The sequence below is a fragment of the Rattus norvegicus genome, chromosome 14 (genome assembly GCF_036323735.1).
Source record: "Rattus norvegicus strain BN/NHsdMcwi chromosome 14, GRCr8, whole genome shotgun sequence".
NCBI classification, from domain to species: domain Eukaryota; kingdom Metazoa; phylum Chordata; class Mammalia; order Rodentia; family Muridae; genus Rattus; species Rattus norvegicus.
The window spans coordinates 19,679,967-19,796,620 of record NC_086032.1 but is presented as its reverse complement, the minus strand read 5'-3'; the positions used below and the strand labels follow the sequence as shown (position 1 = coordinate 19,796,620).

The 116,654-nt window shown below is 44.3% G+C and overlaps 2 protein-coding genes and 1 non-coding gene across 9 annotated transcripts; 2 read left to right on the top strand and 1 right to left on the bottom strand.

Moving 5' to 3' along the window:
* Positions 1-6,090: 6,090 nt before the first annotated feature.
* Rufy3 (RUN and FYVE domain containing 3) lies at positions 6,091-81,028 on the top strand. Of its 4 annotated transcripts, NM_001401613.1 has the most exons (18): positions 6,091-6,539; positions 47,060-47,233; positions 48,826-48,943; positions 49,717-49,818; positions 53,202-53,325; positions 56,041-56,102; positions 57,097-57,162; positions 59,656-59,725; positions 61,765-61,857; positions 63,888-63,971; positions 66,029-66,196; positions 67,387-67,484; positions 71,271-71,390; positions 72,701-72,797; positions 74,143-74,207; positions 76,746-76,773; positions 77,790-77,858; positions 79,672-81,028. In NM_001401613.1, exons 1-18 carry the CDS (start codon positions 6,212-6,214, stop codon positions 79,813-79,815), a joined length of 2,010 nt encoding a protein of 669 aa, NP_001388542.1. In that variant the 5' UTR covers positions 6,091-6,211; the 3' UTR covers positions 79,816-81,028. The 4 variants fall into 4 exon arrangements, with proteins under 4 accessions (NP_001388542.1, NP_001388543.1, NP_001388544.1 ...); NM_001401615.1 differs by lacking the exons at positions 6,091-6,539; positions 71,271-71,390; positions 72,701-72,797; ... (2 more) ...; positions 77,790-77,858; positions 79,672-81,028 and adding exons at positions 22,064-22,526; positions 22,713-22,900; positions 36,388-36,441; positions 68,921-71,065; NM_001025127.2 differs by lacking the exons at positions 6,091-6,539; positions 71,271-71,390; positions 72,701-72,797; ... (2 more) ...; positions 77,790-77,858; positions 79,672-81,028 and adding exons at positions 22,064-22,526; positions 22,713-22,900; positions 68,921-71,065.
* Positions 53,105-53,245, top strand: Mir6321 (microRNA 6321). Its single transcript, NR_106692.1, has one exon. It is a non-coding gene; the product is annotated as a microRNA 6321 (primary transcript).
* A 2,165-nt stretch (positions 81,029-83,193) lies between the features above and the next one.
* Grsf1 (G-rich RNA sequence binding factor 1) lies at positions 83,194-99,696 on the bottom strand. 4 transcript variants are annotated; one of them, NM_001100890.1, is given in 10 exon segments: positions 83,194-84,405; positions 86,832-86,907; positions 87,433-87,568; positions 88,307-88,428; positions 89,771-89,955; positions 94,268-94,403; positions 95,367-95,510; positions 96,077-96,232; positions 97,244-97,400; positions 99,238-99,609. In NM_001100890.1, coding segments are annotated over 9 exon segments (1,440 nt in total). In that variant the 5' UTR covers positions 99,592-99,609; the 3' UTR covers positions 83,194-84,405; positions 86,832-86,857.
* Between the last annotated feature and the right edge of the window lie 16,958 nt (positions 99,697-116,654).

Genomic DNA, 116,654 nt, shown 5'->3' with positions numbered 1-116,654 from the left:
AAATCACGTGTACACGCCTTCACTCTGCTTAATGAGCTCAGGTGGTATTCCTGACGGGAGAAGGCATCTAAAGTCTCTGGAAACTCTAGCCCTGTGAAGCAGGAACTGGAAGGGATTAAATCCAGAGGCAGGGAAACCAGCTGTATGAGTCTCACGATAATGCCGACAGGTCAAGATTTAAACTGAAGCACAGAGCAAATGCACCTGAGATTCGGGGGGGGGGGGGGGGGGGGTGCAGAATGAGACTTAAGATGAAGTTATCAGTCAATCAGCCACCTCAGCAACATTAAGATGGTGGGTTGCCACAGACTGTCCTGGGTACATATGACCAAATCAGCCATGGCTATATAAGGTAAGGTGCTACCAGCACCACACCCCCAAAAAGACACTGAACACTGCACAAAATATGGAAGGGTCGTATAGAGCAGAGCTCTGAATTCTTTTTTCTTTTTCGGAGCTGGGGACCGAACCCAGGGCCTTGCGGTCGCTAGGCAAGCGCTCTACCACTGAGCTAAATCCCCAACCCCGAGAGCTCTGAATTCTACACAATCCTACACAGTCTCCACAAAATACCCAAGGAAGGCATGCTAACCTTCATAAAAGGAAGATATGGTCAAGGCCAGCCTGGTCTACATAGCAACTTCCAAGACACCTGGGGGGGAAAACGTGTAGAATGAGACTTAAAACAAGATGAGGTTATCAGGGGCTGGAGAGATGGCTCAGCGGTTAAGAGCTCCGACTGCTCTGCCAGAGGTCCTGAGTTCAATTCCCAGCAACCACATGGTGCCTCACAACCATCTGTAATGAGATCTGGTGTGTCTGAAGACAGCTACAGTGTACTCCTATACATTAAATAAATAAATAAATGTTTAAAAAAAAAAAGGTGTTATCAATCAACCATACTGCCTCAGCCACATTAAAATGGGAGAATGAATTCTAACTTGGCCTGGGTACATAGTTCTACATAATAGAAAGACCCTGTCAATAATAATAATAATAATAATAACAAAAATATATTAATCTGTAACTGTAGCACAGGGAGAGGTAAAATAATGATTTATACAGTTAACCCTATTATACAGTTAATAGGGTTAATTTGAGAGCTTGAATTTGCTTTTTAAGCTGTCTCCTCTTGATGTGGAGCACAGGGAGCCCCTCCTCCACTGCTGGTGAGAGTACAAACTTGTACAATCTTGAAAATCAATTAGGTGGTTTCTCAGAAAACTGGGAATAGTTCTACTTCAAGACCCAGCTATACCACCCCTAGACACATACGCAAAAGAAGCTATACCATCCCACAAAACACTTGCCCAACCATGTTCATGGCAGCTTTATTCAGTTGTCACTCAATTGAAGAATGGATGAGTAAAATGTGGTTCATTTACACGACGGAACACTATTCAGCTATTAGAGACTAAGTCATCGTGAGTTTCGAAGGCAAATGGATGGAGCTTGAGAATATCATCCTGAGTGAGGTACCCCAGTCCCAAAAGGACATGCATGGCACGTGCTCACTGATAAGTGGGTGTTAGTCATAAAATATATGGTATCCATGCTAAACTCCCCAGAAACAAAGAAAATAAACAAGAAGTAAGGCACACGAGAGGAAGCTTGAATCCCACTCAGAATGGGGAATAAAATAGTCGTAAAGAGGCAGATTGAGGGAGGAAACTGGGTGAGAGAGGAGGAAGGGATGGTGAGGAGTTCAGATCAGGTGAGAGGAGGAACAGGAGAGAAAACCAGATGGCCATGGGAATGAATGGAAATCTACAGCTGACAGGAGTGGGGAGGTAGGGAATCTCTGGGAAAAGACAGAGACCTGGGATAGGGGAGGTGCCCAAGAATCAATGGGGGCCACCTTAGCTGTGTCTCACAGCCGTGGGGATGTGCAACCTGAAGAGGCCACCTCCTGTAGAATCCCCAGTGGAGGGAGAGGGACACCAACCCACCCACAAAACTTTTGACCAAAGTCTACAAGAAATGCAGGCACGAGGGATAGAGCAGAGACTGAGGGAAAAGCCAACCAATAACCAGTCCAGCTTGACGCCCATCCTGTGGGCAATCACCAATCCCTGACACTAGTAATAATACTCTGTTGTGTTTGCAGAGAAGAGCCTAGCATGGCTGTCCTCAGAGAGGCTCCACCCAGCAGCTGACTAAGTCAGATGCAGACACCCATAGTCAAAGAGTGGATGGAGCTTGGGGACTCTTATGAAAGAGTAGGAGGAAGGATTGCAGGCCACTGAAAGTGGTAGAGGAACCCCACATGAAGATCAACAAAGTCAATTAACCTGGACCCTTGGGGCTCTCAGAGTCTGAACCACCAACCAAAGAGCCCACACAGGCTGGACCTAGGCCTCCCCACACATCTGGAGCAGCTGTGAGCTTGGTCTTCACGTGGGTCCCAAATAAATGGAGCAGGACTATCCCAAAAGCTGATGCCTATATGTGGGGTATGTTCTTCACCGGCCTGCTTTGTCTGGAAGAGGATGAGTCTAGTCTCACAGAGACCTGAGGAGCCCAGGCGGGGTGATACCCAGGGGCCCCTCATCATCTCAAAGGAGAAGGGGAGGGGAGATGGGGGAAAGGATTAGGGGGAGATGGTGACCAGGAGAGGGGCAGTGAGTGGGATGTAAAGTGAATTAAAAAAAAAAAAAAAACCTTTTTAAAACTCCTCTTTGGGGGTTGGGGATTTAGCTCAGTGGTAGAGCGCTTGCCTAGGAAGCGCAAGGCCCTGGGTTCGGTCCCCAGCTCTGGAAAAAAAAGAACAAAAAAAAAAAAAAACAAAAAAACAAAAAAAACCCTCCTCTTTGATTTTTAACATAAAATAGAATAATTTATGTATTATACTGAAAGATTATCAACTCTCCTCAAGTGCTGGCTCTTCTGACTCACAGACTAAGAAGCTTAAACTAAAAATACACCATCTTCCACGGCATTAATCTCTAAAAGTGCTTATATGCTGCACTATACATATCTATCCTTAAGATCACCAGAGTGTTCTAACCTCAAAAGTGGGTGACTAGAACCAAAAGGCACCTTCTGCTTTATTTCACAAGAAAACCAAGCTAGATTCTTAATTACAGTGACTGGACCGTGTCACTTTCTGTAAGTGCAGGGAGATGTTCTGAACTCTTTCCAGAAGAAACGTGCTCTGGTCTGTTTCTTTTTATTATCTTGGCCGGTGCAATTGTGTGTAGCAGCTGAATCAGCTCATTACATAGGTCACTAATGCTACTGCATAGCTGGGATCATATTATTGAACACAACCCTAAAAGCACACGAAGACTGGGGACTTGGAGTACCACCAACCTTTAGGCAAAAAGTCCATAAATAGCCTTGCCTATACATTCTAAAAGACTCATGCTTCAGCTGAGCCTTCGGATTCATTACGCCGCCATTTAATTAGCGGTAGCAAAACAGAGTCGCTATTAAAAACAGAGAAAATCAATTCAATGCAGGACTCCACAGCACGTCACTGTTTCTATAGCTATGGCATCTAGGCTTAGCAAAGAGAAGCCTGGCATCTAAGCCGGGCAGCATACAGGGGGTTAGAAACAACACGTTTCTCGTAGGGCTGTCACCTGCCATTCCCTCACTCAGGAAGTGAAGCGAGATGCTCTTTCAGACTTGAGTTTGGTGACTTCCCTTGTTGACTACCTGTCGTCTTAACTAGGGTTGGTGGAGATTCTGTTCTTCTACCTGGACACTTGAATATTTGTTTGTCTGGTTGCTGCCTTAGGACAGAAGCTCCTTTGTGTAGTTAAAGTTGGTCTCAGTCCATCATAACCGAGTCCCCCCCAACCCGTTTCGGTTTTCCCCAAGTGCTGAAATCTCAGGTGTACACTGTTACCTCGGACCCAGACACGCTGGTGAAATACTACACAGCATCTCCAGGATGTGATCTGACAAGAACAAATTCTTAAAGGGTTTCTAGATGAAAAACAAACAAACAAACAAACTAAGAAGCCTGGCTAAAGCATAAGCCGGTTTGGTTTTTACTATTTTATAGAATTTGCAATTCCTAGGAGGCAAAATTCTTTATCAAGATTCAAATGAGCTGGATTATAGTGGTGCATGCCTGTAACCCCAGCATTCCAAAGGTCCCGATCAAGAGGATTATGAGTCTGTGACCAACACCCTGCTCATCTCCCACCCCAGCCTTCTTAATTAAAAAACAAAACAACAATGACGACAACGACGATGACAACGACATCGACAGTGAGGGGCTGGAGAGATGGCTCATCACTTTAAACTGTTGCTTGCTGCTCTTGCAGAGGACCCAAGTTCCCAGCTCAGCTTACAACTCTAGCTCCAGGAGGTCTGACACTATCTTCTGGCCTCCCCAGCACATTCGATAGACACAGACACAGACACACAGGCATGCATGTAAATTAAGTAGATAAATAATACATCTTAAAAAAATACTCAACAAACTCCCACGGTGACCAAAGATAGGATGGAAACTCTCATTCCAAATCAATTTGCTTTTATTTGATTTTGTTTGTCTGTTTTTTCGTTGTTGTTGTTGTTGTTGTTGTTGTTGAAGTTACATGTTATTGGAAAGGCTTGACCCACCTCTGTGCTCGCAGCAGTCCGGAGGTAGGCAGATTTCTGAGTTTAAGTACAGCCTGGTCTCAGCAATGGAATGCCAGGTCAGTAGCCTGGCCTACATGGTGAGTGAGACCCGTCTCAAAACAAACAGCATCGCTTTGTCAAACCGATGACACTCAGGTAGTAACTAGTCAATCTTGTTAGAGCATGCTGTAAAGGATTTACTTAGGTTTCTTATTTAAACTTTACAAAATCTCTATGAATAATTTTACACAAGAGAACAAATAACTTTGGCAGGAGGACTAAGATCAACTGGTCAAGAAAATACCAGAAACTGAAAGCTGTTAATTTTCTAAGGGTGATTAGAATTAGCTTCTCATAAACACTTTCTCTTCAATAGTCCTTGTTTTAAAAAAAAAAAAACTTGAAGACTGGCATTAAAGAGGTCCCGTGATAATTTCTAGTAGCAATTCAGCGGTTTACAGAGAAAAAGAAAAAGATTTTCTCTCTCTGAAAAGTTTCACTTTCTCTACCGGAGGAAAGACTTTTAGGAGATGGAAGCAAGTGTCCAAAACGTCGAGACAGTTGCCCATATGAGTCTGCAACTTAAAGCTAATCAGTGAGCAATCACCTGAAAGAGGAATTGCAGTGTGTCTAGCCTGTAAATCCCACCCTCTGGAAGCCGAGGCAGGAATTTCAAAGCCAGCTTACCCTGGCTTCAAGGGAGTCCATCCACCCCTCGATTAAAACAAAACACTGGGAATTTTCTTTGGGGGGCGGGATGTTTACTTTGGGTACATACCAATTCGAACATTGAAATAAAATAACGGTAGCTAATTTACTAACAAAAGACAAACACTAGGAAAGGGAAAAGTATAAACCTGTTAACAGTCAAGTGTCTTATAAAGTTGGAATTAGCTGGTTTAACCCACCCACACGCACCTGCAGTTCTGGAAAACCGGGAAAGAAAGTAAGAGCAAACACAGTTTCTACATCGCCTTCATGAGCATGGAACAAAAACCAGTGGGAAGACTATTGTCTCCTCTACTTTATCCTATATAAAGTTCCTGAATCAAGACCGTGAGCCCACCCGTTGAAGGTCTAGTGTAGGAACAGCAAACCCTAGTTTAATTCTTAAGAGGGCGGGGGGGGGTCGTCCTTTTAAAAAAACACGAGCATTGGCCTTTTCAGCCCAGATCTTTGCGCCTCTCTCTCCTGTGACCCGCGAAGTTGGCGGTTACATACAAACAACGCCGCTCGGTTCAAGCACCTGACCGGCAGGGTCCAGCCGGGCGGCGGAGGACCAGGCCCGGCTCACTGTGGGCCCCGGGATCGAGAGGAATCTGCGCGCCAGAGGCCAGCGGAAGGTGCGGGGCGGACTAGGACGACGCTGCCCCCTAGGGGTGCCGACCCGCGGCTGGGGGCGGCGAGCGGGGCGGGGCGGGGGCCGGAGGCGGTGCTGGGCAGGCCGCGCCGTCGGGGCGGGGCGGTCCTCAGCTGGCCGGGCCCCGGCGGGGCGGGCGGAACGCGGAGCCCAGGCGGCAGCGAACGGCGGACGGCGGCGGCGGCTGCGCGGGCACGGCGGGGCATCCGATCCTCGCCGTGAGCCTCGGGCTCGGGCCTGGAGAGGCGGCTGCACCGCGAAGCCACCAGCGAGATGGCAGAGTCCCCGCCGCCCGGCGCGGCTGCTGAAAGTTGCGGCCAGGACACGGAGAGGGGCGGGGAGCGGCGCCCCGAGGAGCCGCTGGAACCGCGCGGTGCGGCCGCTCGCGGCGCGGACCCGGAGGACGAGGCGGGGCCCTCGGAGCCGGACTCGCCGGTGGCCGCCCCCTTCTTCCTGCTGTACCCGGGAGATGGAGGAGCCGGCTTCGCTGCGCGCCCGCCACCGCAGCGCTCCTGGAGGACCCCGCCGTCGCCCGGCTCCCCGTTGCCCTTCCTGCTACTGAGCTACCCGAGCGGCGGCAGCGGTGGCGGAGGCAAGCACCGTGAGTGTTGGGCACAGGGACGGGGACACGGTGGCTGGCGAGCTCCGCCTCTCGCTGGGTTTCCGAGCCGCACGGGCTGGGGGTGGGAACCGCGCGCGGGGGCGGGGGCGAGCCCCTTGGCGGCGTCCACTCCTAGGTCGCCCCAGGCCGCGGCCCCGCCAGCTCTCTCCCCCTCGGCCTCCACGTGCTGGGGCCGCGGCGTCCCCTGGCGCCGGCCGGCGGCGCTGCGCACTGGCGCCCTTCCCGGAGGAACCGCGGAGCTGGCGTCCGGGACCGGCTGACGCGCCCCCACCGGTTCCCAGCCGCGGTGGCCAAGTAGGTGTGGCTGCCGCGCCGCCGCCCTGCGGCCTCGGCCGGGCGAAGGAGATTTCTAAGAGCGTAACCCCAAAACCATGGGTGAAAGTGGTGACTCCCACCCCCACCCGACCCAAGTGAGAAAAGAAAGGGTCCCGAGGTACCGGAGAAAAAGGGAAGGGAAAGTGTGACTTGGGAAGGGCACCTCCCAGTGTTGTGTCTTTTGTCAAAAAGACACTTCCATGCCTTAAAGCCATGGCCACACTTTAGCCCCCCAAAAGCAGCAAACCCCCATTGGTGCTGTTTTAGGCAACAAATGTTTATTGCTTTTGGCCTTGAGCAGGTCTATGAGTGTATGTAATGAGAAGGCTGAAGTATCAGGAATGGTTTAAAAAGACAAGACCTTAAGGTAGGAAAATACCTCTGACAACTCAAAGGATGCTGTAAATGCCAAACGCCTTTGCTATAGGTAAGAATTCTGAAAAGGGAGGGAAAGTTGCCCGGGGGTAAGTGAGGTCCCCCTCCCTCATTTTTAAAGCTCGCCTGATGCGGATCTTGATTTGACAGCTCTCTGCTGCCAAGAAACTGACTTGGCTTTTTTTGCCTTCCCATCCAACCCTGTGGAAAAGATAATCATTTGTTGAATGTCTCCTGTGTACACGCACCAAGATTATCTGGGCTATCAAGTCTCGCTATGGGTAATAGACTCTCCCCTTTTGAGCCAAGGAAGCTGAAGATTAGACTAATTACACTGTTTGTTTTCAGTAACAGTTTTATGAAGTGCGTGTGACCCAGATTCCTTGTCTTCCATGACTGAGCGCTTTAATCAAACATCAGAGGTCCAAAACTGAGATAGTGTGTGTAGGGTGAGCAGGAAGGAACTACTGGATTCAGCTTTGCAAAGCCCAGTGTTATTTCTCTTCTTACCTTAAAAAGTGGTCCTAGATTGACCTGATTGAGTCTTACAAAAATAACATTTTCTTTGAGTTGTGCGCTCAAGAATCTCCAGATAGGAGAGTTCTGATAGGAGTTCTTTTGTGCAGCAGAGGAGCAGATTCTCCATGCGGAATACTTTTCATTTCAAAGCTTTCTTTGTCCGGTCTCTTTTTTTGTTCCTTTTCTATTTCTATGTATTATTCTTGTTATAACCATATCACTACAGAATGAAGGAGGTACTCTTTTAACGATAGTTCTCCATACAACTGTACATGATTTGACATAGATTTTTTTTTAATCTGTTGGCTAGTATCAATTGTAGGGACTATTTGAATCCCAGTTAATTTGTTCTTGGGTTTTTTTCCCTGCTCAGTAAAGGTTAGCTTTATTTATTTTTAGGTATTATTAGAAATTTGGAGCTAAGCATGATCACGGAAGGAAGGGAAGATTTAAGTCCCTGGGGTTGAACCTTACACATGTCAGGCAGTCACCACGATCATGAGCGTGCTGTTATACTGTGGCCATACGGTACTAACATATCCTTTGAATGAGTTGTTAACACATAACCATCTTAGAATTAACTTATTTTATAGTAGTTCAAGATATAAAACTTATAACTTCTTCCAATTGTGTTTTTACAGACTAGTTATTGACAATGCGTTCTAGCAAAAACATACTGGTGACATCCTTTGGAGGATAAAAGGGGCAGGAGACAGTGTCTCACTATGTAGATCTGTAGCTGTCCTGGAACTCTCTAACCTGGAGCTCACAGAGGTCCACCTGCCTCTGCCTCCCATGTGCTGAGATTAAAGGTGTGCCCCATACTTTTAAAAAGATTTATTTTTATTTTATTTTTAATTGCATGTATTTTTAATTGTGTGTGTAGGTGAAAGCCAGCACCTTTGGAAGCCAGAGGCATCAGGTCCCTCTGGAGTTAAAAACAGCTTCGAGCTATCTGATGTGGGTGCTGGGAACCAAACTTGGGTCTTCTGGAACATCAGTACACTCTTAGCCACTAGCCACCTCTCCAGCCCATTGCTGAATACATTATTCAAACCTCAAATTAAGTTAAAGTATTTCTTTTGAGTTTTATTTTTCCATTATTTTACTGTTACTTTAGAATCCATGCAAATTAAAAAAAAAATGAATAAAAGTACTTCCTTGTTGCCCTGAAGAGTCAGTATTAACTCTGGTCTGTAATGTTCTGGAACACTCCTGACTGCTAGGTTTTTTTTTGTTTTTTTTTAGAACTCTTTTTTTTTTTAAAGATTTATTTATTTATTATATATAAGTACACTGTATCTGTCTTCAGATATACCAGAAGAAGGCATCGGATCTCTTTACAGATGGTTGTAAGCCACCATGTGGTTGCTGGGAATTGAACTCATAACCTCTGGAAGAACAGTCGGGTGCTCTTAACCACTGAGCCATCTCTCCAGCCCTGACTGCTAGGTTTTAAAAGGCTTCTTGATCTTCTTTTAAATAAATAGTTTATTTATTTATTTCTGTTTTGTGTGCATTGGTGTTCTGTCTACATCTATATCTGTGTGAGGGTGTCAAATCCTCTGAAACTCCGATCACAGACAGTGTGAGCTGCCATGTTGGTGCCGGGAATTGAACCCAGGTCCTTTGGAAGAACAACCATTATTCTTAACTGCTGGGCTATCTCTCCAGCCCTGACTTTTCATTTCTATTACCAGGATAGAACATGGAGTAAGACTCAACTCTTGAGTGACTGTGTAGTAGCTAAGCTCAGCTTAGAAGCCTTTCTTTATTTTAGACACAGTTTTGCCAGTCAGTCCAGATTAAGACAACTTGAAGTTGTCTTCTGGCCTTAGCCTCTAGGATGCTGGGATTTATAAGTGTGTGCACCCTCAGAACCCAATTTTACCTTCCTGATGCATGTGCCAAAGCATGTGTAACGTGTTCTAACCTTAACACTGCTGGGATAGTGTAACATGTACTAACCTTAACACTGCTGGGACAGTGTATGTAACATGTTCTAACCTTAACACTGTGCTGGGATAGCGTGTGTAACGTGTACTAACCTTAACACTGCTGGGACAGTGTATGTAACATGTTCTAACCTTAACACTGTGCTGGGATAGCGTGTGTAACATGTACTAACCTTAACACTGCTGGGATAGTGTATGTAATGTGTACTAACCTTAACACTGCTGGGATAGCATGTGTAATGTGTACTAACCTTAACACTGTGCTGGGATAGCATGTGTAATGTGTACTAACCTTAACACTGTGCTGGGATAGTGTGTGTAACGTGTACTAACCTTAACACTGCTGGGATAGTATATGTAATGTGTACTAACCTTAGCACTGCTGGGATAGTGTGTGTAACTTGTACTAACCTTAACACTGCTGGGATAGCATGTGTAATGTGTACTAACCTTAGCACTGCTGGGAGAGTATCACTTTGTTTTTACAATTGGGACCATTCTTCCATGCCTGTTTTCTAGAGGCAGGCTCTCATTAGCTAGGGATGGTCTCAGCTTTGCCTATGACCAAGAATGATGTGATTCTGACCCTCTTGTTTCTCCGTCCTCAGTGGGATCACAGGCATTGTCCCACTACCTTTTTGTCTTGTGCTGATTTTTTTTTAACATAACGTGAATTGAGAAGCTTTGCTGTCAAATGACAGTGGTGTAAGTACAAAAAAAAAAAAACAAATAAAAATAAAAATAAAAATCCAAACAGAAAAGGTAACCTAGCCTAAAGGTTTGAGGGTTTGAGTGACATGTGGCATAAAGTAGCATAGGCTACATGCCTATAAAGAGTTGAAGGAAGGCTTCTGATAGGCCAGGATGGATTCTCCTTCTTTTCCGAATATTTCCTGCTGGTCTGATTGGTTTTTGTGCCCTAATTCTTTGTTTCCCCTTAAGATAGTATCTCACCATGCAGCTCTGGTGGGCCTAGAACTCACAGAGATCTGCCTGCCTCTGCCTCCTGAAAGTTGGGATTGAAGGAATGTGCCACCCCACCATGCCTGCTTGTACCTTGCTCTTAAATTTTATTTTCTCTACTGTACTTCTGCAAATTGATTGTATAAAAATTGCAAATAGCACATAGATCTGCTGCCCTCGCTCACATGTTTTATGATGCAAGCATTCAAAATGCAAAGCACCTTTCTGTTCTGTGGGCCCCACTACCGACACCCCACTATATTCAATGTCACATGATACCACACTTTGGAATTGGGTGAACTTTCAGGACTTTTTCATACAGTCATATGCATCTATGTTCATATTTCATGGTATCTTTTCTCTCTTAGGTAGATGAGCATCTGTGATTTCTGATCAGCAGTTTTGCAGTTGACTGTTAATGCCTTACTAGTTGTTTTGTTGTTTGTTAGTTGGTTGATTGTTGTTCTATAAACCTGATTACACAGTTCTTCAGCAAGACCTTTATAAATGACAGGGCTGTGTAGCAAAGTCAGAAGGCTGAACATTGTTCCCACAGCCTGTATTTGTAATAATTCCCTTTTCTGTAGGCCAGGCTGGCCTTGAACTCCGGGTTCTGCCTTCCTTTGCCTCCAGAATGCTGGGACTAAAGGTGAGTACCACACCACCTGGCCAGTAATTCTTTATCCAGCTCCCCAAAGCACAGCAAATATTTATGTTTAGTTGCACTCCCAGCAGCACTAGGGTGGCAGAGGCAGGGGGATCTCTAATTTGAGGCCAACCTATTTTAATTAGTGAATACCAGGACAGCCAGTGCTACACAGAAAAACTCTGTCTCAAAAAAGAAACAATAGCAACAACCAAAGTTATGTTTAAGGTGATGTCAAATGAAGAACCCATATCTCTTTTGACATTTTTCTTCCAATTGCAGCAGTATACAAAATGTGTGTCTCTCACAGAGAATGCACTTTCATCCTGTGATTGTGAGGGCCTGTTTGAGACTGAAAAGGAGCCAGAGGAGGGATAAAAAGGGTGGGGGGACAAGCCTCAAAAGAGACACCATGAGTACCCTTTTCAAAGAGTATCCAACAGCGAGAACCATGATTGGCTCTTGGATCCCTGGGTGGTGCTGATCAGAGACGAACTGGAGATGAACTTGATTCTGCAAATCCAGAGTGTGTGCAAGGAACATTTAGATTTATAAATATATCCCAGAATGGGCGTGTGAGCACAGCAAACCAATTTATGTTTACGGTTTCATGTGTGTATACAGATTATATATATATATATATATATATATATATATATATATATATATATATATATATATATATATGTCTTCCATGAATATATGTTATTATCTGTCCCTCTCTTTAAACAAAGATTTACATTTTTCTATTATATGTATGAGTATCCTACATGTATGTCTAAACCATGTGCATGCATGGTGCCTGAAGAGTCCAGAAAAGGACATCGGGTCCTCTGCACCTGGAGTTACAGACAGTGGTGATCTGCCGTGTGGGTGCTGAGAATCAAGCCTGGGTCCTCTGCAGGAGCAACCAGTGCCATCTCTCTAGCTCCATTCCTTGTTTTTTAATTGCTCATAGTCGTTGAAAATATACCTAATTAGGAGTTGAGTATATAGTAATTGTCTATAATTCAAATCTGCTATCTGCTTTTCTACATCCTGAAAAGGTAAAAGTACTTTGTTTTGTAGATACAGAACTGTCTGCCTAAACTAGGGGTTTTAGAGGACCAGTCAGATCATCAGAATGTGTGGGCGCCTTCAGGCTCATGTTTTGGAAACAGGTTGATATGTGACTTGTTTTGATTTTACTAAGGGTCTCCTGTAGCCCAGGCTGGCTTGAATTTGGCCCGTTCCTGTCTGTTCACTTGAACACTGAGGTTGGCTACAGGCATGTGCTATGATACCTGGCTGAGACTTCTTAAAGAATGGCTTCTTCATAGTCCATTGTGGACTAATGTAGCAGTACTGGGATTCATTTGTTTTGAACTGTTTTAACAAATCAAAACCATTTTCTGGTCTGTTAAATGCCACCTTTTCACATGATGTATGATGTATAAATGCACCCATACCTAAGAAGGAAATGTGTCCACCAGAGACCTGGGGTCTACCCGAGGAGAGTGAGCATGCAGGTAGCCCCTTTCCACCCACAGCTGAAGTGACCCAGCAGATCCTGAGCTTTGGAGGTGTGGGCAGCTACATCAGTCTCTTCCTTTCCACTATTTCCTGTATTTCACTTCCCACTTCCTGCTTGCCCTCTGGATACTGCAAGTCTCCACAGTTGTCTAAGATGTAGCAAGCTATCCTCCCAGACAGTCCTTCCCCTCTCTTCTCCTCCCCACTCCCCCTTCTCCTACTCTTTCCTTAGCAACTACCAGTATGGGGCAGTTAAATCAGACTTGTGATTGACAACAACAGTTTCAGGGTTTTGTTGGTGGTTGTTATGTTTTGTTTGTTTTTTTCAAGACAGGGTTTCTCTGTGGTCCTGGCTGTCCTGTCTCTCTGTCTCTGTCTCTGTCTCTCTCTCTCTCTCTCTCTCTCTCTCTCTCTCTCTCTCTCTCTCTCTCTCTCTCTAGACCAGATTGGTCTGGAACTCAGAAATCTGACTGCCTCTGCCTCCCAGATGCTGGGATTAAAAGTGTGTACATCTACAACCCAGCTAAACATAAGGAAAAGTAAGAAAAAAAAAAAAAACTCCCAAGAGTAGGAGAGATTACAAGACAGGAGTAGTCAGGTGCATTTTTTATTCATTGCATATGTTTGTTTGTGTGGTGTGTGTGTGTGTGTGTGTGTGTGTGTGTGTGTGTGTGTGTGTGTAGGTGAGCGTGTCTCACAATGTAGCTCTGTGCTCTGGAACTCACAGAGATCCCCTTGTCTCTGTTGGGATTAAAGGCATAAGCCACCACATCCAGGTTTAAAAATCTCATTTTAATCAATGTTACATTCATTGTTAACAATACAATGTTACAGCCACTATACTGCTACCCAAACATTATTAGTATTAGAACTTCTCCCAATAATATACAGGCCTTCACATTTGTTCTGGGAAGTCAGTACACGAACTGTAAGCATTCAAGAGTTGGTTTGAGTTGTAATGGGCTTGGGTTAGAGCTCAGGGCAGAGCTCAGGGGCAGAGGTCATACTGAGCGAGCGCCCAGGCCCTGGATTCAATCACTGCACAGAAAGAAGCAAAAGCACCTGTAGGAGAGGAAGTGCTTTCAGAATTACACAGCAGTGGTCCAGAGGGTATCAATATGGCGCATGTCTGTAGGCAGAAGCTCGTTGTGCTTCACAGCTCGCTTGCCTCGTCCTCAGCCGGGATACAGGTGTGCGTCACTGCGATGAATACTTGTGAAAAGGTCCATCCATGTCTTTCTAAACTTCCCAGGGCTGCTTCCCAGGGTGGATTTCTCTCGGGAAAGCCTAGTTAGCAACCCCCTGCCTCCAATCTTGTTTGGTACCAAGTGGACTGGACACTCAGCGTGTGTTGGAAGGATTGGGGATGGGGCAGAGGTGGGATGGTTTGAAGGAAAAGTGTGGGATCCTTTCACATGCACAAGAAAAGAGACTGATGGGACCAGAGGCGCAGGAAAGCAGAAGTCGTTTAGAATGTGATTCTTGTAACTGTAGAATCCGTTTAGGGACTCTCCACAGGACACCTCTGCTTCTGCTGCCATTTACAGTGTACTATGTGGTGTCACTCTTCCTTCCTCACAGCTGAAAGCATCACGCACACCCTTTCCTCTACGCATCTCCTTTTAGCTTTCTTCCCGAGTCACTCTTGTAAACCTGTCCTCACAAATCTAACATCATGAGAAGAGTCGTGTTTGTGTTCTGAGCATTCTCAGAATCAGAACCACTTTCTGTAACAGTGATGGCTGATGCTGCTCTCTGCTTGCTCCGTGCCAAGGACTATGCTAGCACATTATTTATGACACTTTATTTAACTCTGAAGTAGCTAACCGTGTTTCCCATTTGTTAGTGGAGAAATGGACAAAGACAGAGGCAGGTGGATCTCTGAGTTCAAAGCCATCCTGGTCTATATGGTTCCAAGCCAGCCAAGGCTAAATAGTGAGACTATCTCAAAAGAGCAGGAAGGGGAGAAATGAACAACAGACAAGTTAATTGGGCAAGGCTACTAAGTTTCTGTGTGGTAGCCACAGGACTCCCTGGGAACAGTATGCTTCCAGAGGTGGCATGCTCTATCAAGAACCTCTCCTTCTCTTCTACATCTGGAATCTTGTCTTTTCAGGCAACAGCCCTATAGAATTTGTTCTTCACTCATTAAAATCATATCTGCTAAGAATGAATGAATGAGTGAATGAATGAATGAGCAAAATCTGTAAGTCATAAATTTGGTAAAGTAGTATATATAACCTATCAAATACATATACATACACACCACACACACACACACACACAACTGGCTCACATGTGACAGTCTTTGGAACTTCTTGAATATCTGTGGTTGTTTCTTTTCTTTTTTCTTTTTTTTTTTTTTTTTTTTTCCGGAGCTGGGGACCGAACCCAGGGCCTTGCGCTTGCTAGGCAAGCGCTCTACCACTGAGCTAAATCCCCAACCCCCTGTGGTTGTTTCTTGTTTCATTCTTGTTATTTCTTAAGCATTTCCAGTAGTTAACACACTGTACTTACCCAGGATGTGTTAATGTCGGACTCATATATCCTGGAAAAGGTACTTTGGGAAGCTGCGATGGGGAGGATCATAGAGGAGGCCAGCTTAGGCCACATAGCAAGACCCCTTCAAAAAGGAAGGCTGGGAGGGAAAAAGCCTGCTAGAATCGAGGCAGGTTTTCTCTCTGTGTCTTCGCTGCCCTGGAACCCTCCTGCCTCTGCCCCGAGTGCTGGGATTAAAGGCATGTGCTACCACTGCCTGGCTAGAATCTTGTTTCTTAAGACATACATTGAGTTTGATTTTGTAGAACTGAAAAGAATTTGAAGGTTGGAGTTTTAAAACAGTGGGAAGTAGCATTTGGTGTATGGAGAGTGCTTAGCATTACATTCTATACCAATAAGCATCTATGGAGACTGGTATTTGATAGGTACTGTTTTGAGCAACATCTATAAATAATATGCAAAGCAGGTGAATTTCTTCTCATGGGGCTGTGTTCTCTGCAAAGCTGGTAGTTTAGTTTCATTTTACAGCTGAGCAGATTGAGGTGAAGGGAGGATACATTTCCCACAGACATTTAGTAGCAAAGAGCTGGAAGGTCTGTACCATAAGCCCTCGCTTGCTGCCACTGAGCCGTGAAATCAGTTCTACATCCCACAGTAGAAGTCATTTCCGGTCTTAAGCTGGTTAATTTTAATAAGTAAAGATGAGACATTGCAGTCCACTGGTGGTATTTGCTTCTGACAAAATAATGATAATCCAGCTTTCTGGGCATAATCATTTTATAACTGTTTATTGTCATCGTTGGCTAATATCTACAAACTGACAACGAGCCTACCAACTGTATTATTATAACCTCAGATTGAAGAAACTGACAACTGCAGAGAAAACTAGTAGATTTTGGTCATGGGGAGAAAGATACTGGGAGGTAAGGAACTATGAAAAAATTGTAGTTTTGGTCCTTCTACAGCAGTGGCATGACGGTAACGAGTTCGAGGTGCCCCTTTAAGCCAGTAGGTAGTGAAATAGGAAAATACTTGTCTTTAAGTTGTGAAACTGTAAGCCCAGAAAGAAGCGCTGAGAAACAGAATTTTATGAGCATCTGCAAATTGATTTAGTTGCACAAGTTGATGATTCTTTAGACGCCATTATGTGCAGATTAGGAAGGAAGACAAAAGCAGGAGACAGCTATGTTAAGTAAAGGAGGAATGAGAGGTGGGGCTGAGTTGGGAGTACGACTCACAGGCACCAAGCCCTGGGCTCATCCCCAGCGGGACATAAACCAGCCATGGTGTGGCAGACCTGGTCTCTCAGAGCTTGTCAGGTGGCCACCAGAGGATAAGTTCTGGGTATTCTCAGTTGCATGTTGAGTTCAAGGCCACCTTGAAATACAGGAAATCCTGTCTCCAAACAGCAAGAGGGGGAGCCTGGGAAGTAGTTCATCCCATGGTGAAGTGCTTGCCACTCAAGCATGAAGACCCAGTGTCGATCCTCAGGATCCATGTAAAAAAGCAGGGTGCTGTACCGCATGCTGTAAGCACTGGAGGGAGAGATGGGCGGATCCCTGGGGCTTCTGTCTAGCCAGCCTAGCCTGTTTTAGCTTCAGGCCAAAGGAGAGACCCTGTTTCAAACAAAGTGAGTGGCACCTTGGGAACAACACCTGAGGTTGAACTTGGACCATGGTACAGACATCATGTTGTTAGTCAGTGGAGATGAGTCAGTAAAGAACTGGACTTACAAATACAAGGAACTGTATTCAATCCTCAGGGCCTGTCAAACAGCTGGACATGACGGGACTGAGACAGGAGTGTTCCTGGGGCCGGTTGGCCAGCCAGCATATTTAATTGTAACTTCACATGAGGGAGTCACACCACACACACACTGCAATATTGAGTAAAAGTTTGGGAGCTCTCTATATATGAAACCCTATTTATAAAGTTCATCAAAACCAAAACTAAATATACTGTTTAGTTATATATTTGTGATCTGAATTTTAAAGTAATACAATACTTTCTCTTCCCTTTCTTTCTTTTTTTAAAAAGGTCTATGGAACTCAGGGTGACCTCATTCGCTATGTAAATTTTGGTCTTTCTGCTTGAGATTATATGTGCCACCACGTCTTGCTCTAACATAATAATACACAAAAATTAGAAGAGGCGTCTTGAATGGAAGGCAAGCAAGGCCTGGAGAGATGGCTCAGCTGCTAGAGACTTCCTGCTCAGGCAGGGGACCTGGCTTTGGTTCCCAGCACCTACATGGCAGCTACAACCATCTGTAACTGCAGATCCTGGCATCCGGTGCTCTTTTCTGGCCTCCCCAGACACCAGGAACTGAACTAGTGCACATATCATAGATAGATGCAAGCAAAATCCTTACACACATAAGACAAAAATAAACATTTGGAAGAAAAGGCTGAGAACTGTTACTATGGCAGTTAAATTGGAAAGCAAAGGCAGTCAGGAGAAAGAGGGAGTGTGTAGCCCCTCGTGGGTCCCTTTCTCCAGCTGAGCGAGGGTTTTACAGATGCTGCTTAGTCCTTTGCAGAATTCAGATTGTGAGGTGAAGTAGTTCTTTCTGTTCGTTTTGGTTTTTGGGGTGTTTTTTGTTTTGGGTTGTGGTGTTGTCATTGTTTAAGGCCCAGCTTCTCTGTGCAGCCCTAGCTGTCCCCGAATGTACTCTGTAGACCAGGCTAGCCTCAAAGCACAGAGCCACCTACCTCTGCCTCCCAAGTGCTGGGATTAAAGGCATGCGCTCGCCGCCGCCACCACCTGGCTCATGAAATGCTTATTTGAAATAATGTTGTGTGTCACTTTACAAGATGATTCTCCATTTACCCGTTCCCTTCTTCTGCATGTATCATATGCTCTTAACTGATACATCTCCCTGAGTAAAGGGAATGAGTGAAGTGGGTTCCAGCTCTCTCCCCAAGGTGATAGCAGAGAGACCAAGTGAGGCCTCCATCATGGTGGCTGGGGGATTTGCATTAGCTCTTGCCACCATACAACAGGAAAAATGTGCCCCCGGGTTCTCTCTTTCTCAGAAAAATTCCATTCATGAAAAACCTGGGCTAAGTGAGTAAGTTGAGAGACTGAAGTAGCCAGGAAAGAGAAATTGTTTGGGAGATTTTAGGGTGTGAACTGAAAAGGCTGACTTTTAAAAAGTTTCTTCAGATAAGGGAATTGAAGCTTAAGTTGAGGACCTTTCCCAGGGCCTTACTGAGTGTGGAAATTGAAAAGTGTCAAAGACAACACAGCTTCAGGGCGAGGCCACCTAGACAGAGCATTGTGGAGGAGCAGATTGGCCCCCTGGCCTTTGCATGTTCCTAGTCCAGTTCCTTGTGTGTGTGAGGAGTTCCTATGGTCTGCTTTGCAGTGTGCTTAGGACAGCACCCTGTGGCATTTGTTAAGTCCCTAACAGAAAACAGAAATGCGGTGAGTGATGTCATTCTGTTGAGTAATTTTTCCATACTGCACAACAGGGGCATTAGCCCTAACAAGTCAGTATCTGTCTTGGAATAGCCACATCTGAGTGTGAACCACAGTCTGCTTGGAGAGAAATGTAGCTTCCAACTGAGATGTACGTCATGTTTGCTTGCAGTCACTCAGTGTAGAAAATCAAGCTGTATAAGCAAGAAGAACACAGTCTGTAGTGTTGGGGGTTCACCCCCTCCGCCCCCCTCATTGCCACCTTGCAAATATATGCATTCGCTAACAAATAGGTTCAGATGAGAAAAAAATGGCTAAATATAGTTTATAATTAGTGATGTGTGAGAATAAGGCAATTTTTCTTTTTTCTTTATTTTTTCCCAATGATGGGGACTGAACTTAGTACCTTGTACCACTAGAGGCAATCACTGTGTTTTAAATCCATTCAAAAGTCAGGATTTGTATGTTTCATGGATGGCTTAATGTTTTCCTTTCATGTAAAGCTAATATATTTGCACATATAAGGTAGTATTTTGAAATATTTCGAGGTGATTTATTAACGCAGTTGCATTGCTTCTGAACAATGAGCTATTGTGATAACTTGGTGCTGTTTATCTGATCATCTGATCGGTGTGTTTATCTGATGGATGGGCGTGGCTCGTGCCGAAGGTAAGAGTGCTCTTACCCAACTGTCCCACCACAGACTAATAGATAAGGCAGGTACAGGGGTTTTCTGACCCGGGCAAAGTTGTAGCTGCATTGAGCTCCCTTTCTGTGTCCTCTAGCTGAACAGAGCGGGCTTTGGAGGGACCGGAAGGGATCTCAGCCAAGCATCTTGCCCAGTAGTCTTAAGTGTTCCTATCGTACAGGCCTGCTGCCACCAGCCGGGATCTCCTCCTGGGCTTAGTAAAAGCTGCTTGGTGAAAAGATAGTATGCCATGGTTTGTGACCAGTCTGAGCTGAGGTTCAGTATTTGTCCCTTAGCCATGATTCCTCATTTGGGGTTCACTTATCTGAGGTCAAATGTAGTCTGAAAACATTAAGTTGAAAATTCCAGAAGTAAGGAATTCATTACTTTTAAACCGCACACCATCCGAAACAGTGTTGTAAAACATTCTGCTCCTGAGCTCAGGGCCTGGATCTCTGCCTAGCGGATCCACACTGTAAGTGCTACCCTCCCATTACCAGTCATTGTGAAGCTCTCATTGTGCTGTCATCTAACACCATGTCACAATGCCTCCATGATCCCCCTCCGCAGGCACTGTCATCATCTTCTGTCCTGGCGAGAAGAGATGTGAGCTCAGGGACATGAGGTGTGTAAGTGTGTGCATGCACACGTGAGCATGTGGAAGCCACAGGAGATGCTGTTCCACAGAGTACCAACCTTGGTTTTGAGATAGTTTCTCTCTCGTAGGCCTGGAGTTCACCAGTTAAGCTAAACTGACTGCCCAGCAAGCCCCAGGAATTGGCTTGTGTCTTTCTCCCTACTGCTGCTGTGCCCAGATCCAGTTGTTTTACTTGGGCCCTGGGGACTAAATCCAGGTCCTTGTGCTCCCAAGACAAGTACTTTACTGGTGTGTCTACAGCAAGAGATGTTTGTGGGGCTGGGAGTGTAGTTCAGTTTGTAGAGTGCTTTCCTAGCATTGCACAAAGTCTGGTCTTGATCACCAGCGAAGTGCATACTAGGCGGAGTGGCAAGACCTACATTTTATCATTTGGGAGGTGTGGGCAAGAGGATCCAAAGTCTAAGGTCATCCTCAGTTATGTAGGAAATTCAGGGCCAGCCTGTGCTACCTAACACATAAGGTCCTGCCTCAAAGAAAAGTGGGGGAGGTTATTTCGCAACAGACCATATTCATTTGGCCCTTATGATATAATGATTCTATTTTATAATTAGTTATTGATCTCTTTGTTGTTTGTTTTCCGAGACTGGCTTTCTCTGTGTAGCCCTGGCTGTCATGAAACTTGCTCTGTAAATCAGGCTATCTGCCTGGAATTAAAGACACACCTAGCAGTTACTGATTTCTTACTGTGTTTCATTCATACATTAAACTGCACAGTATAAAGAAACTATCCTTATTTCAGAGAGCTACTAGAAAACATGGGATGTAGTCCCTATAAATAATGGGAGACTGTATTGGACCCTGGATCTGAAACAGATTTATTTAAGTATGCTCTCTGTGACTTTCTACTCTATCATTGACCTAGAGCCTTTTCTCCTCCCTCCTGCCTCAACCGATCACTCCTTTTAAGGTAGGGTCTCATGTAGCCTAAGATAGGCTGGTGGTCTAAACTCGCTGTGCAGCTGAGCCCCTGAATTATGGAATAGGCAAGTGTGTCTCACCATACCTGGCTGGAATAGATTGCCTTTTGGGCAGGGTCTCTCTCTCTCTCTCTCTCTCTCTCTCTCTCTCTCTCTCTCTCTCTCTCTTTCTCTCTCTCTCTCTCTCTCTCTCTCTCTCTCTAGCCCTGACAGCTGTCTGGGTTAGATTTCATGAAGAGGTATATTGTATATTTCTCTTTTAAACCTAAACCCTTAAATAGGAACAGAACAAAACAAACACCAATTTCTTTTGGTCACTAAAACATTGTAAAACTGGTGTTCTTGCCATGGAAGAGAGCTCTTTCCTGGCATTGTGTGGTGATGGCATAAATGGCACACGATGGATTGCACACTTGTGCACACATCGGGTAAGAAAATTTAATGATGTGTCTTCAGGATATTCCAGGATAGAAAGAATATTTTTAAAATACAACATGGTCTTAACTTCTCTTTAGAAATACATTTTGTGTTGAGGCAGAAACCTGGTATCAATATCAGAAGGAAAGCATCGCTATTGATGAGGAAGGAGTCCACTTCTTTACTTTAGGGTGGCGTTCGTGTTTGCTTTTTCCTGTCCTGTCTTAAAAGCTTAGTCCTTTGTATTTTGAAAACCCAAATTATAAATGCTTAAAAGACTGCTTCAGCTTTTTTTTTTTCTCGGCTTTTCATAAAATGTTATGTTCTGCGTAGTGAATTTCAATAGCTGACTGTACAACCATAGAAGTGAATTGTGTGCTTAGTAAACGACTCTAACTGCTTATTGTCGCACAGTATTGTCTGATGTTCCCGGTCCGTTATTCCGCCCTTCTATCCCCGAGTGTAGAAAATTGATGAGGATCTGTGCATTGTGTTAGGTCTGCTCATAGTTTGACTAGCACAGTCTGAAAGTGGGTTGTGCAGGATGACAGAGAGCAGCCTAATTGCTCCCCCTGCATCAGCAGCATCTATAAAGCATCCTGGGAATTGCTTGCCCCGTGCTCAGAGCAGCTGGTCACATGAGCCTGGATTTTCAGTTCAGTTCATTAGTCAGCCATTTTGGTCAACACCCTGCTTACTGCGCACAACCAATCCTGTTAGAACTCAGCATCCCGGCTCATCTGAGCAGATCCTCTAGTGATTTCTGCTGGTCAAAATTTTTTAAGATAAATTGAAACTATAGCTTAATTTTTTTTATTTATATTTTTTCTTTTTGTATTTTTTTCTGCACAAAGAAGGCGGATTTTTTTTTTCACTTATTCATGCCAAGACCAATTTTTGAAAGCCAGCATTGGGTGTGTAGGATTTAAGCCTATAGATAGCCTTGTTGGAATAAAGGAAAAGGAAGATCAAAGGAGAGCACGCTGGTGGAGGACGGCGCCGGCTAACCTTGCTAACCATTAGGAATTGCTATTAAGAAAAGAGAGATACAATTGTTTGTTTTGAGCAGTTTGTTCTATAAGGTATTTTTTTGTTTTTCTTTGTTTTTTTTTTCTCTCTTTTTAATTTTTCCCATCCCATTTTCTAAAAGCTTTATTTAAAAGCTTGAGATTTGGGATCTTTTTTGGTGCAGAGGTCTTATTTATTTGTGTGTGTGTGTGTGTGTGTGTGTGTGTGTGTGTGTGTGTGTGTGTGTGTTGTGGTCACAGCTGACTCATCATGTCTGCCCTGACGCCTCCGACTGATATGCCAACCCCCACCACTGACAAGATAACCCAGGCTGCCATGGAGACCATCTACCTCTGCAAATTCCGGGTGTCTATGGATGGAGAATGGCTCTGCCTTCGAGAGCTGGATGACATCTCCCTTACACCTGACCCAGAGCCTACCCATGAAGGTATGGTCAGATCCCAGGCTAGTGCCAGTCTCAGAAGCGTCCTCGTTGTCACAGGGACGGGAGGGTCGGAGGGGGGAGACCCTCCTGGTGTTTACTGTCGTCTGTTGCTCAGCACCCCAGCACCCCACCCCTTGTCTCTGCTCACTGGGGAAAAGATTTCTCCCTATCCCCGAGGTCTCCTTTCTCAGACGCGTATGTTCTGTTACAGTTCTTTGTCTCAAAGCCCTTCAAAGCGAACATCTGAGGTCATTTAAACATCAGTTCCTAACAGACAGGGAAAGAACTATCAGTTGTGTCCCGACTTAAAATGCTGTAGAAATCACAGGGATTGCTAAGAATAAGTTAGGAAAACACAACTGTGGTTATGGGATATAACAAACGCAAGGGAAAGAAAGATAGAGGAGGGTCCTGTCAATGGGACATTGTTAAACAGGCTGTGACACCCAGAAAATATTTGAAAAAGTTACTCTTTTAAATAGTACTAAGTGGAAAAGCAATTTTCAATTCAGTGCTTCAGGAATATGGACTCTGAAGAACTCATGTCTTATAGAGGTTAAACATAAGTACCGTTGTTCCTGTGCATAAAATCTATGAGGCATTGGTTTTGTAAATGCATACTATATATGTGTGTGTATATACTTAGATACTTGTGTTTACAGTTGCAAGGAATCTCTGTGATCTCTTGACTTTTTCTAAGAACAGCTCCCAAGTTGTGAGGTGTTTTTCGCTTATACTCCTTACAGTCCTTATTGTCAAGCTGCCAATATGATGGCTTCTCAGCATACATTTATTCTCCTTCAAAGAACAGAGATAAAAACACGAGCATGCAAGGGGAAATCCTTTATGCACATCTGCAGGACACGCGGGTTGTACACCAGGTTGGAGTTAGGAGCTGTGACACCATGCTGTGACCTTGTGTGCAATCCTGTCATGACTCAGATTTACTCAACCTTCTTCTTCCCAGTCATGGCAGGACCCAGAAGGTTTTAGAGCGTTTACAATCACCAAACAAGCTCGAAGCACGCTGCTTGCTTTAAGGCGGTTTGGCATCCCTCACTGATTCTGTCAGACAACAGCTTCCTTTAGCAGTGCCACAGTATGTACGCAAGGGTTGGAGGCCATCCGCTGAAAGTCTGACCATGCCAGGTCTGTTTACCCAGCCTCCGAAGCTGTAGCAGTCTTTGGGGAAGAAGTCACAGTTTGAGATCACTAGCCACCAAGAAGCCTTTTAGCCAGGGCCCTTGGCATGATGTGTTTGAAAGAGAATCCCCATCCATTTAGAAAGGTGCACCGTGAAATGGCCTTAGTTTCTTGGTTTCCTAAGGATAATCCTTAACTCGGTGGCACTTCGCTTGCCTCCCGCATAACAGTTCTGAGGTGAGCACAGGTCTGCTGCTGGTGCGTGTAAACATTTGTAGTGACACCGTTTGAATTCTTTGTTGAGAAGGGTGCGCACATGAACATGGCAGGAAGGAAGGAAGAACAGTGTGAGAGGAGCAGACTGTTAACGGCACGCCCCTCGATCGGCAAGTCAGATCCAGGAAGTCCTAACAGTGTGGTGGGCAGTTAGTGTTAAATTAGGTGAGAGAAATAGTTATTTCACATGAAATGTTTTTAAGTACAAGGCCAGGGAAACGGGGTATGATGTTGTAGAAAACCAGGAGGTACTCCACTCCACGGGAGGTTGGCTCCTTGTCCACGGGCTGTCTAAACAGCCATTTGGACCCAAGAAATGTCTGCTTTAATTCTAAAACCCTTGGCAGCTATTAGATTTAACTGTGCAGTCAGTGGTTTCGAGTAACCAAGAGACTAGCACTCCTGTTGCCTAGACTGTGTCCTAGTTGAGTTAAATACAAAGGTCTAAGCCTTCGTTCAGGTCCTAGAGATCCTTGACTTTCACAAAGGAAGTGGGCAAAAGTGTTCTTTTGAGGTGATGTGGTCTCCAAGACTTTCTGAAACAGTTCTATACTTCGCCACAAGGCTGCCCTGTAGAAAGGCCTTTCCACCCACCGCAGTCCTTAGTGACCAAACACTTTGATCCCTATCTCTGTGCTTGCTGGCATTCAACATTCTTATCTGTGTGCTCCTTAAAATCTAGCCGCCAATCTAGTGGTCAGAGCAGAGGATCGAGTCTACAGACAGGGAACGGTCAGGGAATGCTTCTGCACAGCACAAGGCCTGGGCTAGACCTTGAGACATAGCTAGATGGACACCACAGGGTGCGGAGCCTCTCCTCGCACATGATATGTTTTCACTGTCCCTTGCCAGGAAGAGCAGGTGGTAAGGAGCCTGCAGGACTGTGTGTGGCTCAGCAGGGTGGGGAGCTGGAAAGACACCTGGGCTTCACTGGGGAAGCTGCTGGGCCTTTAAACCTAGCGGTAACATGAACTTAATACAGAGTAGCAACATTGTGGGTGGATCAGGTGATTAAAGCTCCCCAGGGACCCTAGCCATGACTATGACAACTCCAGTCTAAAGTAGAAGGATAAGCCCAGGGAAGGAAGAGCCCCCTGAGAAGTGGATCTTCCCTGAGGACCGAGCTGCCTCCGGGGCTGAGGGATGGAAAGGACCACCAAGTGTTTATCTTAAAGAATGCAAAAGTAAGACAAAATAAAACAAGGTTTGCCCTCTGGTGCTCAGGCACTGAGGCTAACAAAGGAAGCATTATCATGTCATCTGTTTAACCTTCCAGCCAGCCCCACAGAACCAGGGCTCAAGGTGACTGCCAGTTATTAGCCTGTCATGTTAAAATCATCCTGCCTCTCAGGGGTCTTGATTGTAGATGTGTGCTCATAGAAACATATCCCACTGCCATTGAACTGAACTGTCAGGAATGGTCTTTGATTTATTTATGTATTTATTTACTTACTTACTTACTTATTTACTTGTTTTTTTTTACATTTCTAGAAGCATAGTAGAAGTTAAAAATTAGGACTGGAGAGATGGCTCAGCAGTTAAGAGTGCTGGGTGCTCTTCCAGAGGACCCCAGTTCAATTCCCAGCACCCACATGGCAGCTCACGCCTGTCTGTAACTCCAGTTCGAGTGCTTCAGACACCCTCACACAGACATACATGCAGGCCAAACAAACACCAGCAAACAAAGATTACACAGTCATACATGCAGGCCAAACACCAGCAAACAAAGATTACACAGTCATACATGCAGGCCAAACACCAGCAAACAAAGATTACACAATCATACATGCAGGCCAAACACCAGCAAACAAAGATTACACAGTCATACATGCAGGCCAAACACCAGCAAACAAAGATTACACAGTCATACATGCAGGCCAAACACCAGCAAACAAAGATTACACAATCATACATGCAGGCCAAACACCAGCAAACAAAGATTACACAGTCATACATGCAGGCCAAACACCAGCAAACATAAAGATTATATTTTAAAACATTCAAAGTAAAGGACTTTTAAAACTATCACACCCAACATGCTTTGGGTCTGCAAACTTGACTAGAGCAGCGAGGGAAAGAAAGAAGGACAGACGCAGACACATGTACACACAAGGTGGGCACTCTGACCCAGTGGCAGCAACGACTACAGCAGCCCGGAACCTCAGTTGTGTATTGTGTACAGCAAGGAGGAGAGTTAGTCTCCCGGGAGGTGTCTGCAGACGAGCAGTCCCGCTGTAACCAGTCAGACAGAGGAAGCTGCCGTTGCTAGTCAATCATTTATAACACTGTACTTACAAAGGCCTTCCGGGTCCTGAACTGTGCCCTTGTCAGCAGCACGTGCTGACTCAGGGCTTCCTCAGCCCCCTCCATGAAGCACGATGAGTAGTCAGAGACTGCCCTTGGTCTTCTCAGGATAGAAGCAAGAAATTTTCATGCATGCTTACAATAATTTAGAAATTATGCCCTTCCTGAGATGAAGTGATATGTTCTGTAGTTAATTTTACTCCTTTGCATCCGGGTGTCTTGGAGCAGCGTTCTTGAAACAAGTTTGTGTACTTGCTCCAGAGTCAGGAAAACAAGGAACAAAGCTGTCTTCAGAAGCTCAGTGAAGGCACACCTGCAGGACAGGGTAGGTGATTGCTGTCATATTTCCAAGTGTTGACAACAACTTGGCTGTGGTTGTGACCCCATTGTTATCAGGTTACCCCTGATTATTACTGCTTACCTAGCTGGCAGTGTGTGCTCACAAATCTTTCGGTGTCTGAAAGAAAATCTGGAGTTTAGTCCTGAGCCTTTGAGTTTTATCTGCTATGGGATTAAATCAGTTGTAAGCTAAAAGTCTGAAGTAGTGTTCTATTTTAAGAGAGAAAACACTATGTTTAGGTTTGTTACCTTTTACTCTGTAAAATGTTGATTTTTGGATAGATATAGGATGTAAGTGAGATCTCCAAACTGTCCTTAAACTGAGTATCCAGCGTTTTAAGCTCATGGTCCTTTTCTTCCATATTTGTACTTCCTTTATCATTCTGGGGTATTTGTATGCTTGGAGGAATTGTTTTAAATGCCTCCGTTTAGAGCTGTAGAGATTGACCGATGGGTTAATGCTTGCTACACAAGTATGAAAACCTGGACTCAGACGCCAGCACCACATAAGAAGGGTGTGGAGGCACAGACAAAATCCCAGCAGTGAGAGATGTCATCAGAGAGGGCTCCCGAGTACTGGGATTGCAGGGTTATTGATGAAAACGCCCTTCTCAAGTACAGATAGAAGAAACATACCATGACGGGTTATTTATTCACTTATTTATTTACTCACGTGTTTTGAGGCAGGGTCTCACTGTGCAGCCCTGGATGGCTCGGGCAGAATTACATCTTCAGGACTCCTTGAGAAATGAGCCTCTGTCCTTTGACCTAGGGTTGAGGTTCAGAGCTGTGGGTGATGGCAGCACATGCAGAGGCTGATCCTGTAGAGTCAGGGGTCCCTCCAGCAGCCACTCTCCAGCAGCTACCTTGGCCTTGCTAGTCAGATGTGTAACATCTGTACTGGCGAGTGGAAAGAGCCTGTAGGAAATAACCAATCGCCGTGTGACCTCAGACCAGGAGTGTAAGTGTTTGTTAGTTTGTCATTAGTACTGGACATCCCTTGAGGCTAAGCTTAGTCCTTGGGGCTAAACGTCACCTTGCTCTCCCAGACCTCATGTTCACAGTGAAGGTGGAAATGCATTGACGACAGCAGAGGTCATTGGGAAGCAGGTGTGAGCTGCTGGGTTATCTAAAGGACAGTCCGTTTTCTTAGAAACTGTTACATGGGATTCAAAACCAAACAGTACTGATGACATTTCCACGAGATAGGATAGAGGCAGGCTTAAAATAGGTGTTTATGTCAGTGGGAATATACTATTGGGCTGATCTCAAGGTGACAGAAGGGTTTGTCATCCAGGGACTATTAGACAGGTGCCAAGATCTCCCTTTTGACATTAACTACTACTACTACTACTACTACTACTACTACTACTACTACTACTACTACTACTACTACTTCTTCTTCTACTTCTTCTTCTTCTTCTTCTCCTCCTCCTCTTCTTCCTTCTCCTCCTCCTCCTCCTCCCCCTCCTCTTCCTCCTCTTCTTCAGTTTGTTTGTTTTGTTTTTTTCAAGACAGGGTTTCTCTGTATAGCCTTGGCTATCCTGAAAGTCACTCTGTAGACTAGGCTGGCCTCAAACTCAGAGAGATCTGCCAGCTTGTCCCATCCTTCCTCCGCCCAACCCCCCAGTGCCGGGGTTAAAGGTGTGCAATACTATGTGGTGACATTAGGTACTTATGCTCTCAATCCTCCCTGTATGTGAGCACAGCTCCATCTTACCAGAGAATCAGGTATGTTTCTAATGAAAACAGTACATATGCCAGTGTGTGTTTTACAGGAGGAGCACAAGGAGGTCAGAAGGAGACATCAGCTCCTCTGGACCTGTAGGTATAAGTCATTGTGAGCCACCATATGGGTTCTGGGAACTGAACCTGGGTCCTCTGCAAGAACAGCTTGTGCTCCAACCACGTCCCTTCAGCCCCAGTACTCTTATGAGAGAAGATTACTAGAATACCTTTCCTCTAATTGTTTTTGGTTTAAAAACTATTTAGCTCATGTCCACTTGACCTACGCTATTGGAATACGGTTTAGTATAAAGTTGTTATTATTTGTGGATAATAGCATTCAATCCTGATGGCAGACATGGGCTCTGCCAGAAGCATATGTTGAAACAATTTTTTAAATATTGTGTGTGTGTGTGTCTGTGTGTGTGTCTGTGTGTGTGTACACATGTGTTCATCCTGTAGGGAGATGGTATGCATGCTACAGCACACATGTGTTGTCGAGGTCAGAGAAGTCAGTTTTCTGTGGAGTTACTAATCTCGTCCCACCTTTCTGTGGGTTCTGAAATTCAACTCAAGTCTCAGTTCTCCAGGCTAAGCAAATACCTTGTTTGCTGAGCTGTCTCTCCAGCCCAGGAGCAGCCCGTTTGAAAATTACTTCATCAGCGTAAATCAAAGGCCAGCAACCATACCAGACATGTACCTTAAGAAAATAATCAATATAGGCAAAGAATATCTTAATCATTTATTCATGTACTCATGTGTTTGTATGTGAACCTGAGTAACTTTGTGTGCACTGCGTATGCGCAGGAGCCCATGGAGGGCAAGAGTGTCAGATCTCTGGGAGCTAGAGCTTCAGGTAGCTGTGAGAAGCCGTGCGGCTGCTGGGAACGAGACCTGGGTCCTCTGCAAGAGCAGTAAGAGCTCTGAACTACGTAGCCATCTTTTCAGCCCCCAGGCAAAAGTTTTACATCATATGTATATTACGATATTCTGCCTTGTGCTAGCAGAACTGCAAAAGACACTTAATATAGTGTAGAGAAAAAGTGTAAATGTGCAGAACATCTATATAATGAGCAATAAACACTGTTACAAAAGAATATTTAGTAGCATAATGCTCAGAATATAATTTGTAGCTTCACACTTTTTTTTATAATATATCATAATTATCCTATTGTAGTATAGTATATATTCTAGTACATTATTATAATTCTCCTCTTTCTATGCTCAGTTTCTAGATTAACCTTATTATGGTTGTGCATATATAGGAAAGTGCAGAGTATTTAGAGAGGAAATCATGTTCTGAGTGTGCTGGTTACACATTCGAGCATCTCCTGGGTATCAGAACAGCTGTCCAGTGGAAAACTGCATGTGGTGGCCTCTCCCTGCCAAAGAACAGAGTGCACTCTCTGGCGGCATTAAGAAACGCTCTGGACAGTGGACCGCATTCTGGGCCTTGAAAGAAGGTACACCCATTTTCTGTGAGTATTCTAGCAAACAGAGCTGGTACCCTAAAGCAACAGAAGTTTATTCTGTAACCTGTCACTTGAGACTGCTCTTTCCAGGACGCTTGGGAGAGTCCAGTCCTTGCTGCCGCAGCTCCTGTGGTTGGAGAATCCCTCGGTGACGGGCTCATCCCCTCAGTGTCTGCCTTCCTGTTCCCAGTGCTTCCTTTCTCTCTTTGTACCTTCTGTTACAAGGACATAAATAACTGCAGTTTTCAAGGAACCCAGAGTCCTTCATTTAATTCCAGCTATAGAAACTACTTCCGGTAAAATGGCAGCCTGTGTTAGTCCCAGAGAGGAAGACATGCATATCTTTTGGGAGGGAGCCTTTTGTTTAACTTATCACAAAGTATCAGTGAGCAGTAAAATCTTAAAATAATACGAATATGTTCTGTTTTTTGATAAAATGATTAAATTTATAATCAGATAAATATAAATTACACATTTGGAAACTAAAAGTACAGACTCCTAAGGATTCGTTAATCAAAGAAGTCACAAGCAAAAATATCTCAAGCCGAATGACCATGAAGGCACATTTCGAAATTAGAAATTTATAGGTTTACATTCTTATATTTGCAAAGAAGAAAGTTCTAAAAAGTGTTTTTACTTAACCATTCTCAAAAAATAGCAAGAAAAGTGGGTGTAGCTGCCCACCTGGGACTTCCACGCTGACTCTGAAAGAGTTTGCACATGTGCTCTTCATGGGACATAGCCACTTGTGCCGTAGACACCATTGTGCCCTCACCAGCTAGATGTCACCACCGCGGATTTTAATACAAAGATACACATGAACATGCAGAAGAAAACTGTAAAACTGATCGTCTCTGTGCAGTGGGACCACAAGTGGTTTCCATCCTTCCTACTTTACACCTGCCCCTAGTCAGCAAAGGGTGTCTGTCGGCCTCTAAGCCAGAAGTCACTTTTCCCCTTTTACAACGGTACTTTTTATTAATTAAATTATGTATTTCACATCCTAATCACAGTCCCCCCCTCCTCTCCTCCCATGCCTTCCCTCTCACCTCTCACTTCCCCCCACCCCCCACCTCAGGAAAGGGGAGCCTCCCGGGCATATCAACCACCCTTGGCATAAAAAATTGCAGTAAGATGCATCTTCACCTTCGGAAAAGGGATCCAAAGGCAGGCAGTGTAGGCAGCGACAGCCCCTGTCTTTAGGGGTCCCACATGAAAACCCAGCTGCCCAACTGAGGGCCTAGGCCTACCCCGTACACTGCTCTCGGTTGGCAGTTCAGCCTCTGTGAGCCCCTCAGGGCCCAGGTTTGTCGGTTCTGTGAGTTTTCTTATGGCATCTGTGACCCCTTTGGCTCACAAATCACTTTTTTAAAAGGTCTTTTTTATTATTTTAAAATATATTTTAAATAAATATATTCGTGGGTATGTGTGCATGGGAGTGCAGTTGCTCATAGAGTTCAGAAGAGGGAGTCAAGTCCATAGCTGGGGACGTGGGCGGCTTCGAGCCACCTTACATGGAGCCTGGGAACAGAACTCAGTTCCTCTCCAAGAGCAAGGTCTGCTCTTCACCTCCAAGCCGTCTCTCTAACCTCTGGGAAATGACTCTTCCCCCACAAGTATTGTGAAAACTTGGACATCGTTCATCCATTCATGTCACCTGTACCCCAGTACTTCCTGTGGGAGGAGAGTCCTGTGAACACAAGCTTCGCTCCTGACCCATTTTCAGATATCTTTTTAATTCTTATGCATGTGAGTGTTTTGCCTGCATGTGTGTCTGTGCACCTACCTCCTGGGTACAGTGTACAAAGAGGCCAGAAGAGGACATCAGCTCCTCTAGAGCTAGGATTATAGACAGTTGAATGCCACCATATGGGTGCTGGGGTAAACCTAGAACCACAAAATCTGTCCATCCTCAAATTTCCAGTATTTTTTTTTTCCACGTTTCTGTTAAAAGTCACAGAGACATATGGCTGCTGTGCCTGTGAGCATGTCATTGCCATTCTGCTTGGGAAGCACACAGTGACCAGGACGTGCACACCAAGATGCATTCAGCACAGCGTTAACTTTGGGAGGAGGGACTAGGTGGTGGCATCTCTCAGGTTCCTCCAGGCTGCTCCTCCTCTCTCTTCATGCCAAGAGCTGGGATTATAGGAACAGCCTCTATCCTGTGTCTCCTGCCTTCCTGAGTGGTCAGAAAATAAAACCTGGGGGCCGGAAGATGGCTCAGTGGATGAGGTGCTTGCGTTGCGAGCCCAGGACCAGTTTGTGTCTCTAGAATGGATCATCTTGGATGGATGGATGGATGGATGGATGGATGGATGGATGGATGGATGGGTGAGTGGATGGATGGATGGATGGATGGATGGATGGATGGATGGATGGGTGGATGTGTGGATGGATGGATGGATGGAGTCTCAGCAGTCATTCTAATGGAAACAGGGAGCTCTGGGTTCAGGGAGAGAGTCAGTGTCTAAGAAAAGAACAAAATAGAGGACATTGCCCTCTGTCCTACACACACACACACACACACACACACACACACACACACACACACACACCGTTTGCAATCAGCCCCAGAGGCAGCGGTTGGTCTTAGATTTATATTGTCAGGTTCTCAGAGTAGTGATTATGTGTGCACAAGGCAGTCTTTGTGAACTCCATGCAAGAAGGCCAGGGCAGAGTGCTCTGGACAAAGGTCATCTTTTCTTGTTGTTCTGCCGGGAGAGCAGTGTGGCAGGTCACCCTCCTAGGTAAGTTTTACCGTCCTAGCCTCTGGGGTTCTGTGAAATCCCAAATCTGGATGAGAGATGTCAGTAGCTTTTACTTGTGTGCCAGTCCCAAAGAGTCCAGGCTTGCCCTGCTGCTGTGGGTGGATTGGTTCTGAGTCTGAGTGGCTTCCTTCCCTTCCAGCGGTGCTCTGAAGTGCTGTCTGCCCCTGTGGCTCTTTGCAGAGCCTCACTCTTTTGCTCTCCACTGACAGACCTTCTGTGCTAATCATTCATTTAGACCTTAAAAATGGACTGTTTTTGTTAAGTTGGTTGTTCTGTTTTGTGACGGCGTCTGGGGATTACAGGCGTGTTTGTGTACCATGATGTCTGCTTCCCTTGTGTGTTTGAGGAAATTATTAATTTCATCTGTGTGTGTGTGTCTATTGTGTGTGTCTGAGTGTGTGTAAGTAACGTGTCATGGGTATGCACAAAAGACAGAACAGGAGGTAGAGGCGTTGGGGGCACCAGGCTTGTTACGTGGACGTTGGGACCTGAACCCAATGGTAGTCTTCACCATTGCTCTTAGCCACGGACCCATCTCCCTCCCCCCAACCCCCAGCCCGTGTAATGGAATGGATGAGCTCACATGAGCCCTCCTTTGGATCATCAGCTTCAGTATGACAGATAACTAAAATCATACATGTACATACAGTAAAAATAATAACAGTAATTTTTAAAATGAGATTACTAAGGTCTATTAAGTGTTAACCATGCAATCTAAGTGTTTGCTCCCAGTCACATGACACTATGCAGGCCTTGAGAATGCTGGGTTGTTTCCTCCTGGGTCAGCCTTAGAAATGGGAACTGAAGCTGTTTAGCTAGCGAGTGCCAGGCACTCCCCTTAGCAGACTTTACCATTTCCACTCTACGTCTGGCATAGTCACACATCTATAGCACATTCTTTTTTGGGTTTTTGAGAGTGGGTCTCTCTGTGTATTCCTGGCTATCCTGGAACTCATTGTGTAGACCAGGCCAACCTTGACCTCACAGAGACTCAGGGACCTCTGCTGGGATTAAAGGCATCCACCACCACACCCACCCCATAGCAAATTTTAAACCAGACCTGTTTACAGTGTCATTCCAGCTTGCTTTCTGTTGCTGTAAAAAATACTAACCAGGACCAGTTCAGGTAGGAAAACATCTATTACATCGTATAAGAGGAGGTGGGTCAGGCAGCGTATTTGTAAGAACCTACAGAAAAGGGCTAAAACAGGCTGTGGAGGAATGCTGTCCCCAGGTTGGTTCCCCTTAGCCTGCTCAGCCTGCTTTCATCAGGGCCACCTACCTGGGAACAGCACCTCCCACAGTGGACGGGATCCTCCCACATCAATCTTTAATCAAGGTAATGCCCTCAGGCAGGCCTAAAGGCCAATCTTAAGGAGACAATTCCTCAACTGAAGCTGCTTCTTCCCAGGTTACTCTAGTTTGTGTCAAATTGACAAAAAGTAACCAGCACAGGCATTCAGGTTGTTGTCCTCCCTGGTGTGTTAATGTGCATTTTCTTGTTACATATTGTTAATACTGCTGTTTACAGCAGGTAAAACATGCTTGAGGCGAAAATGTGATACCTTTAGAAAAATCAGGTACAGGTGTTATACTTGGACGAATATATTAAATGCTGTTATTGTTATTTTAATAATTTGAACATGTTGTAGAAGGTACAACCGAATTATTTTATAAGGCTGAACATGGCAGCATACACCTGTAATCACGTAACTTGGGAGGCAGAAGCAGGTGGACCTCTGTAGTCTACGTAGTAAGACCCTGTCCCCAAAATAAAACTTGTATAAAACTTTTAGAATTAGGTTTATAAGAATAGCAAGCATACCTGTTCTTTTGGGAGGTGGGTAGAATGCGTGCTAGCCACGTCCCAGCCCATAATCTGTTATGCAGTAGAGTAGATTTCTGAGGCTGAGAAGTTAAAATGAGTCAGGGGACAGCTTCTGACCTCTGCCAGAAGACACCTCCCGCTGAGTGTCCTTAAAGAAAAAAACAGAACTGAGCATGATGGTGTTTTCTGAAATCTCACGCCATAATCCCAGCACTCAATAGATTGAGACAGAGGATTGCCCTGTCTGAGATACAGAGGGTGTTCCAGGCCACCCTGGGATGGGCTACAGAGTGAGTCCTGTAGAGGTGGGAGGTGGGTCTGGCAGAAACTGCTCTACATAGGACACACTGAAAGAAACATCAGACAAACGCTTGCTGGGCACTGCACATTTCTACCTAGAAATTTACTTTCCAGATTTTGCGCACAAGTCTTGGAGGAGTTTTGTGGTTTTGCCTTACTAAGGACAGATTTCGTTTTACTAGGGACAGATATAGTTTGGGTGAATAAAAGGTAAGACTGGATGTTCATGCTCATGTACAACAGTGGTGTGAGTGGGTGGTTGAAGGCTCGTTTGCATGAATGGCAGCACAAGACACACTCGATGGGTTATAACCAGAAGAGCATATCTAATAGTCCACACACAGTGTCTTAGACCCAGTTTACCATGAAATTAAAGGGGCAGCATTGGAAGTGTACACTGTTTTCTGGGTGACACACTTCCTAAGGGATCTTTGCATGAACAAGGCTATCTAGTTTTAAAGTCTCTGGGAACTGGAGAAGAAGCTCAGGGGTTAAGAGCACTCACTGCTCTTCCAGAGTCTTGGCTCCCAGCACTCACATCTGGCTCCTTGAGGTACCTGTAATTCCAGCTCCAGGACTCTGACACCCTCTTCAGGCTTCTGTGGGCACCAGCACATGTGACATAAACACACAGGCACAGACACGCACAGGTTGTGGGGGGGCTCCTGGAAGTAATTTTCATAAACTTTCCTGACCTCATTTGTAATAAGTCATGCTTTGCATTTGCTCTGGACTTATTTAATCTAAATGCCCACTCATGTCCTGCAGAGACTGCCAACACCTTCCTGGCTAGTTCTTCAGGAAGGTCACTGACTGCATTGCCTGTAGGTACTGATTTATGTGTCTTTAGGGTAGCCTCATTTGTCCTTGTTCCTATGGGCCAGAGTTAGAAATTGTGTTATATTTTTATTATTATTTAAGTCAATCATTTTCATCATGAGATTTGTCCTGACTCTAAAAACAGTCAGTCAATCAATCAATCAATATCCCTGCTTTCAGCTTTAGTGAAGCGATCAAAGTAAGTTCTGAATGGTGTTAATGTGGCATACACTTAGACTGCAGAGTTGAATTTGGCTTCCAGTAGAAGGAAATCTGTGCCACTTGTTTATGATGTAAGCATACTTGTTTCTTCCCATTGGAAACCTTGAAGTAAAACATCCATCCAGTAGTGACCGTAAGGCCCCTGCCTCTTTGATGGTGTCCCCAGCCCCTTTTCACTGTTAATGCCTGTGTTAAATGAAAGAATCCCTCGCTTATTTTTAATAGCGCTTTCCTTTCTTGGCTTGCATGACATTTTATCTTTCTTTTCCTTTCTTTTTGCCGTTTGCAAAGACTCTTGGGAGGATTTGACAGATTTGGTGGAGCAAGTGCGTGCTGACCCAGAAGGTGCGTGCCACACCAGCGTCTTTCAGCTCGGTCTCTTCTCTTCCCTTCCCTTTCCTCCTTTTCTTTTTACTTTTCTAACCACCTTTCCATTGTTTTCATAAGAAGGAGTGTCAGGTTTGGGTTCTGTGTACCATGGTGATCACTGAGCAGTGCCTGTGCTTGGCCGTGAGTAGCACCGCGTTCCTGTGTGTGCAGCGCTCCTTAGGACGGTTGTCAGACGTTTAAAGGAGACGTTATTATTTAAAAGATAAAATGGGCAATGTTGTAAGATTATGTCAGGTTTTTCTATGACTTTTTTAAAATTTACTTACATATTTGTGAGTTTCACAGCAGACAAAATTATCAGCAATTTCTGAAAAGTATAGAGTCCAGCCTGTTTCTTCAGTGTTGGATCTGTAGTATCTATTTCAGTGGTCTGCATCGAGACGATACAAATTCCACATCACTGCCTCTTGAATCTCTCAAGCATTTTCCAATGATAGTTTTATTGAGATATAATTTAGACACCAGTAAAGGCTACCATTTTACAGTGCAGCCTGACTGTTAGATTTTACCATGTGCAGCGTGACTGTTAGTGCGTTCACAAAGCCGTGAGCTTCCATCACCACCGACTAATTCTGTGTTTTCATCTCCTCAGAGGAACGTCTTCACCCATTCCCAACCACTCGCTATCTCGTCTACCTCCCTGCCCCTGCCAGGCCACAGACTCCTTTCTGTCTTTGTGGATTTGCCTATTCTGGGCATTCGATGTAAACACTGTCCTGAACCATGTGTCTGTCTGTTCATGGCCTCTTTCAGCACGTTTTCAGATCCATCAGTGGCGTGGCCAGAAAACTTTCTGTTGTGTGGACACACCATGTTTTCTCCATATTATGTTGGTGGGTATTTGACATGTTACCATCTGGGGGCTAATCGTAAGAAAAACTGTTTCATATTGGGGAGATGCCTTGAAGTAGAACTCTACATAGAATGGTAATTCAGCAGCTTTTAATTGAGTGTGCGTGTGTGTGTGTGTGTGTGTGTGTGTGTGTGTGTGCTCGAGAGCACATGAGAGGGAGAGCAGGGGCAGGAGACGTGGGGGGAGGGGTATGGGTCTTTTGCCTGAAAGTATGTCTTTGCACCTCAGGTGTCCCTGATGCCCACAGAGTCCAGAAGAGGACATCATGAGGCAGTTATGAGCCACAGTATGGGTGCTGGGACTCTAACCCAAGTCCTGGAAGAGCAGTCAGGGCTCTTAATCAATGAGCTGTGTGTTCAGCCCAGATCTTAGCATTTTTGAGATATGTCTAAAGCACCTGCAACATTTTCTGTTTCTACCAGCAGTGCACAATGTTGTAATATCTTTAAATCTATAATTAGTGCTAGCTAGTTTCTTTAAAAGCTTATCATTGGTTTATGTGTGTGTGTTGTCTGCATGTATGCATGTGCACTGTGTGTGTAGCAGTGCCCACGGAAGCCAGAGTAGAGCAGCAGATCCCTGGAACTGCAGTTACAGACAGTTACGAGCTGCTAACGTCTGAGCCATCTCCCCAGCGCTCGCTCTTTCTTTTTCTTTCCTTCCTTCCTTATTTTCTTCCTTCCTCCTTTCCTTCCCTTTTCCCCTCTTTCTTTCCTCCCCCCTTTTTTGTTTTTTTAGTTTTTAAACAGTGTCTCTTATTGTGCATTTTTAGCTATGTTGTTGTAAAAATATAAAAATAAAACGGTAATGTTGGTCTTTTACCCCGCTAGGTCCTCACCTCGGTGCCCAGATATCTGCTAGATATCTTGTCGGAAACACATCCCAGCCACACACTTACCTACACTCAAACCCTCACATAAAAGAACACACAACACAATAATCTTTGACCCAATTGGTAAGATATAATTGCCCACTTAAACATACAAAACCCGGTACCATCCATCCCTTGAGAACATTAATAACAACCTGTAAATACACAGAGCAGAATCTTAACATCACCTGCCATCTTGTCCTGACACGGCTTCTCTCCTCTCTCCCTCCTGTCTCTCCCTCTCCCTTAGTCTCCTCCTCCTCCTTCAAACTTCTCTCCCGCCCATCCTTCCTTCTCCTCCAATGACAGGCCTCCTTCTATCCTGTACCTGCCCCTCACCAGTACTTTACAGATTCAATGGGGAGGTGGTTCTGGTGAAGTCACCGGAGTTCTGAGTCCTTGACTAGGCTGCTGTCCTTGAGGCAGTGGAATTAGCATCAAAATACAGTAACTTCGGGGCAAACCACAACATGGCTAACCTGGAACTCCGTATAAGCCATGCTGTTCTTGAATCCACAGAGATCTGACCGCCCTGAGTGCTAGACTCAAGCTGTTTATCAGTATTTCCTTGATTAAATTCTTTGAAACTCAAATGTTTGCAAGTAAATTGGAATATAGCTCTTCTATTATTTCTTTTGTTACATGTACTTTGGTCTCATGTCTAAGAAATCATTGCCAAGCTCAAGACTACAAAACTCTGAAAAATTTGAATCTGTATTTTATATGATGAGTTTTACAATTTTAGCTCTTAAATTTTGTTCTCTGGTCCTTTTTAGTTAAAAATTTAAAGTTCTTTTTTTTAATTGTGCATGCATGTGTGTGTGGGTGTGGGCGTGGCTAGGTGTGCACGTGTGCACGCCTGCAGAGGCCGTGGGATCAGGTTTCCTAGAGATGGAGCTGGAGGTGGTTGTTAGGTACTCGTGGGCCCTGGGACTCAAACTTGGGTCCTTTGCACTATGCACTCTTAACCACTGAGACAGCTGTCTGGCCCCAGAGGTTTGTTTTTATTTTAATTCTTCTGCATGTAGACATGCCGTGGCACCGTTTGATCACAAACATCTCATCATTCTGGCTCTGGGGTCCATTTCCTAAGTCTACACATTTGTGGTGAGGGCCAGTTCCTCTCATCTTGGTATTCACGGCTCTGCAATTAGTCTTGAACTAATGGTGTGCATTCTCCAACACTGTTTTTCTAGATTATTTTTGACTCCCCTGTACCCCTTGTATTCCTATAGGTGTTTTGGGTGAATTTACCAACTTCTGTAAATAAGACAGCTGGGATTCTGACAGGGATTGCTTTGGATCTGTAGTAAGTCGAGGAGTGTTGCCGTCTCAGAATTAGTCAGTCTGAAAGCCATTGGCGTGGGATGCTTGTTTATTTTGATGCTTTAAGTTCTCAATTCAACATTTTGTTTTCAGTACACAAATTCGCAACTCGTTTGCCAATATATTTGTATTTTCTTTTTGGGACCATGTAAGTGAAGTCATCTTTAAATTTCATTTTAAGCAATTGATTGCCAGTTTGGTCCCTTCTCATCTACAAGGAATATATTCAAGATCCACTGTTGATTCTTGAAACTGTAGCAATATTAAAAGCTATATGCAGTATGATTTTTTTCTATATACTTCCGAAGGAAAGCATTCACTTATTAGGCAGAATGAGACAGTAACAGTAATTGTTAATAACAAATAACAATTATAACAATATAGTTTAGTAAAGATTATGTCGTCATGACCTCATACTTTATGATACCAAAGTGTGCCCACAGCATAGTTTTCTGTCCTTATAAAGCTAAGAATGTTCACGTTTTCCCTTGACAAAAGCACTTTACAGTAGACTGTCTCTTCACGTGTGAATTTCCAGCATCATCACTGTTGCTAATGGCCATTGATAAGTAATAGACACACTGTGGTCTACCTCTAAGGCAGCTTCTGAGTGACTGACAGACATGTATCTTATGTGGCGTGGAGATGCCTGAACAAAAGGGTCATTTAGTTTTCATCGTGGGCAAGAAAGGGAATATGTTTCCATTATACTGCATAGAACATCATGCAATTTAAATCCTATTGGTCGTTTGTTTCTGGAATTTTCCATTTAATATTTTTAGCTTACTGTGACTTGCAGAAAGCAATATCACAAAAAAAAAGAGACTACTATACAATTAAGTCCTGTATTGATCTTGTAACCTGCAACCTTGCTAAGGCTAATACTTTTTCTTTGTTTGGATTTTTTTGGGATACTTTAAATCTTTAATACCATATTCTCTGAAAATATTTACCTCTTCCTTCTAATCTAGATGCCGTTTGGTTTGGTTTGGTTTGGTTTGGTTTGGTTTGGTTTGGTTTGGTTTGGTTTGGTTTGGTTTGGTTTTGGTAATTATCTTGGCTAAACTCTCCTGTAGTGTTATTTAGTAATGGCCATGTGTGTCTTGTTCCTGGTCTGTAGACAAGCCATTAGTCTTTCCCCCTTGGCTGGTGTATTAGTTAGGAATTTTTCCTAGTTGCCTTTTACTAGGCCAGAGAGATCCCCTTCTCTTCCCAGTTTGTTACATATAAAAGTAAAGGTGGTTGGACATCGGCTGCTCTGTCTGCGTCTGTTGAAATCACAGTTTTTATTAATTTGGTGTATTGCATTGACCGACTTGTGTATGTGAACAAGCCTCACGTTCTGGCTACGTGGTTGTTGTGATCTTTTCTGTGCTGCCAGTGTGGTGTTGAGGCGTTTTGCATCTCATTCGCATGGAATATTATAGTGCTGGTCTGTTGTCTTGGGAAGTACTGGTATGGCAAGCGGGAAGTTCCATTTCTGTCTGTGGAACAGTTGTGAGAGATGGATGCTAGTTCTTTAAACGATTAACCAAACGTCAATGAGGCCGTTTGTTTCTGGTCTCCTCTCTGTGGGATTTTGTTTTTGCTGTACTACTAATTCAGTGTCTTTGCTTGTACATGTCTACTCATGTTTTCTGGTTGGTAGTTTGGATAGTTTGTATTTTTCTAGCAAATCACCTGTCTCACCTGTAATCTAACACATCAGCCTACATTTTTTCCTTTACACTTTTGTTTGTTTCTATAAGGTCAGTGAGCCCAGTGACTCACTTTTTTTGGTTTCAGTCATTTTGACTCTTGTGCTGGTCAATGGATAAATGTCTGTCAGTGTTTATCTTATTGCTGTTTTAGGGGAAGAAGGAGTATTTGGGTTGACAGTGTAATCAGGGACGGAGCTGTCAGGGCAGGGAAAGTGTGGCACCTAGAGTGTGAGGCGTTTGTCACATTACATTTGAGGTAGGGAATTGCCACAGAGCCCAGGCTGACCTCAGATTCGTGATTTTCTTATCTCAGAGTCCTGGGTACTAGCATTACAGGCATGGGTCCGTATTTTGGCTTTAATATTGTTGATCTTTACCAAAGATTCAGCTTTGGGTTTCATTCATTTTTCTTAAGTTCTGAGTTTGTTTCCCCCCCACTGTTTAGTTATTTCTTCTCCACTTAAGCTCATTCATTCTGCTTTCTGGTGATATACATAATATTATGTCTCTTATATCTTATATTTATATATGCATTGTAAAATACGTATATTTATTATATTATATTCCTTTTACTTGTCTTTCTGGAATCGTGAAGTTTTGACACTAGAGACAGAAGGATCTTCGAGGTCTGCGTCTCTGAGGCTTTGACACATATGCAGATGGTCAGGCTGCTCACTTTAGGTGAAACTCCAGAACCTGATTTACTGGTACCACTGAGCCTAAGCTCTAAGCTCCTAACAGCTTTTCTGTGATCTGACACTGATGCTCCAGAACCAGAGTTCATGGTATTTGATGTCAGAGTAGTTTGCAGGGTTTTCTGGAAGGGGGACATGGCCATTTCTCCATATTCTGTGGATCTTTCTGGGACAGTCCCTGAAGAACCAGTGTCGAGTGTGTCAGGAGGATGCTCGATATGAATGTTTCCATGGGATGAAAGAGTTAGGAACTAGTCCAGCCCTCTCACCAGTATGACACTGCAGGGTAAATCAAGCCTCAAAGAGACAAGATTCCTTGCATAAAATCAGATGTTAATTTACACAAGTAAATAGTTGATACCAACAAGAGTGGATATAAACGTTCTAAATGAGCTAAATTTCAGCAAAGTCCATCTTTGGATTATACCGTTAATAAGAATAGACAGCAGTAAAGATGAATGGATTTATGATTAAATATTTTAACCAGCTACTTTAACAGAGTGCACCTCAGAAATAGTAGTTCTAAAGTAAGTTTCTCCTCAGTCCTGCCAAGTAGAAATATATGTGGGATCTGGCATCACATTGTGGAGAGCACACAGTAGGACTATAAATAATCAGGTTCTTTGTGGGGTGTAAAGCTGTGATTTTAAGTGATGAAGACAGACACAAAGTTCTCATAAATGGGAATGCTATTTAAATGCTAGTCTCTTATAAAGGCTCTTTTGCACATTCAGTTATTTCTTTCAGTATAATGATCAATTTAGTTAATGCCTAACGTATATTCCTAGGCAGGCGATTACAGCCAGAGTTCAAGAGACTTATTCAGGAATTACTGCTCTCCAGTTACTCCCAGCAGAGTGAGCATTCCTTTGCTTTTAGTCTCTTTCTAGTTGTTATTTTGATCTTTTCTGAGCTCCTAGGCACGATTGAAAACTCTGAATGACAACAGCTTTGTTTCTCATTAAGATAACTCTAATAGTAGGTGTGGTGGCCACACCTTTATTCCCAGCACTGAGGAAGCAGAGGCAGGTGGATCTGTATGAGTTTGAGGCCAGCCTGGTCTACATTGCTGGTTCCAGGACAGCCAGGCTACATAGTAAGACCCTGTCTGGGGTAAAATTTTTGATGATGCTTTTATTTTGTTCTCGGTACCAGGAATTAAGCCTAGATTCCCACAAATGCTAGGCAAGTACTCTAGAACTGAGCTACATCCCACCCTTTTTTAATTTTTAAAACAAAGATTTTTTTTTACTTTGACACAAGGTCTTGATGAGTTAGTTGCCCAGGCTGGCCCTGAATCCACTCTGTAGCGCAGAGACCTTGAATTTATGACCTACCATTCTATCCTCCCAAGAATCTGGGCTTAGAGGCCGCACTGCCAGCTCACCAAGATAAAGTTTTGATCTTGCAAAGAATTAGGAAATCCTAGGAGTGACTATTGTCAAACACAAATTAGTTTAGCGTTACTGGGAATTAGGATATATAATATAAATAGTAATTAAATAGCATTAACTACCTCTTCTATTCCCTGTAGTTATCCATGACCATCTCAAGGTTTTGTTGTATAAATGTAAGCTGCTACTACTCTCTAAGGGTCACATAAGTTCCCGGTCAACTGTTTTGTCTTTCAGAAAGGGTTCTTCTGAGTAGAAGTCTAGTCTTTGAAGAGCTTAAGACATACACCTACCTTTGAATCAGAAAGAGTAGAACAGAGTTTGTGTAGACGAGGCTGGTCTTGAACTCAGAGATCTACCTGCCTCTGTCTCACAAGTGCTGGGATTAAAGGTGCACATCACCATGCCCAGTTCAACTTTTTTTTTCCAGACAGGGTCTCACTATATAGTCTAGACTAGCCTAAAATTTATTATATAGACGAGCGTGGCCTCAGACTCGGAGATTTGCCTGCTTGTGCCTCCTAAGTACTAAAATTAAAGGTGTGTACCACACCACACCTAGTCTGTTTTTGTTATTGGTTTTATAACCCACTAAGAACAGTTAATGGCACCCATATGTGTAGGGTGTAGAAGCATCCATTGGAATACTACTAGTGGCCACATCTTCAAGAAAGAATGATTCTCGCTATCCCCAACATAAATATCAACTATCAGTAAGGGCTGCCTACCCTGTCTACACCAGAATTTCATCCGGTTTGATCTTTTCAGGTCTTATGCAGGTGATCTGAGCTGTTGAGTTCATGTGGGACAGCCAGGTCACGTTCAGAAGAGAGCACTCACACAGTCCTCTCTGCCCTCTACACCTCCTCTTCGTAGGTGTCCCCTGAGCCTTGGGTGCAGTTAATTTTTTTATTAGTATATCAATTATCAGATTTCCTCGTGACCTTGGTTTACCCTCTCCCACTCCTTCCTATCTCTCAACTCCCTGACCTCTCCCCTTTAGACCTTTCTGCCTCGTGTTCCCCCTTCCTTTCATCACAAGCATTTTACTGCCCTGCCTGGGTTAAAGAATTTTCCCCCTTTAATGAACCTCTTTCTAGCTTCCTGATCGCTGTGTATACTCCCACATACGTGGAAATTAATAACTGAGCTCTACATTTGAGGGAGAACATGTTTTGGCTTTCAGAGCTCCATTACTTCTCTTAATGTAGTATTTTCTGGTTTTACCCATTCTCCTGTACGTTTAATAACCTCATTTTTCTTTATGGCTGAATGAAATTCCATCATGTATATGTATAGCGTTTTCATTATCCATTTATGAGTTGATGGACATGGAAACTGTTGCATTTTTTTTGCATTGTTAATAGAGCAGCTGTGAGCACAGATCTATGTGCTGGTGTCTCTGTCCTTGACAAGTTGATCTACAGTGAATAAAAAGATTCGTCTGGGGCTGGAGAGATGATGGCTGAACAGTCAAGAGCACTGGCTGCTCTTCCAGGGCACTCAGGGTCAATCCCCAGAACCCACAGGACAACTCACAGCCACCTGTAACTCCAGTTCCAGCGGTTCCTATGCCCTCTTCTGGAGTCAGTAGGCACTAGGTACACACTGACCCGTACGGTACACAGACAACATATGCATGAAGAACATCCCTATACATAAAAGAGAGAGATGTCTGAAGATAGCCTTAGAACATTTGTCAGTGTGCAAGTAATGGGCGTACAGGCCAATTTCAACTTTCACGTATAGTTTTTCTCTAAAATACTACCTAAGCCAACTGGTGCTCCGGTGTGCATGGCTATGCAGGAGGCAGCAGCTTGAGGATTGTGAATTCAAGACTAGCTTGGCTACATGATGAGACGCTATCTCTAAAAATTACTTAACCAGGGAATTACAGTATTAGCTAAGAGAGCACTACAGCAAATCAGATTTTCATAGTTAGGGTCCTAAGTCTGTTAATCTCTAAAGTTAATGTAAATCAGCTTAGGATTTGGTCATTTTTTGCTCTATTGACTTAAGTATAAAGGTAGATATAAGTGAAAACATTGTATGACTGAATACCCTGTTTTGTGTTGTTTATTTTAATTATAAGTGTAGTTTTAGAAGGGCTTTGGTCTTCCCTAGCTGTGCTAAAATGTTTCTCTGGGCAGCTTTTCCTTTGTTTTCACAAGTTCAATATGTGCTGGTGCTTGTGAGTGTACACACATACCAATGCATGCACATAGCTTTCATGGCAAGTACAAGTCCAAATTCTTCCTTTATGGATTGTGGAAGCTTGGACCACAACGCTGTTTTGTCCCCGCTCTGTCACCTAAAGAGAAGAAGAAACAGGCTGGCACCACTTAAGGGCACCAGCTACTCTCAGGGGACCTGTATTCCCAGCACACACACGGTGGCTCCCAGTAACTACAGTCCCGTGTGAGCTGACGCTCTCCTGGCCTCCACAGGCATGTTATGCATGTGGAGAATTCAGGGAGTACATGGATATCTTGTTAGGACTGGAGGCTTAGTAGTCTGAACCCATCTGTTCGCTTATAAGTAGATTGTGGTGGGGCAAGAACACAGGGTTGGACTTGAACAAATGCATTCTGGACTCTGGTTCTGTCGTTGGCCACTGTGCTATAGACCAGATACATAGCTTATTACAAGAAGCAATTAAGACCACAATTGGATATAGTTGGTGTTACATGACTATAATCCCAGTACTTTGGAGGCTGAGGTTAAAAACTGCTATTAGTTCTAGTGAAATTCTGCCAGGGGGAGGAGGGGGAAAGGATCCCACTTGTAAGAGGTACCTGGATCTTCTGTCTTGTGTCAAATAGACTATGGTCCTGGGCCCCTGTTCTCAAATAGTTTATCTCTGGTACTGAGAGCCAGACTCTGTGCTGAGTGTTGAAAACTTGGGAGTTAAATTTCTTGTGCCACATTATACCAGTAACTTATTATGAACTAACAGTGATCGCCTTAGCCAGGGTCACTATTGCTGTGACTAAAAGCAGCAGGGAGGAAAGGGATCGTTTAACTTGCATATCCTGAATCAGAGTCCCGTGAGGGAAGCCAAGGCAGGAATTGAAACCAGCCAGGCAGGAGCAGATGCAGAGGCCTGGAGGATGTTGGTTACTGGCTTGCTCCGCATGGGTTGCTCAGCCTGCCTTCTGACAGTTCCCAGTATCACCATTCAAGGTGGAGCCACCCGCAGTGGGCTGGGCCTTCGCCAATGAGTCACTAAGAAAACATTCTCTTGGGTTACCTACAGCCCAGTCTTAGATTTCACAGTAGAGATTCCCTCCTCGGAGTGGACTCCAGAGTGTATCAAATAGACATAAACACTAACAAGCACAGAGCCGGTTGGTTTCGATACCAATAGAGTTAATAGTACACTTGCAGTAGCTTGTAGAAGCACTGAACCCTTCCCCCACCAAGGCACTGTCAAGCAGAGGAAGGGTGAGAGCGGCTGTGAGCCTGGTGCCCGTGTGGCACAGCAGGTAGAGCATCGAAGGTACACTGAAGGCTTATGGGTTGATAAAATAATCCAGTTTTGCTCTTATTATGGAAACTAATATCTCTTTCTACAGCAAGGACACGGCCAGGAGTAATACACCAAAAATACTTTGCCACTTCCTTGGTCGTTGGCGAGTCACCAGCTTTGATGCCATCAGTGCAGACAGTGTGGTGAACTTACACCGTGTTACTCTGCGCTCTCCCACTAAGGAAGCTCGTTCTCTTCCCCGCAGATCCTAATTATCTCATGGCTAACGAGCGCATGAACCTGATGAACATGGCGAAGCTGAGCATCAAGGGCTTGATTGAGTCGGCTCTGAACCTGGGGCGGACCCTGGACTCTGACTACGCACCTCTCCAGCAGTTCTTCGTGGTGATGGAACACTGCCTGAAACATGGCTTGAAAGGTGGGCCGTGGCCTCAGAGCGTGTGCAGCCGGTCCTGAGCAATGCCGTTTCCATGGAAGCGGAGAGTAAACGTCTTGGGTGAATAGCGTTAGTGGGCTTGGCACAGTGGCTCACACCTTTAAGCCCAGCACTCAGGAGGCAGGGGCATGCAGGTTTCTGTGAGGTCAGACTAGCCCGTCTCTAGAGCAAGTTTCATGCCAGCCAGGGCTACATAGTAAGAAACCCTGCCTTAAAAAGTTTTAGTGGAATCCGACCTGTATAGGCGCAGAATTTTAACTGACTTAAAGGACTTATTATAGTACATAAAAGTACGGCTGTCATTTGATGTTAGCGTTGGAAGGCCCTTCGTCATTAAGCAAACCATCTGATTGACAGGAAAGTAGGTCTGCCTAGAATGAAGCAGTGACCTGCCCGGGGCACAGGCTGGGGCAGAACGGGCGCTCTTCCCGTGTGAGCAGTTCCAGGGCAGGCCTGGCTCTCAGTCGCCTGTTTCTTTCCTTCCTCCCTTTGAAGTACTCAGCTTGTGTTGGGTTATTTTCTTCACTAATACTGCATGGTTTCACGTACTAACTCATCAAATATTAGTATAGGGCTAGTCAGATCCTTTTCTAATTTATTTTCATTTTTATGTACATGGATGTTCTGCCTGCATGTGTACCTGTGCTCCATGTTGTGCTTGGTGCCCTTGGAGGCCAGAAAAGTGCTCCAGACCCCTGAGAACTATAGCTACAGGCAGCTGTGTGGGTGCTGGGAATTGAACCTGGGTCTTCTGGAAGAGCAGCTAGTACTTTTAACTGTTGAGCCATCTCTCTAGTCCTGGACACAAATTCCTCTTTAAAAAGGAAGAACTGAGACTTGGAAATACAGAATTTTCTTTTGTAAAAATTTTACATATTAAGAAACCATAACTTTTACATGTGTTTATATTTTGTGGTGTCTGCATATGTGTATACCTGGATTCATACATGTATGGGGGAGTGTGAAAGCCAAAGATTGATGTTGAATATTGTTTTCTTTCTCCATTTAAGTTCTTAGCAAAGGGTCTTTGGGTAAACCTGGAGCTCACAGACTCAGCTAGCTTGCCCAAGGATTCCCCTGTTTTAGTCCTCCTTGTTCTGGGATCATGGGGCAGCCACCACACCCACCTGGCTTTTATGTGGTTTAAAAGTTCCGGGGCTGGGGATTTAGCTCAGTGGTAGAGCGCTTACCTAGGAAGCGCAAGGCCCTGGGTTCGGTCCCCAGCTCCGAAAAAAAGAACCAAAAAAAAAAAAAAAAAAGTTTCAAACTCTGGCCCAAGTTGCATGGCAAACACTATTCACTGAGCAGTCTCCAACCTGCATAGACAATTTTTAAACTAATAGCCCAGGTTTGGTTACCTAGAAAGGATATTGGAGAGGGGAGGAGTAGGGAGGAAGAGAAGGAGGGAGGAGGGAGAGAGAGAGAGAGAGAGAGAGAGAGAGAGAGAGAGAATGAGAATATGAATGTGAATTTGTGTAAGCACAGATACAGGCACTTTTATTTGTATGTAGCAAAGGAGTATTTATGTTGTAAAGATTAAAAATACTGAATACTGTTTTGTTTTGTTGCCTTAGCCAAGAAAACTTTTCTTGGACAAAATAAGTCCTTCTGGGGTCCTCTAGAGCTGGTAGAAAAGCTTGTTCCAGAAGCTGCAGAGATAACAGCAAGTGTAAAAGATCTCCCAGGACTCAAGTAAGTCTCAGATTCAATTCTCTTCCTCTCCTTGAAGAAAGGCGCTCATGATACTGTGCACATTTTTACAGCCGTCCAGATTGTAATGTTGTTACGTGTAAACACCAGGGCCCAGATTGTATTCTTTTAAGAAATGTTTGCTCTTGAAGGAGACTCACAGAGAGGTTTTGTTGCTGTTAAAAATACCAGACATCTCGATCTTTTTATTACAAATTCAGGTGCGACTTGACAAGCCTTAAGAAATTTAACCTAGAGAGATGTTATGCCTGTCTTGATTTGGGAAAACAAATGCATCCCATGGGATTTTAGACCCAAGATAAGTGAACCCCAGAAACATTAGGCCTGCCTTCAGACTTAAGGGAAAAAATACAGAGATTAGCCTCCACAGGAAACTGGTGCAACGTAATTGAATGGAAGCTTGCACTGCTGTGTCCCTAAGAGTAGCTTACATAATCCACTCTAAACTTGGGCTTCATCAGATACTAAACTGATGGGGCATTTCCAGTTGGGTAAAGAGTGCTCTCGTCTTCAGACTACGGCACATCTACTCACTAATGCAAATGCAAAAGCATTTGTCCCAGATATCCTGGTTGTGACTGTCCCAGCCAGTCACTTGTGCAAGAATAGGTGGGGGATCTCGAGTAGGGCCTTTGTATTTATACTGGTTCATACTGTAAGCCCGTCAGCAGGAGCATATGAGTCTGTCCCATGCTGACCCCAGCCCTGCCACCTTTACTTGTGCCCTGAGCCATTTGCCTTCTGTGTTCTTGCAGGACACCAGTTGGCAGAGGAAGAGCCTGGCTTCGGTTGGCATTAATGCAAAAGAAGCTTTCTGAGTACATGAAGGCCTTGATCAATAAGAAGGAACTTCTCAGGTATGAGCACTAGTTGAACTTTCTTCTTGATATGTCCTGTTGATATACAAAGTCAAACCATAGAAGCCAGGCATTTGTGTAGGTCAGACACAGTCACTGCATGACAGACAGTTTCATCAGTTCTCTGTACACACCTCACACACTCACTCCCAGGCCCAGAAGGGTGTTTTATCCAATATGTCATCTGTGACTGGGACTACATAGGATCCTTTTTAGATCAGGCCAAAACTTAGCACAGCCAGGAGAAAAGATGAGGCTTACAAACCACAGCCTGCGCACAGGCCCATGGGACAAGTGGCTGGCATTCATTATGGCCCATGAGCTGCCTAGGGTGCTTAGCAAAGCCTTGTCCATACATTTCATTGGATTACCTTACAGCCATATGTTACATAACATGCACACATACATGCATATATATGTATATAACATAATACAACCATAACATTAAGAGTTAAACACAACCCATAGAGTGAAGATGTTTGGTTTTGTTTGGTTTTGATTTTTGGCTTTTTGAAACAGAGTTTTTCTGAAACTACTCTGTAAACCAGGCTGGTCTCAAACTCGGAGAGCCATCTGCCTCTGCCTCCCAGGTGCTGGGATTAAAGGCGGGCACCACCATGCCTGCCAGTAGGAGTCTTTTTATATATTCTTTGATGAACAGGTATATAAGGTATTTGTATAATAATGATTATTATAAACATCTCTCTTGCCAGGCAGAGGTGGCCATGCCTTTAATCCTAGCACTTCAGAGGCAGAGAAAAGAGGACATCTGTGAGTTCAGGCCTGATCCACACAGCCTTCTCCAAGACAGCCAGGACTGGGTAGAGAGACTCTGTCTCAAAATAATAATAATAATAATAATAATAATAATAATAATAATAATAACAACAACAACAACAACAACAATAATAATAGCAACAACAACAATAATTCTACTAAAGTAAAAAAATACAAACCTATGAGGATAGACAAAAAAGTTAAGATTCAAAAGGAAACCAGCTAGTAAACATAGAAGGTGCTGTGTGACTTCACCAGCCACTGTAGAAGTACATATTAAAGCAAGGCGTGAGGGTCAGAACGATGACACGGTGGACAACATTACTCCCCCACAAGACTGACACCGAGTTTACCCAGAGCCCATATGGTAGAAGGAGATGATCAGCTCCTGCAAATGTCCTCTAGCATCATACATTTGTGGCGCACACACCCATACACAAATACAGAGATAGGTGGGTAGGTGGGTGTAATTAAACAAGGTGATACTGCTCTTCACCAACCAAATGAAAGGGCAGAGGGTACCAAGATGGCACACACCTCTGATTCAACCCCAGGGAGGCGGATGCAGGATTGCTCCAAGTCCCAGGACAATCAGGCTCCGCCTCAAAAAACAAGTGGCATCAACGTTGGTGAGGGTGTAAAGTGGCTTTGCTGGTGGGAGAGTTACTTGGCACAGAGAACTTAAGGAATTGTTTGGTGCTATCTGTGAAGGACGAGCATAGCCCATCTCCTTCGTGTGAGACGCAGTGACCTAGTTACTGTGTCCAACAGAAACGCATTCTGTTCAGGGCAAGTTCACGAACAAAATGTGGATAGATGTGTTTGTAGTAGCTGCAAGCATGTCTGTTACACATTTAATCACAGCATACCTTACAGTGCAGTGACCCTAGTTAGCTAACATAAGTAAGTTATGTTAAATCAAAAACCAGAAACAAAAATATTCATAGAGCATAGCAAGATAGCTCAGTGGGTAGGCAAAGGTTTTGCCACCAAGTTTGAAGGCCTGAATTCAGTCCCTGGGATGTGCATGGTGGAAAGAACTGACCTCTGCACACTGCCTTCCCTCTTCAGACCTGTGCATACACACAAGGAAATGAGCATAATTTTTAGAGTTTTAAAATAGTTTTCATAGTCATCACAATAAACTCTGTGTCTATCTACAATAGTATAGATAAATAAATCGTACTATATATGTATGATGTAACGTGTAGCAGCTATATATAGCAACATGGATTAATCCTCTTGAGGGCAATGTTAGACAAATCAATCAGTCATAAAAGTGCATGTGTGCTTTTACAGAAAGCTCAGAAACATGCACAAAACTTCTTCCTGCCTGATAGAAAAGAGACTCTTCTAGTGATTAGAGTAGTAAGAAACAAGGAGAAAGCCCTGAGGTGGTTAATGAGTTTCTGATGTAAATTGCTTAGTCTGGGTGCTGGTTTAATGAGTGTGATCTCTTATGTTGGGAGCAAACCTTTGATTCCAGGACATGAGAGCAAGGGAAGCAAGAATTCAAAGTCCCTTTCAGCCGCCAAACTAGTTCAAGGCCAGCCTGGACTTAGAGAATTTGTCACAAAAGAAGTGCGTGTCTGTGTCTGTCTCAGTATCTCTGTGTCTATGTGTGTTCAGTCTGACCCAGAACTCACCATATAGACTGACCTTACACTTGTAATCTTCCCGTTGGTACCTCCCAAGTCCTAAGGGGTTTTTTTGTTTTTTGTTTTTCTTCTTTTCTTTTTTTCGGAGCTGGGGACCGAACCCAGGGCCTTGCGCTTGCTAGGCAAGCGCTCTACCACTGAGCTAAATCCCCAACCCAATTATCAAACATCTTAAGTCACTGGTAGATGGAGTTGAAAAGTTTCACATGTATTCCTTTTATTTTCTTTTCTACAATGATAACCAATTTTACCTAAAGGAATGTTTCTTAAAATTCTGAATTGTCTTTCAGGTCTTTATTGTATATATTATTTGGTAGGAAGAAGTAAGGTGGTTGTGTCTTGGTCATAGAGGACTTGCCTACCATTCATAGAGACCTGGGTTTAATCTCTAGCAGGGCCTCGTTTTCTAGCATTCTCTCTCTCTCTCTGTCTCTCTGTTTCTCTCTGTCTCTCTCTCTCTGTCTCTGTCTGTCTGTCTCTCTCTCTGGGTGTGGGCATGTGTGTGTGGGTATGTGTGTATGTATCCATGTATATATAACACATATAACAATTTGTATATATAACACATATATAACAATTTGTATTTAAGGTATTCATTAAAGAAACGTGCTTAAAAATATATTCAAAGAAAAAAACTTGTAAAGAAAATAATTTTAAGAAGACACATTAAAGCTTGCAGCATTGTTCATGGTGTGTCATGAGCACAGACCAGGCAACACTGTATTCTCCCCCCAACGACAGTGGCTCACAGTACCTGAAGGATTGACTCATGTGCCTGTTACTGAAAATGTCTACTTATCTCCCAGACATGACAAAGCAATGGGAGGTTTTCTGTTTGCCTCATGTCCCATTCGAGTGTTGAAGTCTCAGGTAGCAGTGCTCATGGGTCTCTACTGCAGTGAGTTCTATGAAGCCTCAGGTAGCAGTGCTCATGGGTCTCTATTGCAGTGAGTTCTATGAAGCCAATGCTCTCATGATGGAAGAAGAAGGCGCAATTATTGCTGGCCTCCTGGTCGGTCTGAATGTCATCGATGCCAATTTCTGCATGAAAGGAGAAGACCTGGACTCTCAGGTATGGGAAACTCTCCTGTGACCAAGGGCTTAAATGGGTCCTGGCTCCTTTGCCTGGGATGCTCAGCTCATACTAACCACGTTAGAAGACACTGTGTGAGCATCATAAACAGGATTTTCTTTGGTTTTGATGTTACAGAATTAATATGCCTTCCCACTTTACACACCTAAGATTAATAAAGAAAAAGGTCTAATACTATATGACTGGTTCTGGCTAAGCACAAAAGGGAACCAGCCTTGAAGAGAAAATGTTACCAATGTGTATATATACATATATATATGCCATAGGCATATACGAGTTGCATATGCTGTCATCCTTAAATCTCCTTCAGATCTTGGTCCCAGGTTATACCTTGAACAATTTAAGCAGAGCTCAGAGACTGTAAGTCTGGCCACTTGGGCAGATGTGAAATTTACACAGCATAGCCATTGCCTGAATTAACCACAACTTAGTTGTTATTTTCAAAATAACATCTTGCCCACCTGTCAGAATTATGCTTTACCTGATAAGTACACAGGGGACTTGACCCTCTGATTTTCCCTAGAGCCCCTTAGAAGAGGCATGTCCTTTGATGTAGAATGGTCAGGCAGGGTAAGCCCCAGCTCTAATTGTTAGGGACCCACATGAAGACCAAGCTGCACATCTGCTACCAAAGTATCTTCTCTTTAGTTGGTGATTCAGTCTCTGGGAGCCCCCAAGAGTTAGTTGACTCTGCTGGTTTTCTTGTGGAGTCCCTGTCCCCTCCAGGTCCCTCAGTCTTTCCTCCAACTCCTGCTCATGACGTCACATAATCTCAATTATAGGACAAAGTTTTCTTTCTCTCAGTTTCTAACAAGCCTGATTATTACTCTCTTCCAGTTGTGGTGGAGGCTCTTTAGATAAATTCTTTCTATTACTCAATGTTTCCTTTTCAGGTTGCTTCTGCAGCTCAGTGTGAATATAAAAGGTTATGTTTTTGTTCTTCCTAATTCTTGTCTTGGCTATACTTGCTTTAATATAGGGATACATATGTTAACAGCCAGGGTGGCATAGGAAGGGGTTTTTGTTTATTTATTTTTTGGGTGGTGGAGGGTTGGTGGTTTGGGGGGGTTTTGGTTTGTTTGGGGATTTTTTTTGTTGTGGGGTTTTTTCTTTCTTTCTTTTTTTTTTTTTTTTTGGTTAGTTTTTGTTACTGTTGTTTTTGTTTTTGTTTTGCTGCTTTCCATTTCTTGATATGTACAGATAAAAAGAATAGTTAACGGGGCCATTGTGAGCAATAAAAGAGTTTGTAAACGCAGTTTACTTGGATCAGAGCCACACTTGAGTTAGTTGCCCAATAATAAAGATGATTCCCCTGGGTCTGCTTCTCACTGCTGCGTGAGAAATCACGGGATGGGTTCCTTCGGTTTACTCAGGGAAAATAGGAAAGGGAGTGTTGTTCAATTTGGATTTTTTTTTAAGATGTATAATAAAGTGGTCTATTTGAAAAAATGAAGATTTTCTTCAGTAAAAGTTGAAACAGACACCAGAATGTCAGCAGTGGTCATTTGTTGGGTGACATAAAGAATGTGGTTATTTTAAATTGCTTTTGTATTTCTGATCTGTAAAACACACAAGGCGTTGTTTTGGATTATAATAGAACCTTGTATTATGTTTTTGAATTTGAAGTATAATTACATCATTTCCCCTTCCCTTTCCTCCCCCAGACCCTCTAATAATCTCCTCCTTGATCTCTTTCAAATTCCATGCCTCCCCTTTTAAATTGTTGTTACATGTTATATGTATATGTATATATATATATATATATATATACACATATATATGCCCCTAAATATGACCTGCTCAGTCTGCTCCATGTTATTTGTTTGTATGTTTCCCGGGCTGAGAGCTTTAGGTTTGGGTGAGGATCAGCGTGGTCTTCTCTAGAGATTTATTTCTCCCACTCTGAGAATTCCTTTAGATGCCTGTAGCTCCTTGTGTGCACCGGGGCTTGTGGGCTTTGTGCAGGCCACTTTGACATGGCTTTGTGGCTCTATTTAGCTCTGGTTTAGGCAATCGTGTAGGTGAGACTTTCGGGTGTAGCACAAATGGAGACAAGACAGGCTGACAGAGATGGGGGAGGGGCAGAGGAGATGTGATAGGAAAGTGCAGAGAAGCTCTGGGGGTGAAAAGTGAGAGCGAGGGGGCCAGGAAGGACATCCAGTGCTTTGCAAGCTGAGAAATTTTTTTTAAATCTTCTATAACTAAATTTTAAAGAGTTATTCCTGGAAGAAAATAAAAAAGTTTGTAACAGAATTCCTGAAAAAGAAAGAAATTTTAAACTTTATTCTTTATGTTGAGGATTCTGTTGACTGTCATGAATTGTCTTTTCCTTCTTTTCCTTTTGTTACTTGTGGTGGTGGTTGTGGGGGAGGAGGAAGAAGAGGAGGAAGAGGAAGAGGAGGAGGAAGAAGAAGAGGAGGAGGAAGAGGAGGAAGAGGAGGAGGAGGAGGAGGAGGAGGAGGAGGAGGAGGAGGGAAATAACAGCTTGTACCTGCTAGGGGGATGCTTTGCTATTGATCCTCATCCTCAGCTGCTTACCTTGAGTCTTCTCGTTCCTCCCTTACCATTATGTTTGTAGTAAAGGGTTAAACATTCATCATAAACTTCTGGTGATTGTTGTGGTTCTTATCCTTTGAGTGCCTAGAAAGCAACAGAACCAAATTTTCTATTAACTTCTGACAATTGTCTCTGTAGGTTGGCGTTATAGACTTTTCAATGTATCTCAAAGATGGGAACAGCAGTAAAGGCAGTGAAGGGTATGTATGAAAACATGAAGCTTCTTTTGTCTCTGATGTTATATATCTTGCCACGAGTAGCTTACAACAATATTGCCTTAGCAGATTTAGCAGAAGAATGTTTGATTTTATAGCTTCAATAAAGTTGTGACAAAAATATCTGATTATTGGGTCTATGATTAGAATGATTTCTAGGTGAATGATTCTCTTCTAGGTATTTTGAGGGCAGAGATGATAAAGGTATAGAAACTCAATCCAATTCTCCACAGTGCTTTGTTTTCTGTTTTTCTGATATATAATCTCATATCATATCAGGATTGTCCTAGGCTCACTATGTAGATGAGGCTGGTCTTGAACCTGAGGCTTTCCTGCAATCTCTACTCCTCTGCGATAGGATCCAAACATGTGGAATCAACTACATCCAGCCAATTCTCCATAGCTTGAAAATGTAGGCAGACTTGGCATTGCTGTGCTATACCCACATCCTACCCTGACAGGCTGAACCTGGAAGATCAGAAACCCCCAAAAAGAAACAAGTCGGGCAGGCATGATGGTGCACACCTTTGATCCCACCACTCAAGAGGCAGAGACAGGCAGATCTCTGAGTTCCCATCCAGCCAGGGCTGCATAGTGAGACTCTGATGAAAAACTCAAACTGGGGCTAGAGAGTGGCTCAGTGGATAAGTGGCTGTTCTTCCAGAGGTCCTCGTTCCATTCCCAGCACCTCATGGTGCTCACAACTTCCTGGAACTCCAGTTCCAGGAGACCTGAGGGCACTGCGTGTACATGGTGTTTAAACTGTCTTTACCCATATAGAAGCCTTATTAGTGTAGGGTTTTTTCCCCATGAAATCTTCCTTGTTGATATGTCAGAATCATGATGTATACAGTGTGACTTCTGGTTCATTGTCAGTGCCCCATAGTCTCGTGCGTTATGAGATGCTGGCATGAGGGGTGCTGTCTTGGTTTTCCTGTGGCCCATCTTAACCTGTTTCCTCCATTGTTGTTCCCTCCAGGGATGGACAGATTACTGCGATTCTGGACCAGAAAAACTATGTAGAAGAACTCAACAGACATCTGAAGTAAAAAATGAATACAGTTGTTTTATTGGGGGTTATTGACAGGAAAGGAAACATAAAACAGCGAGCAGTAAGGACCAGTTTAGTCAGTATTCACCAAATGCAAAGAAAGTTCCTGTTTACCGATCGCAGAGCTAAGCAGTGGAAGGCAGTGAGAGGTTATGATGAAATTGTCACTAGAGAGTAAATGAGTATATTCAGTTAAGAGTTATAAAACATGCGAACGTATTGTATGCTTGATGTTAGCCATGGCTCCAGCCACTTTCTGCATTACTGGCGTTGGGTAAACCATCCACTACTTTATACTTCAACTGTGTTTTGTTCCCTGGAGTCTCTCACTTACATACTTATTGATACATTACCTTTCACTACCACTAATTTACCAAGTACTCACCAGGTATTTCAAACTTGTCAGAATTACTTTGGTATTCTTGTGTTAAAATCAGCTTAATAATTTTAGAAGAAAGGTTAACATTAACTTAGTGATTAATTATTAATTTGTTTGTAGTTTATAAGTTCTGTTATAAAAGCCATTCCTCACCACTGCCACCCCTCCCTCTCTTGTGACAGGGTTTTACTATGTGGCCTTGGCTGGCCTGGAACTTGTTAAGTCAGGGCAGCTGGCTTTGAACTCAAGATCTACTTGCCTCCGCATCTGAATGCTGGGATTAAGGGTGTGTGTCACCACGCTCAGCATAAAAGCTATTCCTAATTGCCTTATAATGAATGCATTTACAAGTTTCTGTACGAACAGAGGCAGAGGACAGTGTGCTTTGCAAGTCTTTGGTCACATTGAAAAAATAATTTTAAAATGGACCAGGGACTGGAGAGATGGGTCAGCAGCTTTGAGCTCTAACTCCCATCCAGAGGACCAGGTTCAATTCCCCCTACCCAATGAGGACTCACAACTGTCTGCAGCTCAAGTCCCAAAGGCTCTTCTTGCTTCTGTGGGCACAAGCACACACATGGTACACAGACATACATACAGCAAAATACCCATACACGTTACCAAAAAAATAAAACCTCAGAAGGAGGCTCAGGCACAGTTTTGAGTTTTGGAACTCAAGAGACGGCAGGCCACAGATGGTGACAGCTGCTAAGCTGAGGAAAGTTCCATCTGTGTCGGTTCACAAGTAAAAAGGAAAAGACCTGGGTCCCAAGACAGTCCCTCTCATGTTGTCAAGGGCTGCGATATTGCCCTTCTCTGAGTATCGTGAGTCTGGCTGCACAAGCTGTCAGTACTCTGCCCTGGAGGGCAGGGGCCAGAGAAGAAATATTCTGCAGTTGTCTACGAACTGCTGCTCTGGGTAGCCTGCCGTGAGGCCGTGTCTAAGATGAAGAGTAGCCGTCAGCTGCATGTGTTTATGGTCAGTTTGCCGCCTCCTGCCCGTAGCTCAGGGCCAGGAAGGACTCGCCACAGCAGCCGCTACTGTTGGCTTACCTTTGACTTCTGACCTGGGGCTAGTTTAAAGCCAAACCCATGCCCTGGGTTTCTCTGTAACTTTGCAGTTTGTCACATACAACTTCTAGATCTGTCTCTACTGCCTGAAAGGCCGGTACTGGTTTATTTTTACTCTATCTGGGAAGGCTGGCACTTGAGAATGAGTCATGAGAAGTTTGGGGCTTTTCCAGCTTTTCCACAATAGTGCTTGAAATTGGCATCATTTGTATTTTCTATTTATATATTTATTTCTGACTTTCTACCATGCTATAATGACTGATGTCTCATCTCAGAGGAAGCTGGCATAGAAATATTCATGTTTCAAATGGTACCTACAGGAAGAATGGTGACAAGGGACACTTTTATTTCCTTTCTTCATTCCTAGCATCCTCTTGCAGTATCAATATAAATTTTAAGTAGTCTTAGTTCTAGCTATCAAATTCAAGAACAACTTAAGTACATTTTCTCTGGGGATCAAGAAGTAAGCATGACAATAATCCTCTGTGACATCAGCCAAGCAAAGTCGTGGTCATATTTGACATTCCAGTCTAAGCACTCATCTTCCTTACCCTTCTGTATCTCATTCACCATGTGTAGTTACCTGACTGAGGCTATTGAAGCAGGCAAACGACGGACGGGGTGCAGTGAGGTGCTGCAGGAGTGACTGCTTGTACCACAGGCTGTGCAATGCCTGCACAGTTCTAATGCAGAACCTAGAACGCATCGTGTTTCACGTGCACTCTGTGATTTCACTCACGATACTGAATACAGCCTCCCATGCAAGGACATAGCGTTGAAGGTCATGGTTCTTTGTATGCTGTCTTAGAGCAGACAAGCCTGGCAGAAATTGTCTGCATTAAAGAAAGTATTAGAATACAGATATGATCAGACATGTTGTATGTATGTATGAATAATCACAAATTATTCTGTGTAATTAATACGTAGTACTTACACTTTTAGAAAGTTGATATAGTGTGGTGGGGTTAGGAAGGCAAGTACAAGCAGTTGTCCTGTTTTTCAAAAGAGACTTAACATTTTTTTCTTCTTTCTAATAGTGCTACTGTAAACAACCTTCAGGCAAAAGTAGATGCGTTAGAAAAATCCAACACGAAATTGACAGAGGAAGTAAGTGTTTTGGCAATTATTTGACTTATAAAATGTAATAGTTTACATCAGTGAGACCAAGCACTCCTGTTCCCTTTGACTTTTCAGATAAGAACTGCCATAGCAAAGAACTGCTTGCTGGTCCTGGCTGTGTGGTCAGGGCCTGATTTTCCCAGTGGGATTATATAGCTGTGCTACCCAGCCAACTGTGTGAGCAGTCTGACTGGAGGAGCCTGGAATATTTAGCATGCACCACGATACTCAGGATTCAGTAAGCATTTAGGCCACTGTTGATCCGGAACAACTAGACAGAGACACCCTACGACCACTGATTCCAGACAGATTTCTCTGGAACACTGCTCTGTGTTCCCAGCTGGCCAGCTTCTGACCCCTACATGACCTCTATTTGCTCTTGAATATGCCTGACACAAGCAGCACTGGTCAGGACCCCAGTGGCCCTGCTTCTGGGATGTGCTACTTTCTATCATGTGCTCCTGACTCACTGGGTCACTTGACCTCTGAGAAAGCCCGGTTTCCCCGCTGGCAGATGAGGGTACTCAGACTTCCTCTTTCAACTCCACAGTTACCCTGGAGATTAGGAAAGAATATAAATGTGAAAGCTCTTGGGAAAGCCCGTAGACCAAGAAGAGAACCTTGTGTTTGACATCTGGAGCTAGCCTGTGTTTGATAGAAGTGGGGCTTCTTGAAAAATCAAGATCTTAAGTACAGTGATCCAGACTGCAAAGCTCACTTGCTGTTTCTAATCGCCCCATTATGTATAGTGAGAAAAACTTGGTTTAAATAAGTCCAATGCACTAATCAGAACATGCTAATTCATTTTCCTAGAGAAGATAGATAGATAGATAGATAGATAGATAGATAGATAGATAGATAGATAGATAGATAGATAGACAGACCAACCAATCGATCAATCAGTTTGAGTCTTTTCTGAAGCAGGGTCTTCTTTAGCCTGCTCTGTCCTTAAACTCCTCCTTCCTCGGCTTCCTTAGTGCTGGGATTACCTATAAAAGATAAAAGATCTTCTGGAGGGTTCATAACACAACTCGCATGACAGGAAGGTAGTATCTTATAAACTTTTATTCAGGCAAAGTGTCACTGTCTTCTGTTCATTTGTTTTTGAGACAGGACCTCACTCTGAACATTTTAGAAGCATTCTTACTAAATGTGCTTAGAAGGTAGCCATGGAGATGCTCTTGAAGTAGATACTGAGCATTGAGGTGTAGGAAGACGGTCACAGAACAGGCAAGGTGACTGAGTGCTGTGCGGGCATGAGGGCCTGAGTTTGGATGCTCAGCACCTGGTAAACATGGGCATGGTGGCCTGTATCTGTGGCCCTAGCCCTCAGGGTTGGACACAGGCAAATCCTGAGACCTCACTGGTCACCATTCTAAGCAAAAATGAGAGCTTCAGGTGCAATGAGAGACCTTGTCTCAAAAAGTTAGGGAGAGGGGTTGGGGATTTAGCTCAGTGGTAGAGCGCTTGCCTAGGAAGCGCAAGGCCCTGGGTTCGATCCCCAGCTCCGAAAAAAAGAACCAAAAAAAAAAAAAAAAAAAAAGTTAGGGAGAGAGACCTAAAGGAAGACTCCCAATATGAACCTTTGGCCTGTGTGCACTTTCACACAACACACACAGCACACACACACTCATACTCATACTCACACACTCAGATACGTGCTGCCATGCACACACATAAAATAACACTCACCTTTAAAGAAGAATATCAGGTGGTTTTACTTTAATTTTACCTACTTGAGAGGTATTTCCCCTATGTTCCTCATCAGGACAGTTATTTTTCTGAGACAGAACCCCATTCTGTAGTTGAGGCTAAGGAGAACTTAGCCCCAGCCTTCAGAATGCTGGGTTAGGTGTTTACCATATATCTGGATGACAGGGATAAATTTAGTGGGCGATAGATAGCTTCCTTTAGCTATAGATTCCTAAAAGTAGTCAAGCCTGAAAATTGTATCTTAGCACTTCATAAATTATTCTATTTAATAAAAGAATTAAAGTTGGTTTTTTGTTTTTGGTTTTGGTTGACAGCTTGCCGTCGCCAACAACAGAATTATTACCTTACAAGAAGAAATGGAACGGGTTAAAGAAGAAAGTTCCTATCTACTGGAATCCAATCGGAAGGTAAATCCTTAACGGATTCCTCTTGTAGAGAGGAAGGACTCTGTGTGACACAGGGAGGAGTGTGTGGTGGGGTCCTGGGCACTGTTGGGCAGCAAGCTTACTCTTCATTGTGTGCAGCTGAGAACAGGGTACAGCTCACAGAGGCTCTCGCCCTTTGCCCTTTGCTCTGAGACAGCTCCTAGGCACCACCGCTGTGTAACGTTTGTTTAGAGACTTGCAAAGTGGCTGTGCCAGGAAGACTAATTCACGTTCTTGTTTGTCTGTGCTAATGGTCTGTACTGTGACCAGTGGTTAAAATCTTAGGATCAGAACTGGAGAGATGACTCTGTGATTAAGAAAGTCATTGCTCTTCCAGAGGCCCTGGGTCAATTCTCAGTTCCCGCATGGCAGCTCAGTCCTAGGTGATCCAGTTTCTCTTCTGCCCTTTGGAGGCATGAGGCGCATGAGTGTGCACAGACAGATATGCAGACAACATGTAGACACATTTTTTACTGTGATAATAAATATACCATTATTTTTACACTGCTACTCCTTAGAAGTGAGTAACCTTGTTATCTGTGGGAAAGTGTTAGCATGCAAATGAATTTTCTAAATACCTTCAAAGACCAAGCTTGTTGGTTGGTTGGTTGGTTTTCTCTATGTAGCCCTTTCTGTCCTGGAACTCCTATGTAGACCATGGCTGGCCTTGAACTCAGAGAGTTCTGCCTTCCCCTAACTCCCCCGTGTTGGAATTAAAGGTGCATACAACACTGCCAGGCCAAGGCCAAGCTTTTATACAGTGTAGGTTTGCAAATCTATTTTATATTGCTCAGTTCCATCTTACTTTATTTTTGTTGTTGAGATAGAGGGTCACTCTGTGACCAGGATTGACCTCAGACTCCTGCTTCTGCCTCCCAAGTACTGGCCTTATAAATGAGCATTCCCACATTCACCTTAGGGAGCACAAGGTGTGGCCTTAGGCCTTTCAATGGACTGGTTCTGCAGTTGTTCTAATTATGACAGCACTACTCCAGGAGGATGTTCTAATTGATAGCTCTTCTATCAGCCAGGAGTATAGGATTGCTTGTTCTGTAGTTTCACTGGCGTTTTCCTTGCCCTGCTACTGTTCTTAAAGAGGTATAATGGGATAACAGCAGTTTCTGATGAGTAATATTAGTGTTTGACTTTAATGCATGAACATCACTGAACAGCTAAATACTTGGAAAAAATTCTTTGGTGGCGTATTTCCTTTTAGCTATGATCTCTGACTGCCCCAGATAATGCACGTGAACTCTCTAGACACAGAATGAACATTCAGACATCTGAACCAGCTCCTGTTATGCAGTGAATACCATATCAGAGTTTATGTTTTGATATCAGTTTGTTTTGTTTGTTTGAGCCAGGGTCTCTTGTAGAACCCAGGCTGGCTTTGAACTTGATATGTAACCAAGGATGGCTTTGAATTCCTAATCCTCCTGCTTCTACTTCCCAAGTGCCAGGATTAAAGATGTTAGCCACTGTTTCCCGTTCATAAGGTGCTACAGACTGAATGCAAGGAAGGCCTCATGCTGGCTGAGCTGCAACTCTACCACCTGCACTACTGAACCCTTCCCTGTTCGTTCTCTCTCTCTCTCTCTCTCTCTCTCTCTCTCTCTTTCTGTACATGTGCGTGTGCGTGTGTGTGTGCGCGCGTGTGTGTGTGTGTGTGTGTGTGTGTGTGTGTGTGTGTGTGTGTTTAGGCAGTGTCTTAGACTGTAACCCAGGCTGGCTTCAGACTCAGCAGTCTTTTGCCTCAGCCTCAAGTGCTAAGACTAAAGGCATGAGCCACCACACACACACACACACAGCCCAGATAGTTATTTTTCAAGACTGACTTGGGGAACTCCACCACCTATTTTGGTAACTCATTTAGAGTCTTCACTAAGGATACAGCAATGCCCCCAATTCAACATAACCTTTAAATATACTCAACTTGAGTTTCTTAGTTGTGTCTGCTAATTTGGTGTGGAGTTTTAAATTCTTAAGTATGTACTCTTATTTATCTTTTCAAGGGTCCTAAGCAAGACAGAACTGCAGAAGGGCAAGCGCTGAGCGAAGCCAGAAAGCATCTAAAGGAGGAGACACAGTTACGATTGGTAAGTTCCCTAAGTTCTAGTAGCTAGGCCGAATGAGAAGGTTGGGCTCCTGGAAGCTTCCTCTGAGGCAGCAAGGCCCGCATCTCAGTCATGCTCCCCAAACCCTATTTCCTCCCCACACATGCGTTTTTTGTTTTTTTGTTTTTTTTTTTTTTTTTTTTTTTGAGACGGTCTCCTTGTTGACATGCGACTGACCGGCCTTCCTCTTCCTCTATGGTACTGGGATGAAGGTACACCACCATGCCCAGCTCCTTTTAACCCTCATTTCTGAATTTGCATTCGGGGTTTTCTCAACAACAATTCTGTCAATCCGTATCCTTTCACTTTTACTGTGGGATACAGGAGCATTGGGTTATAGATGTTTGTTTGTGACGGGGTCTTGCTGTGAAGCCCAGGCTGGCCTCAGTTCCGATCCTCCTGTCTATAATCCTAGGGGATCATAGGAGTGTGCCCACCAGGAGTTCTGCTCAGACTTTTGTTTTTAATTTATTTTTTATTTTATGTGCATTGGTTTTTGAGAGTGTCAGATTCCCTGGAACTGGAGTTGCAGAGGGTTGTGAGCGGCCATGTGGTTGCTGGAAATTGTACTCAGAAAAACCCTGGAAGAGCAGCTGGTGCTCTTAACTGCTGAGCCATCCCTCCAGCTCCTCTGCTCAGACTTTTTAACTGTGCAGTCCTTACTCCTACCTCATAGATCACCTCTGCACGTAATTTGTCTTTTCCCTTGCTACTCACAGCTCAGAGAAGAGAAGGGGTTTCTCTGTGCAGCCTCAAACTCACAGATCCACCTGCCTCTGCCTTCCGAGTGCTGGGATTAAAGGCTTGCCACACCACTGCCCAGAGAATTACACCTTTTTAAAGATTTATTTATTTACTTTATGTATCTTAGTAATCTGTCTTCATGCACAAAGAAGAGGACATCAGATCTCATTACAGATGGTTGTGAGCCACCATGTGGTTGCTGGGAATTGAACTCAGGACCTCTAGAAGAGCAGCCAGTGCTCTTAATTTGAGGCATCTCTCCAGCCCGAGAATTATACTTTTTTTTTTTTTTTTTTTTCGGAGCTGGGGACCAAACCCAGGGCCTTGCGCTTGCTAGGCAAGCACTCTACCACTGAGCAAAATCCCCAACCCCGAGAATTATACTTTTAATTTTAGCTTTTACATTTGAATTTATTCTTCATTTTAGACATAAATGTATTAGACTTAAGATTGTTTAAGATATTAAAATATATATGCACGTGTAGATATGTGTGTATGTAATTTATAAATATTATTTCTAAGAAGAACTGCTATTCCTATAATAGATTATTAATATTAGTAATCCTAGTATTTACATATTAGCTTCTGAAAGTCAGATAATATGCAAAACCACAGAACCCCACCAAAAACTCTTCAGTGTCTCTAAGAATGTGGAAAGTTGAAAATGATGGGTGGCTTAGTTTGTACTTAGAAGTTACTTCAAGTTAAGAGTACATAACAGAAATTCAGATTTTTCTGAAAATTCAACCTTCTCAATGGGCTTAAAATAATAAGCATTTACTGTCTATATGTTTATAAATTAGGTATTAAAATGTTTCCATACGTATCCTAGGAATAATGTCAATATGAGGTAGCATGATTGGTTTTAATCATAACTACTTAGAGGGAACACATGATACAAAAATTGAAAGTTGTTATATGTAGAATCACACTTTAAGGTGTGCCTTGGGCACAGCCTGGATGCAGAACTCCAGACTGCGTGTCTGCTAAATAATGCTGCTATGACTATGGTAGAAACCAAAGAGTTCATATTTGGTGATACAACTCCACTCTGCCATACTGACCGTTCCCAGTAACTGAACTGTTCCTCCAGGGACTGGAGTGCTCAGCTCTGTCAAAAAACCCACGCAAATGCTCCTCTTCTTAATCCTAACAGTTATTACTAGTGTCTCTTTAATTCCCTTTGAGTCTTCTGCCAAAATAGCAGAAGGGCTCTCACCTACCCTTTCTTGTCACGTGTAAGGCATTTGCTTAATTGAGGAGGGGCATAAGCCATTTGTCTGTGTTTGGGGCAGGACGTTGAAAAGGAGCTGGAGCTGCAGATCAGCATGAGGCAGGAGATGGAACTGGCTATGAAGATGCTGGAGAAGGATGTCTGTGAGAAGCAGGATGCCCTGGTGTCCCTGCGGCAGCAGCTGGATGATCTCCGAGCTCTTAAACACGAGCTTGCCTTTAAGCTGCAGGTAGATGAAAGACAAGGAGTGGGGTCCCTGGTTCTGGGAAGTCTGGGGTGCCAACAGCATGCGTCGTCTGTGGACTAACATACCAGGAGAAAGAGTCAAGTCCTTGCAGGAAGCCAGCTGCCCCAGACTAACACTCACGCTGTCATACAGTTCTCGGCTGCTGTTCTTGAAAACCATGGGCACCTTTCACATAGTAAAGGGGGATCAAGTAGTTTTTCCTTTTCTTTTAAGCATCCCCTGCTGGCTAGTTTTATGTCTACTTGACACAAGGTAGCATCATTCTGGAAAAGGGAGCCTCAATTGAGAAAACTGACCTGTGGGCCAACCTGTGGTACATTTTCTTGACGGATGACTGACGAGGGCCCTGCTTACTGTGAGTGGTGCCACCTGGGCTGTAAGAAAGCAGTCTGAGCAAGCCAGGAGGAACAGCCTTCCTCCATGGGCTCTGCTTCGACCCCTGCCTCCAGGTGCCTGCTCTGACTTCTCTCAGTGATGGACTGAGAAGGTGAAATAAACCCCTTTCTCCCCAGCTCTGGGCCATGATGTCTTATCACAGCAGTAAGACTGTAAGACAGCCTCAAGATGCTGGTTTCTTTTTTTTTTTAAAGATTTATTTTACATCTGTGTGCAGGTCTGAGTCCAGGTGTCCACAGAGGTCAAAGGTCTTAGACACCCCAGAACTAGAAGTCTAGAGGTTCATGAGCTGCTAGCTGTGTGCTGGGAATCGAATTCAGGTTCTCTGAAGAGTAGTATGTGCCCATACCCGCTCAGTTATATCTCCAGCTCAAAATAAGGCGTTTTTCTTTTTAAAAAAATACTCATTTTTATTTTCTGTATATAAAGAATATGCATAATTTTGTAGATAAATAATATGTATTTAAATCTAGGTCTGCACAAGATAATATTTTTAATTTGTTTAAATGTAAATGTTTGTATCCTATAACTTATACTCTGCAGTTTAGTGTGTCAGCTAAATTGTAAATTGCATTAGATCATGATTAATTCGTGAACCTTCTGACACTGTTACAAGCTTCATATAACAATATTTATTTTAGCAAAAATGCTTCTTGGCTTTCTTTTTTCACTTGGAAATTAACTGATACAGAAATGTAGAGAGCACTTTCATTTATTTCCTGTTTGCCATTATGATAAAAAAAATAGTATAAATCTTCATAATTCTTTTCTAACAGAGTTCAGACCTAGGAGTGAAACAGAAAAGTGAATTAAACAGTCGCTTGGAAGAGAAGACCAATCAGATGGCTGCCACCATTAAACAGCTGGAGCAAAGGTAAAAGTGCTGCTTCTGTGGCGACTGTCAGTATGGAAGGGTGAGAACGTGTTCAGCGAATGGACGCAGGAATTTACCCAGCCAAAGTCAGAGATATGGTGGAGGGCAGGAGGGGCGAGGGAGTGTGTGTGTGTGTGTGTGTGTGTGTGTGTGTGTGTGTGTGTGTGTGTGTGTATATGAGAGAGAGAGAGAGAGAGACAGAGACAGAGACAGAGAGACAGAGAGAGAGACAAGAAAAAGAGGCCCTGAGTTTGAGAGTGAGTAAGGGGAACTCAGGAGAGGCTGGAGGGAGGAGAAAGAAGGCAAGGAACTATGTAGTTCTATTTAAATTAATTTTTTAAGTTAAAAATGGTCTTTATATAGCGAGTTTCAGGCTAGACTTGGTTAAAGAGTAAGACCTACTGTTTGTAATTACAGTTTCGTTTATCACTGAAGTCTATTTTACACTAGGTGAGGTGGGGATTCTGAAGGGCATCCATCACTGCTTTGTCTCTCGTCTGTAACTGTTTCTCTCTTCATTCATCTCCCTTCTGTCTTTTTCCTGAGTAGCTGTATGACTTCCACTAACCCCTCCACTGTGTCCGCCTCTGACTTCCCCATGTGGAGTCTGGAGGTTTCATCTGCTAGATCCTACTCAACTGTGCTTGTGATTTTCCCCAGACAACGTCTTCTTGAGACTTCCCAGGTCAATGCCTTGTAGCAGCATCTCTACCTCTAAGAGCTGCTAACACCTTGGCCACGTCCTCCATTCTTTCCTTCCCTGCTCTTCTGATTGTTCCCGCACACATTTTTACATGAGGACTCAGATGTCACCACCTGACATTGGCTTCCTAGGATGCCTCTTTCCAGCTAGAAATGATGCTTTTTATTCCACGTCTGCCCATCCTGCCCTGGCATTTCTCACTGTGCACCTCACTCACCTCAGTCTATAGAAACGTCTTATCTTCGGAGAGTGAGCTCCTTCTAGTTAATTAACTAACCTTTCCAATCTGTCACAGTTCTTGAATGTACATGACAGAAAATGACATATGAATGAATGAATGAATGAATGAATGAATGAATGAATGAGAGAGATGGGTGGCTTGATTCTACTTGTTCTTCACCAGGGAGGGAGCATCCTGAACAGCAGGACATGTTGATGTTAATGCTAACGTTAATCACAAACTGTGAATGCAGTTGAAGCCTTTGGAGCAACTGAGAGGTTAAAAAAGAATCTGTTTATAGGGTAGAGTATTCAGTTGGCTGTTCATAAGCGCTGATGCTTATGATTTAATGAACTGATGTCCATGTTCGTAAGTTGTGAGCTTTAACTTGGCATTTAAGGCCAATAGAACTAAACTAATGACTTGTCTGACTTATCTTCTTACTCTTTGTTTCCTATTTATCCATTTTCTCATTACCCTTCCAACTCATTTTTTTATTTTTATTTTATTAAGTGAAAAAGATTTGGTGAAACAGGCAAAGACCTTAAATAGTGCAGCAAATAAACTGATCCCAAAACATCATTAAACGTTTTGCAGTTGGTCACCTCACGAGTCTGATGTCGCAGATTAACTATAAAAGGAAGAAATCTGAAATTCCTACATTTAAGCTCCGATTCTATATAAAATATCACGAGACGTTGACCTTGAATTTGTTGGACTTAAAAGCACTAGGTGGATATATAGGTTGGGATATATAGGTTGGGTTTTGTTGTTGTGGTTGCCGCTGTTATTTTGCCCCCAGAGTTAGAAATTTTGGTATGGATTCCTCATTAAGTACCAAATAAACTTTGAGAAATATTTCTGAGTTGAACAGTAAATCAAAAGACCATTTTAGGAAGCCCGGGCTATGGAAGCACTGTGTTTGTGTGCTTGGTAGTGGTCATACTCTGTAGGTGTGGCTCCCTCCGCACCAGCGAGCGAGCCTGCCCTGTGCAGGGGTCACCTGGCGACCAGGAACTAGTCTAACATAGCTCTGCCTCTCAGGCCATGACCCCTCTCTTCTCTTGCCTCCTGTAGGTTTAACCCCCAGCCCAAGATAAATATTTAGTATTTCCTTACAGTTCTGTTCTGAGTAACCGAGGCTGCTTGCAATTTATTTTTGCCTTCGTGATGTTGGACAAAAAGAAAAACAGCATCCTTCCTTTCTTTAAAGTCCTTAGAAACAAAGTAGTAATTAGGTAGCTCTTAACATCACAGTGTGGAAGCTGGAGCAACCCCTCTTAACACTGTCATCTTCTACCTCTGCCCTTCTCTGTCATCCTGCTTACTACTTAGGTAGCTCAGAGAGTACAATGCTCACGTCCGCCCTGCGTTTCCTGCTGGAGTTTGTGAGGCCACAGTGTAGTCATGAGTTGCAACTCCCTGCCTGTTGTCTTCGCCTGGAACACTTGCCCAAGAGCTTCAAACACTTTTTCTCTAATGAGAATTTGCTAAAGGTTCTGGGAAACTAATCTAGTTACTAAAAAATAAACATTTCTAAATGAGAAATAAATAAGATACTAGCATTATTGTTTAATATCAGAATGAAGCTCTTCAGTAGCCACAGGCAGTGTGAGCAGGACCTTCTCTAAGTGACCGCAGATATCACCCTTTTAGGCTCTACATCGTAAATAACTCTATACATACTTTGATTTAAAAAAAGGCTATTTTGGGGAGGCAGGCTTTTATAGACAGGAGCCTTTACTCCATCCCGCGGTATTCACACAATACCCAGGGTTTGGTTCCATGTTTTCTGTCTCCCCTTCTGGCAGGCTATGTAGCATAGCCTGTGCTAAGAGAGAGGCAAAGATAATCCCTTTGCTTCCAGCTCTTCAAAATCTTTACCTTCATGGCAAACCAGAATTAAGAGCACAGCAGAGTTCATGTTTCTATGGGTCCTCAAAAGGCCGGTTAGAGGCAACTTCATGGACAGTCCTGTGCCCCTGAACTCACTTTAATTCTTACAGCTGTGCACCTGCATAAGCAAAGCTCCTACTGCATTCTGCTGTTCATCAGCCTTTCACGGTGAGGAGTTGCCTTTTACTTAAGCGTCTAAAAAGAATAATCAAATCAATAAAAGTTAGACTAAACATAGCATGCCTCTCAATCCTACTATAGAAAGCCTCGAGTATTTCACCTTCTAAAAGTGATTCTTTATAGGTACAAAGTTATAAGACATTCAGAAGGGAGCATCCACGAGAATCTTCCAGAGAACATGGTCAGGAGCTTAGGAACCCCAATGCTGACTGGTCAGCTGGGTCACAAACCACCTGATAGGAATGGCCGGGAAAGAGCCAGGCACTCGCCAGGCGCTTGCTCAGAGTGTGACCTTGTGGAAGGTGAAGTCTGGGTAAGGGTTGCTATGGAATGTCCTCCAGCGTCCTGCAGCACAAGGAGGACCAGGAAATCGTGAGAAGCCCATGTGAGAAGGAGCTGCTCCCGCGTGCTCCCGCTGTGTGTGAAAGGCAGAGTGTTAGGAAAGAAAGGCAGCGGCTTCGACGTCAATTGCTCTGTACTTGAGGGTGGCTCTGGAAATGGATTTCCAAACAGTGATGTCTTGTTGTTGATCATCTAATGGCTGTAAACTGTAGTACTAGAATAAAAAAAAATAGAAAATGAGCTTCTCTTCTGCCTGCTTCACCTTCATCTGGTTTTTCTTTACAATTTGTTTTCTTCCCCATCTTTTCCCCTTCATAATTTCTTCCCGAGTCCTGCATCGCCCTCCCCCTCCTCCTTGGGTTGTTTTACTTTGTGTTTGTGAACTTGGTCTCCTCCCCACCATGGCTTTTGTTTTTTATCACAAGTTCATGTGGCTCACATCCAGATTGCGCCAGGCTGAGCGAGGCCGCCAGTCTGCCGAGCTGGACAACCGGCTCTTCAAACAGGACTTCGGAGACAAGATCAACAGCCTGCAGCTGGAGGTGGAGGCGCTCACCAGGCAGCGGTGAGCAGGGGCAGCTTGGCTGGCAGGGTGCTGTGGTGGGCACTGCAGACCTAAACAGCAAGGAGGGAGTCAGGTCCTGAGTCATCTTGGTTTGTTCTTGCCAAGGTCCTTTATGAACAGCAGGAACTCAGAAAGGTTCACAGGTCTGAGCAGTTCCAAAGTCCACTCAACATCCCTGTAATTATGTAATTTGGAGTTGGCTGCTGGACCTGGTGATACAGGCTTAAACTATGAGCTGAGACAGGAGGAACCTAAAGCCTGCTCTGGCTGTGCACAGTGCACTCTTGTCTTCAAAAACTGAATTAAAAAGAGAATTAGAGACCAAGTTCCCAAATACGCAGTCACTAATGTCTAATACGATGTTAACGATATGGTCAATGTCTTCTACATGCCTACAGTGGGTTGTGTACTTTTCAGAACACTTCACACTGATGGCCCTAGTGTCTCAACACCGGTCCTTTTAATAGGTTATGCTGTTGCCCCTACTTTCAGGTGGAATGACAGCTTAGAGGGGCTCAGGGTATCTCGGATCACACTATTAAGCCAGTAAATGGCCACACTGCCCCTTTAAAACACTGTTGCTCGTACTAAACCCTAAGTAGTCTTGGGCCATCTCTCAAGTCATGGCCGTATGTTGTGGCACTAAGGCCACTGACTGCAAGTAAAGAAGTATGGCTCTGAGTCTCGGGGCTGCCAAGGACACGGAGTGGATGGCTGTGTGGAAACTGAGGCGCATAACTGTTGAGACCAGCCAAGTAATGCCTCCCCTCTCCTGTGAGGCCTTACTTACCTCAAGACTGCACTCCCTCGAGTGTAGTCAGTATGCCTTCGTCCAGCAAAGTGCAACTCTTCATTAAGAATGAGTGTAAGAGTTGACCTAGTGGACCCGGGAGCTCCTACTGTGCACTCTGCACTGCCAGAGGAGTAAGCGGGTTTCACGTGTCATGGCGTCACTACTCCACTCTCTTACTCTACTAAGTTGTCCATTTATTTCTGGGAACTTTCTTAGGCATTAAAACTCAATTGCTGGGCTGGAGAGATGGCTCAGTGGTTAAGAGCACTGACTGGTCTTCCAGAGCTCCTGAGTTCAAATCCCAGCAACCACATGGTGGCTCACAACCATCTGTAATGAGATCTGATGCCCTCTTCTGGTGTGTGTGAAGACAGCTACAGTGTACTCAAACACATAAAATAAATAATTCTTTTAAAACAGTCTCAATTGCTGAACTTTAAGGGAAAGGTTTGGCAGTCTCTAGAGTATATGAATGCAGAAATCAGAATTTTCATCTTCTCCTCTCCCACCTAACCAGGACTCAGCTGGAGTTAGAACTAAAACAAGAAAAGGAGAAGAAGTCACAAAACAGGGCCGCCCCGGGGAAGGTGACCCAGAAGCCGGAGCCCCGAATGGTAACTAACGTGTGTGCATTCTCTGCTCGCTTTATTCCACCTGCTCTGATGAGCCGAGTGCTTAGTTGCTGTGGTGTCCATGTGCAGACAGCAAAGCAGGCTGCTCGGCGAGGAGGAGAAGGGGATCCTGAGCTGACCGCTAAAATGATCTTGCTCAGTTTGGAAAAGTGACTCTTTTCCTTTGGTACTTAGTAAAAACTATTCTGGTATCTGATGAACATGTATTTCTTGGAGTCCCGATACATATGGTCTAATAATCCGGTATAATAATCCCTCCCAGGCCCTTCAACGGGATCTCCTCGGCTGTGGACTTGTTTGCTGGGGCCTTTCTATGACATGTGGATTGCAGTGTGAATATATGCAAGGAAAGCCTTTGAGAGAGAGAAGAAACTAGAATTACAGAAGGGAATATCATGTAGAATCGTTAAAGAACAGAATGGGACAGTCTGAAAGGTCTCCAGCACCTGCAGGGCTGAGCAGCCACAATTCTACAGGATTGCTCTGGGACCAGCCTCTAGAAATGACGCAGGCTAAAAAGCACCAGCCACTTCTATTCAGAGGAACGCGTGCCTATGCACTATGCACACTGCTGGTCAAAATGCACAGACCCACCATGCCATGCCGTGACTCGTCACTCACTCTTTAGCTGAGCGCATGGACACCTAAAGGGTGTAAGGAGGTCTTCCTGGCTGGCTTTCCCCTGCCAAGAAGGCTGTAAGGTACTTACTCAGTCTTGAGTTGCCTTAAATAGGACTTCTTGTGCAGGTAAATGTTGCTCTGACTTCTCTTCCCTGAAACTTGATTGCTCTAAGAACTTTTGAAAGTAGGTGGGCAGTAGTCCAGAGCAGGCAGTGGGGTGTGCATGTGCGTGTATCACAGAAGTTGACGTAAAAACTACCCAAGCTGCCTTACCAGCCTGGGACCCATTGCGCTTCCTCCAGGAGTCTCTTGAGTACGGCTGGAGGCCTTGGCGGTGCTGAGTGTTCTCTCGTACACTAGGTGGATAAGTTGTGCTGGGTTTGCCCAGTTTTTCAAGAAAAGTCTATAATTTTCCCAAGAATCAACTTACCTTGAACCCACTGAAGAGGCTATTCCTTTGGATTTTATTTGAATTTCAGAAAATAAAAAAATGCTCCAGAAATATCTACTTCTTAATAAGTCCTTGGTGTAGAGAATGAGAAAATTGCTTTGAAAGTTAAGTCCTTTCTCTAAAACAGGAAGGGAGGGAGGGAGGGGAAGAAGGAGGTAAGGAAAGGACTCTTTCTCCTCAAGCTGAGGAGACCTGTGATGTCATCACAGTTTATCGTCCTGAATAATTCACGATTGAGCTGTTGTCTTTTGGCAGGATGGGAAGCACAGAATTCAAGAGGACAGCGTTACACTAAAGAAGCCACTGGAAGAAGGCCCCGGGTATCTAATGCCCCTACTGTGGTACAGCTAAGCTGTTAAATCGTCGTTCTGGAGTGGTGGGCACGGAGCTCCTGAGAGCCAGACACTGGGCTATGAAGTAGAAAGGCAGTTCCAGGGAAAGCTGGCAGACACTGAACCACACAGCATAGCAGCTGGATCACGGGGGCGCAGACAGCCTGTCCTCGGGTTCTTCCCTGATTAACCCCTTAACGTAACTTATCACTTGAAGGGATTTTATCAGTTGACCTCACCCCTGTATTCCCAGCCATTAGATAGGTAAAGCGGGAGGAAATAAATTCTGCACCAAAACAGGCTATACTGATACCTGTCAAAAAACTACTTGAGGTAAATATCCTCACTCCCTTACGTCTTATTTTTTTCTTCTTCCTAAGGCTCTCAACTCGCCTTCATTCCTGTATCTTAACTTTCACCTGATCTGTGCACTGTGCAAAGCATAGGCGCTGGGCAGGGTGGTGCAGGCCTCTAATCCCAGTTAGAGCCAGCCTGGTCTATAGAGGACAGCCCGGGATACGCAAAGAAACCCTGTCTCGCCTTTTAACAGTAATTTACCTACCGTGTGAGAGAAAAACATTGTATAATGCTACTGCATAACAAAGAAGGTCCAGCAATATAGCATTCTAGAAAAACATAACCAGGAAAATCCTGTTTCCGAGGAGTTGGAAGAAGAGGGTGAGGAGGTGGACCACACAAATGTTTAGGGCAGTGAAACTACACAGTGTGCCATAATCGCATGTGCTGCAACACTGATGGTTGGAGGAGTAGACTTCTGGGGGCTTGGGTTGGGTTGGGATGGGTTGGGATGTTTGGTTTGGTTTTTTGAGACAGGGTTTCTCTATGTAGCCCTGGCAATCCTAAAGCCCACTGTGTAGACCACGCTGGCCTCAAACTCTGCCTGGGATTGAAGGCGTGTGCCACTGCTGCCACCACCACCACTGCCCAGCTTCACTTACTGACCATGGGTGGTGGCGAGCCAGCACTGAAGAGGCCACTGTGGGTGTGCTGACCGTGGGGCAGGATGTGAGGCACAGGCGTGTATGGGGAGTCTGCACTTTTTTTCATCAGTCTTACTGTGAGTTTCAACTGCCCTAAAAAGATACCTAAGAGTAGCTTTAAGGAACAGCACCATAAAATGGCCTGAGAGGACAATATAGCGTCTGTTTGGAGCACCTATCCTTGAGGAATCTTGTTGTGTACAGTTGTTCTTTCCAGAGCAAAGCTGTTGGAAAAGTAAGCCTCACTGCCCAGAGATGGTCAGAAATCAGATTGCACTTAGTCTTAACTATCCCTCCCTTGCCTCCAAGGTCAGAATAATCCCCCAAATCTTTATTTATTCCCAAAGAACATGGCTTAATCCAGGACTACATGCTAGTCCATCTAATATAGTAGATCTGCAGATGCACCCGAAAGGAAAGGCTGTAAAACTGACTTTCAGAGCCTTCCAGGCTAAATCAGTCATTTACTAGAAGAACGAGGAATGTCCATCAATGTCAAGTTCTGACTCGGCTCTGCAGCTTAGGGAACGGGTTTCATGTTCATGATTTCCTTTCAGATTTAATTAGCATTACAAAAATATAATCACGAGTCCCTGCTTTGCCACAGAGAAGACTTGGAGGTGCAGAGGCCGGGTGGGGTATAGGTAGCCAGAGTCTCCTGTGCCTGGTGTGTGGTTATTGCTTTGTTTTTGAGGCACAGTCTCTCTTCATAGCCATGGCTGTTTGAGAACTTACAGTGCAGAACAAGGTGGGTTCAACCCACAGAGATCTAGCTCCTGGTTCCTGTTTTTTTAATTCCTTTATCTCTGTGACATTGCAGTAACCTCTAGGACCTGTCTCAGACAGAACTGTAATCACAAAATCCAGGAATGTTAACAGGAAGCATTAGGACCTCGGTCACCGTGGTCTAGTCCGGTCCCCCTCAGCTGAAGACTGCATGGCGCATGTAACCAGGCTGCATTTTTACTCAATAGAAGTTGGCTCTTTGCTACTCTTCTGAAGAAAAGCTCAACCTGTTTGAAAAGGGTGTTTGTATACGTCTCATGAATATCTGATTCATTTCTTTCTGGGATTAGTTTCATAAAGCTTCCATTTTAAGAGTACTTAGGAAAGAAGACAAATACATAGCATATGATAATGGGTAGATTCCCACAATGTCAGACATATGATGAAACTTTAAAAATACATGGTTAATGAGCCATCTATATTTTACCTAAGACATGGCATTTTCTAGGTTGTAAAAAGGAAAGATAAATATAACTCCATATATATTTGTGAATCAGAACTGTTATGTATTTCAAGGGTCAGGCAGAGTCTAGTAAAAGATTTAACTAAAATGTCTAGAATCTTGGAGGCCAGTCACTACGTATGCTGTTCCCAGCGGACGCATGCTGTTCCCGCGGTGTACAGGGACAGAGGCATTGCTTGTTTAACCAGTGTTTGTCTTGAGCATTTCTTGAGACAAATCAGTTTCTTGAGACACAGTAATATAATACTTGCTACCCTTTTTATTTCTCCACTGTAGGCTGCTGACTCATCCTGCAGAGGAACAGGTAAGAAAGACTCCTGTTTTAAAATGTTTTGCATCCAATTACAAAGTTAGCATGCCATGGCTAGCCAGTAAACAAGGTGTCATGGGAGGAAGACAAAGGGACACAGCCCTCTGTGTAGCCTCTTCTTAATAATCTAACATGCACTCTTTAGTGTTGGAAAATGTGCTTGATATGTTGGGAAACAGAAATACTATTTTCTGGGTGGTAAAAAAAAAAGAGAGAAATACAAAGTCAAACCAATTTGTAAATGGGAATACTAATGTGATTGGGGGGCTGTGGTGGGCTCAGCTCTTGGCTTAGGAGGCTGAGCCCACAAGGATCCTCATTCCCTACGTGAGGTCCCTTGATGAACTGGCACTCACTGCCCCTCTCATTTTCCCTCACCTAAAATGGAGAGGGAAAGATTCATGGGTTTTTTCCTTTATTTTTGTCATGTTATAAGGTTTTTTGTTACTGTTGTTGTTTTTATTTTATGCATATGGCTTTTGTCTGCCTGTGTGTCTGTGTGCCATATGCATGCTTGGTGCCCACAGAGACCAGAGGAAGGACGGTATCAAGAGTCCCTGGAGCCGGAGTTACGTACATGTAAACTGTCATGTGGGTGCTGGGAATCGAACCTGGGTCCTCTGGAAGGGCAGCCGTACTCCTAACAGCTGAGCATTCTCTCCAGCCCCTTTTGATCACTTTTGAACATTTTTAAAACCTTTAACCTAGAGAAACAATTGTAAAACACCTTGAAAATACAATATGGCAACCCCATGAGGATGACATTTGGGTCACCTCTTCACCCTCTAAGGTTTAGAGGGAAGCCATTGTTTACACGCTCACTGAGGTAATGGAGCAAGGCCAGGATGCTTGGGTTTTCTTGTTTTAAATACAGTTCAGAGTTAAGGTAACACGATAGGTCATTTGTTTCTCCCCCTTCAATGCGGAGTCTGATTTTAGAAGCTAACGTGTTATGAAAGTGTTCCTGTCGCATGTGCTCAGGGAGGTAACTGGCTTACTGTGTGTCTTAGGGTCAGCCTTCAGGCTCTGAAAAGGCTCAGGTGTGTCAGCTGTGCCGGGAGGATGAGAGCCTGACAAAGGTGAGTGGCTCCTTCACAGAGGTGGCCGCACCTCCAGCGCCTTGCCAAGAGTAAACAGGACCTAGCTGTTTCATACGGTGTTAAGAATGGGCTAGAATTGCTCCTTGTCCTTTCCCTTTTCCCCTCTTCCCTCCTGTCCCTTCTCTCCCCATCCCCTCCCTCCCCCTTCCGTTCACATGCTCATGGCCGGCCTCTACTCCTCTCTGCTTCTACTCTTCTTCTCTCATTAAACCTTTCCATGTGAAAAAAAAGAAAAAAAAAAAATAGGCTAGAACACCAAGGGGTGAGCATTTGTCAGACACTTATTCTTTAAAAGAAATGCAAAAAAGTACATACATAATCTGAAACAGATAAGGAAATACTGATCGCACCAAATTTGTTGAGCATATACGTGTTATTTGTTGAGTTTCTCATTTTGTTTTTACTTTTTATTATAAGTATGTGGGGGGGGGGTATTACCACAAGCCATGGTGGTCTTTTGGAGATCACAGGACAACTATGAGAGGCTCATCTCTTCTCCAGCCATGGGTTCCAGGCCCTCAGTTTTTCACATTAAGCACTTGTACCTGAAGAGCCATCTCAGTGGACCCTTGTTTTGGTCTTGAGCCCGGGTCCCATGTGGTCCAAATGGCCTGGGACTGGCTGGACCATCACCAAACTTGTGCTCTGTCTGTGCCTCATGTACTGACATTGTACTGTGCACCCCAGGCCTGGCCTAAGTGTTTTGTGTTGTGTTGTGTTGTGATGTGTTGATGGAATCCAGCCCCTGGCATATACTAGGCAAATGCTCTACACTGAGCCACATCCCAGCGCAATGCTATAGCACATTAGAGGACGGGAGAGCCGCTCACCCACTAGCCCCAACCCCCATTAGAAAGAACAAATGTCCTCAATGGCTGTTACCAACATTGTTCCTCCACATCAAACTCGATGCCCAGAGATGCTCAAGAGGGGTCATAGTTAAAGGAATATTATAAACAAGTACTTAAAGAATTAGGAAATGTGCCCAAATTCTGGATTTCATCATGCTGAATCTTTTTTTTTTTTTTTTTTTTTTCCGGAGCTGGGGACCGAACCCAGGGCCTTGCGCTTCCTAGGCAAGCGCTCTACCACTGAGCTAAATCCCCAACCCCATCATGCTGAATCTTAACAAAATTACACTATGCTCTAGCAGATTAGCAGAACCATGTAGCAAGTGAACATGGTTGGAAACTCATAAGTGTTCCAAAACAGGAGAAAGTTGGCTGGAGTCAGTCTCTGAAGCCTTTTATGCAGAGCCGCTGTGGGCCCTGTTGGGTGTCCTGATGGCACTCCTGTAGCAACACGTTGCTTGGTTGCTGAAGGCTCAGCATGTTTATGGAGACCAGCTGCCCCAGAAGCAGAGGCAGCAACACAGCAGCACTGAGGAGCACCGGAGAGAAGCAGTGAGCCTATCGGTGCTCTGGGAGCCGATTACTGATACTGAACACATTTTAAGGCTTGGCTCCTCCAAACATTGCTGGCTCACTGCCTTATTTAGAGTTTCAGTATGCTCAGACGTTTGCTAGAATTTAGAATTACCCTACCCAGAGTAGGGATCCAAAGCGTGAAGTGTACTCCAGAGACTGGACACTGTTGTCTTTTGATTCTAGGACACCCATGCTACTTCATTTAGATCTCATAGCTGACCTTGTACTCCCCTGTGGCCTATCTGGTCAGGGTCATTGGCACACAGCAGCCATTCCATACTTGACTATGCATGGAGCAGGTCCCTATTTGACCCCCTCTGTCCTTCGCTTGTTCTTATGATCCTCTCCTAATCTTACTCTTGCAGAACACATGTAAACACTGCCGAGGGACCTTCTGTAATGCCTGCATGACAAATGAACTGCCTCTCCCTTCGAGCATCAAGCCTGAGCTGGTGTGCAACCCTTGTCACGAGCAGTTGATAAAGCAGTATTCCACCAGCCCATCCTAAGACTGGAGCCAGGGCCAGGCTACGGGGTTTATGCCGGGCATCGGCAGAGTTAGACGCAAGACGCCCTGGAACCCAGACCTTAGGACCAACCATAGTTGGTAGGAAAGGGAGACGTAAACCAGGTCGATGTCTGAGGGGAAGGCAGAGCTTGGGGTGCTCTGACCTTTGCTCATCTTCTCAATGAGTGTGTAAATAAAAGTTGCCGAGCCTCTCCCTTCAACACCTAAACCAGCCCACTTTGGAGACTTTATAAGCGTATCTTTGGGCATTTTTATTTCTATGAAGTGGTAAAGCCAGGCTGTGGCCACGTGGAGAAGCGCGGCTGAGCCAGTGTGCGGCCCCTCTTTTTACTGCAGCACTGCTGTCCACAAAGCAGCACTGCATCTGCACCGAGGGGCAACCTGACAAGTGCCGCTCTGGCACTGTTGCTTTCCTCTCAGCTCCCAGGACCTACCTCTACCAAACTGTGAACCCAAGCTCAGGGAAAGGAATCAAGAGTAATATAAATTCTGAATGTACTGATAACAGTACCATAATACAGAACCTCAGAACCAGATGATTTTTTTTCCTTTGGTCGTAACTACAAGAGTTTTCTTTCTGTGAACCACAACATCAGTTGCTTCCCACCAGACGGCTCCAGAAGTAAGTATGTGCACTTTTCAGGATCCTCCCAGGGCAAGCCGAGTGTCCTGCCCAGTCCCTCCCCCCTGAGTCATAAAGGACAGTAAGACTTTCAAAGACAGGGTTTGCCTGTCTTGCAAGTAGAAGATTAAAGCTAAGTCAGGTACACAGAACATCAACTCTGATTTGTTAATGGCTGAGGACAGTTAGCACAGCACTCACTAAACTGTTTATTTGATGAGAAGTCCATATTCTGAACTACAGATCAGAAGCAGCAGGCAGGGTTCTAGGAAAAGACAATTTCAAACATCTCTTTGTGACAAACGCTTGTGGAAAAGTGGGAGTACACTGAATAAAAGATGGAAAGAAATGGCTTAGTTACAATGACTGTGTTGTATAGTTGTATATCTGAATTGATTCCAATTAAGATTTGGGAAAACATGATTCTATGTAGGTTTGGATTTCTGAGGTAAAAATGGCGACAGCTCCTGAAAAGGGGTAAAACCCGGGAAGGCATTATTATTTCAGAAATCTGACCTGCTGGGGAAGCTGAAGTTAAAACATTAGGGGAAAATAAAATTAGTAACTCTAACCTGTTGTGTTGGTTGTCTCTTCTCTTTGAAAAAAATGTTTTTATGTGAATGAGTTCTGCCCCATGAGTTTGAACACCGTGCCCATCAGTGCCCATGCAGACCAGAGGGCGAGAGCTCCCCTGGAACCAGAGTTAGAGACAGCTGGGAGCTGTCCTTGGATGATAGGAACCAACCCCACCCCCACCCCCCCACCCCCGGCTGGAGCTGGGACAGGCAGAGCTAGAAGAGAGCCGATGGCTAGCTGAGGAGACTGCCCCAGCAAAAAGGCTCAGGATTATACTACACAGACGTCTCCCCGTCTTCACTATCAAAGCTCCTGTAACAGGTAAGAGCCCTTGATACACAAACCTCACTACTGGAGTCCACCATCTGGACCCCACCATACTTCCCTGCCAGTGTCTGAAAGTTGTCTTCTGACCTATCCATACCATTGTCCATGGAGTACACGCTCACATACATGCAAATAAAAGATCAGTACTGTGCAACTGGAATGTATAACTTTAAATGACATCATGTCTAGTACTTGCTTATAGATACAGTAAGAATCAGTTTGCCTAGGAAGCTGACAACGGAAAGCCTGAGAACCGAGCAGCTGGTACATTAGTGGGAAGCAGACTGCTGGGTGCACACCCTTTGCTTACTGCTATTTTCCAAAACAAACACCCTCCATTCTTTTCATATCAAGACTTCAAACTGAAATCTTCCTATTGCCTAACCCCCTAGTAAAAATCAATGTTAAACTTAGGCAAAAACCTAGGCAAACTTCCACCACGATGATATACAGAGGCAGTCAGTATGTAAAGACATGTAATGTCATTACTGAGCAGGAATTTTGACAAAAACACTAAACATCCTATTAGAAGAGTTAAAACCCCCAAACCACTACCAACCACCAAGAAGATGGCTACCAGACACTCATCCACCAAGCTGGGACCACAACAATGCAGCCAGGTTTCTCTAAAAAGAACCGTCTAGCATTCGACCCAGCTAGCACACCCCACAGCACTCCCACACAGGCCACAGTACGGTTTGGTCACTTTATTCCCTACCTAGCTTGTAAAAATACTTTCCCATCTACAATCAGTATTTGGACATCAGAGAAGTCCTATTGCCAATGCCTGTGGAACCTGAACTTCACACTACCATTACAAAAGGAAGATGAATCCTTTCCCACTCCCAGATAGTCTCACAAGTTTAAATTAGTGTGCTAATTACAGGATATACCACCAGATAGAATAAAAATCTACAGGTGGACCCTGCTGACCCTGCTGAGGGTAGAGGACGCTAACTGGGATGAATGCTGTGCTGACCTTACACCCCTTCCCCTCTCCCCAGTGTGGCTGTCAGGAGCATCTCAGCCACAGAGGGACAGACCTCAGTCTCTTCCATTGCTTGCTTCCATTTTCCTCCCTTGCAGCTCCTTTGTCAGGAAGAGCATTAGACCACGGATACCTGCCATACACCTCATCCTGTTCCACCATTTTTCTGTCTTTAAAAAGTTACAAGTTTAGGGCACAGCACAAGATTTCTCTTACATAGCTCAGGCTAAACTTTAATTTGTGATCCTCCTGCCTCAGCTTCCTGAGTGCTAGGATTATAAATGAACTTTTATTGAATTATGTGATTCTTTTTCAGTAACCACACTTGCTCTATCAGCAGTCACTAATTCAGTGGTCCAAGGTTATGAGAAATACTGAAGAGAGAATGTCAGTTGGTAATTTCCCAGTGTTACAACCTGCTTTGTAGAGAACTCCGCCTCCAGAGAGCATGATGCATCCCTTCAAGCTTTTTAGAGACCCACTGTGAGAGAGATGCTCACACCCTCATAGATACAGAACTCTAGACACCAACTCCAATGGTGTGGTCATTATGAAAACATCTCCATCTAAGTATATCGTTAAGCTGCTGAAGCCATGGCTTGTTTGTTTCTGAGATAGTCTCACCACGTGGTCCCGGTTGGCCCAAGACTCAACATGTAGGTCATTCTGGCCTCAGACTGAAAGATTCGGCCACCTCTGTCTCCACTGTGGGGGATTAAAAGCTCACATGCTTCCGCACCCAACTCTAAGCCACACCTGGAAACCATCTCTCCTCATATTAATACATCAGGGCTTGATAAATAAGTTGGTTCATACAGTCTAGTAACAAACACAATCAGGTAATCTTCGACTTGAAACCTTCATTTATTGTCTACAGGACAGTAATTTTGCCCCTTAGCTGGTAATCCCAGGTGGTTATGAACTAAGCAATACACGTTTCTTCCAGGTTACCACCTCTGAAAGCTCAGAAAATTCAATCTGAAGAGTGAGACTTATTATCTCTTGGTGGCAGCTGTCACCCTGAGAATAGGAACAAGGCAAAGAAAATATACAGGACTTTGATTCTTCTACACAGGTATACATAAAGTTAAGTTTATTAATGACTATTTTTGAAGCCAGCCATTTTATCCAATATTTAAATAACAAGCTATTTAGTATTAAAGCAGAAGGTGCTGCCACAATGTGACAGAAATACAGCTCTAGCCATAGAACCTTCACACAATTATACATGAAATGCTAGTTTTATTTAAGCAAGGCACCCCTACTTGTTCTAAAATATGGGATGGCTACCCCACTGGAAAAGCAGAGGAGGAGACTTAAGATTGTTTCCCCCTTATCTAGAGCTGGTTTAATTCAAGTGAAGCGATTAATGTCCTTACCAGTCTGGACTGCTTTGATATGTCACATTACGATTTCAAACCTAATAGCCTTAAGATTTGTCCAAAAAAACGTGAAGGAAGTGAAGTCTAGGTTTCCAAGACACAGACAGGCACCAACGTCAAATGCTTTCAGGTCAAAGGCTTAAGGAGGCAAAGTGTTTCTAAAGACAAAACTGCCGAGTGGTCACTTACACTCACTAATCTGTGGTTTGCTATTTTTTAAAAGTTCTATCCCTAAGTAATCAAATGAAAATCAAAATGAAAAAAAGCAAAACTGTTTGACCCAATCAGACTGGCTTAGTAAAGTTCTGAACCTCCTGCTGCTTTGGTGAGTGCTTGGTAAAAATACACCATTAATTTATTCCATGAGCTTTGTGTCAGAGCCCTCAGTCAGAGGCAACAACCAGGAGTAAGGATCTGAGGAGCAGCACTGGGTGGAAAGATCATCTCACGTCTGTAATATGGCCTCTGTGTCAGAAAACTCAACACACAGGCCCGACTTTCTCAACCACTGCTTAGACGAAAATGTACATGTGAGGCTTATTTCAGAGTCCCAGCCGCATCTTTCTCGGTGTAGACACAGCACTGAGACGCACAGATCCTTTCTCCAGCAGCCACTGCCAATCAACTCATCTTTTTATGCCAGAGATGTGCAAACGAGGTGCTTCCTGCTCCATCCTGAAATAGGACACAAGAGTACGTGTTTACTCACAGTGGAACACATGTACTCGTGTCCACACCACTTAAAGTCCAGCCCTCCCCAATTTAGGGCAAATTATCCCACAAATCAATTAATTTAGGTAAGAAAATCTAGTTAGGCATTAGTACACGTACACAGTCTGGAATAAGTCAGAAATGAGCACAAAAATATATTCTGAAGAGAACTGAGGTGATATTACATGTTTAGTGGCCATAACGAATCAGAGCTTTATGTCCAAAAACTGTATTACCTGTGTTTTCAAAACAGCTAAGTTCCTTAAAGAGGCCATCACTACTTTCAGAAAAATGACGGCGATACAATATATTGAAATACAACATGAAAGAAAAAAAGGCACTTTATATTTACATGAGAACGAATATCAAGAAACCTAGTAAAATGTTGCGGGTAAGTTAGCCTAAATATCCCACCATGTACTTCAGACGGAAACTTCTCTTATAGGCAGGTGCAGTGTACATGGCTGTAACCCCAGCGTGTAAGACACTGAGGTAAGAGAATTACAAGTTCAAGGGCAGCTCAGGCTATATGACAGACTCTTTCAAAACGCCATAAAAAAGGACATGAGAAAACTCAAAACAGTGCCAAGTTAATTCTGACTCAGTGACAGCCCATGTTAGCACAGTGCCAACCCTCACCAGAGAAACTTCCTGCAGGAGACAGACTATTACAGGGACCCACAACAGGCCAAAGGCAAAGAATCTACAAGTGTGGGTGACCAGCCTAACTGGTCCCCCCTCTGGCTCAGGGAGCATCTCTTAAGAGGGGTGAGAAAAGGACAAGAGCCAAGGGCTCAGCACCCTGCTGCAAGTGTCCTGTAGACATGGGGGGGACGGCTGCACCAGTGAAGTCTCAGCACAATGGTTGCCTATGCAAGGCCTGCATAATGACAACAGCAGGTGACCAGTCAATGCAGATGGGGAAATTTCACAAGGCTCCACCTCAGATCAAGAACTACAAGCAATCAACTGCTGCTGAAAGGGAGAACCAGTCTTTTCTAGAGATGAGACCTCGGGATATCCAATCCCAGATGCTCAGCCCTAACAAACACAGGCAGCTCTAGAAGGACTCTAAACAGAAGGGGTTGGAGGTGAGAGGGAGACTGTGTGTATGCGCAAGTGTGCGCATGTGCTCAAAACAATTATCAATGAAGTAGCTAGTAATGTGAGAGGAAGGAGGGTGTACTGGCTGGTTTTGTGTGTCAACTTGACACAAGCTGTGGAGTTATAGAAAAAGAAGCCTCCCTTGAGGAAATGCCGCCATGAGATCCAGCTGTAAGGAATTTTCTCAATGAGTGATCAAGGGGGAAGGGCCCCCTGTGGGTGGTACCATTCCTGGGCTGGTAGTCTTGGGTTCTCTAAGAAAACAAGCTGAGCAAGCCAGGGGAAACAAGCCAGTAAGTAACATCCCTCCCTGGCCTCTGCATCAGCTCCTGCTTCCTGACCTTCCAGTCCTAACTTTCTTTGGTGATGAACAGCAATGTGGATAAACCCTTTCCTCCCCAACTCATATCCTGGTCATGATGTTGTGTGCAGGAATAGAAACCCTGTCTAAGGGGAATATGGGAGGAATTACAAGAGGAAGGAAGGGTAGAAAAGATGTAAACATAGTACTCGAGTATGAAACTCAAAAAAAAAAAAAAAAAAAAAAAAAAAAAAACCTTACGGGTGTGTATAGACCTTACAACTGAGGAAATGTACTTAAGTTTTAAAGGAATGAAAAGTTAATGTAAAATACATGTTCTCTGTGTTATGAATACAGCTATTAAAAGTAATTATTCAATTAGTTTACCAGTAGCATGATGTGAGGAATTATGCAAAAATATTCTATACAAAAATAATGCTTAAAGCCACTACAAAATCACATTTCTAAGAAATTTTTTAGTTATGATTCACAACCATTACTTTGATTTTTTTCTGAAAAGAGAACCATAGTGACAAATATGACATTTTGGTTTCTTTAAAAAAAAAAAACAATTATAAGAACATGTTTTGTTTTACTCTCAGGTGTGGGTCATGAGGCTGCTTCAGGCGGCCCACAGCAGCTGACTGTGATTTGCCTCGTGCTCTAGGAGGGCTGTGGTTTTGGGTTCTTTTCAGAGTGTGAATAAATGCTAGAGCCACACAGATGGGCTGTTGGCGGACTGTGGCTGGTCACTGGTCTTTGGGAGGGTTGGCTGCTGTTTGATATTAGTTGTGGTTGAAGAAGAAACAAAAAGACTCAGGGATCGTTCTCTTCTACTCAGTGTTGCGGAGGTGAAAGGGTGGAGAAGAGTGGAAGACAGACGAGCACACAGAGCAGAAAGATCCAGTTACAGAGAATGGTTTCTACCGTGCTACCACTTAGTGAGTTGATTACTAATTACTTAATCACAGCTGTACTTAATTACCTTATCTTCTGGGGTCTGTTCAAGTCTTATTTTCCTTTAGGACATGAATTTAGGAACAGCTCAATATACCTATGTTCTGAATAGTTAAAAAAAAAAAGTTAGTTTTGCAAAGTCTGAAAAACATCAAAGCCCCTTTTAAATCATACTTCAGACAGCCGCACAGATCCTTAACCTTTAATTAAAAAGGAAGCTAAGTGTGATGGCACGCGGCGATACCCCCAGCTGTATCTCCGGCTAGTCGGAGCTCAAGTGGAGCTGACTTGCTCCCCTTCCATTTGAGGCCAGCCCAGACGACAGTATCCATCCCAAAATGACAGTAGTAACTGGGTGTGCTGGTCTACACCTATAGGCCTGGTGCTTAGAAGCCTGAGGAAAGAGAACCCAAAATTTAACATTGGTTTAGGCTACAAAGTGAGACAGCCTCAGACTCGCCAAATAAAAATTAGAGAAAAATATAAATATGCAAAATAATCAGAGACAAATTTGAATCTTTTAGCTTCAAGTTGGTAGTACTAAAAAAATGCAATTCCCAAAAGAAAACTCTAGGCCAATTCCCAAATGCACACACAGCAGCGTGACAGGAATAGTGGGCCAGACTTACGGACATGCGACCGGTCCTTGAGCATGGCAGCAACAGCATCCTCATGGGTATCAAAGTGCACGTCAGCTTCTCCAGTGGCCTTTCCGCTGGAGCTGTACTCCATGGTGATTCTCACAGGCTTCAGTGGGGCAAAGAACTACGAGGCCAAACAAACAAATGAACATGAACTGTGGCTTCCCCTCTTTTCCCTAGCTAGGGAATACAGTGGTACACTGGGTCACGATACTGCAAAAACGGCCTGGGAGATGACTCAGCAAGGACCCCTTAGATGACCTCTGACCTCCATACACACGCCATGTGCACCCTCCTCTTCTCACCACCTCTCCCCCAAAATTCTACACAGTAGTTTTTAAAAGATGTTGCCAAGTGGCAGCAAAACAAAATTCCCAAGCAACCTTGAGAACAATCACTACTCCAGTCTGTCGCTCACGGAGCTGCGCTCAGGTGTATGCCGTGCACTTCCACCTTGCGACAGGACACTGATGTCCCGGAACAAGCAACGGCTGCTGTGTACTGTCAGCCTAGGTCTGTGCCAGAACTAAACGTCAAGGATCAACCCGCCTGATCCTGATTACAAACCTCCACCTTACTGGCTCCATAAACCCGGATGGTTTTTGCTTTCAATTATGATAATGCAAGGGCACATGTTTTTGAAGTGAGAGGGTCTAACTACTCTGCCCTACCTACCCTCAAACTCCCGGGCGCATGCACCAGTCCTGTGTAAATCACAGCTACACAAGATGGGGCAAGCTTCAGCGAGGAGGGAGATGTTAGAGGAGGACATTCCAGAAACAGTTTCCCAACATCCCCGAAATTAATCACGTCCCGCGTTAGACTGCTCAAACCTATGGAGATGACGCTTACTGACACCCACATTTATGATGTCCTGGGCATTGGCTTGGAAAGGCAATCCTCTCATGTGGACAAAATGCAGGGACGGCACAGCTCCAAAGTCAACAGCCTCTGCAAGTTTGTCTGACATCTCCTTAGGCAACTCTGAGGAAGAACAAAGACTCTGTCAAGGACACAAAGTTTCCCGAGCTATTAGCAGATTATAATTGGGTATGACCTTTAAGTCAAAGTCCGCAATTCATCTTGAACCAGAGCACACCGGCTGTATAAAGGCCGAAACCTGAAATTTCTGCCACTTAACAGCTGTCACCAGAACAACCATTAAAAGCACTTAGGACTTCAAACCATTCCCAAATGAAGAACTTACCTCATGTGACCAGACAATAAACGGTCAACTAAATTGCAAAACTGAAGGCACTGTCTCTGTTGTAAGTACTAATATATATCAAATTCAGTGTCAGGAAAGCCTAGAACATCAGATTTGTAAGCATTTCCAAATTCCAAAGATCCCAAAGAAAAAATTAGACCCAGAGCAAACAGAATTCCTTAGTTCATACACCTGTTCTCATCTGAAGCATTTTTCCCACTTTGGCTTGGGCACTGACACTTTACTTTGGTTGTTACATCTGCACTACCTAGCCTTTGCAGCAGTCTACAAAACGACCATGGCAAAGAGAACCATGCCTGCCTGCCTGCCTGCCTGCCTGCCTGCCTGCCTGCCTGCCTGCCTGCCTGCCTGCCTGCCTGCCTGCCTGCCTGCCTGCCTGCCTGCCTGCCTGCCTGCCTGCCTGCCTGCCTGCCTGCCTGCCTGCCTGCCGGGGTGATCGCTCAGCCTCTAAGAGACCCAGCAGAGGTGGCTGTTCCATTCCCACCTACCTTCTAGCCTCTGAAGTACCATGTGATACACGCACACCACAAATAACAGTAACAAAAATTAATACAGAGGACTCAGGGACGATGGCTCAGTGATTAGCATACACTACTCTAGCTCAGCATGTACTTCTCAGAGCTCGGCTCCCAGCACCCCTTTCGTGTGGCTCACAACTGCTCGTAACTCCAGCTCTAGGGAAGCCATTTGGCCTCCATGGAACTAGCACATTGTGTAAACACACATATGCCAATTAAAACTTTAAACAACAATAATGTAAAAACTAACGAGAGCTGTCAGTGCAGACTGTTCAGTTAGTAAAGGCAGCCACTGCCAGCACTGATGACCTAAGTTCTACTCCTAGGTCCCCTGTTAGGGAACCAACTCTGCAGGCTGTCCTCTGACGTCTACACATGCGCACGACCAACCGGACTTACATAATGCACACAAAATACATACAATTCTTTTTTATTTAGAAACATTAAACCTTTGTGTATATAGATTATTTAACTCAATCCCCCTGTTCTGAACCTCACAATTTCATACGAGCTGGCTACGAAAACAGCTTTATCAAAACCCAAAGGCGCAAGGCAATCTTCTGAAGAGACAGGACATTACCTATCTCTTTTTCACTTTCAAAAGCTGTCATGGGCCGAGCGTCCTCATTAACTTCATGTTCCTCAAACACCACTTCTGGTTCAGTTATATATTTGGTAGTAGGAGAAGACACCATTTTCTTTCCTTTATGAGATCCAACGTGTGTGCGAACTTCATTCCTTCTGCTTGGAAATATCTCTATGTATCTATAACAAAAGGGAAAGGCATAGACAATATAAAGTAACTTACGATAAAGACGGTGTAAGGCAAACTTAATAATTAATTAGGTCTGTGTGACTACAGGGATGGCTCATCAGTTAAGAGCATTTGTGCTTCTCCAGAGGAACCACTGCTCAGTTCCCAACACCCACATAGGGCAGCTCCCAATCACCTACAACTCCAGCACAAGGGAGTCCAGCACCCTCTGCTGGAGTCTCGGAGCACCTGCACACATATATGCATTCACCAGTGCACGCTCGCTCCAGTATTTTTTTTAAAAAAATTAATCAGGTATATATATATTTCCACAGCTTATAAAACATGGACATTCAAAGATGAGGGCAAGAATAAAAATCCATTACATATTACTTTATGAGAATGTTCTTTCAACAGAATAGGGCAACATGCTAATTTTAGTCATTAAGACTTTTGCCCCCTACCACCGCCGCTCTCTAACACCAGCGCTGCCTCTCGCTTGCTGAGCTCCAGCCGAAGAAGGGGATAAGTAAGGAGGTGCCCACACCATGTCTCATACAAAGCAGACTGCCCGCAAATCCACCAGTGGTAAAGCATCCAGGAAGCAACTGGCTACAAAAGCTGCTCGCAAGAGTGCGCCCTCTACTGGAGGGGTGAAGAAACCTCATCTTTACAGGCCTGGTACTGAAGCACTCGGAGAAATCAGATGCTATCAGAAGCCCACTGAACGTCTCTGATTTGCTAGCTCCCCTTTCAGCACCTGGAGCAAGAAACTGCTCAGGACTTCAAAACAGATCTGCGCCCCAGAGTGCAGCTATTGGTGCTTTGCAAGAGGCAAGTGAGGCCTGGCTGCTTGGCCTTTGTGAAGATACCAACCTGTGTGCTATCCATGCCAAATGTGTAACAATTATGCCAAAAGACACCCAGCTAGCACGCTGCATATGTGGGGAACGTGCCTAAGAGTCCACTATGAAGGGAAACATTTCATTCTCAAAAAAAAAAAAATATATTTTCCCTCTTCTTCCTGTTATCAGTAGTTCTGAATGTTAGATATTTTTTCCATGAGGTCAAAGGTACCGAAGTCTATGATTGTGAGTGGAAACATAGGGGACAGAATCAGGGATTGGCAGCTTCTCCACATTCATTTGTGTGTGAATTTTTAATATAAATGCAAGATGTAAAGCGTTAATGCAAGCAAAATGTGTCAGTGAACATATTTCAACAGTTCGACTTTATAACTATTATAAATAGATCTATTAAAATTTTCTGGACAATGTCATCATTTGGGTTTTTTAAAAATAAGTAAATTTCTTATTGATGGCAACTAAATGGTGTTTGTAGCATTTTATCACACAGTAGGTTCCATCTGTTCACTAGAGTTTTCTAACGGAGTTGTCGTACATGCAAGTGCATGTTTTCAATGTTGTCTGTCTTCTGTGCTGTTCCTGTAAGTTTGCTATTAAAATACATTAAACTATTAAAAAAAAAAGACTTTTGCCCCCAAATATCCCTTATGTGTGTTTTATGTATATGGTATTTTTCATTTATGCAGTTTTTAAATGCTTTTCAAAGAGCTTATTAAAGTTTAATTCTCACAGCACTTACATAGCATAACTGTGAGCTCCATGTTTCAAGGGAATAACTTATAAACTAACATCATACCCCAGCTACTTATAAAAGAAAATATGTGTGAACAGACATAGATATTTTATAATAATATTCTTTTTCTTCATGAGAACTAAAGTTAAGTGTGTATACACACACACACACACACACACACACACACACACACACACACAGAGTTACTGGAAGTTGGACATGGGAGCCAGGCATGGAAGCTGGGCGTGACGGCACACCCTGTAACCCCGCACTGGAAGGGTGATGGCTCACTCAAAAGTTCAAGGCCAGAGTAGGCTGCACAACAAATTCTATGCTGGCTTGAGCTACAGTGAAAGCCTGTCTCAAAACAGAAATAAAATCTCCCAAGATCTGTTTGCTATTTGTCCTCAAAAGGTTCTTGGACTGGACTTTTAAGCATCTAAACTTGGAACTAAATAATCCTATTCTTTTTTTAAAGTAAGCATGCCCTATGTCTTATATTAATGAAAGCAAACTAATACAGTGTTTGTATTTCCACAACAACCTCAAGGGCTTACAGTTCAGTCTTGCATAGTCAAATCTATACAAAATGCTGAAAGCTACGAAGATCTCCATAACGTAACTAAGTGGCTAATGAGAAATGTTAAAATTATCATAAATACTATGAGGCACATTGACACATAGCCATAATCCCAGGGGTTGGGGGTGGAAAGGAAAAGAACAGAGGTTCAGGCCAGCCTGGGCTAGGCTACAGATGAAGTTGAGGGGGCGGTGAGATGGCCCAGTGGGCAATGGCGCTTGTTGCCAAGCCACTGATGTATGTCTCCTCCACAGAACACACGTGTCAGAAGGAGAGAGCCAGCTCTTCCATGATGTCCAGGCTGTCCAAATTCTACAGACCAGCTCTGGCAAAGTGCTTGCAAATGAACACACAAACACAAGTAAGTAATAAAGTTTTCTTTAAACTAGTGTGAATTCAAGGCCAGCCTGGGCTACAGAGTAAGTGAATATGCTCGAGTTCTGCTCACTGATGACGTACTTCCCCTAGGATGCTCAAAGCCTAGGTTCCATCTGGAAAACCACAGGAAAGACAGACAACTAAGAACACCACTGCTCTGAATGACAGCAGTGGTGACATAATATTCAGGAGGCAAGGGCAGGAGGTTGGCATGTTTGAAGCTAGCCCAGTCTAGTCCATTTAGCAAGGTCCAGGCCAGTCTAGGGGACACAGAAAACTCTAGTGCCAGTGTTTAAGACACTTGCTCTTGCAGGGAGCCAGGGTCAATTCCCAGCACTTACACAGTGGCTGACAACCATGTCTAACCAGATCTAACAAGAAGCACACATGTGGTGCACACACATGCATGCAGACAAACCATTTGTACACATAAAAGAAAAATAAATACATCTTAAAAAAAAAAAAAAAAAGACTTGTACCCAAAAGAACCCAAGGAACTTTGAATCAATTCTTTAAGGGGATCCTGAGGGCTGGAGAGATGGCTCAGCGGTTAAGAGCACTTGACTGCTCTTCCACAGGTCCTGAGTTCAAATCCTACAACCACATGGTGGCTCACAACCATCTGTAATGGGATCTGATGTCCTCTTCTAGTGTGTCTAAAGACAGCTACAGTGTACTCATATGAATAAAATAAATAAATCTTTAAAACACACACACACACACACAACTATCTCATTGCATACACTAATAGAAACAGATCTCCTACCTCATTACTTACTCTCTGACATCATATAACCATGTCAGTGTACAACACAACTAACCTAACTTCTTCAAAAGCAATCATAATTCTAAAAAGAGAGGGATGGAGCTAGGGAGAAAGTTCAGATGGCTAAGTGCTTGCAGTACACGCATAAGGCTGTGGGTTTGACTCTCTAGATCAACGTAAAAGCCAGATGTAGTGAAAGATCTTTAACCTCAGAGTTGGAAGGACGGAGAAGGGAGGAGGCAGTTGGATCCTAAAGGCTTGTTGGCCATCAGTCTAGCTACTCTGCAAGCTCTGGGTTCAGTGAGACACATCTCAAATAAATAGGTGGAGAGAGACAGAGGACAATACAGTGTTAGCTAACCTCTGGCCTCCAGTCTCCACATATGTATACATGAGTGGACAAGCACACCTACAACATGCACACACATGAATACACCACACACAAACATACATAAAACAGAGAGGAACTTTTTAAAAAAAGTGGATGTGGGGCTGGGGATTTAGCTCAGTGGTAGAGCGCTTACCTAGGAAGCGCAAGGCCCTGGGTTCGGTCCCCAGCTCCGAAAAAAAGAACCAAAAAAAAAAAAAAAAAAAAAGTGGATGTGCTCTAGATTAATAAAATTAATAATATATCAAAAGTACTGTATAAACTTCTTGGATTCTGATTCACACGAGTCAATTATAAAGATATTTTTGTTACAGATGGAAAAATGTGATTATGGGTAGCTAATAGACAGTAAGTGCTAATCTTGTCAGACATAAAAATACTGTGGTTATGAAAGAAAATTTCTTTAAAAACCATCCTAAAATGATGAGCACAGCTAGACTTGAGTTTTACAGGACTATCTTTCACTTAGAACTCAACATATCAGAGCAATTAATCTGAATGATGAGCATTTAGTGGTTCACTGTGGTACCCGTAGTTTAACACATTTGAGTAACATCACAACAATGGTACAGTGCACTCATCAAAATGACCTCACACCTCTGTTTCACTCACCGGTTACCAATCTCTTCCCTGTGCTTCAGAAGCGCTTGGTTGGCCATTTCTGGTTCTTCAAACTGTACATAGGCTTCCCCTGTTTTTCTTCTCCCTCTATAGTCCATCACAAAAGTGATGTCTACTATGTTCAGTCCTAGGATGCCAAAAAATGCACATATTAGTGCTGCCAACAAGGGCTTTCTTCATCAGACTTAAGCTTACTCTTGCACTAAGACATTTAGATACTATTCACCAACCCTAAAGCTGTACACCTTCACTGACAATCAATCACTATGTAACTAAAACCTCAGTGCTTGTCAGCAGCTGGAGAATGTTACAAACGTATACAAAGTTTTCCTTAGTCTTTTGGGGGGCAAGGGAGACTGGTTATATTTTAGGGGACAGTTTTTAAACAAGCCAAGTTACTCACAGGTATATTTTGTAGCCAGAAGCTAGATAATGTTTCTTCTTCTGAGTTTGGATATCTAGTATCCACATAAACGCCATAAGTGGTGACCGATCTTTAAAATCATCTTCCCCTGGTGCTGAGATTATAGGTGTGCCGCCATACAGTTTGCGTGGTACTGGGATCTAACAGGGCCTTGTGAATGCTAAGCAAGCATTGCACCAACTGAGTACATCCCCAGCCTCTGAGTACATCCCCAGCCTCTGAGTACATCCCCAGCCTCTGGGTACATCCCCAGCCTCTGGGTACATCCCCAGCCTCTGGGTACATCCCCAGCCTCTGGGTACATCCCCAGCCTCTGACTACATCCCCAGCCTCTGGGTACATCCCCAGCCTCTGACTACATCCCCAGCCTCTGACTACATCCCCAGCCTCTGACTACATCCCCAGCCTCTGACTACATCCCCAGCCTCTGACTACATCCCCAGCCCAGACAGTTTTAAGTCAAGTAAGTGATTACTGTCTTGGAGCAATGTGAGCACTATTTTAAGAAAATAGTTTCTTCATAGTTAAACAAATGTGATGAAACTATTCTGAAAGTTGGCATCCCTAGAGATCTGCCTGAAAGACTGCAACACTTCAAAGGTACAAAAGGAAGAATAATGATGGGAAGAGACTAAGTCCAAACACCACGACATCACTGCCACCCACCTGCAAAGAAGTCCACAATGTCCTTTTCATTGCAGCTGTAAGGGAGTCCTCTCAGGCGGACCACACCGTCACTGAGTGCAGGCGTAGGCTTGACCTGTAGGCTCTTCATTAAGGCATCCACATCTTCGTTGTTTATTTCATACACTGCAAAGAAAAACACACACACAAGAGGATAAATACGCTGTTCCTTGAATTTAAACATCAATGGTTCTAATCTTTGTGAACTTCTGTCAAGAATTTAACAAGTAACAATCACTGAATATATACTGAGCTCCAGGCATAAACTATTTAATCCTCCCAACTTTTTAAATGTAGGCAATACTTTTATTCTATAGATTTAAAAACCGAGATTGACCCGGGTAGATGGTTCAGCAGTTCCAAATGTGCTAGAAGCCAAAGGAAAGACTCAACTTCCTAGAGTTGTCCTCTGGTATCTCCATGTGAACCCTACATACATATCATATGTAAACAAACAAACACACACGCACACACACACACACACACACACACACGCACACACGCTTCACTTTCACAAGCTATAAAATACTGAAAATTTTGTTTGGAAAATGGAAGAATGAAACCTAATTAAGTAAGCTAAGATCTTTAAGATGTGTAACATTTAACTACTACCATTATTAAAGATTCGATCATAACTGCCTTGAAAAGTTTAAAGCCTAAGGACCCAGAAGTCAGGCCCTGAGCTCACACACCTTCCACATACCGCTGCCCCATGTACATCCGGTGCTTTTCCAAGGCCTTCTGTACATCCTGCTCGGACTCCATTTCAATCAAGGCATCGCCCCTCCGTTTGCCATCTCTGTTCAGGAGGAAATGTATTCCATTCTCACTGTTTCGGATTCTGCAGTCTAAAAACGCATGATCAAAGTCATTTAACACAGAAATCAAAGTTTTGTCCCAATTTTACCCATCACAACAATGCAGGAGCCAAAAAATGCCTACCGAATTCTTTAGTTTTCAAGATTACTTTTATTCTATTATTTCCCCTCCCCCATCGTCTCTCAGATTCTGTACAGAAACTCGGGCACTGAAACCATTCTACATTCTAAATGCTAATGACAGTGGCAGACTAAAAATGTTCCAAGTTAAAAAGGATAGTCCCATACACCTTTCCTTCAAGCACTTGGGAAGCAGAGGCAGGCAGATCTCTGAGTTTGAGGCCAGCCTGGTCTACACAGTGAGCTTCAAGACACCTAAGGCTATACGAAGAAAGTATTGGGGGGGAGAGGCACATAAAAAGAAAACCAAGCCAAGCCCAGAAGCTCATTACTTCCCGACCATTAAACAGCAACTGCTGCTTACTCTTCCCGTCTTCCTTTAAAAACAGAGCCAAAAAGTACTTTCTGCAAAAGTAATCGATACAACAATCTACCTTCCCCCTTTATACCAAAGACAACCTTATACTGCCCACTTCTTATGCAAATCCGACACATAATTGGTGAGTGGCTTATAGAAAGTCTGATTCACATGACACCATCATGTTTACAGGTTTAAGAGGAAGGTTTAAAATCACAGTCAGATAGCAGCAATAAAAACTGACCTCAGTGGGAAAGCTCTCACACGTACTAAAGAGAACTCAGTTCAGCGTATGAGTGTATGACATGGACAGCTAGCTACTCTTCCACAGACTCCCTTGGGCAGGTCTGGCCTTTAGTCATGCACATAGTAAAACCGATGTCACACGCTGTAATGTCCGCATTACTTACGTCTTTATACTCTTCGTCTTAAATCTGTAGGTAGTACATATGGCACCCACAGCAGCACATCATATGAAAAGGTAATCGGCCGGAATGGGACCATTCCTCACCTCAGAGCTGCCTCCAACCGAACTGCTTATTTAAAGCACATGGAAGAGATACCTGAGAAAAAGCTGAGGACATCTTCCACAGTGCAGGACCAGGGCAGACCCTGAGCTCGAATGAGGTAAACATCATCCACCTCTTCTCCTAACTTGGATGGGCTCAGTTCGTACTCAGGTAGTGGTGGGAGGTCTTCCAGGTAGGTAGTTTTGGACTCCTTTCAAGAAAGAAGGAATGGAAAGGGCATTCCGTTGGCAACCTATTTAGGAAAACGCTTACCTGTACAAACAGGTGCAGGTGAGATTATTTCAGAGGTGAGAAGCACACTTCTCCACCCTCTGGTTCTGTTTCCTTAGACGAGGTCTCTCCATGTGGCCCAGGCTACCCCAAACGTACCACCATCCTGCCACAGCCCCCAGTGCTGGCTATAGACTAGTTATCCCAGCATGGTTTTGGTTTATATTTATATTTTATGTCCTAAGGCAACATGTAAGTACATTCTGGTGATAGTCCTCCCACTAAAGGTAGTACTACGGAGTAAGCCATACAACGACAAATTATACCGTTTCACTGAAAATTGCCCCAAACACAAAACACATCATCAAACCACCATCTCGAAGCATTATCTGGAACAAGGCAAGAAACAGAACAAGATGTCGTGTTAAAAGTATCAAATATTGTAAATTAAAAAAAAAAAACTATGGGCGAAAAAAAGAAAAGATGGAAGATATAAAAGATACGACATTCCAATTTGATCCGAGGGGAAGTAGTAGCATCTGAAAAATAGCAAACACATTTTTCTAAAATGGACGGTAAAAAAAAAAGCCAAAGGAACACATAGTAGCTGGCTGTTGGGCATTGGGCTCTATGAAGGGATACTTCACTTGGTAGGCAAAGGAAGTTAATAAAAAGACATTGGGACGTGGGTAAATGTCTTGAAAAGACTAATGTAAGAGCAAGTGAATAAGGAAAAAGACAGAAAAGACAACAGCAGAGACAGGCGGCAGGGGGCTCAGACACTGTTACTTTCCCTGTTTCCCCAGAATCCCATAAACATCTCAGGCTTTTACAGAAAAAACAAAGTGCAGCAGAAAGTATTGGGCCGGGATTCAAATCAATTAGCTCAGCTACTGGCAGACAACAGCCATGCAGATGAACCACCCAGATATCACTAATTCAAACAGACTGAATTAAGATAAACACGGCCCGTGGCATTAGGGGTTAGGTAGCCCAAAGTGAACAGACCCTTCCCAGATGCCACATACACCGCAAGAGAAATGTCTCACATACACAGAGGACAAAATATTTGCAATATGAATTCTTACAACGTCTTCCTGAAAAGACGGGGAACGATAATGAAAAAGATCGTGGAGTCACACTGATGCCCCCAAACCCTCACCCACGGACACCCCTGCCCCACACACGTTTTCTCCCAGTTTCCCACGGTCTCCCCAGCAGCTCTCCGCGTCCGCAGAGTCCCGCTGCACCAAAGGTCCTTCTGTCAAGGCGAGTGGACTTGCAGAGGTGACCTTCAGTCAGGTGGACGCCCGAGGACGCGAGAGAGGGGCGCGCGGGGGACGTCCCCAGGCTAGCCCACGCTTCCGTGCGCGCGGGGCTGCGCGTCGGTGGCCGGCCGAGGAGGCCCGAGCCGCCCGGCCTACAGCTCCCACCGCACGCACAGCCGGCCCCGACCTTCCTCGGGCTCCGGTCTCTCAGCTTCACTTCCAGCGGGCATAAGGCTAGGGGGTAGGCGGGGTGGGGGGCGTCGGCGGCCTCCCCAAAACCTACCATGGGCCCGGCGGGAAACAAGGCCTCTACATTCACCCCAGCCACACTTACACTGACCAACCGCCCAGACTCGGAGGGAACAAAACAAGGAGAAGAGCCGGGGCCCGGAGAGCGTCCCTTGTTCCGGTGCCCAATAGGAGGACGGAGCGGGAGGGAGGCGGGGGTGCGGTGCGTGCCGCGGATCCCCGGGCGCGCACGCGAGGCGCTCGCCGACAGAAGGACGCGGGCGCGCGGCCGCCGAGGGTCCCGCGCGCGGAGCCACGTACCTGGCAGTAACCCCGCGCCGGGCCCGCGGCGGCGGCCAGCGATCGCGGAAGCAGCGGGGCGCGCAACGCCGAGTAGGACGCGGCAGCCGCCGCGGCGGCGGAGGGCCGGACAGGGACGGGACCCGCCAGTCTCCCGGCGGCCGCAGGCCCGAGCTGCAGGCCCCGCGTCTGCGAAGCGGCGGCCGCGGCGGCCCCGAGGAGTAGCAGCAGGCGGCGGCGGCCAGAGACGCCGGACGGGAAAGTGCCGGCGGCCGAGTAGAAGGGCAGGCAGGCGGCACCGGTTCGCCGGCAGCTGCTGCAGTTGCAGCCGCAGCCCCGGAGCAACGCCCCTAGCACCCAGCGCGTCCCGGCCATGGGCTCCGGAGGCGGCGCGGGGCCTGGAGATTGCCGCTGTGGCGCGAGCGGAGGGGAAGTGGAATCCAGGGCCGGGGAGGGGGAACCGGGCACATGCGCCGCGCGCACCCGGGGCTGAGACGAGGCTCGGAGGCGGAGGAGAGCGGGCGGCTCCGCCTGGGCTCCGCCCTGGGGGCGGGGCTTCTCTCCCCGTAAGGGTGTGAACGGGGTGACCTGAGAGCCTTCAAAGTGGAAGCCTTCCCAGGCCCTCCTGCTCAGGTTAGAGCTGAGGTCTGCGGGCCGCCCTGAAGATGTTTCCAGAAGGAATGTGATACCTAGCTCCAAAACGTTTTGAGAGGACGCTGAGGGGGGCGTTGATACCGTCAACCTCGAAGTACGTGCAGAAGGCCAACTTTGTTTTGAACGGAAGTACTGACTTTGTATGTGTGTGTAATACATGTGTATATTAGATGTATATTAGATATATATTAGGGATATATTAGATATATTAGATAAAAGAAAGCCTTCCTTAATGAGACAATACTGTCACAAGTGGAGGTGTCGAGATTTGCAAATAAATGAATGAATGGTCGTGCAGTTTTCTCCTGTGGCCAGGACCTGTCAAAGGCAAAAAAAAGATAAAGACAAATGGGAATTCTTAGAGTAAAAATATGAAGGAGAGGCTGATTGATGGTGGCGGGAGTCAGGTAGGGAGAAATCGCTGTGACCGCGGTGTAACTTGGTAACAGGGTAGTCGCCTAGATCACCCCAACCTCCTCGTGGGGGTGAGGAGACCAATAGAAGGCTATCATAGAAAATTTTAACATATTTCAAACTTTTCGAAATTCAATCCTTGTTCAATTTCCAGAAGTAAAGAAATCGCTGCATTTTCTAGTGTTTCATCTTTACCCCAGTGACAGCTCTAAAACTTTTTAAAAAGTTAACACTGTAACAGAAGTCACCCTATGGCATTCCTCTTAACACAATAGGACTTTTTATTATTTTGAATGTATTAATATATGGATGTAGCATTGGATCCCCTAGCATTGGAGTTAGAGACAGCTGTAAGCCATCATGTAGGTGGTGGGAATTGAACCTGGGTCCTCGGAAAAATCAGCAACTGCGCTTGACCAGTAAGCCATCTCTCCTGTCCCAGTACAGACATTTTAGCGCATCAGATCCCATTACAGATGGTTGTGAGCTACCATGTGGTTGCTGGGATTTGAACTTGGGACCTCTGGAAGAGCAGTCAGTGCTTTTTTTTTTTTTTTTTTTTCCCCCGGAGCTGGGGACCGGAACCCAGGGCCTTGTGCTTGCTAGGCAAGCTCTCTACCACTGAGCTAAATCCCCAACCCCTGCAGTCAGTGCTCTTAACCACTGAGCCATCTCTCCAGCCCCCACATATACCCCCCAATACAGACTTTTTAAAGATAACATTCTGACAAGTTACCTTTGAGATATTTAAGATTGTTGTGTTGGGCTGGAGTTTCGGAACACCAGACCTTAAAAATTGTAGCACATGCTTTGAATCTCAGCACTCGGGAGACAGAAGCAGGAGATCTCTGAGTTGAAGGCCAGCCTGGACCACAGGGCAAGTTGTGGGCCAACCAGGGCTGAGCAATACTGTCTCAAAAAAACAAACAAAAATTTTTTTTAAAAACTCCACTATAAATGGCCCTGTTGGGGGGTGGGAGGGTGTGAGTCCACTTTCAGCAAACACTCTTAACCCCTGACACATCTGTCTAGACTATGGAAGTCTTTTTCATACTTGTGATATGATGTCAGAGACCAGAACAAAGCCGAGATGAAGAAATAAAGATGATCCACCACCACCACCACCACGAGGCGAGGCAATCCAGGAAGTACAGGTCAAAACGTTGAGTTCTGTTTGGATTAAATGCAATGCTGTTCGAGTGAAGCTGGGAAGGGCTTAGTTGAGGAGGGCTGAGTAGCCTGGAGCAGCCAGGAAGGCTTGGTGAACGGTGAGTCCCAAGCAAGATGAAAAGGCAGACATCAAAGCTCAGGTACAGAGATAATTGTTAGAGAACACAGCCATCTTATCTACAAAACTCATAAAACACTGTATTCTGGCTCTACTGTAGCAGCCTCTTAAGTGTAGCATGGGCAGGTTGCTGCCTTCCTTGATGCTCTGCTGGTAAAGCTAAAATAGATGATGGAAATGCTAGTTGAGGGAGAAAAAGGAAAAAAACAGCCAAACTGTCCCAGCTCTGCAGAACACGTTAGCATGAGCTGGAGGGCCTGGGGGGAGGGCTAGAGGGGGATAATTGCTCTGGTTGCCAATAAAGGAAGAGTTCATTTTATTGTCCGATCCCTTCCATTCCAGAGAGGTGATCCTGCTTTTCCTCTGATGTGTAATGAAGCTGAGTTCATCTCAAAGGACACCCCCCCCCCATACACAGCCCTGTTTGCATTTGAAAGAAACTAAAAGTCTGGGGCCAACAAGCCTGGGGTGGCAACAGGAAAAGGCTTGAAGTCAAGCACTGTAAAGAAATGGTGCCCATCTGTGCAACCTTGGGTTGAGGTGCTAGCCAACGTCCAAGATTAAAGCAAGTTTATTACATTGAATGGAGCAGGAGACCTTTAAGAATCGAGGCTCCCAGTTATTTCCAGCACAGGACAAAGAAATGCCTTTGTCACCAACACCACCCCCTCCTCTTTTATCTGAGTGAAAACCTCATCCTCGCTCGACCTGTGGGTCTTGACCCCTTTTGGGTGGGTCAAACAACCCTTTCACAAAGGTGACTTAAGAGCATCGGAAAACACAGATAGTTACATCACAATTCGTAACCGTCGCCACATTACGGTTATGAAGTAGCAAGGAAAATAACTTCATGGTTCGGGCCACCACAACACAAGGAGCTATGTATAAGGGTCACAGCCCCGGGAGGGTTAACAACTGCTGTTCTAGAGTTGGTTTTGGTTTTTTTAAGACAGGATTTCACTCCTGCTCTCCCAAGTCAGCTTCCCTGCTGCCACCATTGTAGATCAGCATGGCAGTTGTTAGCAGAACCTCTAGCCGAAACATGGAAATCTAGGGTTACAAACTCAGGTCAGTCTCTGCTGCTTGGTGGACGCCTTATGTCAGCTTTGTCCGTGGGCTTATATTCGCTAATGATATATAACAGCCGCTCCCAGATTCCTTCTGTGGAGGAATAAAATGCACACTTACTAATGATTGACACCTGACAAATCAGTGCGTTTCCAAATTCTGCCACATCTCTGCTTCTTAAAACTGAACCAGGCCTCTGGGAAAGACAACAGTTGGAGATGTACTTGAATGAAATGTTCTGACAAGACAGAATAATTTCAATAAAAAGTAGATGGATATTTCATCTTTTTCAATTGCATCTTTTTTTTTTTTTGCAGGGTTGGGGGCAGCAGTAGGTGGAGGTCAGAGGACTACTTTCCAGAAGTCAGTTCCCTTTCCCTTCTATATGGGTCTTAGGAATCAGGTTGTCTGACTTGACAACCTTTCCTACAGAGGCATCTCACCTGCCTGGTGTTTCTTCTTCTTGAGACTAAGACTTGCTGTGTTTCACAGTCACAAAAAAAAACAAAAAACAAAAAACAAACAAACAAAAAAAAAACAGAGATGCCGGCGAAGGCTGAGTCAGCACTAATATGAGACGTGCAGTCTGGGGATGCCTGGGAAACAGAACGAGGGGGTATGACATCTTCCAGCCAAGTTCATGAAGTCAAGATGGGAGTGCTGTCCGCTGTTCCGTATCTGAGCAGTCAGGTCTCCTGTTTCTCCTAGAATGGCTAACAGTAGTTTATAACCATCTATCCCCACGTCCAGAATGTAGAGAAACTATGAACTCTTGCTCAATGGGCACCATTCTCAATAATCATCACTAATATGTAGATAAGATATAACCCAGGTTAAAAAAAAGACCCAGTAAAACCGTGCCAAGTCTATCTGCACACATGAAAGTGTGCGTGCACACTGTTCGCTTCTGTCCTCAGCTTCTCTAGTGTCATCCAGTCACAATAGGTAGATGCCATTCCCTCTTTCTTTCGTGTCCCTTTCAGGATGGTCATGCAGTGTTTCTTCCAGTGTAGACTTGGTGATTCCTCTGTTCCTAGGGTTCTGAGTGGCTTTTGCACCCACTATGAAAGAGCAGTGCAGAAGCTCCTGTGACCCTGAGCTGAAGAGAATGAAAGGGAAGAAAACAGGAGAAAGGGAGAGGGAGAGAGGGAGTAGGGGGATCTTGGATTAGAAGGAACAGAGGACACTGAGGAGAAAAATACAGATGAAATCCATAAAAAGGAAGAAAAAGAGAGAGAGAGAGAGAGAGAGAGAGAGAGAGAGAAAGAGAGAGAGAGAGAAAGAAAGAAAGAAAGAAAGAAAGAAAGAGAGAAAGAAAGAAAGAAAGAAAGAAGAAAAAAGCCCCTCAGGCTGGAGAGATAGCTCAGTGGTCTGGAGCACTGACTGCTCTTCCAGAGGTCCTGAGTTCAATTCCCAGCAACCACATAGTGGCTCACCACCATCTGTAATGGGATCTGATGCCCTCTTCTGGTGTGTCTGAAGATAGCTACAGTGTACTGTTATATAATAAATAAATAAATCTAAAAAAAAAATCTCAGTAAATCCTTGAGGCCATCTGGGAGAATGTCTTCCCTCTTGAGCAACACAGCCTAGAACTTAGCAACACGGCCTTACAGTTGTTGTTTTCTTTTTCCATATAATTTTCTTCCAAGGAAAATTTCTTTTCTTCGGGGAAGAAGCTGCCATAAATCCTTTTATGCTGCCCTAAAGTATAAACAAATATTGCAGCAGACCTCGAGGGAAGGGACGTACAAATAAAGTAGGAGACTTTAAATTAGACCTTTTCGTGTGTCTGTATCTCATCTAGCTTTGTGACTTTGATGAAGTCATTTACCTCTCTCAACTGCGTTCTCCTGAATCCTAAAAGCTGAGATAATGTTAACCGCTACACCGATCGTCAAGGCACCTCACCCGATAAGTGGAGGTTAATTATCTTCTTAGCCCTGTCACAGGGTAATGGTGGTAGGTTTCTGTTTCTTCCCTCCAATTCCATCTCAGTATTTACTTGTTGATAGTCTATCTTGATTCCAAAAGTTCCTGAGGCAGCTGCCGTGAGAGGACAACACATCTTCTTTGAAACAAATTCTGAGGAAAAGGAACAGTCACGCATAACTTCGCCTAAGTTATGCTTCAAGAGGTCTGTTTGGCAAATCCAGCATGTAGGTCAAGACAGGGTACGACAGGGCGTGCGCGCATGCGCGTGCGCGCGCACTTGCAGGTTTTTGGTTCGAATTGGTTTGGTTTTGGTCTTTTGAGACAGGATTTCACTCCTGCTTAAGCTTCCCTGATACTGCCATTGCAAATCGGCACCGCCATTGCCGATCGGCACCGCCATTGTTAGCAGAATGGTGGGTTATTTGTAATATCTCTAGCCAACAGCCAATGGTAAAGTACGTTCTGGTTAAGACATTTCCCCAATGAATATAGAAACATAATGCATTTTGAAATTCTCCTGCATTTTCATGGGTGTCTGTGTGAGCACAAGCCAGTGTTCTCAGAGGTCAGAAGAAAACACGGTGCCTCGTGAAGTCGCAGTTACGGTTAGCTGCGAACTGTCTGGTTCCGGTGCTAGAAGCTGAACTTGGGTCCCCTTCGAGAGCAGCAAGCCCTCTTAACCCCTGAGCTATCTCTTCAGCCCAAACATCTATGTTTGGAGTCATCTCACATTGCAGTTTTAATCTGGTTTGTTGGTAGGTTCTTTTTATAGCAAACACTAGAAGTAAGAGGAAGTGTGTTGACAGCAGTCCATACCGTCATATAAGCAAAGGCCACACCTTTACTTGGTGGGATACCATTCGCAAGGATTCAGCTAGCGGATGACTCTACCATGCTTCCTTGTAGTTGAGTTCACAAGCTCAGTTCGTTATTCTACCTGGCTTATTAGGGAGAGGAGAGCAACTAGCACTAGTGCTACTGTGGAGGCTCAACTCAGGGCCAGTGCAAGGCAAATGCCCCACTATGCCCGCAGCTCCTCTGTCTACTACAATATCCTCAATTTAACCTCGATGTAAGCATAGAGTCCACTGGCTACCCACAGGCCTAACCTCTAGGTTTTGTTTCTTTGTTCATTTATTCATTTTTATGGGGGTTTAGCTGGTTGATGTGAGACAGAGTCTAACTATACAGCCCTGACTGGCCTGAAACCAGCTGTGTGTAGACCAGACAGGTCTTGAAACTGTAGATCAGGCTTGCCTTGATGCTTCTGAATGCTGCTTCTGAATGCTGGGATTCAGAGTGTACACCAGCACACCTGGCTAGGTTGGGTGTTTTGCTTTGTTTTGTTTTGTTCTGATGATCATAAGAGATTTGGGAGCCTCAGTCACCGTAAGAACCGTCCCCAGAAATTTTCAAAAACCTTAATTGTATTCCACACTGCTATCACCATCTGCGTCACTCCTCAGACTTCATGGACATCAACTGGGGATGTAGATCTCTGCCTTTAATGTGTATGCTGGGCGTGTTTCAGTAATCCCCCTCCTCCAGTGTGACCTGGTCCTGGCAGCAATCCCACACAGAGTTTGTTCGCTTTGTCTCTCACTGACATTCTCTTACAGATGGTGACTCTGACCTCATCCTTTTAAGGACATGGATCCAGGGGTTATCTCTCCTGAGGTAATTCCTTCCAGAAATGATAACACACACACTGCTGGTGCTAGAGAAGCACTTTTCAAACGTGCCAGACACGTCTTTGGGGGTCAAACAACCCTTTCACAGGGGTCCTGTAAGACCCCTGGAAAAATACAGAGATTTACATCGCGATTCCTAACAGGAGTGGCATTACAGTTAGGAAGTAGCAACAAAAGTCACCATAGCATGAGGCTCTGTAGTCAAGGGTTGCGGCATTTAGGAGGGTTGGGAACCACTGTACTAGAGAAGTTTGTAAATGAAAATAGTCTTTTTCTTTCAAGGCTCTTACAGTCTAGTATGGAAAACAGATAGGAAGTTGGCTGAGGCAGAATGCAATTAGAGATTAGTTGCTGTAATGGTTTCCTTAGGATGCCATTGGACTTCAAAGACAGCATTTCACATGCTTATGAAGTGGAAGATGTCAAGAGGCTGACTTCAAAGTTGGATTGTAAAGAGATAAAGATTAACAAAATAAAGGAGAGACCTGAGCTATTCAAAGCCCAGGGAATTTTTTCCCCCTGAAAGAGAACCTGGAGAACTCAATGGATTTCAAATGATTTATAACAGGGATTTGGGGCTGTCGAGCAGAAGTAGGGAAGTTAAAGGGCCTCGGGCATGTCCATGTGTTTGCTGTCTTTGTGGTGTTGGTCACAGGGTAAGTGACCTGCCGCAGAAGGCCATTTTCACCTCTGGGTTTAAAGCACGTGGACCTTATTTGGTAGAAGGTGGGCTGCCTATCGAAGTAGAAAGTGGATTATATAATAAACATGTATACTTAGAGATGCCATGGATTTGCGGAAGAACTGTAGAAAGATACGAGACGGAGGTACTTAGGGGGCTGAAGCGATAACTCTCAGGGAAAAGCAGCTCAGAGGCCAAAAGAGCGATTCCAAAGTCGGTATGTCCAAAAGTCAGCATCCTGAAAACAGCTTTACCTAAATGCTTGAGCATCCTGGGAGAGGCTTCCGGGAGGAGCAGCCAGCAGAGGTGTCAGTGGGGACCGCTTTAATCCTCCTTGTCATAAGCGGGAAGGAAAATGTATTAAAGATTATTGAAAGGTTCTAATCCAGCTTAATCCCCTTTACTGGTTCCCTGCGCAACGGCGACACAGTCTACGTGGAACAAATCCAAAATAGGAGCAGACCTGTATTCCTTAAGAAAAACATTTGAGTTTTGTCTGTAATGGAGGAGAGGGAGGAGAGGGAGGAGAGGGAGGGAGGGAGGGCAAAGGGGTTGGCTATTCAGTAACTTGCAAGTAAAGCTCCCAGGCCCTGTCTAAGATGTCATTTTCAGCCTTGCTGTCAAATTCATCCCTGCATAGTGATGCATGAGTGTCTCTAGGGCTGATTTAATAACAGGTAAAAAGGAAGCTATTCCCTAGGGCATTTGTGGGTCCAGGACCAAAGCCTTTCTTCCTTCAACCCCTCCCTATTCTACCCTTCCCTATCATAGGGTTTCAGAGCCACCATTTGCATTTCTGAAGAAATGGCACATTAAGTCACATGAAGGTGTTAATGACCTATCAGATAGCCTCCATCCTGGCGTAGGGGACTATAGGAAATACAGAGCAACCAGCAAAAGGCCCCTGAGAGAAGAGGTCACCCAGATGCCTACTGATTGGCACAGGGGGCTTAGCTAAATGCGTTAGGACCCAGAGTTTGTTCAATATACTATTTCCAGGATTTCTTTCTGTATAATTTTGACTCAATAAATCCAGAATGGATTACGGGGTGATTTTTGATATGCAGCTAAATTTAGGAACTGTTAACCACCGGTGGTGCCTCGAAAGCAAATACCACCAAGACTCCCAGTTCACACACACACACACACACACACACACACACACACACAGAGGAAGTCGGTGTCTTCAGGCTGCATACAGCTGTCTTTGTTCATGCCAAGCAATTTCACACTAAAGTCTCTGAGGGATATGTTATGTTTTTTGTTTTTGTTTTTTTCAAATGGCACATTAGGCGCCTGATGAGATGTGTTGCTGACATTCAGAGTTTCTGAGTATACTTCAGCGGTGATGGTGTGCGTGTGTGTGTGTGTGTGTGTGTGTGTGTGTGTGTGTGTGTGTGTATGCACTTGCAGGTGTAGAGGTCAGCTGCAGAAGAGCTGACATTTGCAAATGTGCTTAAACAAAGTCTGAGGATTAGGAAGAGCTTTCAACCTGTTGCCTGATGGTGCAATGTTCAAAATACCCAAGGTGAATTTGAGGAATGAAAGTAAAATTTAAGTGAATAAAATAAAAGACCTTTAGGGATTAGAGGGATGGCTCAGTGGATAAGAGCAACTGCGGCTCATGCAGAGCACCTGAGTTCAATTCCCAGCACCCTCACGTTGGTTCCCAACTGTCTCTAACTCCGGTTCTAGGACACCCAGTGTCCTTTCTGGTCTCCAAGGTCACCAGGCACACACATGCTATACAGACATACACACAGGCAAAACACCCATTCATATAACAGTAAGGTATTTATTTATTTATGTATTTATTTATTTATCTATTTTGCTTGGAGACGGGGTTTCACTATGTTCCTTTTGCTGGCCTGGAGTTCACTATATAGATTAAGCTGGCCTCAAACTCACAGAGATGCCTCTGCCTCCTGCATGTTGACATTAAAAGTGTGGGGGCCACCATGCCCATCAAATTAATTTTTAATTATATGCTAAATGCTTGTTAATAATCCAGTGGCTGCAGGATATGCTAACAGGCTGCTAATGTAAAATACTATCGCCTGTATTATAAAATGCTTCATGTAAGAGTTCAGACACGAATTCAAGAAAATGATCAAGCCATAGTATTGTCCTTTATCCCCAAAATCCCAACCAGCCAGTGACTTGTGTAGCATCATACAGATTCTTCTGGTCACTGAGGCTTAGGTCCTCAAAGTCAGCTATTTAGTCCTTTCCTGCTACGTGAATATTCATTCTTTTTCATACTTCATATTAAAGCCTGCTGTATGAGCCAGGTGGTGGTGGCACACACCTTTAATTCCAGCACTCAGGAGGCAGAGGCAGGGGGGATATTTGAGTTTGAGGCCAGCCTGGTCTGCAGAGTGAGTTCCAGGACAGCCAGGGCTACACAGGGAAACCCCATCTCAAAACCAACAGGAACAAAGCATGGTATATATTTATATGTTATGGTCAGGATTACAAAGTCCAGCCCCCAAATTTGTCATCACTAATAGACCAAAATAATCTATTTTCTACTTAGTATAAGATAATTTACAGTATCGGTATTATTCTAGGCAGATTGTGCATCATGAATCAGTGTAACCCTTTAGTCTTTTATACATTTGTTTATTTTGTGTGTGACATTAAAAAACAAACAAACAAACAAAAAAAAACAATTTATAGGACTTCCTTCTCTCCTTCCACCATTTTGTCCTGGAGATTGAGCTCAGGTCATCAGGCTTGGGTGTAAGTGCCTTTATCTGCTGAACCTTCTTATTGGCTCCCAGTTTATAAGCATTTATACTGAACTTCCGGTTTCCAGGAACCACGCGGAGGTAGAGAACAAAGTGACTTAATGAAGACGCCACTGGACAAATTCTGAATCCTTACATTGTGTAGAATTATTGGTCTTTTTCATAACTCCACGTCAGGAAAGAATACTGGAAGTGAGAGGCGGGCAATCTAGATGTAAAGAACGCCAAACTACCACTCCTTCACTGCTTCAATGTGGTCCAGAACAGAATACCGGAAAGCTCACAGAAAATAGTGAGCAGCCACGAGCGCCTACATCAGCGCTGTCACGTGTGGGTCCCACGCTCCAGCGGTTCATTTTACGCATGCACTTTATAATGTGTCTCATGTCCAGACCCCTCCTGGGACAAAGAGATGCTGGGTGCCCCTGTGTTTGAAACCTGGAAATAGAGTATCGTTCAGAGCAAAAATCTTGGGTCAATAGGAAATAACCAGCAGGTAATCCCTTCTTGTCCCATCTTGGGCATCCCTAAAACAAAACATGTTCACCTGACCTCCCAGGAGATGGCCCCAGAGGAACAAGCAGCAATCTGCCACCCTTGCTAGAAGGAGTTTAAGGAGTTTAAACCTTAGCACAGATAAAAAGGGTAACCTGGAGGGTGAGACCCATGCACTGAAGGCTCTGAGTTGTAAAAAGATAAACTCATTTGAGGAAAAACAACAGCAACAACAAAACAAAACAAAAAACCTTTCTTTAAACAAAGCCCATGGGAACGATGTGCTTGCCACTGAAGAAAAGGGGTTTCTGGTTCAATTGTGTCAGCAGTGGGAGGCTGCTGCAGAGCTCCCGACTAAACCCTTGGGCCTTCAGCAGAACCTGGCATTATCCACTTGACGCTGGTTTTGAAAGAGACAGGATTATTGAAGCTTTCAATAATGTTTTTAAGAAAAGCCAAAGAAGCTAGGTTTTCTGTATCAGGGTCACAGATGCCCTTTGAAGGAACCCCTGAGCAGCTTCTGTGTAAAATTGAAAGTGAAGCCTAGCTTGTAAAGGGGACTATGCTGGAGTGCTGAAGAGAGCATGCGCCAAGAAAGGATTCGGCCAACAAGTGAGAGAGGCTGTCTCTACGTGTTACGGGTGGCAGAGCCACAGGCAAGGGTGGTGTAACTGCATTAAACACACACAGGATGACATCATCCTCTGCTGAAAGATATGGAACTTCCGGAATTCAGTGTTTGCCCTGCTGGTTTAGGTCTCAATGTTAGTCTTCTTCCGCTTAGCTTCTATTCTTCCCTTCAAGAATGGAAATGTCTACTCTGTGCCATTGTGGACCGGGGGTGTGTAGCTTGTTTCCCATTTTCAGGGGGTATTGTGGTTAAGATTTTGTCTAGGGTTTTAGAAGAGACTTTGAACTTGGGGATTTTGAAGTTTAGGATTCGCTACCTAAAAATATATCTTTTTAAAAAGATATTTGTTTGCTTATTTATTTTTTATTTATTCATAGTGTTTTGCTTGCATGCATGTATGCCTACACACCAGAAGAGGGCACCAGATCCCCTTACAGATGGTTATGAGCCATAATGTGGTTGCTTGGAATCGAACTCGGGACCTCTGGAAGTGCTCTTAACCTCTGAGCCATCTCTCCAGCCTCTAAAAATGTAACTGTTTAGCTTTCCAGGACATCTTAGTAGGTCAGTCAGAAGGTGACCAGAAAGTGGGATGTGAGCCCACACCTAATATGAAATATGAAACTAAATTTGTTTCTACTTAATTGCACAAAAGACATGGCACTTTAACTCCTCTTCTTTTTAAATTTTTTTTCATTTTATGTGGATTGGTGCTTTGCCTACATGTATGCCTGGATGAGGATGCTGGATCCTGGAACTGGAATTATAGACGGGTGTGAGCTGCTATGCAGGAGCTGGGAATCAAACCCAGGTCCTTTGGAAGAACACCTACTGCTCGCTCTTAGCTACTGAGCCATCATCGCTCCAGGCCCTAACTTTTCTCCTGAAGGGAATGGCATAGTTGGAGAAATCGAGAGAGCTTGCACAAAGCATTCGCAGTCCTGGTGAAGCACACAGTGTTACCGCAACTCAGATGTTGGCTTCGTTCTGGAGGCTTTCCACAGAGATCTCTGGCCCAGCCAGGTACAGGGTTCAGGGGAAGAGGAGAGAACTCAAACAGGGATGGGGACTCCCCTCCACTGCTGCAGCTGCTCCACCCCCATCCCCACCGCTGCCGCTTCAGTTGCTCCAAGATGTCGGCTGGGCTGAGCTGAGCCAGCAGGAGGCTGGCTAGCCGGCGAGAGGAGCTTCTGGCAGCGATTTTGGGAGAGCAGATCTCTTCCCCCAAGCGGCAATGTTACAGCTCCTACCTATGACAGAAGCTCTCAGATGATGGAGTAGTTCTCGCACACCTTTAATCCTTCTGGATAGAATTCTTACACACAGTTTTCGGGTGGGTCAGGGTCTGACAGCAGGTGCTTCCTATTGGCTTGGTCTGAGAGTTTGGGAAGACCTCATCTACATGCTCCTGCTTCTACCTGACTGACGGCCACAAACCTCTCTACAGGGGTTTGAGGGGGCTGTAGCTAAGGAGAGAGAAGCCTGGCCTCCTGGGAGTTTAGTGAACCGCCTACTGTCCCTTAGGGTCACCAGGGTTTCAACCTTATCTGACCGGGAACCAGGATACCTTTCACAGCCCGCTGCCCCACACTCAGACACTAGCTTTCATTCAAGTCTGGACAAAACTAAATCTCAAGTAGAAAACATAACCTTTCTAAAAATAGCCACGCAGCAGACACATGACAAAGGAGGGAGTGGGACCTGGCAGTAGGGACACAGTGGCAGGTACTCAGGTTCTCTGTTCTTTCTTTGACCAGATAGCGACTCTCATTTTAAATTCCAGACACTGACCTTCAGGAGGACAATGAAAGAATGAGTTACTGAGCAGACATTTTTCTTGGGGGGATGGTTCTTCTCTCTCTCTCTCTCTCTCTCTCTCTCTCTCTCTCTCTCTCTCTCTCCCTCTCTCCCTCTCTCCCTCTCTCCCTCTCTCCCTCTCTCCCTCTCTCCCTCTCTCCCTCTCTCCCTCTCTCCCTCTCTCCCTCTCTCCCTCTCTCCCTCCCTCCAAGATGAAGTATGAACGGGGTCAGTTCAAGTTACAAAACCAATGAAATGTTTTGAGCACTTTTCAGAAATTAGGCTTCATACCCTTTTGACCTGTGGCTGCTCCCATGATCCTCTGTGATATGGAGGTGATCAGGTGTGAACTCTGACCTGGCAGATCTCAGACATTGTAGAGCTTCGTGTGTAAACATGAGCCCTTGGAAAAAGAACACAAGGCAGAGAAAAATCATTTTGGTTCGCTCTTAACATTTTGTGTATATGTTAATTATTTTACAGCATAAACGTGTCATAACATGATCTCTTTAAAAATATATTGACTTAAACAGGAGAGACATTTAATTGAATAGGCTGGAGACACAGTTCTGGGCTGTTAAGAAGGTTTCACCAAATTCAACATACGGTTCTTTCTCTGTATCCAAGCTTGGTTTACTTTTGCATCCCAGCCAGGGCAAAGGAAAGAATGAGTCAATGGACAGTGTGATGGTTTGTATATGCTCGGCCCAGGGAGTGGCACTATTAGAGGTTGTGGCCCCGTCAGAGTAGATGTGGCCTTTTTGGAGTAGGCATGGCACCATGAATGTGGGCTTTAAGACCTCATCCTAAACTGCCTGGAAGCCAGTATTCTGCTAGCAGCCTTAGATGAAGATGTAGAACTCTCAGCTCCTCCTGCACCATGCCTGCCTGGGTGCTGCCATGCTCCCACCTTAGTAATGGACTGAACCTCTGAACCTGTAAGCCAGCCCCAGTGAAATGTTGTCCTTTATAAGAGTTGCCTTGGTCATGGTGTCTGTTCACAGCAGTAAAACCTTAACTAAGACAGGGGGGTCTTATTTTGGTTTGTTTGGGGTTTTTTGCTTTGTTTTGTTTGTTTGTTTCTTTGTTTGAGACAGAGTCTCATTATGCAGTCCCAGATAAATAAATGCTAATTTCTCTAAGGAAAATATTGAATCATTTCTGTTCATAATCCCTTGGCCAGAACTTAAGACGAATGGCCCCAGATAGCTGCAATCCTCTGGTTAGGTAACACAGCAAAGGTTCCAGTGCTCTTATGAAAAGACTTAACTATCATTAGTCTGATCTTGAGGAATTTAGGGGTGCACAAAAGAATCTATCAGAGCTGAGGGTGGGAATAGAAAGAGTCCAGAGGTAGAGTATTTGACCAGTACACATAAGGCCCTGGGTTTGATCTCTATCACACACCAAGAAGTTCATTCAAGTTGTCTTGCATATTCATTACATTCACAACCTATGGTTTCAACCTCTTGATGACTCATCAAGAATGGAAGTAGGAGGGGCTGGGGATTTAGCTCGGCGGTAGAGCGCTTGCCTAGCAAGCACAAGGCCCTGGGTTCGGTCCCCAGCTCCGGAAAAAAAAAAAAGAAAGAAAGAAAGAAAAGAAAGAAAGAATGGAAGTACGGCACAGTGCCATTCATGGTAATGAGAGTACGTAATGGAGATTGTCCATCTGGCCATGGGTTAGAAGAAAGTTATTAGAAGCAGGGACTAGCTAGTCCTACCATCCAAATCCTCCCCTACTGTTCTACTTCCACCACCCAGACTCCAGCCCCAAAAGGTTCCACAGCTTCCATACACAGTCCCCCGGTTGAAGAAGACGTGCATTCAAGGAATGTTCTAGATCTTACACAAAATATGACACTCTCTCCCCTAGAGACTCTTGGCAGTCTCGTAACGCACAATACAATCAGCCCAATTGCAACAGTCTCCACAGCACCGGAGACGGCCCAGGGTGAAGAGCCTGTGTTACTCAGGAGACCCACGTCCCATTCTGAGCACCCACGTCGGGCGGCCTACAATCAATCACTTACGATGCCAGCACCTGGGGATCCTCCTATTCCCTCTTTTAGATTTTGTAGGCAAGTGTGGGCAAAACATGAGCAGACCCTCACACATACATACGTATGACTTTAAAGTATTTTTTTAACATTAAAAAAGCAAAACTGAGCCAGGCTCAGGGCCCATTAGGTAAAGGTGCTTGCAGACAAACCGGAGGCCCAGAAATCACACCGTATAAGGAGAGCACTGTCATCTGCAGTCTAACCGTCATATTCCCACTGTGGTGTACACCCCCCTTGAAAAATAAAGAAACATAAAGGAGATTAAAAATAAAGCCAAACCAGCATACTAAGATTTCATGACAAAACATATTCTCCAGAAAGATAATAGAATTCAGATGATGAGTTTATTTGTGTATCAAAAAAGACTTTGCTTTTCTCCCTAAGTGTATCATCTTACAGAGTTTTGTCAGAAATGAAAATAAATTCAGTGTTATTGTTTTGCTTATACTTCATTATTTATATCCAAAAAGGCAAATTGGGTGATTTTATTTTATTATTCTGATGAGTGTTTTGCCAGAAAATGGCATCCCCTTGAACTGGAGCTACAGATAGCTGTGAACCACCTTACGGATGCTCAGAGTTGAACTCAGGTCTTCTGGAAAGGTAGCCAGTGCTCACTGATCCATCTCTCCAGTCCCATATTAGGTAATTTAAACACCCCCCTCCCATACACACACAAACACACACACACCCACACAAACACACACACACCCACACAAACACACACACCCACACAAACACACACACACACACACACACACGCACGCACACACACACAAACACACACACAAACACACACACAAACACACACACACAAACACACACACACAAACACACACACAAACACACACACACACAAAAACTATAGTTGGGCTAGATCATGGTGATAAACTGATTTCGGTAACCTACTTCTGTCTTGCAATATTTTTCCACATAAAAATCACAATAGTAATTTAAAAATAACTGATTACTTTATTTGGATACCTAATGTGTGTGGACAGGGTTTGTACCTGCAGAGGCAGGAAGGCTTTGGAAGCCCCGGAACTTGATTAACAGGCTGTTTTTGAATTGTCTGACATGGATTCTGGGAACTGAGCTCAGGTCCTCTGGAAGAACAGCAAGCAAGTGCTCTTAAAGGCCGAGCCACTTCTCCAACAGCTTTTTTTTTTTAACCTTTTAAAATACAATATGTTTATTAACTCCTTGAGAAATTATAAACTATATTTTGATCATATTCACCCTACAGCGCTCTTTCCAACTCCCCCCAGACCCACTATTCACCTTCTCCCTGCCTCTTGATTTTGTGATTTTTTTTCCTCTTCAATTTTAATAACTTACTGGTCCCAATTTGTACTGCCCATATACACATAGATGTGGGGCCATCTGTGGAAGCATGGTTTTTCTCCAGGGGCCACAATCTAAGGTTCCCTCCTGAGGAAGTCATTAACTGTCAATACAGTACCTCTAACTAGGTGATGGGGGAGCAGGGGAATTGGGGGGGGGAACTCATGAGCCTCATCCCCCTCCAGGAGAGAGTGTTCACTGGCTTGATCTTGTGTAGATCTTGTACAGCAACTACAGTTGTTGTGAGTTCATGAGTGCAGAAGTCCTCTTATGCCCACAAGACAGTTTTCCCCAATCCTCCCATCTGCTGACTCTTATAGTTTTTCTACTCCCTCTTCTGTGCAGGTCCCGTGTGCTTGCGTGCGTACGTGCGTGCTGGTACACGTGTGTGTGTGCTGATACGTAGATCACATTTATGGCTGAGCACTCCACTAACATTCCCTATACTTTGACTAGTTGTAAATGTCTGTATTAGTCAGCATCTACTGCACAAAAAAAAAAAAAAAAAAAAAAAAAAAAAAACTTCTCTGATAAAGTCTGAGACCTGTACAAGTGGACGGGTACCGAAATCCAAATTTCTAGGGCCCTTTGATACTGTATTCAATTAGCAAGACTGCAGTCGTAGG

Bases quoted from the DNA above. Each gene is read 5' to 3' on its own strand.
- Rufy3 (NM_001401613.1), top strand. From the start codon at position 6,212: ATGGCAGAGTCCCCGCCGCCCGGCGCGGCTGCTGAAAGTTGCGGCCAG. The intron at 59,726-61,764 runs GTAAGTGTTTTG...TTTGGTTGACAG, and splicing joins ACACGAAATTGACAGAGGAA to CTTGCCGTCGCCAACAACAG. The intron at 61,858-63,887 runs GTAAATCCTTAA...TATCTTTTCAAG, and splicing joins TACTGGAATCCAATCGGAAG to GGTCCTAAGCAAGACAGAAC.
- Grsf1 (XM_063273071.1), bottom strand. From the start codon at position 97,806: ATGCTTCGAGATGGTGGTTTGATGATGTGTTTTGTGTTTGGGGCAATT. The intron at 89,956-94,267 runs GTGAGTGAAACA...CTTTTGTTATAG, and splicing joins AGGGAAGAGATTGGTAACCG to ATACATAGAGATATTTCCAA. The intron at 87,569-88,306 runs GTGGGTGTCAGT...TTGGCCTCGTAG, and splicing joins ATGCCCAGGACATCATAAAT to TTCTTTGCCCCACTGAAGCC.